Source organism: Anopheles funestus, chromosome X (genome assembly GCF_943734845.2).
Source record: "Anopheles funestus chromosome X, idAnoFuneDA-416_04, whole genome shotgun sequence".
Classification (NCBI taxonomy): Eukaryota; Metazoa; Arthropoda; class Insecta; order Diptera; family Culicidae; genus Anopheles; species Anopheles funestus.
This window is the reverse complement of record NC_064597.1, coordinates 7,040,269-7,180,002: the sequence shown is the minus strand read 5'-3', so window position 1 is coordinate 7,180,002 and position 139,734 is coordinate 7,040,269. Positions and strand designations below refer to the sequence as shown.

Here is a 139,734-nt window from a genome sequence, read left to right as displayed (position 1 = left end):
ATCGTAAGGGGTAAGCCTTATGAAATTTTCGAGTTGAAATTTTTTGGAAATTTTTTTTTCGATTTTTTATTCTTTTTTTAGTTTAAAGCATTATTTGAGTGAAAAGAAACATATTGCAACAAATTCCCATTAAAATATATCACATTTTTCAATATTGCTAAATTGTTCAGAAACAGGGTAAGGAACTTGGTTCCCTGAATAACTTCTGGCACAGACATCTGACGGTATAGCCGTCCAAGAAGAAAATGTAGCCATTGATGCCATCTATCGACCACAAGTTAAAGATTGGCGATCCGTTGGATACCGACCGAGTTATAGGCAAAAGTTGGTGCAAAAATGAGAAAAATTTTACATTTTCTCAAACAGGGTAAGGAACTTGGTTCCCTGAATAACTTCTGGCACAGACATCTGACGGTATGGCCGTCCAAGAAGAAAATGTAGCCATTGATGCCATCTATCGACCACAGGTTAAAGATTGGCGATCCGTTGGATACCGACCGAGTTATAGGCAAAAGTTGGTGCAAAAATGAGAAAAATTTTACATTTTCTCAAACAGGGTAAGGAACTTGGTTCCTCGAATAACTTCTGGCACAGACATCTGAGGGCATGGCCGTCCAAGAAGAAAATGTAGCCATTGATGCCATCTATCGACCACAGGTTAAAGATTGGCGATCCGTTGGATACCGACCGAGTTATAGGCAAAATTTGGTGCAAAAATGACCCTTAGTAAATTTTCATTTTTTTGAATTTTTTGATTTTTTCATTATTTTTCACTCTTTTTTTTATTTCAATCATTATTTGAGTGAAAAGAAACTCATTGCAACCAATTGGGATTAAAATAAAACAATTTTATTTTTTTTGCAAAATTTCTCAAAAAAAACGTAAGGGGTAAGCCTTATGAAATTTTCGAGTTGAAATTTTTTGGAAATTTTTTTTTCGATTTTTTATTCTTTTTTTAGTTTAAAGCATTATTTGAGTGAAAAGAAACATATTGCAACAAATTCCCATTAAAATATATCACATTTTTCAATATTGCTAAATTGTTCAGAAACAGGGTAAGGAACTTGGTTCCCTGAATAACTTCTGGCACAGACATCTGACGGTATGGCCGTCCAAGAAGAAAATGTAGCCATTGATGCCATCTATCGACTACAAGTTAAAGATTGGCGATCCGTTGGATACCGACCGAGTTATAGGCAAAAGTTGGTGCAAAAATGAGAAAAATTTTACATTTTCTCAAACAGGGTAAGGAACTTGGTTCCTCGAATAACTTCTGGCACAGACATCTGAGGGCATGGCCGTCCAAGAAGAAAATGTAGCCATTGATGCCATCTATCGACCACAGGTTAAAGATTGGCGATCCGTTGGATACCGACCGAGTTATAGGCAAAATTTGGTGCAAAAATGACCCTTAGTAAATTTTCATTTTTTTGAATTTTTTGATTTTTTCATTATTTTTCACTCTTTTTTTTATTTCAATCATTATTTGAGTGAAAAGAAACTCATTGCAACCAATTGGGATTAAAATAAAACAATTTTATTTTTTTTGCAAAATTTCTCAAAAAAACGTAAGGGGTAAGCCTTATGAAATTTTCGAGTTGAAATTTTTTGGAAATTTTTTTTTCGATTTTTTATTCTTTTTTTAGTTTAAAGCATTATTTGAGTGAAAAGAAACATATTGCAACAAATTCCCATTAAAATATATCACATTTTTCAATATTGCTAAATTGTTCAGAAACAGGGTAAGGAACTTGGTTCCCTGAATAACTTCTGGCACAGACATCTGACGGTATGGCCGTCCAAGAAGAAAATGTAGCCATTGATGCCATCTATCGACTACAAGTTAAAGATTGGCGATCCGTTGGATACCGACCGAGTTATAGGCAAAAGTTGGTGCAAAAATGAGAAAAATTTTACATTTTCTCAAACAGGGTAAGGAACTTGGTTCCTCGAATAACTTCTGGCACAGACATCTGAGGGCATGGCCGTCCAAGAAGAAAATGTAGCCATTGATGCCATCTATCGACCACAGGTTAAAGATTGGCGATCCGTTGGATACCGACCGAGTTATAGGCAAAATTTGGTGCAAAAATGACCCTTAGTAAATTTTCATTTTTTTGAATTTTTTGATTTTTTCATTATTTTTCACTCTTTTTTTATTTCAATCATTATTTGAGTGAAAAGAAACTCATTGCAACCAATTGGGATTAAAATAAAACAATTTTATTTTTTTTGCAAAATTTCTCAAAAAATCGTAAGGGGTAAGCCTTATGAAATTTTCGAGTTGAAATTTTTTTGAAATTTTTTTTTCGATTTTTTATTCTTTTTTTAGTTTATAAGCATTATTTGAGTGAAAAGAAACATATTGCAACAAATTCCCATTAAAATATATCACATTTTTCAATATTGCTAAATTGTTCAGAAACAGGGTAAGGAACTTGGTTCCCTGAATAAATTCTGGCACAGACATCTGACGGTATGGCCGTCCAAGAAGAAAATGTAGCCATTGATGCCATCTATCGACCACAAGTTAAAGATTGGTGATCCGTTGGATACCGACCGAGTTATAGGCAAAAGTTGGTGCAAAAATGAGAAAAATTTTACATTTTCTCAAACAGGGTAAGGAACTTGGTTCCTCGAATAACTTCTGGCACAGACATCTGAGGGCATGGCCGTCCAAGAAGAAAATGTAGCCATTGATGCCATCTATCGACCACAGGTTAAAGATTGGCGATCCGTTGGATACCGACCGAGTTATAGGCAAAATTTGGTGCAAAAATGACCCTTAGTAAATTTTCATTTTTTTGAATTTTTTGATTTTTTCATTATTTTTCACTCTTTTTTTATTTCAATCATTATTTGAGTGAAACGAAACTCATTGCAACCAATTGGGATTAAAATAAAACAATTTTATTTTTTTTGCAAAATTTCTCAAAAAAAACGTAAGGGGTAAGCCTTATGAAATTTTCGAGTTGAAATTTTTTGGAAATTTTTTTTTCGATTTTTTATTCTTTTTTTAGTTTAAAGCATTATTTGAGTGAAAAGAAACATATTGCAACAAATTCCCATTAAAATATATCACATTTTTCAATATTGCTAAATTGTTCAGAAACAGGGTAAGGAACTTGGTTCCCTGAATAAATTCTGGCACAGACATCTGAGGGCATGGCCGTCCAAGAAGAAAATGTAGCCATTGATGCCATCTATCGACCACAAGTTAAAGATTGGTGATCCGTTGGATACCGACCGAGTTATAGGCAAAAGTTGGTGCAAAAATGAGAAAAATTTTACATTTTCTCAAACAGGGTAAGGAACTTGGTTCCTCGAATAACTTCTGGCACAGACATCTGAGGGCATGGCCGTCCAAGAAGAAAATGTAGCCATTGATGCCATCTATCGACCACAGGTTAAAGATTGGCGATCCGTTGGATACCGACCGAGTTATAGGCAAAATTTGGTGCAAAAATGACCCTTAGTAAATTTTCATTTTTTTGAATTTTTTGATTTTTTCATTATTTTTCACTCTTTTTTTATTTCAATCATTATTTGAGTGAAACGAAACTCATTGCAACCAATTGGGATTAAAATAAAACAATTTTATTTTTTTTGCAAAATTTCTCAAAAAAAACGTAAGGGGTAAGCCTTATGAAATTTTCGAGTTGAAATTTTTTGGAAATTTTTTTTTCGATTTTTTATTCTTTTTTTAGTTTAAAGCATTATTTGAGTGAAAAGAAACATATTGCAACAAATTCCCATTAAAATATATCACATTTTTCAATATTGCTAAATTGTTCAGAAACAGGGTAAGGAACTTGGTTCCCTGAATAAATTCTGGCACAGACATCTGACGGTATGGCCGTCCAAGAAGAAAATGTAGCCATTGATGCCATCTATCGACCACAAGTTGAAGATTAGCGATCCGTTGGATACCGACCGAGTTATAGGCAAAAGTTGGTGCAAAAATGAGAAAAATTTTACATTTTCTCAAACAGGGTAAGGAACTTGGTTCCTCGAATAACTTCTGGCACAGACATCTGAGGGCATGGCCGTCCAAGAAGAAAATGTAGCCATTGATGCCATCTATCGACCACAGGTTAAAGATTGGCGATCCGTTGGATACCGACCGAGTTATAGGCAAAATTTGGTGCAAAAATGACCCTTAGTAAATTTTCATTTTTTTGAATTTTTTGATTTTTTCATTATTTTTCACTCTTTTTTTTATTTCAATCATTATTTCAGTGAAAAGACACTCATTGCAACCAATTGGGATTAAAATAAAACAATTTTATTTTTTTTGCAAAATTTCTCAAAAAAAACGTAAGGGGTAAGCCTTATGAAATTTTCGAGTTGAAATTTTTTGGAAATTTTTTTTTCGATATTTTATTCTTTTTTTAGTTTAAAGCATTATTTGAGTGAAAAGAAACATATTGCAACAAATTCTCATTAAAATATATCACATTTTTCAATATTGCTAAATTGTTCAGAAACAGGGTAAGGAACTTGGTTCCCTGAATAACTTCTGGCACAGACATCTGACGGTATGGCCGTCCAAGAAGAAAATGTAGCCATTGATGCCATCTATCGACCACAAGTTAAAGATTGGCAATCCGTTGGATACCGACCGAGTTATAGGCAAAAGTTGGTGCAAAAATGAGAAAAATTTTACATTTTCTCAAACAGGGTAAGGAACTTGGTTCCTCGAATAACTTCTGGCACAGACATCTGAGGGCATGGCCGTCCAAGAAGAAAATGTAGCCATTGATGCCATCTATCGACCACAGGTTAAAGATTGGCGATCCGTTGGATACCGACCGAGTTATAGGCAAAATTTGGTGCAAAAATGACCCTTAGTAAATTTTCATTTTTTTGAATTTTTTGATTTTTTCATTATTTTTCACTCTTTTTTTTATTTCAATCATTATTTGAGTGAAAAGAAACTCATTGCAACCAATTGGGATTAAAATAAAACAATTTTATTTTTTTTGCAAAATTTCTCAAAAAAAACGTAAGGGGTAAGCCTTATGAAATTTTCGAGTTGAAATTTTTTGGAAATTTTTTTTTCGATTTTTTATTCTTTTTTTAGTTTAAAGCATTATTTGAGTGAAAAGAAACATATTGCAACAAATTCCCATTAAAATATATCACATTTTTCAATATTGCTAAATTGTTCAGAAACAGGGTAAGGAACTTGGTTCCCTGAATAACTTCTGGCACAGACATCTGACGGTATGGCCGTCCAAGAAGAAAATGTAGCCATTGATGCCATCTATCGACTACAAGTTAAAGATTGGCGATCCGTTGGATACCGACCGAGTTATAGGCAAAAGTTGGTGCAAAAATGAGAAAAATTTTACATTTTCTCAAACAGGGTAAGGAACTTGGTTCCTCGAATAACTTCTGGCACAGACATCTGAGGGCATGGCCGTCCAAGAAGAAAATGTAGCCATTGATGCCATCTATCGACCACAGGTTAAAGATTGGCGATCCGTTGGATACCGACCGAGTTATAGGCAAAATTTGGTGCAAAAATGACCCTTAGTAAATTTTCATTTTTTTGAATTTTTTGATTTTTTCATTATTTTTCACTCTTTTTTTATTTCAATCATTATTTGAGTGAAAAGAAACTCATTGCAACCAATTGGGATTAAAATAAAACAATTTTATTTTTTTTGCAAAATTTCTCAAAAAATCGTAAGGGGTAAGCCTTATGAAATTTTCGAGTTGAAATTTTTTTGAAATTTTTTTTTCGATTTTTTATTCTTTTTTTAGTTTATAAGCATTATTTGAGTGAAAAGAAACATATTGCAACAAATTCCCATTAAAATATATCACATTTTTCAATATTGCTAAATTGTTCAGAAACAGGGTAAGGAACTTGGTTCCCTGAATAACTTCTGGCACAGACATCTGAGGGCATGGCCGTCCAAGAAGAAAATGTAGCCATTGATGCCATCTATCGACCACAAGTTAAAGATTGGCGATCCGTTGGATACCGACCGAGTTATAGGCAAAAGTTGGTGCAAAAATGAGAAAAATTTTACATTTTCTCAAACAGGGTAAGGAACTTGGTTCCTCGAATAACTTCTGGCACAGACATCTGAGGGCATGGCCGTCCAAGAAGAAAATGTAGCCATTGATGCCATCTATCGACCACAGGTTAAAGATTGGCGATCCGTTGGATACCGACCGAGTTATAGGCAAAATTTGGTGCAAAAATGACCCTTAGTAAATTTTCATTTTTTTGAATTTTTTGATTTTTTCATTATTTTTCACTCTTTTTTTATTTCAATCATTATTTGAGTGAAACGAAACTCATTGCAACCAATTGGGATTAAAATAAAACAATTTTATTTTTTTTGCAAAATTTCTGAAAAAAAACGTAAGGGGTAAGCCTTATGAAATTTTCGAGTTGAAATTTTTTGGAAATTTTTTTTTCGATTTTTTATTCTTTTTTTAGTTTAAAGCATTATTTGAGTGAAAAGAAACATATTGCAACAAATTCCCATTAAAATATATCACATTTTTCAATATTGCTAAATTGTTCAGAAACAGGGTAAGGAACTTGGTTCCCTGAATAAATTCTGGCACAGACATCTGACGGTATGGCCGTCCAAGAAGAAAATGTAGCCATTGATGCCATCTATCGACCACAAGTTGAAGATTAGCGATCCGTTGGATACCGACCGAGTTATAGGCAAAAGTTGGTGCAAAAATGAGAAAAATTTTACATTTTCTCAAACAGGGTAAGGAACTTGGTTCCTCGAATAACTTCTGGCACAGACATCTGAGGGCATGGCCGTCCAAGAAGAAAATGTAGCCATTGATGCCATCTATCGACCACAGGTTAAAGATTGGCGATCCGTTGGATACCGACCGAGTTATAGGCAAAATTTGGTGCAAAAATGACCCTTAGTAAATTTTCATTTTTTTGAATTTTTTGATTTTTTCATTATTTTTCACTCTTTTTTTTATTTCAATCATTATTTGAGTGAAAAGACACTCATTGCAACCAATTGGGATTAAAATAAAACAATTTTATTTTTTTTGCAAAATTTCTCAAAAAAAACGTAAGGGGTAAGCCTTATGAAATTTTCGAGTTGAAATTTTTTGGAAATTTTTTTTTCGATATTTTATTCTTTTTTTAGTTTAAAGCATTATTTGAGTGAAAAGAAACATATTGCAACAAATTCTCATTAAAATATATCACATTTTTCAATATTGCTAAATTGTTCAGAAACAGGGTAAGGAACTTGGTTCCCTGAATAACTTCTGGCACAGACATCTGACGGTATGGCCGTCCAAGAAGAAAATGTAGCCATTGATGCCATCTATCGACCACAAGTTAAAGATTGGCGATCCGTTGGATACCGACCGAGTTATAGGCAAAAGTTGGTGCAAAAATGAGAAAAATTTTACATTTTCTCAAACAGGGTAAGGAACTTGGTTCCTCGAATAACTTCTGGCACAGACATCTGAGGGCATGGCCGTCCAAGAAGAAAATGTAGCCATTGATGCCATCTATCGACCACAGGTTAAAGATTGGCGATCCGTTGGATACCGACCGAGTTATAGGCAAAATTTGGTGCAAAAATGACCCTTAGTAAATTTTCATTTTTTTGAATTTTTTGATTTTTTCATTATTTTTCACTCTTTTTTTTATTTCAATCATTATTTGAGTGAAAAGAAACTCATTGCAACCAATTGGGATTAAAATAAAACAATTTTATTTTTTTTGCAAAATTTCTCAAAAAAAACGTAAGGGGTAAGCCTTATGAAATTTTCGAGTTGAAATTTTTTGGAAATTTTTTTTTCGATTTTTTATTCTTTTTTTAGTTTAAAGCATTATTTGAGTGAAAAGAAACATATTGCAACAAATTCCCATTAAAATATATCACATTTTTCAATATTGCTAAATTGTTCAGAAACAGGGTAAGGAACTTGGTTCCCTGAATAACTTCTGGCACAGACATCTGACGGTATGGCCGTCCAAGAAGAAAATGTAGCCATTGATGCCATCTATCGACTACAAGTTAAAGATTGGCGATCCGTTGGATACCGACCGAGTTATAGGCAAAAGTTGGTGCAAAAATGAGAAAAATTTTACATTTTCTCAAACAGGGTAAGGAACTTGGTTCCTCGAATAACTTCTGGCACAGACATCTGAGGGCATGGCCGTCCAAGAAGAAAATGTAGCCATTGATGCCATCTATCGACCACAGGTTAAAGATTGGCGATCCGTTGGATACCGACCGAGTTATAGGCAAAATTTGGTGCAAAAATGACCCTTAGTAAATTTTCATTTTTTTGAATTTTTTGATTTTTTCATTATTTTTCACTCTTTTTTTATTTCAATCATTATTTGAGTGAAAAGAAACTCATTGCAACCAATTGGGATTAAAATAAAACAATTTTATTTTTTTTGCAAAATTTCTCAAAAAATCGTAAGGGGTAAGCCTTATGAAATTTTCGAGTTGAAATTTTTTTGAAATTTTTTTTTCGATTTTTTATTCTTTTTTTAGTTTATAAGCATTATTTGAGTGAAAAGAAACATATTGCAACAAATTCCCATTAAAATATATCACATTTTTCAATATTGCTAAATTGTTCAGAAACAGGGTAAGGAACTTGGTTCCCTGAATAACTTCTGGCACAGACATCTGAGGGCATGGCCGTCCAAGAAGAAAATGTAGCCATTGATGCCATCTATCGACCACAAGTTAAAGATTGGCGATCCGTTGGATACCGACCGAGTTATAGGCAAAAGTTGGTGCAAAAATGAGAAAAATTTTACATTTTCTCAAACAGGGTAAGGAACTTGGTTCCTCGAATAACTTCTGGCACAGACATCTGAGGGCATGGCCGTCCAAGAAGAAAATGTAGCCATTGATGCCATCTATCGACCACAGGTTAAAGATTGGCGATCCGTTGGATACCGACCGAGTTATAGGCAAAATTTGGTGCAAAAATGACCCTTAGTAAATTTTCATTTTTTTGAATTTTTTGATTTTTTCATTATTTTTCACTCTTTTTTTATTTCAATCATTATTTGAGTGAAACGAAACTCATTGCAACCAATTGGGATTAAAATAAAACAATTTTTTTTTTTTTGCAAAATTTCTGAAAAAAAACGTAAGGGGTAAGCCTTATGAAATTTTCGAGTTGAAATTTTTTGGAAATTTTTTTTTCGATTTTTTATTCTTTTTTTAGTTTAAAGCATTATTTGAGTGAAAAGAAACATATTGCAACAAATTCCCATTAAAATATATCACATTTTTCAATATTGCTAAATTGTTCAGAAACAGGGTAAGGAACTTGGTTCCCTGAATAAATTCTGGCACAGACATCTGACGGTATGGCCGTCCAAGAAGAAAATGTAGCCATTGATGCCATCTATCGACCACAAGTTGAAGATTAGCGATCCGTTGGATACCGACCGAGTTATAGGCAAAAGTTGGTGCAAAAATGAGAAAAATTTTACATTTTCTCAAACAGGGTAAGGAACTTGGTTCCTCGAATAACTTCTGGCACAGACATCTGAGGGCATGGCCGTCCAAGAAGAAAATGTAGCCATTGATGCCATCTATCGACCACAGGTTAAAGATTGGCGATCCGTTGGATACCGACCGAGTTATAGGCAAAATTTGGTGCAAAAATGACCCTTAGTAAATTTTCATTTTTTTGAATTTTTTGATTTTTTCATTATTTTTCACTCTTTTTTTTATTTCAATCATTATTTGAGTGAAAAGACACTCATTGCAACCAATTGGGATTAAAATAAAACAATTTTATTTTTTTTGCAAAATTTCTCAAAAAAAACGTAAGGGGTAAGCCTTATGAAATTTTCGAGTTGAAATTTTTTGGAAATTTTTTTTTCGATATTTTATTCTTTTTTTAGTTTAAAGCATTATTTGAGTGAAAAGAAACATATTGCAACAAATTCTCATTAAAATATATCACATTTTTCAATATTGCTAAATTGTTCAGAAACAGGGTAAGGAACTTGGTTCCCTGAATAACTTCTGGCACAGACATCTGACGGTATGGCCGTCCAAGAAGAAAATGTAGCCATTGATGCCATCTATCGACCACAAGTTAAAGATTGGCAATCCGTTGGATACCGACCGAGTTATAGGCAAAAGTTGGTGCAAAAATGAGAAAAATTTTACATTTTCTCAAACAGGGTAAGGAACTTGGTTCCTCGAATAACTTCTGGCACAGACATCTGAGGGCATGGCCGTCCAAGAAGAAAATGTAGCCATTGATGCCATCTATCGACCACAGGTTAAAGATTGGCGATCCGTTGGATACCGACCGAGTTATAGGCAAAATTTGGTGCAAAAATGACCCTTAGTAAATTTTCATTTTTTTGAATTTTTTGATTTTTTCATTATTTTTCACTCTTTTTTTTATTTCAATCATTATTTGAGTGAAAAGAAACTCATTGCAACCAATTGGGATTAAAATAAAACAATTTTATTTTTTTTGCAAAATTTCTCAAAAAAAACGTAAGGGGTAAGCCTTATGAAATTTTCGAGTTGAAATTTTTTGGAAATTTTTTTTTCGATTTTTTATTCTTTTTTTAGTTTAAAGCATTATTTGAGTGAAAAGAAACATATTGCAACAAATTCCCATTAAAATATATCACATTTTTCAATATTGCTAAATTGTTCAGAAACAGGGTAAGGAACTTGGTTCCCTGAATAACTTCTGGCACAGACATCTGACGGTATGGCCGTCCAAGAAGAAAATGTAGCCATTGATGCCATCTATCGACCACAAGTTAAAGATTGGCGATCCGTTGGATACCGACCGAGTTATAGGCAAAAGTTGGTGCAAAAATGAGAAAAATTTTACATTTTCTCAAACAGGGTAAGGAACTTGGTTCCTCGAATAACTTCTGGCACAGACATCTGACGGTATGGCCGTCCAAGAAGAAAATGTAGCCATTGGTGCCATCTATCGACCACAAGTTAAAGATTGGCAATCCGTTGGATACCGACCGAGTTATAGGCAAAATTTGGTGCAAAAATGACCCTTAGTAAATTTTCATTTTTTTGAATTTTTTGATTTTTTCATTATTTTTCACTCTTTTTTTTATTTCAATCATTATTTGAGTGAAAAGAAACTCATTGCAACCAATTGGGATTAAAATAAAACAATTTTATTTTTTTTGCAAAATTTCTCAAAAAAAACGTAAGGGGTAAGCCTTATGAAATTTTCGAGTTGAAATTTTTTTGAAATTTTTTTTTCGATTTTTTATTCTTTTTTTAGTTTAAAGCATTATTTGAGTGAAAAGAAACATATTGCAACAAATTCCCATTAAAATATATCACATTTTTCAATATTGCTAAATTGTTCAGAAACAGGGTAAGGAACTTGGTTCCCTGAATAACTTCTGGCACAGACATCTGACGGTATGGCCGTCCAAGAAGAAAATGTAGCCATTGATGCCATCTATCGACTACAAGTTAAAGATTGGCGATCCGTTGGATACCGACCGAGTTATAGGCAAAAGTTGGTGCAAAAATGAGAAAAATTTTACATTTTCTCAAACAGGGTAAGGAACTTGGTTCCTCGAATAACTTCTGGCACAGACATCTGAGGGCATGGCCGTCCAAGAAGAAAATGTAGCCATTGATGCCATCTATCGACCACAGGTTAAAGATTGGCGATCCGTTGGATACCGACCGAGTTATAGGCAAAATTTGGTGCAAAAATGACCCTTAGTAAATTTTCATTTTTTTGAATTTTTTGATTTTTTCATTATTTTTCACTCTTTTTTTTATTTCAATCATTATTTGAGTGAAAAGAAACTCATTGCAACCAATTGGGATTAAAATAAAACAATTTTATTTTTTTTGCAAAATTTCTCAAAAAAATCGTAAGGGGTAAGCCTTATGAAATTTTCGAGTTGAAATTTTTTGGAAATTTTTTTTTCGATTTTTTATTCTTTTTTTAGTTTAAAGCATTATTTGAGTGAAAAGAAACATATTGCAACAAATTCCCATTAAAATATATCACATTTTTCAATATTGCTAAATTGTTCAGAAACAGGGTAAGGAACTTGGTTCCCTGAATAACTTCTGGCACAGACATCTGACGGTATGGCCGTCCAAGAAGAAAATGTAGCCATTGATGCCATCTATCGACTACAAGTTAAAGATTGGCGATCCGTTGGATACCGACCGAGTTATAGGCAAAAGTTGGTGCAAAAATGAGAAAAATTTTACATTTTCTCAAACAGGGTAAGGAACTTGGTTCCTCGAATAACTTCTGGCACAGACATCTGAGGGCATGGCCGTCCAAGAAGAAAATGTAGCCATTGATGCCATCTATCGACCACAGGTTAAAGATTGGCGATCCGTTGGATACCGACCGAGTTATAGGCAAAATTTGGTGCAAAAATGACCCTTAGTAAATTTTCATTTTTTTGAATTTTTTGATTTTTTCATTATTTTTCACTCTTTTTTTTTATTTCAATCATTATTTGAGTGAAAAGAAACTCATTGCAACCAATTGGGATTAAAATAAAACAATTTTATTTTTTTTGCAAAATTTCTCAAAAAAATCGTAAGGGGTAAGCCTTATGAAATTTTCGAGTTGAAATTTTTTGGAAATTTTTTTTTCGATTTTTTATTCTTTTTTTAGTTTAAAGCATTATTTGAGTGAAAAGAAACATATTGCAACAAATTCCCATTAAAATATATCACATTTTTCAATATTGCTAAATTGTTCAGAAACAGGGTAAGGAACTTGGTTCCCTGAATAACTTCTGGCACAGACATCTGACGGTATGGCCGTCCAAGAAGAAAATGTAGCCATTGATGCCATCTATCGACCACAAGTTAAAGATTGGCGATCCGTTGGATACCGACCGAGTTATAGGCAAAAGTTGGTGCAAAAATGAGAAAAATTTTACATTTTCTCAAACAGGGTAAGGAACTTGGTTCCTCGAATAACTTCTGGCACAGACATCTGACGGTATGGCCGTCCAAGAAGAAAATGTAGCCATTGATGCCATCTATCGACCACAGGTTAAAGATTGGCGATCCGTTGGATACCGACCGAGTTATAGGCAAAATTTGGTGCAAAAATGACCCTTAGTAAATTTTCATTTTTTTGAATTTTTTGATTTTTTCATTATTTTTCACTCTTTTTTTTATTTCAATCATTATTTGAGTGAAAAGAAACTCATTGCAACCAATTGGGATTAAAATAAAACAATTTTATTTTTTTTGCAAAATTTCTCAAAAAAAACGTAAGGGGTAAGCCTTATGAAATTTTCGAGTTGAAATTTTTTGGAAATTTTTTTTTCGATTTTTTATTCTTTTTTTAGTTTAAAGCATTATTTGAGTGAAAAGAAACATATTGCAACAAATTCCCATTAAAATATATCACATTTTTCAATATTGCTAAATTGTTCAGAAACAGGGTAAGGAACTTGGTTCCCTGAATAACTTCTGGCACAGACATCTGACGGTATGACCGTCCAAGAAGAAAATGTAGCCATTGATGCCATCTATCGACTACAAGTTAAAGATTGGCGATCCGTTGGATACCGACCGAGTTATAGGCAAAAGTTGGTGCAAAAATGAGAAAAATTTTACATTTTCTCAAACAGGGTAAGGAACTTGGTTCCTCGAATAACTTCTGGCACAGACATCTGAGGGCATGGCCGTCCAAGAAGAAAATGTAGCCATTGATGCCATCTATCGACCACAGGTTAAAGATTGGCGATCCGTTGGATACCGACCGAGTTATAGGCAAAATTTGGTGCAAAAATGACCCTTAGTAAATTTTCATTTTTTTGAATTTTTTGATTTTTTCATTATTTTTCACTCTTTTTTTATTTCAATCATTATTTGAGTGAAAAGAAACTCATTGCAACCAATTGGGATTAAAATAAAACAATTTTATTTTTTTTGCAAAATTTCTCAAAAAATCGTAAGGGGTAAGCCTTATGAAATTTTCGAGTTGAAATTTTTTTGAAATATTTTTTTCGATTTTTTATTCTTTTTTTAGTTTATAAGCATTATTTGAGTGAAAAGAAACATATTGCAACAAATTCCCATTAAAATATATCACATTTTTCAATATTGCTAAATTGTTCAGAAACAGGGTAAGGAACTTGGTTCCCTGAATAACTTCTGGCACAGACATCTGACGGTATGGCCGTCCAAGAAGAAAATGTAGCCATTGATGCCATCTATCGACTACAAGTTAAAGATTGGCGATCCGTTGGATACCGACCGAGTTATAGGCAAAAGTTGGTGCAAAAATGAGAAAAATTTTACATTTTCTCAAACAGGGTAAGGAACTTGGTTCCTCGAATAACTTCTGGCACAGACATCTGAGGGCATGGCCGTCCAAGAAGAAAATGTAGCCATTGATGCCATCTATCGACCACAGGTTAAAGATTGGCGATCCGTTGGATACCGACCGAGTTATAGGCAAAATTTGGTGCAAAAATGACCCTTAGTAAATTTTCATTTTTTTGAATTTTTTGATTTTTTCATTATTTTTCACTCTTTTTTTTATTTCAATCATTATTTGAGTGAAAAGAAACTCATTGCAACCAATTGGGATTAAAATAAAACAATTTTATTTTTTTTGCAAAATTTCTCAAAAAAATCGTAAGGGGTAAGCCTTATGAAATTTTCGAGTTGAAATTTTTTGGAAATTTTTTTTTCGATTTTTTATTCTTTTTTTAGTTTAAAGCATTATTTGAGTGAAAAGAAACATATTGCAACAAATTCCCATTAAAATATATCACATTTTTCAATATTGCTAAATTGTTCAGAAACAGGGTAAGGAACTTGGTTCCCTGAATAACTTCTGGCACAGACATCTGACGGTATGGCCGTCCAAGAAGAAAATGTAGCCATTGATGCCATCTATCGACTACAAGTTAAAGATTGGCGATCCGTTGGATACCGACCGAGTTATAGGCAAAAGTTGGTGCAAAAATGAGAAAAATTTTACATTTTCTCAAACAGGGTAAGGAACTTGGTTCCTCGAATAACTTCTGGCACAGACATCTGAGGGCATGGCCGTCCAAGAAGAAAATGTAGCCATTGATGCCATCTATCGACCACAGGTTAAAGATTGGCGATCCGTTGGATACCGACCGAGTTATAGGCAAAATTTGGTGCAAAAATGACCCTTAGTAAATTTTCATTTTTTTGAATTTTTTGATTTTTTCATTATTTTTCACTCTTTTTTTTATTTCAATCATTATTTGAGTGAAAAGAAACTCATTGCAACCAATTGGGATTAAAATAAAACAATTTTATTTTTTTTGCAAAATTTCTCAAAAAAATCGTAAGGGGTAAGCCTTATGAAATTTTCGAGTTGAAATTTTTTGGAAATTTTTTTTTCGATTTTTTATTCTTTTTTTAGTTTAAAGCATTATTTGAGTGAAAAGAAACATATTGCAACAAATTCCCATTAAAATATATCACATTTTTCAATATTGCTAAATTGTTCAGAAACAGGGTAAGGAACTTGGTTCCCTGAATAACTTCTGGCACAGACATCTGACGGTATGGCCGTCCAAGAAGAAAATGTAGCCATTGATGCCATCTATCGACCACAAGTTAAAGATTGGCGATCCGTTGGATACCGACCGAGTTATAGGCAAAAGTTGGTGCAAAAATGAGAAAAATTTTACATTTTCTCAAACAGGGTAAGGAACTTGGTTCCTCGAATAACTTCTGGCACAGACATCTGACGGTATGGCCGTCCAAGAAGAAAATGTAGCCATTGATGCCATCTATCGACCACAGGTTAAAGATTGGCGATCCGTTGGATACCGACCGAGTTATAGGCAAAATTTGGTGCAAAAATGACCCTTAGTAAATTTTCATTTTTTTGAATTTTTTGATTTTTTCATTATTTTTCACTCTTTTTTTTATTTCAATCATTATTTGAGTGAAAAGAAACTCATTGCAACCAATTGGGATTAAAATAAAACAATTTTATTTTTTTTGCAAAATTTCTCAAAAAAAACGTAAGGGGTAAGCCTTATGAAATTTTCGAGTTGAAATTTTTTGGAAATTTTTTTTTCGATTTTTTATTCTTTTTTTAGTTTAAAGCATTATTTGAGTGAAAAGAAACATATTGCAACAAATTCCCATTAAAATATATCACATTTTTCAATATTGCTAAATTGTTCAGAAACAGGGTAAGGAACTTGGTTCCCTGAATAACTTCTGGCACAGACATCTGACGGTATGACCGTCCAAGAAGAAAATGTAGCCATTGATGCCATCTATCGACTACAAGTTAAAGATTGGCGATCCGTTGGATACCGACCGAGTTATAGGCAAAAGTTGGTGCAAAAATGAGAAAAATTTTACATTTTCTCAAACAGGGTAAGGAACTTGGTTCCTCGAATAACTTCTGGCACAGACATCTGAGGGCATGGCCGTCCAAGAAGAAAATGTAGCCATTGATGCCATCTATCGACCACAGGTTAAAGATTGGCGATCCGTTGGATACCGACCGAGTTATAGGCAAAATTTGGTGCAAAAATGACCCTTAGTAAATTTTCATTTTTTTGAATTTTTTGATTTTTTCATTATTTTTCACTCTTTTTTTATTTCAATCATTATTTGAGTGAAAAGAAACTCATTGCAACCAATTGGGATTAAAATAAAACAATTTTATTTTTTTTGCAAAATTTCTCAAAAAATCGTAAGGGGTAAGCCTTATGAAATTTTCGAGTTGAAATTTTTTTGAAATATTTTTTTCGATTTTTTATTCTTTTTTTAGTTTATAAGCATTATTTGAGTGAAAAGAAACATATTGCAACAAATTCCCATTAAAATATATCACATTTTTCAATATTGCTAAATTGTTCAGAAACAGGGTAAGGAACTTGGTTCCCTGAATAACTTCTGGCACAGACATCTGAGGGCATGGCCGTCCAAGAAGAAAATGTAGCCATTGATGCCATCTATCGACCACAAGTTAAAGATTGGCGATCCGTTGGATACCGACCGAGTTATAGGCAAAAGTTGGTGCAAAAATGAGAAAAATTTTACATTTTCTCAAACAGGGTAAGGAACTTGGTTCCTCGAATAACTTCTGGCACAGACATCTGAGGGCATGGCCGTCCAAGAAGAAAATGTAGCCATTGATGCCATCTATCGACCACAGGTTAAAGATTGGCGATCCGTTGGATACCGACCGAGTTATAGGCAAAATTTGGTGCAAAAATGACCCTTAGTAAATTTTCATTTTTTTGAATTTTTTGATTTTTTCATTATTTTTCACTCTTTTTTTATTTCAATCATTATTTGAGTGAAACGAAACTCATTGCAACCAATTGGGATTAAAATAAAACAATTTTAATTTTTTTGCAAAATTTCTCAAAAAAAACGTAAGGGGTAAGCCTTATGAAATTTTCGAGTTGAAATTTTTTGGAAATTTTTTTTTCGATTTTTTATTCTTTTTTTAGTTTAAAGCATTATTTGAGTGAAAAGAAACATATTGCAACAAATTCCCATTAAAATATATCACATTTTTCAATATTGCTAAATTGTTCAGAAACAGGGTAAGGAACTTGGTTCCCTGAATAACTTCTGGCACAGACATCTGACGGTATGGCCGTCCAAGAAGAAAATGTAGCCATTGATGCCATCTATCGACTACAAGTTAAAGATTGGCGATCCGTTGGATACCGACCGAGTTATAGGCAAAAGTTGGTGCAAAAATGAGAAAAATTTTACATTTTCTCAAACAGGGTAAGGAACTTGGTTCCTCGAATAACTTCTGGCACAGACATCTGAGGGCATGGCCGTCCAAGAAGAAAATGTAGCCATTGATGCCATCTATCGACCACAGGTTAAAGATTGGCGATCCGTTGGATACCGACCGAGTTATAGGCAAAATTTGGTGCAAAAATGACCCTTAGTAAATTTTCATTTTTTTGAATTTTTTGATTTTTTCATTATTTTTCACTCTTTTTTTTATTTCAATCATTATTTGAGTGAAAAGAAACTCATTGCAACCAATTGGGATTAAAATAAAACAATTTTATTTTTTTTGCAAAATTTCTCAAAAAAATCGTAAGGGGTAAGCCTTATGAAATTTTCGAGTTGAAATTTTTTGGAAATTTTTTTTTCGATTTTTTATTCTTTTTTTAGTTTAAAGCATTATTTGAGTGAAAAGAAACATATTGCAACAAATTCCCATTAAAATATATCACATTTTTCAATATTGCTAAATTGTTCAGAAACAGGGTAAGGAACTTGGTTCCCTGAATAACTTCTGGCACAGACATCTGAGGGCATGGCCGTCCAAGAAGAAAATGTAGCCATTGATGCCATCTATCGACCACAAGTTAAAGATTGGCGATCCGTTGGATACCGACCGAGTTATAGGCAAAAGTTGGTGCAAAAATGAGAAAAATTTTACATTTTCTCAAACAGGGTAAGGAACTTGGTTCCTCGAATAACTTCTGGCACAGACATCTGACGGTATGGCCGTCCAAGAAGAAAATGTAGCCATTGATGCCATCTATCGACCACAGGTTAAAGATTGGCGATCCGTTGGATACCGACCGAGTTATAGGCAAAATTTGGTGCAAAAATGACCCTTAGTAAATTTTCATTTTTTTGAATTTTTTGATTTTTTCATTATTTTTCACTCTTTTTTTTATTTCAATCATTATTTGAGTGAAAAGAAACTCATTGCAACCAATTGGGATTAAAATAAAACAATTTTATTTTTTTTGCAAAATTTCTCAAAAAAATCGTAAGGGGTAAGCCTTATGAAATTTTCGAGTTGAAATTTTTTTGAAATTTTTTTTTCGATTTTTTATTCTTTTTTTAGTTTAAAGCATTATTTGAGTGAAAAGAAACATATTGCAACAAATTCCCATTAAAATATATCACATTTTTCAATATTGCTAAATTGTTCAGAAACAGGGTAAGGAACTTGGTTCCCTGAATAACTTCTGGCACAGACATCTGAGGGCATGGCCGTCCAAGAAGAAAATGTAGCCATTGATGCCATCTATCGACCACAAGTTAAAGATTGGCGATCCGTTGGATACCGACCGAGTTATAGGCAAAAGTTGGTGCAAAAATGAGAAAAATTTTACATTTTCTCAAACAGGGTAAGGAACTTGGTTCCTCGAATAACTTCTGGCACAGACATCTGAGGGCATGGCCGTCCAAGAAGAAAATGTAGCCATTGATGCCATCTATCGACCACAGGTTAAAGATTGGCGATCCGTTGGATACCGACCGAGTTATAGGCAAAATTTGGTGCAAAAATGACCCTTAGTAAATTTTCATTTTTTTGAATTTTTTGATTTTTTCATTATTTTTCACTCTTTTTTTTATTTCAATCATTATTTGAGTGAAACGAAACTCATTGCAACCAATTGGGATTAAAATAAAACAATTTCATTTTTTTTGCAAAATTTCTCAAAAAAAACGTAAGGGGTAAGCCTTATGAAATTTTCGAGTTGAAATTTTTTGGAAATTTTTTTTTCGATTTTTTATTCTTTTTTTAGTTTAAAGCATTATTTGAGTGAAAAGAAACATATTGCAACAAATTCCCATTAAAATATATCACATTTTTCAATATTGCTAAATTGTTCAGAAACAGGGTAAGGAACTTGGTTCCCTGAATAACTTCTGGCACAGACATCTGACGGTATGGCCGTCCAAGAAGAAAATGTAGCCATTGATGCCATCTATCGACCACAAGTTAAAGATTGGCGATCCGTTGGATACCGACCGAGTTATAGGCAAAAGTTGGTGCAAAAATGAGAAAAATTTTACATTTTCTCAAACAGGGTAAGGAACTTGGTTCCTCGAATAACTTCTGGCACAGACATCTGAGGGCATGGCCGTCCAAGAAGAAAATGTAGCCATTGATGCCATCTATCGACCACAGGTTAAAGATTGGCGATCCGTTGGATACCGACCGAGTTATAGGCAAAATTTGGTGCAAAAATGAGCCTTATGAAATCATTTAAAGGTATGGCAAAAAAAGTTATGGCTGAAGTCATTTTTCTGTAACTCCAAGAGAACATCCACAGAAGCAGGTAACCTATTCGGTTGGAGGGGAAATAATCTGCACGAAAGAAAAAATAATTCCACCACATGCGGGAGAGAGACCGCTGAATGGGGCGTTAAGCTGGGAAATCGGTAGTGATATTATCTGCCTTCTTTGAAGGTTTCTCTTTTTGTATTGAAGAATCATTTTTGAATTTTTAAACCTTCACAAAAGACTGGTTTTAACGGTTGAAATAACAAGAGAGCATCCAGCAAGAGATAGCGTTAATTACGATTCAAATTGGGCGCGAGCCGGCCGGAAAAAATATCGAAAAATAATTTCTGAAAAAACATGAGAGCATCCTATAAAGGAGGTAAGCATGAAATCTACTATAAATAATCTACTATAATAGCGAAATCTTTCATGAAAATTTCATTAAAATAATTCATGAAAGATATCATTTAAATATTTAACGAAATTTTTTATTGCAACATATGAAATAATAAGACAGTATCCTATAAAAGATAATACTATAGCAGCATAAGCTATAATTTCCCCAGCGTAGTGTAACATATAGCCGTTCCTTTCTCGCACGTTATCATTGATAGCAGTTTGAGATCCTTTAGCATCGGTAGATTGGGTTGAAAGAGATGGAAGGTTATTTCCCCTTCATTCGATCAACTCATATTATCGATTACCTATACTAGATCATCTCTCGCCATAGTCAATGATAACACGTGGGAAAAGAACAACTATACGAAGGATTAGAACGGCTACTAGAGGAGAGAAGAGAATGTCGCTCGCGGCTGGTTCAAACCGCAGTTCATGTTACCTCTTATGTAGGATGCTCTCTTGTTATTTCGGATGTTTAATTTTGGCAGCTTTCTCAGGATTTTGACGCAGAAAACGAGCGGTTTTCTGGTTTTCAGCTTAGAGCCCCATTTAGCGGTCTCTTTCTCGCATGTGGCGGATTAATTTCTTTCTCATGCGGATTATTTCCCCTCCATCCGAATAGGTTACCTGCTTTCGTAGATGCTCTCTTGGTGTTGTACAAAACCGATTCTCCAATACTAATAAAACCGATTCTTCACAACTGTGGAGTAACATTCTTTTCTACCTTCTAGCCGAGATGAAAAAGTATGAGTGGTCGGTAGTTTCTCAACGCCAAGAGAGCATCCTACCAAGGAGGTTGACGTGTTATCAGTACAATTGCCCCTGCTTAGCGCCTCACTTATCGGTCTCTCTCCCGCATGTGGTGGATTATTATCTCTTTCATGCGGATTATATCCCGTGCAATCGAATAGGTTACCTGCTTCCATGGATGCTCTCTTGGTGTCGAAAAATTATTTTTCGATATTTCAAACGGTCGGTCGCGGCAAAATTGGACGGTAGCTGTTACCTCTTTTGTAGGATGCTTATGTTGAAATGTTGCAAAGCAAAGTATTTTGTTAGCTAATCTGTCCACGGAATGGACATGTTTTCTAAGTTTTGGAAATGTAAACAAACTTTTTATTAACTGTTATTAATTAAAGAAACATTATTTAAGATAATAACGCAAAATTGCTGTATAATTTTCAAGAACATACTATGATCGTTTAACAAAACGGCATATGAAAAGTATCGATCAGCTCCATAAGCATGACAAAACATTGTAAAGTCGTTTTTTTAATGTTTACGTTTTTACAATTTGTACAATTTGTTACGATAGGTAGGGAAGGGGTTTACAACTTCACTTTTTTTGCGTTACGTAATAGTTGAATCATCCCTAATGACCATCCATTTCCACTACGGTAACGTTGTGCAGCTAATGTCCTGCTATGGACTAGAGATGAGAATAACAACTCTTTTTAGTGAGTCAACTCAGAGTGAATGAGTCGTTATTAGGAGTCTGCTCGTTTAACGACTCATTTCGGTGTCATGAAAAAACCCGGCATAAACGTATAAGTTAACGTTCGGTCATTTTAGTCACTCATGAGTGTAAGCATCCAGCCGTGGTGAGTCGAGTTGCTAAAAGAGTAAATACGTGAGTTGAAGCGAAAATATGCGAGTTGAGTGAGTTGAAGAGCCTACTCAAAGGCGGATCATCCACTACGCAAACTAAGCGGCAAACTAAGGGCTCGAGGCAAAAGGGGCGCCGAAATGTTTGGTGCTTGTAGAATTCACTATGCATGTCTTACAATATTGTAATACTTTACTTATTCCGTCGTCGCAACCAGAGTTTTAGGGACCCCGAGGATTCTCAGTTAGGGCCTCCAAAAATGACTCCCGCCCCCCGGTCAACACTGTTGAAATCAGTTCATTTAGTCATTTTATCTTCCGTTTTATTTACTGTATTTGTTACAAGATTTCCTGCTTGTTTATATTAAACAGAAACTGTGAGACTTACCTTTGCTACCGGGCGCCTCCTCTGTCAACTACCAGGCAAATACCATAAAATTAAAAAACACTCGAACTATTTTATGCATAACATATTTTATTATACTCTTTTTTACTCTCATAAAATACTTTTTGTTCTCTTAGAATAACAACATTGTTTTTTTTTTGTTTGTTTTGTTTAATAGGAATGTCTCAAGATGATTAATTATTATGTGTTACTTTTGCAACATGTTTTCAAGTATATATTGTTTTGTGTTCCGACACTCGTTCTTTCTTTCTCTCTCTCTCTCGCTCGCTCTCTCTCTCTCGGCTGTGTCTAGTTTACTTCTCTGTTGTTTGTTTCCTCACTTTGCATTGCAACAAGAAAGTTCCCCTCCTTTCAATTATTTAACACTTAACCCATTGCTGTTTAGGAATGGGCAAAGGAAAAATGGAACGAAAAACACATATTGGATCGCGATCGTTATACAGTTTCAGTTTGCATTAGCTTCCATTAGCATCTTAACCGGGTAACCGAGCACAGATCAACAAAGGTGTAACACACACAATAAAAACAAAAAACAATAACCAATGTTACTCCCACATCTTACAGCTTCAACATTGTGGTGAGCTCAAAAGGAACAAAAAAAAGGAGAAAAAAAGCGATTCAGCTTCCATGTTCCAGCTAAAAAGCAAAATAATCATCTGTATCTGTTAGTCTGTCCAATTTCTCTCGTTTTTTTCTTCTTTTCTATTTTATAAAATTCTAGTTTCAAAAGTTTCACTTTTTCCTAACTCATCCTAATGTTATCCTTACGCTTTGCTTTAAGCCTGCCGGGCGCCTGATGGTGAACTCAGATACACAGAGACTAAGTGAATGTATATGTGTGTGTATGTGTGTGTGTGTGTGTGTTTTTTTTTGTTAGGGAGGAGGAACACCCGCTTTTCCGGTTCCGTTTCTTGTTGCTTTTTCATTTTATGACTATCGTCGTGGTATTCTTCAAAATATACTTAAAACAAAGGAAAAATGAAAAAAGTGTCCAGCACTCTTTCGTTTTCGTTTCGTTTCGTTTGTTTAGTTACAAAAAAGGCTCTTTCGTCCCCGTTCTCCACTAAATATACATATATATATATCTCTCTCTCTTTCTCTCTTTCTCGCTCGCTTTCTCTTTCTGGCAATTGTGTTCGTTTTTTTGTGTTTTGTGTGTGTGTGTGTGTTTGGTCTAATCTCGGAATTGGATAAGAGTAGCCTTTCTACTACGTAAAAGATCAGGTATACCAGGATGACACGGGATAAGTTCTCTGCTATACCCATCTAACACACACTTCTGAGGCTTGTCAAGGGAAGCAACAATGGGATAGTAATGGTGTGTAAAGGGAAGGAACGAACACGGATATAGCGTTTGGTCTGTAAGTTATCCGACTGTGTTCAACTGTGTGTGTCATTCGATAAAAGGGTTCATTGCGTACGCGTCATTGATGTCGTTCGTTGTCATAGGAGCGGGGCTAGTAAATGAACCTAGAAGTAGCTCTGTTAATGGTAGTAGTACTAACGTGAACGGTAGTGGCGATTAAGTAATAACGATAAATAATGGGTTTTGTGTGATTAGAAGAGTCCATCTACACAAACACTTCTAACTCGTCCGTCCTTGTGTGTATGTGTGTTTCGTTATGTCCCTTGCGGTGCGCATAGTTTCATCATAATTTCATTATGTGTTTTCTAAATTAGTGTCCTCTTTTTTTTTAAAGATTCTCTTCATCTCTAGGGGCATTCCATTTGTTGCGGTACATACATAGAACATTTAAATCCGTTTGTTTCTTTTTTTTGTTTTGTTCTAGTTTTTTTTTTATGTTTTTTTGATTTAATTCCTTACACGATTGTGTCCAGCTAGACGCAAAAACACAGACATTCTCTAAAATATTTTCCCTCACTTTTCGTATAATGTGTGTGTGTGTGTGCATTTTTGTTTTGTTTTTACTTTAACTATTCTTGGATTTTCATAACAGAAGTGTTCTTTTGTTTTCTTTTTCCTCCAATAAAAAATAAATTGATTTAAAAGCATTTACGTGTGTTTCATATTTCCAATTAGCTAACTCCTAACGTACCGGTTTTTTTTATCATTTCGTTTTTTTGTTTTTTTGGTGACGATCTGTGTTATCTATGTGTGTGCGCGTGTGTGTGTGTGTTCGTTGCAACAGGATTTTATTTCCCAAGCATGGTTAAACTGACTTATCTGTCTACAGTGAGTTCCCCTTACTAGTGAGAATGTCATAAGCAAGTTTGTATAAAACATTCCTTCTAATCACCAACACCACGTCAGAAAAAGGACCAACCACAGACGTGTAACAAATGCAGACTCTAATGCAATAAGAGAGATGATCCTATAAGTCGTTTAGTCAAATCGGTTTCTGCTAAAGGAACGATATCAATTTCCTTTTTGTCAAAATTGAATAAAATTGTTTCTTTTGTTTTTCTTCTTCTTCTCGCCCAATATGACATTCCAAAGGAGAACTCACTGTAACACAGACAATTGTACGTTGTGTGTGTGTGTGTGTGGAGATATCATTTTATCAGTTTAACCACATTTCTTATAAAAACTCTTTCAGCATCTTCTTTTGCATTAAATAATGTTTCATCTTCTTACTTTTCTGTAGATCCTTGCCACAGTAGATCGTTTTTGCGCAGTTTGTGTTTTGGTTTGTTTACGTTTGTAAATATACACAATGGTTTGATGATTTTGTAACAGAAATACCACACATATGCACACAGACAACACGTACAGTAACGTCTAGTTAGAACAGTTTGCGATGATGAGGGGGGAGGAAAAATAAATTGATCCTTGTTACTGATATCATCACATACACAAAATAAAATGGCCTCGTTAACGTCAGGACCCTATCCGCTTCGTAGAAGTGGGTGGTTACGTATAACCGCGCACCGTGTTATTAGAACTATTCATATATCTCTATCGTTTTCTTTTTCCACCCAAAATATACACGGTGTATGTTTTTCCTTGTTTTTTTTTTTGCTACGTTACACGTTTTGTTACCTGATACTATTATATCACTTTTTCACGTTTCGCTCTTAATATGTTTGTTTTTTTTCTCTCTCTCTCTCTCTCTCTTTTGTTTTTTTTCTATCTATATGCTGTGGTAGGGTGTATTTTGTATTTGTAGTGAAATTCTTCTACTTAGAGGTAGAACATAGACAATGGGCACACAACAATGGATGGACCATACGTTGAGGTTTAACACTAATCGAACGGCCTTCCGGGAGGGAGCAAGAAGAACGTAGGAGGGACGCATTTTCGTTTTGTGGCAAAATCTTATCCACTGTTAAAACGTTGAAGGTTAGCTTTGTAATCGCAACCCAACCAAAAACCGCACAAACACCTACTCTCCTCTCCTCTGCCTAGCACATGTATATGTGTGTGTGTGTGTGCGCGCGCATGTATGTGTGTGAATGAAAAGCGGAGTGCGTGTATATGTGGCTGTTAGGAAACACTAGTTGTGCACATCACAATGTTATGGTAGTAGTCTAAGTGGCTTCATCTTGCTGGAGCGTTACGGGAAATACGATTGAGCAATTAAGTTAATATCCTTAATAAGAACTAAAGCAAAGCAATAGAAACAAAAACAGGAGCCGCTAACTAATGGGTGGTTCCTGTTACAAATAGCCCATAAAAGCAGCACATGTAACAGTGAGCAACAACTAGACACACACACACGCATACACACACACACAAACACACACACATGGTAGGTTTGTTAATAACACTATTCCCTCATATTTGCTTGCTATTTACTGACACAAGTGATATTTCTTTTCGTTTCTTTAAACTGCTTTTTCTCTCTTTTGAATTCTCTCGTAACAATTTTGTGTTTTTGTTTTTTAAATTACCAAAAAAAACAAAACTAACCCAAAAAATATCCTTGGCACCCTTAGTCCTGTCGCTGCAGTTTTTTTTTCGATGCTTCTATTAATGCTTGCCACAAACACACAAACACACACACACACACGAGCGCGCCTGAATATCTAACATCAAACAATTTTCTGATACATTTGCCGGCGGCTAACCTCTTTCTCGTCGTTACCTCGTTTTGTTTTGTTTCAATTTTTTTTTTACGAGTTAAAAAATTGTACAACTATTACAAAGCTTAAGAGTTAATAATTTAGACGGAATATTTGCGTGACTTGTTTGGTGCACTTTTTAAGTTTTGTTTTCCATAGTATGCCATAGTATACCATAGTAAATTTATAGTCAAGTTATACCATATACCAGGTATTTATGGGTTTTGTAAATCCATATCACCATCATCATCAATAGCCTAAAGCCGTTGCAAAACAGCAGCAGAGGTTGTTTTGGTAGCAAGAGCAGTAGGATAACATTAACTCACATCTACCAAACACGCTATCCATCCATCGGCGAAAACATAATTCTAAAAGTACCTCACATGATATTATTGCCATATAATTATGCGTGCTGTTTTTTTTTATTAACAGACGAGAAAGTTCGATTGTTAACGAGAACCTATCCTTAGATGAACAGAACAATAACAAATTCAACGAAACAAAACGAAAAACCCGAAAACGGTAACAGTACCAAGATGTTCGGTCTTGAATCTCACAGGTCTGCGTACGCTTGACCACCATGAATTCCAAATACAAATATTCGTGTGCGTATGTGTACATGTCTGTGTGCGTGTATATGTGTGTGTGTGTTTTGCAGATTATGTCATGGTCTTTGAGGGATTTTAAATGTCTTTTTTACGAAATTATTCCTAAACATAGCATAAATTAGTTTTGGGAGGATATGTTTGCCACTACAAGCGATCAAGTATGTTTAGTAGACGGCCTGCATCACGCTTCTCATTCGCATTCGCTTTTGCTGAGTGTTTCGCGGAACGTTTAGCTATTTCTACGAGTGAAGTTCGAAATTTTGAGTTGCCTTTCGTGACAGATAAACGGTTTCCCTGTTCTGTTACAAAGCAAACAGCAAGTTACACCATTTTTACTGTTTCATTGTTATTAGCGGACATAAATATGTTTGTTATTGACATACTTTATTTGTGTGTCCATTGTTTACTGTTTACAGTACGAACTCGCTAGCGGGATGGTGGCTTGAATGAATGCTAACTGAAAGACCATTTTCTATTATGATTATACCACCGGCTTCCACCATCTTTCAAACAACCTAACTAGAATGATCGTAGATCGTAACCTGTTGGTATACAACAACTCGTCTCGTTGGTATGTAGTGGTTTTGCTTTCTGTTTTCTATTGCACCGATAATGACAACATAAAAAAAGTAATTTACTATGGACAACCTTGGATAAACTTTTATGTGAACTATTAAACGTGTACACATATGTTGGGTATAGCGTTATCGACATTCAAGCCTACTGGAAGCGGCATGATTACAGCTGAGTGTGTTTGTATGTGTGTGTATGTGTGTGTTACAAAAAAAAGCTTCAACTTCTAGCTTTCAACGCGTTCAAATTCAGCAACGATATTCGTTAAAAAACGCTAAAAGTTTATCCCTTTTTTTCGTCCTTCTTTCTTGTGTATGAATGTGTGTGTGTGTTCGTGTGTATTCTGTACGTCCAATCAAGAAAAAATAAAAGGAAAATTGTTGAATAAAGTTTTCCCATTTCGTTCCAAGTACGTTCAGGCTGTATATGCATTCGTTTCGAACATGTATTGTGTGTCCTTTTTTTCGTATGTTGTTATACATTACTATTTTCATGAGTTTTGTTGTATATTTTTTTTTGCTCTATCGTTTCCGTTGCGGACCCGCGTTCAACAAATTAATTCTAACGCTAGTAAATATGAATATTCCATCCATATAATCCATATATGCAAATGAGCGAATTCGTGTGTAACGTTGTTTAATCGACGAACCCACCAAGAACAATCGTTTACCAACATTTTAGCTTTAGTTCCAGCTTAGAACAACGTCTAGCATTTCACAATCGTTAAGTATGAAATTCATTCCACCTTAAATAATTACACGTTTTAATAAAAACGATCCCTTTAAACACCAATTGCTTCTGGTACGCTTCCTTTCTTTTGGTGCGAGCTTTTTAATGCATATTCTGCCATGCAGGATATGCAACTCGACTACCAGGAGGGTTACCAGACACAACAAAACACAAAATATCATAGTTTAACCATTCCACAACGGTTAAGCCAATTTTCAATCGGCCGCCATCTTGAATGTTTGCTGCTAATGCGCTTCATAGTACATTATTCGTGTAACGAACCATTGCACACGAGCAGGCAATATAACTGAAAACAGAGTTACATCTATACATCACATCAACTCATGTTTTTTTTCCCCACTCGCTTGTGTACGTGTAGCTTTGACAATGTGTATCGTAGTGGTAGATATGTACACGACACACAAGAAACAATCAACAACATTTTTGAACGTCTCTAAAACGGTTACTAATTTAAAAAAAATACATAGTGCTCCCCGTACGAAAAGTGTAACTTTTCCAAACAAAGTAAACGTTCGCCTCTCTGTTGTGTGCCGTCCGATCGCCTATCGTTCTTGTGGCTGACGACAGGTTATTTTCACGCTAAGTGTGTCAACACACACACACACATACAAACATACAAATATATATATATATATATATGTGTATACATATATTTTTTTAACAATTATTTGGACTCATCTTGGTCCATCGGTTCTTCGGAATCTTCGCACGAGACATCGGACGTTCTGTTGACAGCAGAAAAGGAGAACGAAAGGTTAAATATTAAGCACGATGTGCACCATTTGAAATTGTTTACGAGCATTTACCTCTTGAGGGACTGCATCGAAAGACCGGCCATCGCGGTAACAGTGTCCGATTCCTCTCGTTCGCTGCTATGCGCCTGGAGTGCGGATAGACCAACGGTATGAGCAAATCGCTTGACGCACGGCCAGTGTGACACTTGAATGGCGATCGTCTTTTGCAGCGTCTCGATTGCCGCCTGGCACGGCGGTCGAGCCAACTCGGACGGTGCGATTGAGGAGGTGCTTTCACCTAACAGTGCCCTTACGCATTCTTCCGCAGAATCGCATATAGCAGGCAAATCATAACCACCCTCCAACGCAAGTACAATCTGGTCGAAAAAGAAAAAAAAACAAAGAATTCATTATTACGTTGTTTTGATTAAAAAAATCGTCGTCGACCAAACCACCCTTACCTTGCCGTTGGCGAGCTGCATCAATTCACGCGTCAGATATCCAAAGCAGGCAGGTGAAACGACATATCCGCCGAGCGGTGCCGGATGTCCAACGGCAGCATCAAACCCGGCCGATACGAGCACAATGTCCGGTGCAAAGTCGCGCGCAATCGGCATTACGACCGTGCGAAATGCGGCCAAATATTCTGCATCGCCCAGCGGTGGATTGACACCACCCGACCAGGCGACATTCACATTGTAACCGAGCCCGGTACCAACGCCACATTCGGCTGGTCCACCCGTACCCGGGAAGAAATTGCCATCGTCATGCCGGTGCACGGACAGGTAAAGTACGGACGCATCGTCATAGAACGCTTGCTGCGTACCGTTGCCATGGTGTACATCCCAGTCGACGATCAGCACCCGACGCATTTCGTGCGGCATCCGGTGCCGCAACAAGCGGGCGGCCAGCGCAATCGAATTGAAGAAGCAAAAACCCATCGCAGCGTCCGCCTCGGCATGATGACCGGGCGGCCGTACCACCGCGAACCCGTTGCGATTTTCACCCCGTGCCACCTTGTAGCTTAGGTCAATGACGCACCCAGCCGCCATACGGGCGGCTGCCGCCGTATGATGCTCGTTCCAGGTCGTGTCCAGATCGACACCAACACCGCCGCAAGCAAGCCGCACAAAGCTGACCCGACTCGTGTCCACCTTCTGCCGATTGAGCTGGCTCGTGCCGAACAGCAGCGCGTGCCCTTCGGTGTGCACCATCTGCAGCTCCTCCTGCGTTGCTTTGCGCGAACGCAGCTTGTCGCAGCGTATCGCCAGCCCGGTACCGAGCAGCCGGGCCCAGATGCTCTGCAGCCGCCCGCTATGCTCCGGATGGTTCGCATTATCACCGCACGCACACACGTGCTTGAGCATCAAGCTGTCGAAGGCAAGCCCGGTAGTGGTTGTGCGTAATTTTTGCTCACGACTCGCTCCGATTATTGCCGATGCGGACGAGGAGGTAGTAAGTTGCAGTGCCATCCCCGGCGGGCTACCGCACGTGGACGACGAACCCGCTGCCGAACCGACCACCGCAGCCGTGCTGGTGCCGGCCGCCGCCGGTGCAAGACCCTCGTGCGTGTAGCTCAGCAACGATCGGCTGCGGTTCTGCACGGTCAGATTAACCGGGGGCGGCAAATCATCATCACCGCCGGCACCCGATTGTCCCGTGTCGGAAAACATGCTTTGCTGCGCTGTTTGGTGACCACTGCTTCCACCTCCCATCGAGCTCAGGTGTACCAATGGGCTGGAGGAGGTGCGCGAAAGTGGTCTAAGCAGGTTTGCCGCAGCCGTTGCAGCAGCAGCTACTGCAGCAGCACCACCCGCACCCGATGCATGATGCGTGTAGGGATCCTCCAGCACCGATAGCTGTATCGAACGTCGCATAAACAGTTCGCGCTCGCGATGATAGTGTTGCTGCTGTATCAGTTCCGAAAGGTGCTGTTGCTGCTGCTGTTGCTGACTGCTGAGCTCATCGTGCGGCTGGCTCAGCAAGTGCGATTGGGAGGTGCTCTTGATAACGCTGCTCGCCAGCACCGTCTTGGGTGGTTGCTTTTTATCTGTTAGGTCGATCACCTCGTTCGATTCTACCTCCTCGCGCAGCTGTGGTTCCCGGTTTACGCAGTTGGCGGCACGCGTTAGTGCCGTCTGGCGTATCTTTTGCTTCATCAACAAATGCTGCTCGTACGCTTGCCGTTCAGCCTGCCGGAGGGGGGAAAAACAATGAATGAGATAGCCCGAAACGAACAACAACATCGATAGTTACCTCGCTGTTCTCAAAGTGTGTCTGACTAATGTTCATCATGGCAGCCGCAGCTACACTGTTCGCTCCGGCCAACATTGGATGGCCGAGCGGTAACGGTGCCGATTGCGTGCGTCCCAGTGGCCGATGGCCCTGTTTGTGCAGTCGGGCCTGGGCGACGTGTGCATCCGTAATCGACGGCTGATGGTGATACATGGACGAGGAACCGGGTCCGCCGGTATGCAAACCGCCAGCAAGATGTACACGATCCAACCCCACGACACCACCGGCGGCTGCGGCCGCAGCTGCTGCCGCGGCAACTGCTGCAACATTTTGGCTACACTGCTGTTCCGTTATATCCAGCATCGGATTTACGAATGGTACGCTTGCACCCTGGCCGCCGATACTGCCGATACCGAGATGCGTCGGTCTGGCTGCATTGATAGTCTACCGGTCAAACGAAAGTGAACGATTAAATGTGTGGAACATGGGGATGAACCGAAAGGCAAACATGCTTTACCAGATGAGCAACATTGGCGGCTGACGAACCAAGATGGGGCCGACCGAGGGAAATGTTGGGCATCGACGGTGAGCTGAACAGTGACAGATCGTTGATACTCGCGCGCGATGTAACTGAACCGTACTGTGGATCTTCATTCTCCTCCTGTATCGGTGCATTGGTGGGTGAGGCACGGCTACCTACCGTTGGTGGAGAGTTCGGCCCTGAATCGGTTGTACTGACGCTAGCAGTCGCCGCACAATCTGTACGCAAGAATAAAAAAACAGGGACAAAATGAGGTACAGTACGAATGAACATAGGCTCAGAGCAAAGAAACCCCCCCCCCCCGTGTATAGTAACCAAAAAAAAGAAAACAAAACAAAATGAAACACGCGTGTGTTTACGCTTAATGCAGGCAAATCGTGAACGTGGCCAGCGATATATAGATGGCAATAGGAACTCTTAGCAATAGCAAACTAAGATTACGGATGTGTTAGTCAAACGGTAAACAACGCACACACGCACGCATTTTACGGGGAATGATGCTCATTTTAACCTTCCAAGTTAGCGCGCTAGGAGCCCGCATTCGTATTACGTCAATTGCATACTAGCAAGCTAGCATTACAAACAACGAGAGTAGAAGATTTGATCCTTTTTTTTGCGACTGTTTAGCTTAATGTCCTAATACACCCCGCGTCCAATAAAATGTTGATATGCGCTGCAGGGCACTGGAAAAAAAATATTGGTAGGAAATATTGTAAAGGATCAGACGATACGTACTTGTTTGCGCGAGTGCCTGGTTGTGCTGCTGCTTCTGGAGTCGGCGCAAACGCTCCTGTCGGCGGGCGGCCAGTGGCCCGTTCAGTGAACGCTTCTCGATAACGCGCTGCTTGAGACGAATTTTCAGCAAGTTCGGTTCGGATGCTGCGGCGGTAGTCAGTTAGTGAGTCAGTACATCGGTATCAGTAAAGCGGGAAAGTTGGTTTGCCTCATATAGATATAGATATATAGGTGTATGTTGTGTGAGACACAAAGAGAGGATCAAAAGGTGGAATGGAAAAGGAATCGGGTATTAGAACCGAGGACGGGGAATAGGGAATCAACACGTGCAAGGGTAGTTCTTGTTTGGTTTTTTTTTGTAAATCAAACTCTTATTAACAACAAAACAAAACTTAAACGTTAGAAAATGATTATTGTTAATGTTATCTGAACGGATCCATGCCAAACACAACAACAACAACAACCAAAAACATAAAAAATGTGTGTTCCTCTGTTTTTTTAAAAATAAATATCATTTAAATCAATATGAATTTTGATAGCAATAGGCACAAAAACATTGTTGTACTGCGCCTAGCTGCATTAATACACATTTTAACCCTCCTACACACTTTCACACATACACACACACACACTCGAACTCACATGAAGGTATACAAAAGAAAGGATATATTATGGGTAATAGTAAAGAGGTACACAACAAAGGAAATACAAAACGCTGGAAATCATTGGAAAGCAGTACGAACGTGCCGAAACGGAATGTCATCTTACCTGTTTTGCGTAGTGGAAAATCTGGATCGTACTTAGAGATAGAACTCGGCGGTGGTGGGATTTTGTAGGGATGAGAACTAACAGCCGCTGCAACGGCACCGCCGGGAAGCGATTCGCCGGATGATGATTTTACGACACCCCTGGAAATGGAGATGAATAGTCGAATTAGTTGGTCTGTTTAACGCGCTTGGAGTTTCCAAAGCTATGAGAGCTATATTTGTGTCTTAACACATGTTTTAAAATGTGTCACAAACGTCGTATCGTATTTTACCAATTTCTGTAGGGCAATGGTGAAGATAATCCATTAGAAGCTGCGGCCTGTTTTTTCTGTATTAAGAAGGTCTGTAAAAATACAAAAATGGTTAATTAATTAGAGTAAGCTCAGGAAACCTTTTTTTTAAGGCGATCGCCTACACACACTTACCTGCAATTTTTGTTTCACCTCCGAACTTGCATTTGCACAACATTCATGTTTCTCCTTGCGCTTGTTAGCTTCGCGTTCTCGCCGTTCCCGCTGTTGGGCCGCTTCCTCCGCTAACCTTTGATCGCGTAATTCCTAAAAAAAATGTAGATCACGAGAAGTGAGAAAATAGTTACAAATGGATTCTATGCAGACCGATCTAGTGATGGGTAAATCTTCAATATACCCGGAGTGGGAGTACGGAGTATTTACTCTGCAGTTACTCGGGAAGGAATCAATTGAACTAACTGCGCCACTAGCCGAACTTGAATCCGGAGTTAAAATCGGATATTCCGGTACGGATATTCCGGAGTAATTCGGAGTCAACTCTAGATTATTTATTCTGGAGTTACTCCGGATTAAACCGGAGTTAAATCCGACGTAATCCGGAGTAATTGCTTCGGAGTATACTCCGATTTTTATCCGTCGGAGTCAGAATGGATTCATGAATCCACTCCGGAGTTCCCATCACTATACCGATCCTCTATCTCACAAGATACACAACGATTAGAGAATCGCACGCATACGCAATGGTTGAAGTATAATTACCTGAAATTTGTGCTCCAACTGCTGCCGATGCTGCATCTCGAGTTCTTTATTCTTCTCCTGAAACGCATGCCAAAGTTTTTGCTTCTCCAGCTCTTGCTCTTTTTGCAGCTGTAAATAGCAAATTTATGAGCGTACAGATTAACGAGATATAAGCAATAATGTTCTACAGAAGAAGAAAAAAAGTTGATAAAAACGAAAAATGATTTCGCTACGCTTTACCTCCAAAATCTGCTGGCTGATGTCTGCCGGGGCTGTTATCTGTGACGATGAGCTACTGTTGAGAGCGATACCGGTGTTCGGTACGACTAGTACTCGGTCTCTTCCCATGGTCGAATCACGTGCCATTTCTAAAATAATAAAATAAAAGTTGTCGGTTTATTTAGAGCTAGCGACTATTCAGACTCCTATGTAAGCTGAAAGTAAGATGTTGCAATCTATTCGTTCAGTCAGGTTTTAGAAGATACTTAGAATTGCGCAAAAGACCATTGAGAGTAGGAATGTAGTAGAAAGGGGAGGAAAAAAAATTCCAATACACTTCACCATTTGCAAATACCCAATACTAATAAGGATGCGAAAAATTATACCAACCAGGATATGTAGTTGCGGTAGTAAGTGAACAAAAAAAAACACACACAAAACGCTTCCCACCGAAAGCACCCGCACTCACATGTAGGTGCTAGTGTGTGTGTGTTTGGGTGTATGTGTGGGCGTTGTTGAGTGCTTCATATACGCAATAAAATAAAAGGTACCGCCTGGAGAAGCTATTTTTAGTCATAAATCGATAGACTCTGCCCTTTAAACCATGCCAATGCGCTAGCAAACCCACCCACCCCGAAGCGCCGTCCGCGCTGGTCCCTCTCTCGATCGGCTATTCGCTATTCCGTCATCGCGTGTTGGTGGAGTGTCTATTAGCAATGTAAGTTCCCCTAACATGCTATCAACAATTCCGAAAAATGGTGAAGATCAAAATGTCGGGTTGGAAGAAAATAATGCGCGACAAACATTTGTATGTCTTATATTATACACCTTTCTTCTATGCTCTGGTAACGAAGAAGCACAACTATGTGTAAAAGCTCTTCAAGAAAAGCTGATTGAGTGTCCTTTTATTCGTTTGCAATATTGTATAATTTGTAGAGTAATAGGTGAAGGAAAACAATCCCATTTATTGCTTCTATTTTCTTATTGTTAACCTTAAATTTTGACAGTTCCTTAGGACATTATGACATTATCCTTAGGGAAAAGTTTTACCAATATGGCGGCTAAGTTTAGGTAGACTTTTGTGTATATTATTACATTAATAGAACCTCGTAAAAACCAGGAACACTTTTGCTATGTATTTCGCTTTGGTAAAACATGCTGGAAGTAGTATTTACCATACCTTTCTTCTCCGAAAGGATTTTATTGTGGGCGGTTTGAAATAACGCCACTGCGCCAACCATCAACATTTGCTGAAAATTGTTATAATAGTGGCAAGAACAAAACAAAAAGAAAAAGAAGGTTTGCTGAAAATGATCCAAACCAAGAAAACATACAGTGTATGGTATGGTCGGCCAAGGTCAAATCCCATATCCATGCAAATGCCTGTTTAACCGAATATCTATATATAAACTCAGCGCAAAAACCCTAGAGGATACACACAACAAACACACCAGAAAGAGAGTAAGAGAGAGAGAGAGCGCGAACGAGCGAGAGGGAAAGAGAGATAAGGTTGGGAAATAGAGAATGCTTTTCTATTCAACTTAGAAAATATGCAGCATTGTATATTTGAATTGAGCGATACATAAATATGTCGTACAACACGCTCGAACAAACACCTATACTTTGCTGTGTGTGTTTTTTTTGTCTTACTGTTATGGCACAGTATGCAGGTGTTTATTTCATCAAAGCTTTTGTTCATTGATTGAATCAGGCGTAGTTTGGTATTACATCTGAATAAAGGTTACTTTAAACGCTACCTTTATAGTGTATTCTAATGGGGATTATCGATTGTGATGATATACATTACCAGTTATCGGCGTAACACATCACCTGCAATCTACCCTAAAAGCCAGAAGGAATGAGGCACACGCGTTATTACTTCTACATTATCTAAATTACACAAAGTAGGAAAGAGAGAGAGCGTGAGAGTGAGAGAGAGAGAGAACCCGGAGTGTTGACGCGTTCTGTAGTATGGGCTCATAAACATTTCACTTTTCTGTCCCGCTTTAGCTTCTCTCGCAATTTCCATTCTCCAACTGAGGTTTGGTTGCTGAGTGCGTGTGTAAAACCATCGGTATGCGAGTGTGTTGATTGTTGTCGAACGTGTTGCTGGCTATACTGTTGCTAATGTTGATAGTAGAGAATGTATGACGCAAACAACAGAAACACACACACACACACAGAGCAACTACACTTCCACATCTTTTGGTTCTATTTCTTTCAATCATCACACACCACTATCAATTATCCTAAAGATTGTTTCGCACCTTGTTTTTTTTTGTCTTTTTGTTTTGTTTTCTACGTACGTGTCTTGCTCACTCGGGGGCTTTTCTTTATGGTATCGTGCAAAATTAACATGCTCTACCTTAAATAACGTTCAACATAAAACAGCTACACCACGTTCGGCATGTTTTCTTCCCACACATCACCATTCAATATTTAACATTCTGGAGCATTACCATCGATCAAATCTCCAAAATAAACCGTGACGGCAGGTTTCTGCCTTAATGGACGCGCAATGTAACTCATACATACATACGTTTGCGGAGCACGCACACACACAGCTATCATTTTTTTTGTTGTGTATCGCTTCTATTAAGTAGAAGCTTTATTTCGTTTGGGAATTCAAGCAGATTGCTCTTATCCCTTACTATGAGTGTTAGTTACGTATTCTCTCCCTTTCGCTCTCGACTTTAGTATTTCTCGCAAAACTCTTTATGGTGCTCTCTCTCTCTCTATCTCTAGTTCACTCTCCTTCACATCATACACCAGCTGTGGGGCCACGCATACTTTTCCCACATTGGATCTAATGCTGATTTCAAGTTAGTAAATGCGTTATATTGGAACGATCTCGATCAAGCCTTTGATTCCTTCGTGCAGTGGTGACATTTCCGCCGGAATTTACCTTCCGTACAGCATACCAAAAAGGCTCGTTAAATGTGTTTACTATAACCTGACCACACTGTTTTCTACCATAAAAATGAATTGCCTTAACGCTCTGTTCACGCGAAACTCGTGTTGAACATAAATTTGTCACTTATAAATTTTTACGATCTAACAGCAGCAATCCGGAGAATGCGTATTGGGGATATACATAGCAGTTCACAGTTTACTTGACTGATCTTCGTAACTTCATATTGAGCTTTAATGCATCTACTACATACAAAATAAACACACCATGTAGCAAAATAGATTATAAACACTAGCAGTAAAAAACCTTTATACTCGAGAGTATTGCCAAGATTATTATCAAACTTGATGCACCTCAACACAGTCGAGATTGTGTATTAAATTATAAACTCTCCCTATTGCTGATAACAGTCTTACGATCATTTTGTCATAAAGAATCAAGAATTTCATACGAACATCAGAATATTCTTAGGCCATCTTATTTGGAGGCGATTCCTTGAACTTCTCCTCTCGATTCATCTTGTGAGTGATTTTCAGTAACTCAATTTACTAGTTAAGTTTTCAAATAAATAAAGTGTATTGTTAACTACACGTCCCCAAGGTTTTCTAAGCGAACTCCCTAAAACATTTTGAAGATAACTTCACTGTAGCATGTGCTCTTGGTAATGGAAACTACATCAGACTCAGTCTGGGTATAAATCTCGACTGGAAAATGCATTTCACACGCCGGAATAACTGAGGAATTCTTGGCGATTTAATACTCAAATAGACAATACCGGCAACAGTTGTACTACAAATAATAATAAGTATAAAGGAGTAGCCAGGAACGTTGTCATAGAGCTGTCAGATGTGGGATTTAATTCCAAATATTACAATCTTAAAGACATTGACCATCCTTCACTCACAAGAATTAAAAAACTGTCCACTCGTAAGATACATTTAAAACTAGAATGAATTTTGAATTGTTTATTGTTTTGTTTTCCTTTTAATCCCTCGTTTTCCTGCTCCGGACATAGACCTGAAGAAGAGTACCTTGGCAATTAAATGGCCTTGAAAAGTGCTTCTTCCAAAGATGTTTTGTTTTTTGTTTTTTACAAGGACCTATTCCTGGTATTTTGAAGGTCCACCAGGTGACCAGTGGGTCAGGCGAAAATAGATTTATGCCACACTACTGTAGCTAACTACAGGATCGATTGAATGGCAGTACGGCGCATTTCCCCTATTGTAGTATTGATTGTGTCTAAAGAAGGAATGAAAACAAATTTTGAAAAAAAAGCTTTCTGCTTATGTTTTGCTAAAAGAGCAAAACCAATACTATTTTTTGCACAACCGGTAACCTCTGCTGATCGTCGCGATAAGAGTTAAAGCGATTGTTTTCATGGCCGGTTAGTGTGCTTGAGTAAAGTTTGCGTTTTTATAAACTGTTGTTGAAATCTTATGGCAAAGTTCGAGCAAACTTCACTCTCCATGCTATTCTAAGTTCTGGATGCATCACTGCATCAGGCTGCGTTGAGTGATGTGTTATTATTTACACATGGCATATACAACCCACGTACACCGATTGTTACATTATTATGACGTATGAAAAACAATAGAAGAACAAATTTAAGCATATCTTTAAGTGACTGTTACGGAATTCATATCAGAGTACATCAGAGTACAAATTTTAAACATTACCACGCAAAAATCTTTATTTTTTAAACAAAAAAATAAAGTAATGCAATGTCTAGACGTTAGATGTTGTTTAGCTATCTTTGCAAAAATTAAGCAGATTAACAAACGAACGCAGAAATACACCCACCACATTGCCAAAACACAGGGTAGGCGCTGTATCAACCACAAAAAAGTTCGTCATTTCCTTTCCTCCCAACAACCAAAAAAAAACCAACCAGCCTCCCCCCCCCCCCCTCCCGCGATGTGCTAAATGTGAATAATAATTATTTCCGAGACGAAATGATTATTATTAAATACAATCCGCTAATATAGCAGCAGGTAGTGGATGTGGTTGTACCACACGCTTCGGCACACCAATACATTAGCGTGAACCGTTAGGCTAGAGGAAGAGAAACAGCCAACAACGCATTCGAATCTTGTCTTTTGATATGTTTTGCGTTCAGCTCTTCTGTTTGGTGGCTCTGCTTGTTTGGTTCGGTTTGCGGGTTTTTTTTGGTGGGGGAAAGGGGGGGGAGGTATCGGAATCCGGAATGAAGTGTTGGTTAGAGGTTGATAATAGTCTAGTGGCCATATAAGGGGAAGCAGCACCGCTTCAGGTCAGATAGTTCCTTTCACTCAAAAAAAAAGCTACGGAACAGTGAGGATGCGAAAGAGTAGCATAGAATAGGGCAATGCGAAACGGTGGAGTGAGTAGGCGAAAAACAACAGACGTACCCCCCCACCCCCTTCCACCCCCTACCCAACCCCTCCCAAAAACAGGCCCCAAAATAGTGAGAGCAAAAGAGAGAAAGAAAGGGAAACAATCAGAAAGTGGGGTTGGGTGGGAGGGGGGAAGAGGGAGAAAATGCACACGCACACATAGACACAAATGCACGCACATGAAAAAAACTAGACGAGAAGAAAGTCAAATCTTAATATTGGCTCGGAACCGCCTTTCTCACGCACCATGGAGCACATAGAAAACAACAACACCAACTGTTTTTTTTTTTTTAGAAAAACTTGAAGAAAAAACGTGACACTTTTCCGGCGCGCGACACGTCTGATCGTTTGGAGCGTACTACTGACAATACGCACACGGAAGCGGCCGCGATCAACATGTAGCCCCACCGCTCTCGATATCGCTCGTGAGAGCTCGTTACCACTCAACATAGCCCCGGTAATCAGTGAGCACCTTACAAACCGAAAGCTATCCGATAGAGAGATAACTGCCGCGAGAAGTCAAGTATAAGAAACGGGAAAAAATGAAACGAAAATGGAGCATTGAAGAATGCGCTGCACAATACAGTCCTGGCTAAACTTGCACACATATGTACATGTTTTGTATGTACAGTCTTGTATTGGATAAAAGAGGTGTAGGAAAGTGATGAGTGGGGAGTAAGCTATATTTAACGACCAATTGTTGACAACTAACGAGGAACTACAGCACGTTATATTCGAATTTGCAGATGGTACAAAATATTAAATAAAATAACATCATCAATTCCCTCTACTTGCTTGCGTTGGCGGTTCGTGGTGCACGCGTTGAGTTCCCAAATAACTCCCCACGTACAACAACAACAACAACGAACACACATACTCACACAGCGGATTACCATTCGCGGTGCTCCAAGCACATACCAACAAACGGAAAGCTCGCACTGTGGAATAAACTAAACATTCGTACGACGCGCATGCACGTGGTGAGACAGAGTGAACGACATCGAGGGAGCACAGTTTAGTGAGCTACTACTGCACTACTACGCAATGGTCCCCGAATGGAGTTGATAAATGATAGCCAAAGTAGCAATATGCAACCGACTGTTTGCTGACACTACGATATGTTGTAAGAAAATCAGTACCAATAGCAACGGAGGGCCCACTACTCAATTTTACTCTCTTACTCTCTCCATTTCTTTTTTTTCCTATGCTGCGTTGTATATCTCTTACTCTTCTTGACCCCTGATTATTCTGCCAGTTCTGCGTGGTACTCAACTTGCTTCTTTTTATGTTTTGTAGACTCCCAACCACACACTAGAGCCCCACAAACAAATTTGATTTGCCTACTACTGTACCTACACTCCAGATATGATTGCTTTTGTGTCTCTGGTTTTGATTGCTGGAAAAGCGATCATCGTACGTCTAGAGCAGGGGTCTCCAAAATACGGGCCCGCGAGGCCCTCCCGAGAGATCCCGAGATTGCCCCTCAGCTGTGGTTATTCCACTCAAAGAGGCCTGACATCTAAAAAGTTTGGAGTCCTCTGGTCTAGAGCAATTAAGGATGTATCTAATAGGTAGGTTCATTGTTTGAAAATATTAGGCTCGACATATATTGACATTTCCCACAAATTGTGAAACAAAACAAACCCACCAACTAGTTTCTTATTTATCAAATTTCCCACAGTGCCTTCTTCGTTAGTTCGTCATGCGTACGTATTGGTTCCATCTCTTTATGTGAATAAATTTAAATCTGAATTTGCAAGTTGATCGTCCGATGTCATTTACATTACGTGAACGATGTACCGGTTTCTGGCAAGACTATTGTTCGCTACATAGTAGTGATTGCAATGCAAATAGCAAATCTTCCATTGTCCTTCCAAACATAAAGGAGCAACAGAAATCAGTATCTCGCATAGTGAGTGAGTGCGCCAGTGAGTACTACTGTACTACTACATCTACTACATTCGTCACTATTCCGCACATCGTTATCCAGCGGTACACGTTTCGTTGTTAAACTTTCCGTAAAAACGTTTGAAAAAAACCTTCAAATTTACGAAAATCCAATCCATTCCCATTCCTGGAATTCCTGAAACTTAAGTTTGGAATGAAATATGTCTAACGAGCAGTTAATTGAAGTCAGAATATACCACCAGCTGGAAGGATTTTTTATCGGTTGGAAATTTTGTGCCTTTTTGGGCAAAATTCTCATGAGAATGTTGCTGATCTATATCTACAATATCTGCAATATGTGAACTCTTCTATTGAGAATAAATATTGATATTCTGCAATATCTAGGCTTCATTCCAGGCTGCATCTCTATATCCTGGCTGGAACTCTGATCGAATGATCACCGGGCTCGCAAAAAATTCTTTCATTGGTAGCAGGATTCCAATTCAATTAGATCCTTTTCGAGCAGTGTGTGTTCCTGTGCCCCAGCAGCAAATGGCCAGCGGTCAGAGGAAGGGATATGTAGCAACAACGGCGGGCCGCACGGTTGGCAGATGTGGCTAGAGAGTTGTTATGATGTACCATGTTCAAGTAAAAATGCGCGCTCCCTTATGGCACGTCGCACCCTCCCCACTCCTCACGAAGATTTGCCTCAGTTTATGTTAGTGCAGGGATTGCTGCTGCATGGGCGGTGGACGTGAGTCGCTTTGTGTAGTATATGGCTGTGTGGTGAATACTATGTATTGTGAAAAAGGCTATTAATAGCTACTGCGCCGTATCGGTTTGCGCACTTGTTGGCATTTATAAATATATCTCAGATTTTCCACCAACCTCGCCCCCCCCCCCCCCCCCAACATTCCCTGTTCTTTGCTCTGCTCACTCCAACCGCTGACCCCGTACCGCTCGGCAGACGGTGTAATACGGCCTTCCATCGAACCGCTTTCCCGTTTATAATACTTTCTTTTTCCAGACATATATTTGTTGTTATTTTTCTTTTTGTGTGTTGAAGCAAAAGAACGAACGAATGGAGAGTTATAGCAACCTTGCATGGCGCTATTGTGTGGCACTTTGTTCTAACATCCGTGTACCACCAGAACTACCCGTTCTCCTCACCCACTTCCTGTTTCGTTATAGGAGCATTTAATCAATACGTGTATCACAACCAGGTAGTATTCATATCATCCACTTTCCCGCCATTAAGCAAACCAAGGGTAATATAGACGCATTCGCTACAGCGACATACTACATTAGCATGTCCTGTATCCTGCTGTGCCGGATTCCTGCCACATTTCTTTATTCTTGTTTTGTTGTTTTTTTTTGCATCACTCGTTTCGCTATCTACGATCTAAGGGTGGGAATTTTCTTTTATTCATCTTCTTTTACGCCGAGCGTACCCGAGGCACAGCTCAAAATGCAACATCCCGGAAGCCGGAAATGAAACATCCTGTGGTATCAACAACGGCATCGGCATAACACAAGGCTTGCATCAAAAGCGCTGCATCCATTATCAAACGTACGTAAGACGGAAAGTCCTAATTTATGCTGCAGGCCCGCGCGGTTAACGTTTTATGGGCCTGTTATAAATAAAAACCAAATACAACATGGGTTTTTTATTTCGTTTTGTTTGCTGATTGCTCTGCACCAGCGCTGCGAATGTCGGCATCGGCCGGATGATTGTTAATGTGGGTATCAGCACATCTAATTAGTTTTTAATTAATGTGTTCAATCAGATTCTTTCCAGAAACGCGAAGACAAACCGTTCAGCGTATGGAAATAAGTAAGGAAAAAAGTTAAATATATATTTATATATATATAGATAGTACTTGCGTCTTTCATCTGTTCAGTATCTGTTCAAAACCGAACCTAAGGGATACGGACCAAATAGCAACAAGAAACAGGAGTGTAAGTACTGTAATTGTGCGTTTGAAAAGAAGGACAAAAAAAGCGGGCTACTTGCGAAATAAAATAAAAGCTATAAATAAGCACCGTTAAATTCCAATTAATTCTATTTGCATCGCGTATGTAGGCAATGCGAAACAAATAATAAATCTGCCTCCTGGAACCTGGAACCAAACAACGAAACACCGCTCCCAGTTCAATGCATGGCCGTGGCCTACGCAACCGATTCAGATAGATGTATAATTCCTTCGAGTCGATTGTTTTTTCTTTTTCCTCTATATGCTTGTTTAAAAATAAGTCATTGAAATTGAATTAGAGCGACTCATCGCTACTTCTCCCGTTATAGCATTTTTGTTTCAAGTAAAGTTGTTGTATAAAAATTTCCAGGATTTACACAGCTGCTATAACATGACAGCGCTGGTTCTTAATGGAAATGTGGCACATACAACTAAATCTTATATTTATAGCTATTAATATGACTATATATATATTGCTATATAATTTATATATATATTCATTATTAGGTACAAGCCCGATGCAGTTTGTTGCCGCTTAGTGTTGCTGGCGATCTGTTCCCACACCACCAACGTAAACAATTCATCATACCGCTTACGACCGATCTCTATATACATATGTATGTTTATTGAAGAAGCGCTTCGGATATACGTGGCCAGAAAGATTAGACGACTGAAACGGCACGACTAAAATTAGAATCTCACTATTTGCTGATTATTGCCAAGCGCGCTATAAATACCGCGCGGGAAGAAAGAAAAAAAAGGCATAGGAAGCGTGGTGGGCAAAGCATAGAAATAGGAACCAAGGGGGAAGGGGAGGGGGAGGGGGAGGGGGCGCAATATGGGCAGCTCGTACGCGTCCGCAAAGGGAGGGTTGTGAAAGCGAGAAAGACAGCCGAGTAAACAGGGTTGGAGAAACGAGAGGCCGAGCTGAAGGGAAAAAAGAATAAATAAATTTCGTTCGACAATCCCTATTTTTGGCTTCCTTTTTTTTCATAAATGAATTTTGCGAATATCGTTTATGCCGTGGATGCGGTTCGGTTTTGGGTGATCGTTAGGTGTGCCTGAGGCGATGGGGGTTTAGATTTATCCTACTCCAATCCAATGGCAATATACCCCTATTCCTAATGGCTTGTACCTCGTTGCGCATGTTGCTGTGCACGTGAAAAACCCCGCTTAGCTATATTTACGTACTCCTGAAGCACTTGACAGACCTCCAAGCCCAGTCCAACGGCATCATCATCGCTATCACCATGACTTCCCTTGCCCAGCGTGGGACTGGGAAAGCAACCTTCAAACAGATGACTGAACTGACTCCATGGAAGGACCCAAAGGATATTTTAATGCCATGTTTTGTTCCGCGCGTAAAACGCAAACCTTCTTGAGCACATGTTGATGTTGGGGGAAGGGTTTGAAAATGTGTACATTAGTGAGGCGATATCGTCAAACGTACGCATTACTCACCATTAAAGAAGCTGTGCATCGTTTTAGCAGTTTAGGGGCAGTCCAAGGTTGGTTCCAAAAATCCTGTCGACTCCGCTGCGGGGCGCTTAGTAATTTGTTGTTGTTGTTGTTGTTGTTTTGTTTTGCTATGAACCTGATCGAAGGACGCGTGTTGATTACGTACGCCACATTTTGCCGTGCAGCGAATAGCTTTACAGTAATTGGCAAGTTAGGTTAGGGCTGTAAGTCTAAACACGTTCCGCGCTACGCTGATTGTATCGCACAACGTCGTTGCTTAGACAGATGGGGCAAAGATTTTTGGGGGTGGGGATGTGAAACGAACGAAGGCTCAGCCAGTCTTGAGCAAAACCACGATATGCTTCTGAACGTGTTGGGTGCGTTGTTAATAATAAGGTTTGCTGGGTAGATACCGCACCGTCCGCGCGTTTTATCTGACACTAGTTGAGCTCTATCGGCACATCGGAAGAACCAGCATGACTGTGGCTCTGCAGCAGTAGCATAATCTCTGACCGCCTTCACTTCCGGTGTATGATTAACATAGTACCAGGGGCAGGCTGCTGGGCTCCAGCGTTTGTGCGACGTAGGAGCTTTTTTCTTCCGATTCTACACCTACAATACTACACGCAAGAAGATGCCTTTTCACGCACGCACGAAACGTATGCCCTGCCGTTCGCAACTTTTCGCACACTACAGTAGGATCGCTCCAATCTTTGAGGTTTTGCGCTACACCTTATACCGCGAACGCTACTACGCGGCGATGATTTCCAACAGGGAACGGTTCACCAGCATGCGCCATTTTGCTAATTGTCACAATACCTCTTTTTCACAACACACACTCTAAAATGGCAACTTTATGACGATCTAGAAAGATATTTTTCGTTGTTTATTGTGTCTGCTTGTTATCAAAAAAGACACCAAGTGTTTTCATGCTGTCAAACGATATTGCTTCGACCGCCAAGGTTGGTATAAAATCAACAAGTGGGTCGCTCCGTTCGCGCTCTCCGCCAAGATTGCTATATGCAGCACGGTTTGAATAGATTTCGTCAATAAAAAGAACACAAACAATTCGTGATGCAATCAACCAGGCTAAAACGTTGCTTTATAGCTTTCCAATAACAATCTCACAAGAAATTTTGTCGAAGTTGTGATAGAGATTACTTGGTTTCGCACTGTTATCATTTGATGCATCTTTGATTTTTCCTTCATTTACTGTGGAGTTGGTTCCTTCCTGTGAAACAAACTCTGTTTTTTTTACCATGCCCTACAACTGTTAAGTTAAATCAGCAACTCATTTATGTACAGTTGTATATTTCGGTACCTGGGTTTGCTATATCACGTTCACAAAGGCTGTGTACATTACGAGCCGTTCGTGATTTGACGTTAGGAAAGAAACAGAGAGAAAAAATAACGAAAACCACATTAAAGTAATTTTCCTTGTACCGTTCTGTTGTTGCCCGGTTTTACGGATGAAAGGTAAACATTGGCATTTTCATCTACTTTTTTTTGGAATTTAAGCACAATACTGTTCACCCCGCTGCAGGTTTCTGAAGACAATTTCATACTTTCTCGATGGAAAGTGAAAAGGACAAACCGGAACCGCCGATCGGTGCTACTGTTACGGAAGTAACTTCCGGCAGCCAGACCGTATCGGCCCAAAAGGAAATACTGCGAATGAGGGAAGAATTCAACCAACAGCGGGCCCGAATGAAAGAGTTATACCTTGCCAAAGAAAGTAAGTGACAAATAGTGATCCAAGAAGGTAAAATTTGGAGCAACTGTATGCGAAAAACCTGCTATGTTTTGTTTCAAAGATGAATGCAGACGGCTTGCAACCGAGTCGACTAACAGCCGAAAAGAGCTCGAAGAAGCAAAAGCACAGCTTATGATAATGGAGTACAGCAAGGAGAAGGATGCGGAAGAGCAACGGAACAAGGTCGAGGACGAGAACCGCACCCTAAAACAGCTGGTGAACGAAACGTTGGACGAATCGTCCATAATGCGCGAATCAGTAAAACAAATGAAAGACGAAAATTCCCGGCTCATGGATGAGATCCGGCAGCTGAAGGAAGAGCTTGCGGATAGCAACCAAGTAGGTTACTGGCGGGATTCAAAGCAATTGTAGACCAATCTTGGCTTGCATGGACGGGAGTTTCTGCACATTTATGTATTTCTTTCTTTCTTTGGAGAAGGTGTCGCCTAGCCTTGCCAAAACGGTGCAGCAGGCGAAGAAGATAATACTCAAGCTCGGTGCAGCCGATTCCAACAGCTGCGACAATCTGGAAGATTCAATGCGGAAGGTAAAGAAATATGTACGTATGTATGTGATCGGATTGGAACGGAAGTTCGATTTTTTTTTATTAGTTTATGCATAAACCCATTTTTTTGTTTGACAAACCGTGTAGAACGTACCCGTGCGCGCCCCGTATTGATCGTTGGTTGCTTTATGTGATACGCAAGTATGTGTGCCCTCATGCTTCATCCACATTCCACTGTTACCCGCAAAACCGTGAAAGCTATCCGACCATGCTAAAACGCCAACTGTCATAATCAACTATCAACGCGTCTAGAGTAGGGCGCTCTTCGTTCATAGGCATGAATCAGTTTGAAACAGTTTAGACCTTTTTTCGCAATGGACCCATCAGCAACAGTGGATGTGGTAAGAGATAAATTGTGATTGTACGTGATATCAACAGTGTATTCAATCGCAGCTTATGGCGAGTGCTTTTTGGCCGAGCTTGAGTGTGGGAATAAATGGAATCTAAACATAACATAACATTAAAAAAAACATCCATAAACGAATGGATATTGTGCGTGATCTGTGTAATTGTGTGTGTCTATCTCGTAGTGTTTGTATGATTTGTTAAAAAAAGCAATAGATAAAGCAAGTTTCCATTATGACAATTTCTATTTGTAAAATTTAAAGTTTTTTATTTACAAAACCATCTTCATGTTATGTGCGGACAATGTTTCTGAGTGGGCAAAATTGTTTCAGCGGTGGGCTTCAAGCGATTGTTATTGTTTTTGATGGTTCAATTCATGTAACAACACTTCACGCACGATCTTGCGACTAGTCAAGACACTAGTTGCTTACTGAATTGGCACAGAGTTTGCATACATGTATATTAATCAAATATTCAACTACCCTTTCCCTCTGTTTAACCCCCAAAAACACAGGCCCAGGAAGATGCGGAAGTGCTACGATCATTGGTAGTACCGCTGGAAGACGAAATTAAGTCGCTCAAGGAAAAGTTACGGCTCGCGTACGAGGAAATCGAAACCTTTACCACGACGCGCGAACAAAAAAAAGATGGAGCACAAACGTCGGCCCTGATAGGAATGCTTAGTCCGGCCGGTCCGGTTCAGGAGCCATCGACAGCTAGCGAGCCCACACCGGCACCGTCCTGCGAACGGTGCGCGACCTTCGAGGCAAACCTAGCACGCCAGCAGGAGGAAGAAAAAAAGCGTACAACGGCGTGGGAAAAGAGCTTGGAGCGGTTGAAGGAGCAGGTAAGGAAGGAGGCGGCACTGCGCGCCGATCTAGAGGTGCAGTGGCACAAGAAGCGCGAAGAGCACAAGAATGAGGTGCAGAAGCTTACCGAATGGTCCACCGACACGGAACACGCACTGGAAAAGCTTCGCCGTGAATATGGCCAGCTGAAGATAGCGTTACGGGATGAGTTACAGAAGCTAACGCAAGAAAGGGAACATGTTTGTTACAAGCTGAACAGCATCCAGCAGGACAACGACTTCCTGTCCGGGAAGTATATTGCCAGCTCGGACGCATTGAAAGATCAAGAAATTAACTTCCCCCAAAGCATCGAGGAGCTGCAAGAGCTGGTACTGACGCTGCACGAAAATTTAATCGTCACAAAGGCGGGCTGTGAATTTGCCGAACGTAAAGCGGGTAGCATGCAGGATGAGGTGGAACTGCTGCAGGAGCAGCAGCGTTGCCGCGATCGGGAGGTTAAAAAAGCGGAACAACATTATATCCAAAAGCAGCATCAGCTGATGGAGCAGCTACGCAAGCAGGAGCACGATTTTAACTTGCTCGAGAGCGTGCGGGAAGAGTTGGAACGGACCGATGTTGAGCAGCAGAAGCAAAACTCCGATCTTCGTATGCAGATCATTGAGTTGCAGGCCTGCAACGAACGGCTCGATCGGCAGAACAATGATTTGCGCAGCAAAATGATGGTGCTGCAGGAAGATCTGGCAAACAACGAGGCCGTGCAGAAGGATTTCGTCAAGCTGTCTCAATCGTTGCAGATGCAGCTGGAAAAGATCCGTTCGGCGGATACGCAGGTGCGTTGGCAGGACGATGACGATGTCGATCAGTGTCCGAACTGTAAAAAAGAGTTTACGGTAACGAGGCGCAAACAGCACTGTCGGCACTGCGGTACCATCTACTGTCAACCGTGTTTGTCCAAATCCGTACCGTCGGGCCCGAACCGGAAACCGGCCCGTGTGTGCGACGTTTGCCATACATTGTTGGTGCAGGACACGGCACCATACTTTAGTCGGGAGCCTCCGCAATCACCGTAAGACGTTCGAAAGGGTTCCTTCTCCGTTGAAATGATCACTTTAATGCCGTCTCTTTACCCAAAAAGGCCCATCATCGTTTAACACGGCGTGTAGTTGCTGTAGGGCTGAGTTGGAGAACCGAATTCACCTTCCTACATTCAATACTGCATATATTCTGGCTCCTTTTAAGTGCAAAACTAGTGATGTATAGCGACCTGATGCTACCCGTGGGAACCGTTGCTAAATTCCGACTTCATTTAAAACAAATAAGATTACGTGTAAAGTTGTAGACATTTTAATTCAGATAGAAAAAGAGACGAAAGGAAACGTTTAGCTAATGATGAGCATTCCCCACCCTGGATGTACACACCGAACGCCTTTCGAATTTGGGGTAACCGTGAATAGAGTTGTCTTTTTTGCTTTGTTGGAGTTTAAACAAACGATTAAACTAAAATATGTTATTTGAAATAAAGAATTAATCTTCTGCAAAAGACCGGAGGCTGTTTTTGGTACGTTGAAAGAATCCATTTGCAAAGTAAGGAAACAACGATTAAATGCTTTGTTTTGTTTATTATTATCAATTTTCCGGTGTTAATGATCGATTATCTACTTTCTTAATCAAAAAAAAAAAAATAATAATAACGACAATCGCATTATTTGGAAGTTTATACAGTTGGCAACAGTTCTTCGGGTTTTCTCACTCTCGTTCCATTATTCCATTTCGTATATTGTCACGCGTGTGTATATAGTTTTCCTCTGAATTCCAGTTTGTTGTTTGCGTTTTATTTACATTTGGTAGAGGTTTCATTCTTCCGTCTGATATGAATATTACGTTCATTACATCCTAGCTGTTCCTTGCAGTTTTATATATAAAAAAAAGGAGCATGAACATATTTTGCACTAGCATTGTTGTGGTATTAATTCCTCTTTTGCAAATATATATGTTTGAAGGCACTTTGATGTTACGCAGGACACACTTTTTCTTGTTTTTTTTTTTTTTCATTACAGCCCATCTCATCCGCGCTGTCTGCCTTAACCTCTTTAGTATCCATTGTTATCGTTCAGAATTCACCGTTCCGGTTTGATCTTCTCAAAACTCCCCCATCTAACGTTACAGTACACACAGATTCGTTGTTTTTGTTGATTCTTACTCTACCGCTGAATGATCCTGACCGCCCCTACTATTCGATTAGATTTAGCTCACTAAATTACATATGGTATATTTCACCTAACCTTATATCGCTTTCCTTTGTCGTAAGCTATTTTCCACCCCTTCGGGCTAAAATGTGGCGATACAGCTCCCAACAAACAAACAGAATGTACAAAAAAACAAACGACAACAACAACAATCAATCTATTCTAGGGGGGAGTTTTTCGCATTGAATTATGTTCTTCGCACGACACCACGACCGGGTGTGCGTGACAAATGCGCATCGCGTCGTAGAATTAAGCTCATTTATCATCAGCCTTGTAAGGAATTTAAAATTCTCCATAACGTTTCCTCTTCTGTAAGGATTTACAATAAAATCTGCGCACAGTTCCTACATTCGACTCCCATGTGTGTGTGTTTTTTATTGTTGTTGTTTGATTTAGTTGTATTACTTTCTAATCGATTATCATCATTTTCTTCCCTGTGTTGTTTGTTAACTTTTGTAGAAAAAAAAAGTTGTTAATATTATTCTCTTTCTTCCCCACTTTTTCGGCTAGTAGAAAAACGCTAATTAAATCGCCTATGAATACTTCCTGTTGCACAAAATATACGACTCGCAATATATGTTCATTTTCTATTACCTACGATGCAATCGAGTATCCGATTTGTTCGATTTGTTGGGTACAACCGTGTCCAACAAAAAACCTACACCGGACATTGGCCGAAGCAACTAATACTCCCGAACATTTATTGATGCTGCTTTATGTAGATCTGCTAATTATTCTGCTCTCTTCTACCTCTTCAACCTGCTGACTACCATAAACGACTTTTTACAAAACAAAACAAAGAAACTTCTCACTTCCCGTACAGTTTGCTAAAAGTAGTTTTTTTCATGAATGATTGAGCTTAGATTGATCCTAGGAATAATACAAAAAAAAAAACAACTAATACATCGTTTACTACGGAATATCGTTGTGTTTATCATACAGGAATGCAACAGATGAAATTAGATACTGAAAAAAATGGGGGGTGGGGGGCGGAAAAGTAGAAAATTGGTTTTATCGCAGTCGTACTTCTGTCATTTATGCATCCACTATTTTTTTGTGTTTTTTCTTCTTCTTCTTCCTTTTCTTCTTAACACCAGCAAATAGTATCCTTCAACATGGCATTTGGGTTGGTGAAAAGTAATCACCACCAGAATTGTTTTTTTATCGCAGCGGACAATCATTATTACAAATAATACTACAAATCAATATGAACATTCGCTTAGTTAGTAATATGCCTGTCTCTTTGGCAACGCCAAAAATTGGATGGTGTACGCGCGGTTTGTACACATATTTTAGCCATACTATTTCTTAAAAAACAAAACAAAAATCGATTGAAGAGAGATAAACATATTAGTAGGATAATATAGTCGCAGGCTGTATTGTTACATTTAAACCCGATTTTGCGTTTGCTCTCCCTCTCTCGCTCTTTACATATTAAATTTATTAAATGGTCCGAATTTCTTTTTTTTTCGTGCTCAATTGTATAATTGAAATTAGCGGGTTTGCTTCAAGATGTAAAATAAATGATTCCAATGGATGTAGTTTTTTTAAATGCACATCGGTTCCATTCCACTGCCGATTATTCGATCGCACATCGGTGCATGGCTCGGTCAACTCATCGAACGTTATTTTCGTTAGTCGATCATTTTAAAAAAAATGCAATAGTTGTGTTCGAAATCCGTCAATTCAAGCAAATTAGCTGTATGATGTTGTTCCGTCAATCTTCTTTTTTTGCTTTTGTTATTACAATCCATTTGTGATTCTTCGTGCGCATATATTTGATTGTTTTTCTGCGGATTATAACAAATACAAAATTTAGCAAATGAAATCCATTCCTTTACAGAAGTTCATTCCGTATTGAAAACGGTTTTCGACACCCAAAAAAAACGGGAATAAATAAAATAGCTTAAAGGATAAATGCACAAGTTTTCATCAACGGACGGTTTTTTGGAATGGAAAAAAAGAAAGAATATACGAAAATAAGCAAGGTGCAAAACAGTCACTGCGTCGTTAAGAAACGGTGATAAAATTAGTTGGAAAACTGAATTAGAATATAAACGTAGTAATATTTGGGGGGCGGCTCCCTAGGTGCAGATTGGTAATGACTCCCTCGCTTAACATAACAGAACCGTGTAGCGGATCCCAATCCCGGCCAAGACACGGCCAAGAATGGAAGCGGAATATTTTGCAGCCAAGCCAGTATATCACGTTGATCACGGTGGCGATTGCTTTAGGGAAGCATTGGTTGGCAGGGTGGCTGAACGTTGTACTACGGCTGCCGAATTTGGTTTGTTATTTGATCGAGCAGATTGGCTGAAATTTTCAAGAAAGTTTAACATCAAAAGCGTCCATTGCGATCAGTATGGGGAGTGAGTGGGTGAGTGACTGAGTGAGTGAGTGAGTGAAAACGATTCATCCAGTCACGACGTGCAGTTTGAACGACTCGCAGATGAGTTTCTATCAACTGAGTCGTTGTACGAACTCACGAAAAAAGAATTATTCTACTCATCGCTACATTGCATACCGGACATGTGTCTCTTTACCTTGGTGAAACCTTCGTTGAATCCATATTGGTGCTGGAGTTGCCGGACGGTAGATTGTTACCGTTGTTACCCAAGCCGCCACCACCACCAACACTACTGCCACCGGTCGAGCTGCTGGCACTGCCTCCCAGCGTACCGACGTTGTTGTTCGAGTTAGCCTTATAGCCACTCTTTTGAATGCGCTTGGACAAACGGCTAACCCAACGGTGCTGATCATCGTTCGAGGCGGCAAGCAGAAGCATTTCACGCGCATGGTTTGGATCGTGATGCAGCTTGCACGGTGCTAGCGGGTTATTATTGTCCACGTGCTCCTTGTGCAGCTTGAATCGACAACTAACAGAAGGCAAAAAAAAACATAAAGAAACAAAACTTTTAGAATGATGCGCCAGTTTAGCGTAGAGAGCGTTTTAGCAAGGCTTACCGTTTGCATTCATACGCCGGCAGTGATTTGAACACGTGCCAGAGCGTTTTCTGGCACGATGGAAGATCGCATGTTGTTGGAATATGGTAACTTATTTGGAGGAACTCGTGGCCTGCGTACAACAAAAGCGTGTTAGAGGGAGTTTAATTGATAATACTTACAGCCACGTGTTAACTTACCTTTGTACTGCAGCGTTAGAGGCTTCTCATCGCTACGGGAGGAAGCAACGTCCGATTGCTGCTGTTCGTCCGGACGACGTGCCTCACCCTCGCCGGCATAAAGTAGCTGAAAGATGCGCGGTATCTCTTTGGGATCGGCACGAATAACGTCACCTTGCGTTACAGGACGCACGTGAAACACCTTACTGTGAAAAGCAAAAAAAAACCAAACGATTTTAAAATAAAAATAAAATAAAAAAGGTTTTTTTACGGATGGATTTCCATCGCAAACCGTACCTCAGATCAATGATTAGCAACGGATCGCTCGTATTTTGCTTGTCCAGCTCCGAACTGTAGAAAATTATTCGTTTCGGCGATACGACGACAAACTGGCGTTTCCAACCGTGCCGCTTAATGTTCTGCTTGTTCGGTACGCTGAGCCAACCCTCGAAGATTGAGTCTTGATTTTCTTCCATCATGTCGTTATCGACCGACGATAGTGATGCCGTCTCGATCAGCTTTATTTGCAGATGCTCAATCTCTGTCGCCTTACAATCGATTTCCATCTGAAGCTTGGTTTTGATCTGCCAAAAAAAAGAGAAAAAAAATACTCCAAATGAGAAGGATGCAAGAGAGCAATGGCCAAACTGTTATACTTACGTCTATTTCACGCGATAGTTGGCTAATCGTTTCATTGTGCTTCTGACACAGTTCGTCATATTTGGCGCGCTCAACTGATAGCTCCTGCTGCAGTCGTTTGTTCTCCTTCTCCTTCTTCCGTAGCTCGGCGGTCGAATTAACCTTCATCTTCTGCTTGCTCGTCAGGTTGTTATCCTTGCGGTTCATAATTTCTGCCAGCTTGTTAACCGCCTGCTGCTTCAGTATGGTTTCGTTCACCAGCTTCGCCCGACACTTGTCCAGCTCGCCGAGCTCGTACTTGAGACGGTACAGTTCCTCCTGCTGTTTCTTGCTTTGCTGCATCATATCCTCCAGCTCGTACTCCTTGTTGCCGAGCGACTTTTTCAGCTCGGCCTCGACGTCCTTCAGCGATGTAACCACACCCTCCTTAGCCATCAGCTCGTTGCGATGTTTCGTGAGCATATCCTTCAGTTCGAGCTCCTTCATCGTTTTTTCCTTCTCCAAATCGGTTACCGTTTCTTCGGCGATCGAACGTGCGAGTGCTTCTGTGTCGGCGCGTGCATTTGCCAGCTGCAGTTGGTGCATAATGTTGCACCGTTCCTCATCAAGCTTCTGCAGCTGACGCATACGATCCTTCATCTCTTCGCGCAACTCGTTGTACTGCGTTTTATACAATTTGGAGAAATACTGCTCTACCTCCAGCTGGTCCTGAACTTCCTTCATCTGTGAAGCAAGCGAAATAGGAAAAAACATCGTATTGTATCGATTTGTTACATCCCCTTTTACACAATCTTAACAATCTGTACCTGCAGTATGTCCGTGTTGTGCTGCTTTTTAATATTCGTCACATCCTCCTCCAGCTTCTTGCGCGTATCGCGCAATTGCTGCAGCTCCTTCTGCGATTGCATTTCCTTCGACTTCAGATGTGCGACCTCCGAGCTTTGAAGACTAATTTCGGACAGCAAGCTATTCTTTTTGCTCTGCTCCTGCTCCAGCTGACTATGCAGTGCGACTACCTTTTCCGATTCCTGCGAGATGGAGAGAAAAGCGTAAACAATCTTGCCATAGAAAACACATTTCATGCGTGTAAGCTATACCTGTCGGTATTCGCCTTCTAGTTTTTGCAAACGCTGTTGAATTTGACGATAATCTACCGACAGCATGGACAGTTGGCGTTCCTTTTCTTGCGAGTTTTGTTCTGCCTTTTGGCGGCCCAGTTTTTCCTCGGTAAGCTTATTTTGCAGTGCTAAAAAGGAAAATTAAATTAATAAAAATAAAAATTAATTTCTATTGATATAGAATACGAACCTTTCACTTCCTGCATGTTTGCTTCCTCGTTGTTCAGCAACCGTGCCTTGGCCGTTTCCTGATGCGCCTGTACCTCCTGCTCGTAACGGCTTTGAACCGCCTTCAGCTCACACTCGACCGATGCGTACTCCTTTTCCAGCTCGGAAATTCGATCGACCAGCGTCCGGTTGTCGGCGAACGCTTGCTGCTCGCGGGCCGATATACGCTCCATATCGGCGCACATCGATTGCACCTTCACCTCGAGCTCCTTCTGCAGCTCCATGCGCTTGATGCGCGTGTTGCGCTCCTGCGCCAGCTGGCTCTGCAGCTCGGTCATCTCCTGCTGCAGCATATCACGCATCGTTGTCAGCCCGAGCAGCATCGACTGCAGATCGAGCGCCTTCTGTTCGGCATTGCTGCTTAACATGCGCAGCTCCGCGATCTGCTTTTTACACTTCTGGCCGGTCTCGACCTCCGCCTTGTACTTTTCCTGCACGTCGGCCAGCTGCTTCTCGAGCGCACTGATGCGGTCGGTGTACTGTTGCAGGTTGTTCATTTCCCGCGTCCGCATGCTACGCTCCTCCTGCAGCCGCTGTTTCGTCTCCACCAGCACGGTTTCGAGCTTTTTCCGCGTTTCCTGCTCAACGTCCGCACGTCGCTGCACCTCACGATGGCTGTGCTTCAGCATCGTTAGATCACGCTCGTACTCGTTCGCAAGCGTCTGTATGTCCGATTCTCGCTTGGTGATAAGTTCGATCTGTTGGCGAAGTGTTCGTTCCTGCTTTTCGAGCGTTTCTACCGCTTGCTTTTCACGCTGCAGCATATTCTCTAGCCGCATCAGCTCCGCATTGTTCGACAGCCGATGGTGGTGTGCCTTTGCCTCCTTATTGTCCGTGGTGTCCTCCGTCGAGTTGTCACCGTTATTTCCACCATCGCCGCTCAACAGCTGATAATCAGGCGAGTAGGTAAACCCGATGAATGGCAGATTATCACCAACGAACGTGGTTGGCGTGGCGAAGCTCGTGCCAATACTGTTCTTACGGTCCACTTCGACGAAGTTGCGCGTATCATCATCACCGCTCAGTTCCGGCACTACCGGCGGTACGGAATCGCGCACATTCTCAAACGTCCAGGTATCGTTCACGAAAAATGGATGAGATTTAATTTCCTCCACACTATGGCGCCCGAGCCGCACCGTACGATCCGTCAGGAAGCCTTTAATAAGCGATTTCGCATTCTCGCTCATCGGTGCATTGTCCGGAAAATGAAGGCAATTTTTAAAATCCATTATGTTGCTGTACGTACCGAGCAGACTGTCGGAGAAGAACGGCGTATCGCCGATCAAAATTTCGTACAGAAAAATGCCCAACGACCACCAGTCGCACTCGCGCCCGTAACCATCCGTAGCGCCCTGAAACTGCAACACCTCCGGGCTAATGTAGTCCGGCGTTCCGACGGCATTGGACGATCGCACCAACCCATCGCTATCCATACGCATGCACGTACCGAAATCGGCCAGCTTCAGGTGACCGTACTTATCCAACAGCATGTTGTCCGGCTTAACGTCCCGATGGATGAACCCCATCTGGTGGATCGTATCCAGCGCCAGCACAACCTCCATCGTGTAAAACAGTGCCCACTTCTCCGGTATCTCGTAGACGTTCATCAGCCCGACGATATCACCACCGGGCATAAAGTCCATCACCATGTAAAGGTATTTTGCATCCTGAAAAGCGAAATGCAACTTCACGATCCAATCGGAGTTTGCGTTTGCCATGATGTATCGCTCCTCCCAGAAGAATGCCGTATCGGAACGTGTGATCATCTCGTACTTGGACAGCCGTTTCATTGCGTACACCTGCTCGGTGGTTTTGTGCCGCACTAGCAACACCTTGCCGAACGAACCGCGTCCAATAAGTTTGATGAAGATGAAATCGCTCGGATTCATGCGCAGCGTCGTGATGTCGCGGGCTAAATTTTTGTCTAAAGGATGAGGGGGGAAAAAAAGAAGAGCCAGCATTAGTGTCAAGTTGTATGTGATTGTGGGTGATTGAGATTCTTACATCGCTTAATGAACGTTTCTATGTTCTTAATTATTTTCACATTCTCATGATCACAGTCCGCCACTAGTGCGGTCAGTGTGTCCAGCAGGCAGTCGATGTTGCTGATACTTGCCGGATCACGAATTTGCTCCTCCAGGGCCATTAATCTGCAAGGTGCAAAACATAGGATTAACTATTGTATCTGTTTTGATACCCCCCGTACCCCACCACTTACCGTGCCCTACGAGCCTCGTCCATTGGTTTCTTACTTGCCATTGTGTTTGTGTGAGTGTGTGTGTGTGTATTTATTTTTTGCTTTACATTTGATAAACCACCTTTTTTGCTAATCTGCACTGCTTCTTGATCGCATGTACAATGCAACAGGAATTCAAAACACACACACACACTTACAGCACCAATAGATCGTCGGAAAGGTTTGCTATGATCGTCGTTTGTTTGTTTCCGCTGTTTCCGTATCCCGTATATATTTCTCTTTGTTTCTTAGAAGAAGAAAAAAACGCACCTAGCTACCTTTCAGGTGTACTTAGAAATATTAAGTTCCACTTGTTGATGATCGATCACAACACCAGTTAGCCCCAGCGGTTTGGCATACGATACAATCACTGGTGCGCTTACATGTAGAACACTGCGCTTCAGTTCCTTCGCTGTCGGGGATTGCAAACTTTACAGGATGTTCAGGATTGTGATACATTCCATGTTCGGACACGGTCCCCCCCGTACACTCTTGCTTTCTCGCTTGGACACTCCCGCTCTTTCTTACTTTATCGCACCACGTTTGTCTTATTCTTTCGTACCTAGTGCTGGTACTGTTTTCCAATCGAATATTGTTCCACTCGTGTTGTTCTGCGCCAAATTTACGACGATGACGAATGTGAAAATACACGCTGCTGCCAGCAATTCGTTCGCCGTTCAGCAACGAACGTGCCGGATAGGCAAGGTGTGCATTAAACACAATCGTAAACGCGTTAATACGCCAAAGGAAAGGCAAAGTCCACAACCAGCGGGTAATTTCTCGTCCGCCTCCTTTTCACAGTCTGTACAGATACGACTCTAAAGCCGGAGCGGTGTGCTTCTTCGATGTAGCAAGGAATGGCGCCCCACTCAAATGTAGGATAGATGATAGAGAACGAGCCACGAAATAAAGCGATAAATGCTATGATCAACTGAAATTGCGACACAAAAAACAGGAGCAGAAACATTTAGATTCTCTACGCGATGACACTACCGCAGCATTTCACTGCTTCCTCTTTTCTTCTTTTTTTTTAAAGACTGTTGCTTTTTTTTCAACTGTCACCGAATTGTCAAAAACGAATGAGGCGATGCGTAATCAACACATTTCAATTTGGCTGCTTACCAGATTGTAAAGAATAGAATTTCAATATATCTTTGCCTAACTTAAGCTATTAATTAAAGAGTCAAAATATTTCACCAACTATACATAGAACTATCACTGAAACAATCACTTTTCCTTTCAACGTGCAATACAAAATGAGATTCTGTGTGATGAACTGGTATAATTGGATAGCGAGCAATCGGCGAACAATGTTCGCTGGACGGACATTACTGTTCTAAAAAAAATATAATTTCCGTAATCTTTTTTTCCCTTTAAAAACCCCAATCCTAAAATAACGTAGTCTTTGTCTATAGGTTAGGAACTTTTAACTGTAAGTGCAGATCAAAGAATTTCCTTCCCTTCCTGCTCATTCCAACCACACTGTCGAGGTAGAAGGCCAATTGAATTACAAAGCATTAAGTTCTGCAAGGCTAAAGACCACGAAATGCATCCCGAACATGATGAATAATTGATAATATAATATAATTACTAATTTGAATTAATTATTAATAATAAGTTTATTATTTTGCTGATGTCAACTGGCTAACATAAAATATATCTTGGTCTGCCTCATTTGCATCAAGTTGACCACCCCTGATATAGCCATGATGCTAGAAACGTCAAAAATTGCCTGTTGCAACACGCATCAAACAACTTATTTTTCATGGTTACAGCTAGCCGCTAACAACGTTTACTGCTTAATAAATATAAGTGAAATAAACTTCTGTTTAATGTAATGTTCAGTTTTATTCGGTTGCATAAAGCAGTTGATTGTATGTTAACCTAACATTGTGATTATATTTTGTTAAGCCACTACGGTCTTTGGTAGCCGCACTGACCGTATCGTGCAGGTTTGTATTTTACAGCGTTACACTAGCATAACGAAATTTTGCTGAATATTGTTCTTATATTCTTTAATCGACTTGGGGGTTTTCAATAGATATATATGATTTGTGTTGCCTCTTCAATCGTGTCTCTGCTTGGTTATGTATTCCGTGAAACCTTTGAATCTTAACAGGACCATCAATCCTCATGTGGTAAGCTGCACCTTGTTACCGATATCTGGAAAACCAAATGAAAAAAAAACATTTTTTCAATGATTAATTACAGTACAGCCGTTTTTCGGAGGTACTCCGACATCCGCTAGTGCAACGATGTGAAGAGCTACGCCAAATATTTGAGGATGAACCGTAAGGACACGGCAAACACCGGTAGCAAACTAGTTTTGTTTTGCGATCCTAACGTTTATTTATTTTACAATCTCCACAGCATTCACAATTTGTACGACATATTTCCGGTGCTGGTTAACGCTATTTTCGATTTGAATGGTCCGGGATGGAATCTACGCAAAATAACGCGTGAGAATGCACAGTATGACTTTGACCTGCTGCACGAATTTTTCTCACCCCTGCGGGGTCCAATGATCCGGCTGTGCTACAAGTTAATGGACCGAAGCCGATTTGAAGTGCCTATTAGATATTTGCCGGTAAATATAAACATACAAAGCGTTATATGTGTGCAATCGAATGAGGAGGTAATTGTTTTGTATTTTCGAAAACAGATTAAAATGCAACACATGCTAATTGCCGGTCTGTATCCACCGTACTACTCAACGCGCATTAGGATAGATCCGTTCAGACGCCGCGCCGTGGCATTATTATTAAGTAAGAAACATAAATAATACGTTTATCGTCGCATACCAATACTAATGGGATGGATTCTATCTGCTTTTAGATTCGTTTGAATATTTTCTAACATTTTTCGCACTGTACGGAATAGTTCCATTGCGCAATCTGTACCCAAACATTGCAGTAAACAGTGCAGAAAATAGTCGCAGTGAAACGATTTACTTAATTCTTGCGGCGGATCTTTTCATCGTTTCGGTACCGAGTAATCCGGACGTGTATCTGTTAGCACCGGAAATTGCTCCAATGCGACCAGCACCACCTATAATACGGTCGAAAAAAAAGAAGTAAGTTTTGTTTGCGGCATTATAAAAAAGTGTTAATAATACCGACTCTTCATTTTTTCCTTTTTTGTCTAGTGTGAGAGATCCTACAAAAACGCTAAAATACTTGCTTCATCAGCGACTCTTTCCGGAAGTTCCGGATGTAAAGCCACACCGGGTAGATGCCATAGCGGAAGGATTCCATTGGCGGGCAGAGGGTGTGATCTACATTTTGTCTGACGTATGGCTCGGGACGGAGGTGAATGAATCGGGCATCTTGCCCGATATCGATTTGGTGCGTTATGTGCGAATTCTGGTCAAGCAGCTGCATGGATTTTCGAACTGTACCGAGGTGGGCACCAACACCCAGATCGAGATGTTACGCCGTGATTCGGTGGGTTTAATCGTACCGCGCATTACCGTATTTCTGCGTCATTTGTTTATGCTTTGGCCGCTGGATCAATCCTTTACGGACGTTCTAGAGCTGTGGCTCAGCTACATTCAACCGTGGCGATACATCGATGGAAAGCCGCGCAATCGTGAATATGACGAACCGATCGACTCACAGTACAACGGATTCATCTCGTGCAACCTAAACGCATACAGCGAAATGTTCGTATGGCTTATGTTACGCATCGCGTCCAGTGACGACCCAATTCAGCGTTACACCACGTTACTGTTTCGCACGTTAAAGGTATTCGGGCAAGGAAATTTGCTACAACTTTTACGCCAGCAAAATGAACGACTATCGAAGATAAAGATGGACTCAAACACCGTTGTCAATCTGCTGCCGGTCAATCGCAAACAGTACGAACTGATTACGTACCCATTTGATGATCTGCGCCCCGGGCTTATTCGACACGAGGGCCTTCTGATACCGATGTTTTCGGAACAGGTACAGATAGCGCTTGAAACGATTACGGCCAACATTTGCACTCGCATTCTGGACAATGAATCGGTGCTGGGACAGCTGGCTATCGATACCGAATTTACGCGCCAATCGTGGACGCGATGGATGCCGTTAACCCTTATTCGACGCATCGAATACGAACGGACAACGGCAGAGTTAAGCGAGGAGCAACGACGGCTGAAATTTGCGGTGCAAATTCTCGAACAGTGCTTCTTTATTGTGCCGGTGTACAAACAGCGTGATCCACCCCCCACACCAACGCCGGTGAATCTTGTGAAAATCGGCGATAAAGCAATCGAACCGGTCACCAGCAGTGAGTGCAAGTTTTTGGTGCGCTTTCTGCATCTGGTATGTTCCAAGGTGAATATAATGTTTAGCGAAGACATGGAACGCTGGTGGGATCGTGGTGGATTGCTTGGGCGGATTGCACGCCGTACGCTGGAACCGCGTGCTACGATAGGCCACTTTGTCCGGATGCCTATCGATGTTCACGGTTCCAAACAACTGGTGCTGACGGAGGTGGGACCACGCTTAAATTTACGCTTTCTGGCATCGTACACGTCGATAATCATCATCATTAGTTCGTTCGTGTTCGGGTACATTTGCTTCGGTGTACCAAGCTACGGATTTCTAGTTTTGGTACTGTTGACGCTTGTGTATCAGCTTGTAAAACCAGGAAATGACGAAGTCAACCATCAACGTTCACGCCAAACCCCATTAGTGCGAAATATGGATACTGTCGCTCTAATGAAATGAGTATACTTTAAAGATAGAGAACTATATATGTATGTTAATTGCTGCTTGATAGCTACTAAAGTGGGTTTTTACAAAAAAAAGGATTTAAAAATGAAAAAAACCTCCAACAATATCATGCCATTTTCCCTGTTGGTGAAAAGATAGTAAAACATTAAGAACAAGTGCGAGCGATTGCCATTGCCAGGAGGAATTGTCCAGTGACTGATGCAAAATGTGCTAAATTGATGACATGCATAATATATTTTCATATCTTTCCGGTAATTTAACTTGTAAGTTGTTTTTAGGCGGCTATCTGTGACTTTGTATAGCTCAATATGGCAGGCAGGAATTTCTATATTATAAAGAAGTAATGATTCCATAACCAAGTTTATATTTTTTTTCCTAAATCCGTGTTGTTTACAACATAACGCTTATCGATTTGAATATATCACCGATGCATACTTTCCTTCCCTGCTTAGCGATCTCTACTTGATCAGAATCATATTAAGCTTATCGTTTTTTATGAAAACAAAATTTGAATAAAACATTTATTATAAAAGTTCACGTTAAACAAACGACTTAAAGGGAAAGAAAACGAATAGTGTTGTTGAATTGAATTTTTTTAAAAGAGTCATTCATATTGGGGCGGCCCGGTGGTGCATGTGAAAAACGGCGCCCGTCCACACGGCAGGGACCGGGTTCAAATCCCATCCGGACCGTCTCCCCGTAGCATGGACTGACTATCCTGCTACGTGGTAAAATAAGTCTTGATACGGCCAGGCCGTTCTAACCGAGCAAAAAAAAAAAGAAAAAAAAGAGTCATTCATATGAATCTTTTGTGAAGATTCATTCAAATCATGCGCCGACTCTCAAAAGATTGATAAACTTTCAATCCTCAGAGATTCATGAATCCTTAATGTGTACTTATTCCAAAAGTTCTGACCAGTAGGTGGAGGGGCAACCACTTAAATCATCGGGCTGTCCCGAAGCTCTAAGGATTCATAAGTCAATGAGGATTCATGAATCTTCCGAATAGAGATTCAGAATCATTCATTCAGTTGAAAGGTTCGCTCAGATTCACCCAACACTAAAAACGACTCTTGTCCATCGACACCTTGTCCACCGAAATCGCATTGCCGCTGCATTTATCCATTGTAGTGAAATCCTCACGTGTGTCAACTTCGAGCATTGGAATTATTTGATATTGTTAAAAAAGATAAAATATAATAATATAATAAGATGTTCAAACAGTTTGGATTTGGCTTTGGTACCGAGCCTGCCTTTTAAAGACCAGAGTCCCTACCATCTACCGAGAAAAGCCGTTTATCAAACATTTTCTAAAATCACTACTGGTTCGTCTCCAAAATTGTACGGTTAGGCTATCTGTGAAAAAAGAAGAAACTTAATGTGCTTCCCATGATTTTAGGTAAAACATTCTAGATAAATTCTGAGTAATTTTCAGGTTAATTGCCAAGAATGCTTGCTTGCCATTTTTTAAGGTTGCTAAAACATAGCAGGCGTAGAAATCAACTATATCATATAAATACACAAGGTCAGCATTAACAGTACGGGTTGTCCGTGCGTTTCGAACAACCGGCGTCGACCATCTCAAAACGCGTCTCCCAGGGCTCAACTGTACTCTTCCGAGCAGACCAAATTACGTTTAATTTAACTGACTGAATAACTAAAAACTAAGTGACGCAAAGAAATCTTCTCGTCAGTGCGGCCAAAAACGTGCGCCTAGTTTTTCCTGCGTTTTTACCGAATGTACACTGGCCATCGTCGTGTGGGCCTTTAAAGTTTCGTGCTTCTAAAGGTGTGCAAAAAGGGCTTGCTTGCCTCCATTGCCCATACTCCGCTGTAAAAAAAACGGAATCGGATTTTCGTTTTACTTTCTTCGATTGGGATTCGCATCGCAGTAACACCCCGTACGTGCATTCATACGGAGATTTAGATGTATTTAAGCGACAGCTAAGTCTTATGTTTGAAAATTAAGAGTGAAAACAAGGCAGTTTCAGTCGACCGGGTATTACAGCGATTGGCACACAACTTCCGACTTCAACACAACCGCACACATATAAACGGAAGTACGAACAAAAGAGGTAACCTTCGTCCACCGGAAAGGTACGCCAGCTGCAAGTACTGAAACTGCGCGGGGTTTTATTTTACGTTGCTTCCGTTCTTCCTTCCCGGCCCGTCGGTAACGTCTACTGGTGCATCGTCCAGCCACTGGATTCTGGTTCAATAAAAATCTTCTCTCAGGTCAGTAAACTGTGCTTCATACTTCCTAACCTTGTCCTTTCTATTTCTGGGGTTTAGTTTTGCAATGCGTCCAATTGTATGGTTTGCAAACGCATCCGTCCCTACTATTTTTAACCTGTCAAAATTAATCCCTTTTCCTCGTGGAGGGTTATATTTTCCCCATTGCAAGTAATTCGCAAATTGGAGTCTCCATTCCAACTTTTCTCGAAGTAATGCTACGATCGTAAAGCGAGCGAACGCATCCAGATTTTATTGGTCCTGTAGCAACGCTGTTCTTTCTACACGCCAAATGTATGGATGAATCCTCGTTCTCCCTCAAGACCTCAACAAAGACCAGGTTCTTGAACTGTTTTTGCACATGGTGTTTTAGGTTAGGTTTTAGCTCTGCGTTGCTGGGTGTTTGTGGGTAACCAAAAAACGGGGAATGTGAGGCATCGGGAAAAGGCGCCTCCCGCTCTATTCCACAAAGGTGCTTAATTCGAACATAAAGGAGAATTTTACTTGTTTCCGTAGGTACTTTTAACGCATCAAACAAGAATAAGATTGTGTCTGTATGAGAGAATGAGACAGATATTACAATACTTCATTGTTTCACATATACACAAAAAGAGGTGCGTAAATATAAGGCTTGCTAATAGGAACTTCACCTCCAACACGAGAAGAAGCTTACGCACACCTTTCTATTAGACGGATGTATGTATTAAGTAGCTGTGTACACACTCCTGCAAAGAGCATTTATTTGATGTCTACAAACATGCACACATACTAACGTAGCTTACGCTCATTCATGTGTGTAAAGGCGTTCGCGAATGAACATGTCGGCAAAAGATGTCCCAAAACCAAACCAAATGCTCCACTTCCGGCATGGTTGAGCTGGACAGGAGTTTTTTTCTACTCCCTTCAAGAAATCGGCAAAAAAAATCTTTAAAAATTTAAGCGAAGTTAAAACGAATTGAAAATGTAAGCCAAAACGAAGGTTACTGGCAGAATTCTCTTTCGTAACTATGGACTCGTATACTTAAATACTTAATTTTTTGGAACTAGTCAATGAATGATTTAAAAGGCGAGGGTAAACAATAAACTTGCCAAATTCCTAGAAATGTAAACAAAATTATTTGCTCTTTGTACTTCAGTTCCTGTTCACACTGAAAGGTATTTCAGTGTCAGAAATTTTGGATGATTGTTTTATTTATTAATAATTCACTGAATAGCACTATGACCGATTAACTCCATTCCAGGGCATATCAAAAACCGGCTCATGGCTTTTACTTGCATAACTATTGGATGGTTGAATGGCTCTCGGTGTGCTCTATTGTCTCAGGAGTTTAGCTTTATTTAATTGAACCGATTTTTAATTATGTTTCGCTCGTTCTCTAACACACTGTCTTATCTTTTCCATCTCTTTGGTTTTGTGTTTACGCTACACAGTTCCGAACCCATTCTACGCTACTCCCCCGCCATGGTGATGGATGCACAGCCCTCGCCGCAAAATGTCGGCCGAGAATTTGTACGCCAGTACTATACGCTACTGAATAAAGCGCCCGACTTCCTGCACCGTTTCTACAACAGCTCGTCAAGCTTTGTACACGGTGGGCTGGACGCAAAGAGCCAGGATACAACACTCGTAATCGGCCAGAAGCAAATTCAAAATAAAATCCAGCAGCTTAACTTCCGCGACTGCCATGCGAAGATAAGCCAGGTCGATTCACAGGCAACGCTCGGCAACGGTGTGGTGGTACAGGTGACCGGCGAGTTGTCCAACGATGGTCAACCGATGCGACGCTTCACGCAGACGTTTGTGTTGGCGGCACAATCGCCGAAAAAGTACTACGTGCACAATGACATCTTTCGCTATCAGGACGTTTACTCGGATGACGAACTGGACGAAGCGTGCGACCGTGCGAACGGTGGTACGGACGAGGATGGTCTGCATCCGCTTGGTACGGACGGTACCGATCCGGCTGCGCTGGTCGTTGGTGAAACGCCGATGGGGATTGGTCCCGGTACCGCTGCCAACGCTACGTCAGGCTTGGTCGGTGTCGGTGTACATGGCCATCCGGTGCAGCCGGGTCAGCCCCCTGTGCTAGGGTCGCAGAATGCACCGCAAGCACTGTACTATCCGTCGAATGTAATCAGCTCTTCCGGGACTGGTTTGCTACCGGGCGTAACGGCGTACGGCGCACCACCAACGGGCGCCCAAAGTCAGCCAGCTTCCCAGCAGCAGCCAACGCATCAGCCGCCCCAGCAGCAAGCTCCCCAGCAGCAGCAGCAGCAGCTGAATGGGCGACACGAAAGCCTACTAAAGAACGTCGGTACACCGGAGGGATCGACGGCTGCCGCCGTTGCCGCCGTACTACTCTCGTCGTCCACCGATCCGCAGGGGTTGAAGTCGAAGATCGACCAAACGCCAATGGGTGTACCATCTCATCTGCTACCGGGTCAGCAGCAGCAGCAGCAGCAGCAACATCAATCTCAAATAAATCAAACTCAACCACCAACCACCAATCAACTCGGCCTAGGTCAGTCGCAACAGCAATTACCATTGCAACAGGGACCGCAAACGCAGCAACAGCAGCAACCGAACCGTCATCCACTATCCACACTAAACGATACCGATTCCGTTTCGCTTACTTTAGGTGATGCAACCGTAACGACGGCTGGTGGTGTTGGTCCCGCTTCCCACGCAGAGGTGCTCTCTTCCAACGATCTGGACAAAAAGCAGCAGCAGCATAAATCCCATCAGCAGCACTCACATTCACAGCAGTTGCATCAAAAGCAGCAACTCGGTACCGGCGCTGTTGGCTTCGGTAAACAGCAACAACAGCCGCCCGTATCGCTTGAACCAAAAACGTACGCCAACCTTGTGAAATCCGGTGTCAGCTCTGGTACACCGTTGAGCTTTGCCTCCGCTATGCAGGCATCGCTCAGCTCGCATAGCTCATCCCAACAGTCTTCGCAGTCTGCCGGCCAGCAGCAACAATCGCAACAGCAGCAGCAGCAGCAACAGCAACAAGCGCACCAACAGCAACACCAGAGCTACAACTCGAATTCCAGCAGTAACAGGCAGCAACAGCAGCAGCGGGACATTCTATCACCGACACCCGTCGGCGGTGTTAACCAGAACACTGCAACCAACGGTGGTGTGAGTAATAAGTATGGTTCCGATCGACAGGATGATCGAGGCACGCTCGGTAACGGGGGAATGTCTCAGCAGCGATCTCAACAGCAGCGATCCATTCGCAGCAATGGTACCAGCAGTAACTCGATGGGAGGCGGTGGTCTACGACAACAAGACAACCGGCAGTCGTCTTATTCGCGGCAAAACTACAATGATAGTGATGGTATGTTTCAACGTCGTGAAGCCTATCCTCACACTGATAGTTTATTGTTCTATCAACACGGCATTGAATCTTGTGTTGTTGTAATACGTTCATTTCTGTGATGCAGGTTTCCTAACCACCTAATCTAACTATTTTCACTTATATTGATGGTATATTTCAGTTTCTAGAAACCTATCCTCCCTTTAACATTATGTTCGATTATCAAAATCGGGTGTTTTAATGATGTAATACGTTCATTTATGTATTGCGGGTTACCTAGCGACCTAACCTAACTAATTGTACTTACATTGATGGTATATTTCAGTTTCTAGAAACCTATCCTCATTCTAATATTATGTTCCATTAGCAAAATCGGGTGTCTTAACGTCTTTAACGGATGTAAAACGTTCATTTTTGTAATGCAGATTGCCTAACCATTCTCATCAATATAATTTTTCCACACGTCTGTTTACATTACACGGTTTGGTTGCTTACGTTCTTAACAAGCTTTTGTACAATAAATTTCATTCCTGCGGTGTATTGCGCACGTTTGCTGTTTACCATTTTCATCGAGGCAGATTAAAAGAGATTACATTACCACGGCTTTCTTTTAGACCGCCGCCAAGGTTCGTCCTCACAATTTGGCGACAACCATCAACTGTTCCTGGGTAATATACCGCACCACGCAACGGAGGAGGAATTGAAAACGCTGTTCAGCAAATTCGGCACCGTTGTCGATCTGCGCATTATGTCGAAATCGGTGCAAAAAATGCCGGGCGTCCGTACGCCACCACACTATGGTTTCATCACGTACGAAGATCCGGCGTCTGTTCAGAACTGTCTCGCTAATATGGTAATTTGAATCGCTTTTACTCTAGATATATAGTAAAAATTGGTAATGCTAAATTAAGGTATCATGTACATATACCGGGGATGCATCGAAATGTGAAGAGAACTACTGATAACTTTCATTACAGACACCATTTTCGAAGTGAACGAGATTTTTATTTTTTTTATTAGAACGTACACAACTAATTGATCTTGTGCTTATTTTACAGCCACTCTACTTCCCCGACAATTCATCTGATGGACACAAGCTAAATGTGGAGGAGAAGAAAACGCGTGTTCGCGGTCCGGGCGAAGGCAGCGGTCGAATGAACAGTGGTGGTGGTGGTGGATTAGGCAGCGGCAACTCAAATGGTCCCCGTTCGGGTGGTACCGGTTCCGGCCAATCCCGAGCACCGGGTGGACAGGGTGGTGTATCCTCCAACAGGGGTAGCGGTGGAGGCGGCGGTGGTACCGGCCAGCGTAGTCTAGGTGGTAATGTCGGCGGTGGCGGCAACGGTGGAAACCGGGGCAACAGCGGTAGCTACGGTCAGCGCTCCGATCGAAACAATGTTGGCAACAGCCAGCGTTCTGTTGGCAACGCAAATGGCATCAGCAACCGAGGCTTTGGTTCTGGGTACTAAAAGTTTGAATGGAATTTCCCCTCGTGCTGTCGGTAAACTACGCGATGGAGCGAAGGAAATGAAAAAAACAAAAAAAAAACAGAATCGATCCTTGGTATCGTTTGCCAACGATTTCGATTTAATCAGACAGCCCCCTGCAGCAGTATGAAATAATTAACACCCAACAAAAAGGAGGTAGCAAACAACAAGAGGAATCCTTTTAAAATTGCGAGTGCAGCGTGACGCGTATAACTTAAGTGGCAGAAACAATGAACAGGACAAGGAAACCCTATGAGTTTTGATCCCTATGAGTCTAAATTCTGCTAGCGGAAAACATTATGACAATTTAGAGCAAGCAAACATCAACAATACTTAGATTACGAGAAGAATTTGAGGCTCTTATCTTTTTCTTCCGTTGACGTAACTATCCACTAGCTCACATCTGCCATATATAGTGGCTTACTAGATGTTATTCTTTCACCACGTAGGCACGGATATTCACTCGGCCTGCTCCTATCGCCTTCGTAGAAGAACAGTGGATAATGGTGTACTGATTCTTCTATTGTATTCTTTTTGTTCTACAGAACGGGCTTCAATTGATAAGTTGTCATCATAATTCATTCGCTAAACACGTTAAGCACTAAATAAGCAGTGTGGTTCTGCATCTGCTTTGTGAAAATTCGTTCTAAGTGTGTGAGATGAACAACTTTCGCCAGTCCTTTTGAAACAGTAGATCTGAAAGTAGGTCGCTACTGGCAACAGAGGAAACAGTGGAAAGGGACAGAACTGACACTAGTAGCATACAGCCTGGATACAAATCCATCCTACACGCAATGATCCTCTTTTCCTCACTTTCCGGACAACCAATCAAGATTCCAAAAGAAAAAACAACAACAATCGTTGTTGGTTGATGCGTTCATACGAAATAACATACAGAAAACTAACACAAGAAAACGGAAGAGCAACTGAAGCTATAATTATCAATAGTTCTGGGAAAGCACGAAAAACAAACAGGGAAACAAAAGGGAAATCTAGAAAAGGGACAAGAGAAAGTGAGTGAGAGACAGCGAATGATAGAGAAAGCGATAAAGCGGTGAAGAGTGTTGAGAAGATAACAGTAAGATAAACTATGCTAAAAAATTAAATGTCAAGTAATATTATCAGCGAGCGAACAAATAGATGGCCGTTCGTTCTAACAAAGCGCTCGAGTTTCGGTATGCTACGAAAAGTGGCAGTGCCGGCTTTTTCTAGGAAAAAGTTAATTATACTCATGCAGAATACGCACTCACTACACATTAAAAGGACAAGCGTAACCATCTCACCACAATCACCCATCCACAAATGCTTATTGTGATTGCGGGCGTTCCGCATGTGTGAATGTGTATGTAAGTGTGCGATTCGATGCATTTGTATGATGATGCTAAGGACGCTGAAGAAAAAAAAACGAACCTCCGTCGAGTGCATCGGTATTCCAGCTCTCTCTTGCGCACAGGAGTACATCGATGCATCGATGCAAAGGTCGCAGGATAAGCAGAACGGTTTAGTGAAGCTCTAGGAAAACAAGGAAACAGCAGGCAACTTTTCTTTCTTTTCTACTTTTGTGTAAGCAGTAACAGTGTATAAATAAAAAAAAAACACAAAACAAAAACACATAGGGGGAAAACTGTCCCACGCACTGGATAAATTAAAAAGAAGAAAAAAAGGCATACAAAATAGCTCTATTTAATTTTCTTTTCTTTTTTTGTGCAAGCATAACGAGCAACATAGCGAAAGAGAAGAATGTGTAGGGAACACTCGATAAACGATTATCTCGATACTTAACTTTAAGTTAACGCAGACTAAACCTGAAAATAGTTTGAATCAAGTGTAGTAGTATCAGTGAACATTAAGTTATAAATGTGTTTTTTTATACTATGCTAGTATTTCGCCTTTGCGGTTAAGCGAATAAATGATGGGATTAATAGTAATACCTGCTGATTTGAAATGTGTTTGTATTTATTTCTTGTCTTTGTATATGTTTTCTGAACTATTATATATTTTCTTCATTTTTAATATTAACGCTATTTGTGTATTATTCATCATCGTAAGTTGCTAAACTTAAATTTAGTTTCTCACAAGGATCTTTAACTAAAAACGCATGACCATTTTTGTTTTAGTGCCATAAAGAAAAAGGATGTTTCTACACATTAAACAGCGTAACGGCGTTACACAAAACGTTACTATATATTCAGTTCTATTGTTACGTTGTTGCTTCTATTGGATTATATCATATTTATGAAATTGATTGTATAAAACATACTGAATGCCGTTGATTTTTAATTCAAAGCCAAGGAACGTTCCGAATGTCAACAATCTGTTTTCTGCATCTTCTTCTTCCAATGTAACGGCGTGCTCAATCTGCTGAATCCAGCTGTCAACATTGGAGACGAAAATAGTGAAAAAAAATACAAAAACCGTGTCAGGTGGAAGGTTAGAAAATCGTTGTGAGTTTGTTGTAACTACCAAAGCTCACGAAATGAAATCGAACGAAGTGAACAAACTAGGCACGCCTAATCTTTTCGTAAGTTCACTCTGGCTGTTCCTGCATACCGTCTTCACCTGGATTGAGTATTTGTTGCGGTTGCTTCGACGGTGCCGGAAAGCCATCTATCACATCCAGCCGCTCGGAACAGCTATTGCATCTTACCGCGTGAAACAATCCCAACAGTACGTGAAGTCGCAGCTTCAGACGGTCGCAAAAATTCCAACCCATCTCGTTGTGTTGCTGGGTCCTGAGCAGCCTGATTATCAACGATTATCGCAGTTTATTTACTGGTCGCATGCAGCTGGTATTGCGTACGTTAGTTTCTACGACCACAATGGTAGGTTGTTGATGATTAGGTTTTGCGTTGTGCAGCACAGAACCAGTTCTTTATTTAATCATAATTAACATACAATGTTTTCAATGTTGCTTCAGGTACTATTAAACGTAATCATGAGCAAATCAAACGATGTGTAAACGAATCACCATTAGAAGAGAAAACTCACATCCGTTGGTTGGATCACAATCACGAATCGCTCGATACGGAGAGGGTGCCGTCTAATCGGACACGGACGCTCGTGAGCTTTCTTTCGCCGGAGGACGGTAAACAAGGGCTGGTAAGCCTGAGCCGCTCGATTGGTGAATCCGTCCGGCGTCGGGATCTGTTTCCGTCCGATGTGAGCATCGAGTTTTTAGACAGTCGGCTACAAGCATCGTCCGGGTATGTGCCCGATCCGGATTTAGCGATTTACTTCGGTGAAGTATGTTCCACGTATGGGCTGCTGCCGTGGCAGATACGGTTGACAGAATTTATGCAGCTTGGCTGGTGCCTGGAGGACAGCAACGAGCATCATTTCGTCGATTGTTTGCTGCGGTTTGCGAAATGTGAGCAACGGTTGGGAACGTAGATGAAGATCGTTATTGCATCAGCAGCCGATTTTAGAAAGGAAGATAAAAGTCAATACCATTTTAAGACAACTTTAGCGCCGGTAGTGTAAACAAAACAATCTAATGTCGTAAAGCTGTGTTTAAAACAATGTAATAGCATTTAAAATTAAGCATATTGGTTGTATAGCGTTGATTGAAAGTAAAGGAAAAATTTACATCACGTACAACAACTCGTTTTGTGAAGATTTTTTCTATAAGTCACGAAATATAGCAATTTACAACATTTTTAAAATGATTTGAAAATAACGATTTTCCAAGAGATTTAGAACCTAAATCTTAGAATATGTGTACAATCTCATATATACTAATAAGGGCATGAATAAAATTAGCTTTACTCACAGCAGAATGGCTAGATCGTAGCACTAGTATGAATAATCTAAAACCTGCAAACATTTACTTCATCTATTGAATTAAACAATTTCGTTTAAAAAATAATTCAACCTGACAGTAAACAGGCGGGCAATAGGCGATTCATTGAAATTTAAATGAGTATCCCCCTTGCGGACTCACCCTACCTTTTTTTGGGAAAGACGTACAAATCGATGCTTCGCTTTTATTGATTTCCGATATATTGTCCTCTTATGATGAGTGTGTAGGAATGAATTATCCTGTTTCGCTGCAGTGCACCGTTGACCATGCAACGGACGGTATCGAGAGCCGTACAGAGTCCCGTTTGTCTTATGCAGAGCCAGGCGCAGATCGTAGACGATGCTGCGCCGTTACGCTTCGTTGGTCACTGGGATGATCGAGGCATAGCGACCCTAAGCAATAACGGCCAGTCTGCCGTGGTAGGTAAAGATTTAAGGCACCGTTTGCTGCTAACTTAATTGTGTCCACTCACACTTGCTTGTTTGCTTCAGCTGAAGCTGACCGATCGACCTTACCAACCGTTTTTGGTAGGTGGCCCACTCACCGGTGTGTACGTGTTCGATCAGCTTCATTTCCATTGGGGACCGGATGATACCGTTGGCTGTGAGCATCTGCTTGATGGACGGGCCTACTCGATGGAGGCACACTTTGTGCACTACAATGCACGCTACGGTAGCTTCGATGAAGCATTAGACAAAGAGGATGGATTGGTCGTGGCAGCCATTTTTATCGATGCACACAACAATGGAACGGACTGGATACCGCTTCAACCAATCGTACGCGCGCTAGGGCAGATTCAACACCCGGGAACCACGGCATCTGTCCCATCGGATTGCTTGCGTTGGTTGACCGGTTTAGTGCTCGATCGGCATTACTATACTTATCACGGTTCCATGACTACCTCCCCATATCAAGAGTGCGTAACCTGGCTAGTGTACAGTGCACCGGTTTTTATTTCATCCCATCAAGCTGACGCATTTCGTCGCTTGCTACGTCCCGGTGATCGTCTCGCACCGATCACAAGCAATTTTCGCCCCGTACAGTCACCTTCGAATGCTTTCGGATTGGTATTTGTACGCGATACCGTATCTATGTTGCGATCGAAGTTGTAAACAGTGTAATAAAAAACAAAAACAAAAACTAGACAAAACCATCATACTTGCGCTGCATTCCTGTGCTCTCTTAAACATCAGCTTTGTACGTTTTTTTTTATTGTCGCTTCAAATGAAAATGAATGTAAACAAGGTTATGATGTATTGTTGCACTTTATGTAAAAAAAAAGATAGATTGAATAGATATAGAAAAAAAAAGAAATAACATCCTTGGCTGTTCGACACATTTCCTCATTTCCTCAAGCACAGGTATTTTTAAAAAGTTAACATTGCTTTCCGCCGCTAATCAAGAGAAAAGGGTTTTAGGAACATAGATCTGTATTTTTTTCGCTAATGCGCTAAATTGTTGATATCAAAAATAAAAGTAAGTTAAATTCCTGTAACGTGTGTTGATAACAATACACCGAATGTGTATACGAAGCAAAACAATAAAAACAGGAAGAAAAAAAAATCGGAGCTGCAACGGTAATCAAATAGCCCTACAGAGCCTAGAGTGCCATTTTACGCCCTTCGATGGAAATGTCTACCGCGCGGCGCGTCGAGTTCAGTCTCTTTTGGTCGATGAATTTCTTTAGATGTTTTTCGTAGCGGTTCAGCTTTTTCTTCGCAATCTGCAATCCAAACGTGTACGTAAAAAAGCAAAAAAAAAATGTTAGAAATATCAAAAAATTTAATAAATTTTCCTGCCCTTTTGTACTTACACTGCTCATTTCGACGTCGATTTTCGATTTTGGTCGTACGATGTATTCTTTGTCGGATGGCATTGGAACTCTAGCGCGCTGTACCCACCCTTTATCACCCGGTCGAAGAGCACCTCTGCGAAAGGACAATAAAATATTGAAGTAAAACCAACAAAAAAAACGTCTTTTTCTTCCTTCACTTACTTTTCCGCTTCGGTGAACGGCAAACCCTTCTGGTTCTTGTTGGTCGAGGAAGCGGAATCCGGCGATGGTTTCCGTTTGCGTGGCATTTGCAGCAGGTCGCGCTGCTGACGTTCCTCGCGCGACATTGCCTTAAAGTCCGTGCTAAGGTTAAAGATTGGACGCGACCAGTCATTTATCAGTCGACCGGCCCGTTCGCGGTTGGCCTTCGTTTCGTTCGGGTGCTTATACAGATACATAACCGCCTTTCCAATTCCAGACTGCTTCAAGTAGGATTTATCGATGGTAGGAAACTGACGGGAGAGAGAGAAGAAAATGTTTTTTTTATCATTAAAATCCTCTAATACCCTAAAAATAGATTATTGAAGAAAAAAACCTACATCTGCCAGCAGCTTCAGGATGCTTTCGCGTATTTGCAGGCACGGTAGTGCTTTGTTGGGCAGCGGTGCAATCCAGTCGGTCAGCACATTCAGCACATTGTGCTCGAGGAATGCCAGCTGCAAGTCCTTCTTGATAAGCTGCGACATAACGTACTTCAGCATTGCGATTTTCTTCGTGGCCGGTTTGCTTTCCATGTTCAATTGCCGATCATGGTCTGCCGCCTGACGCATCTGCTGTAGCAGCTGCGCAATCAGATCATCATTATCATTGATCAAGTCAATATCGTTACGTTTGCGGCGCCGTGATTTTTCCTCCTTCTTGCGCGCCATCATAATGTCGAAGTCGGACATAAACTGGCCCCTGGAATGGGAATGGAGTTGGATTCGTGATTTAACGAAAAGTGGAAACATACAAACGCACTACTTTCTTACCTTTCTGAACCATCGTCTTTGAGACCGTCATCATCCGAATCAATGATGGCCTGTTTGCCACCCTTGTGTGAAGGGTCCGCATCCTCCGCAACCGAACCAACCTCATCTGGATCGTCCTGTAGCTTATCACCGTCACGCGCCCCACCATCCTCATCATTGTCTTCATCGTCAGAATCGATTATACGCTTCGGTTGCTTGATGTGTTTCCCACCGGCAGAAGTACTCGGTCCGGCAGCATCTTCACCGTCGCTGCGATTCCCACCGCCCGTCGCCATGGACGGGCTCTTGCTGCGCGATACAGAGCGCGAGCTATCGCGGCTTCGGCTGCGACTAACGCTACGGCTCACGCTACGACTAACGCTTCGGCTTCCGGATTTGGATTTCGAAGAGCGCGAGCGTGAGCTCGATGCGGACCCGGAACGTGAACGGGCACGGGAACGTGACCGTGACCGGGAACGGGAACGCGAACCCGATCCAGATCGGGAACGTGAACGAGAAGCGGATCCGGATCGTGAACGGGACCGTGAACCAGAACCGGAACGGGAACGGGAACGTGATTGCGAACGGGAGCGGGAGCGGGAACGGGAGCGAGACCGAGAACCAGACCCGGAACGAGAACGCGAACGCGAAGGTGTGCGGACGCGTCGACTGCCACTTCGATGCGATGAGTTGCGACTTCCGGAACGGCTGTGGCTTCGGCTAACGCTTGACGTGCTACGGTTACGGGAACGCGCCTGACGGCTCTGGCGTGATGTGCTGCGGCTCTTTCGTGATTTGTTTTCGCTCATTTCCGATCCGCTACGTTCCCGGCCATCACGTTGATGGTCTTGTTGCGATGTGTGACTATTCCGCGAGCCGCTACGGCTGCGCATCAAAGCAGGCGATTGTGCTTTCACGTCGATATCAGCACTGGCGGCGGCTTCCTTGGTATCTTCTGTTGTTTCTGCCACTTGTTTGTTTCCCTCCGATTCGCTAATGTCTGTTTCGTTTGGTTTTGATACGGCGGCAGCATCAACGCTCGCAGCGTTCGTCTCGGCTTGCTGCGTAGCATCATCGTTTGGTTGCGTATTTTCAGCCGAATTTTCGGCGACTGGCTCGCCGTTGGCTTCCATGGTGAAATGCTTGGCGCGTCAGATGTGCGGTGATTTCCTAGCGTTTTCCGGCCAGAATATAACTGGGGAGGAAAAAAAAATCAACATCCAATATGAAGCGACAGTACAACAAAATATCAATCTACTTTTCATTCGGCTTCGCAACCTTGGCAGGCGTTGATTTTTTTTCTCTTGTGAATGACGTGATTGTTCCTGTTTGGTTCAAAAGCCGGAAAGAGTTTTTCATCCAGAACGGACAGACACAACACGATTGTTTCTAATCTGACTATGAAATCGACTGTCATATATGTAAATTTCTAGTGAAAAGTATTTACGGACATTTAGAACAATAAAAATCATAACCACGCTTATATATAGCCTGGTGGAAATTGTGTTTTTAAGTAAATGCATTCTATTTGCAGCATAAAAATATAGTTAAAGCAGAAATTCAATGCAAAACAAATCTTTGCTTAGCACCACAAATTAGAGAACGGTTGCTGATGCTGCTACAATGAAAAAGCTACCACCATTTTCCAAGGCATTCAACATGAATCATATATGCGTATATTGTTCAACTTATTGTTAAAATATATCCATACCTGAGAAGGAAAAGAAATGTAAACTATGAAAGTAGAATAAAACTGTTTGTAGCAAAAATTTGCCAGGAAAATGTTCACCGCACAATTATTTTCACTGCGAACCGAAGCTGTCTTGCTATTGTTTGGTTATGTCAAATTTGTGTGACAAAACGTCTCTTTTATTTTGCAGAATAAATCTACGGGTAAAATTTTTGTCTCGCTTTGTCAGTTATGGGCAGTTAGTACGGCGGAGCAGGAAAGCACGATTTTGCTCGTAACGAAACCTTTCATTGCGGACCTTTGACATTGATTTTCATCAAGGTAAATACACACTTAAAGCGATATTTAACCCTATTGTCAATGACCGCCTACCTGGGTAAGTTTTGCACTTTTATTTTTTAATATCTTTTGATAGGAAAGTCGTACAGACTTGAAATTTTTAAAATGCCTAGAAAAACATGTTTTTCTCCATTTCGTACAAAAAGAAAAATTTTAAAATTACTTTTACCATTTTTTAAATATTTTTTTCGATTGATACCCCTTATATCTACGACCGCCTACCCGGGTAGGCCATACGATTTATATGGGGTTTGCATTTTTTTCGGATTCTAAAGCGTATATCTTTTGATCTGCTCATCGTATTTGCATGAAACTTTCAATATAGATGGGATTTTTAGTTGTCCAACTAATATCATTTAGCTGATAATTAAAAAAACTCTGGTTTCTAGTTTTTTTGAATTTTTACAAATTTTTCTCCGTATATCTTTGACCGCCTGACCGGGTAGGCCATGGGATTTATATGGGAGTTTTTATTTTTCGGAAGTTTTCTGGGACAACCTTCAGCCGAGATACCTCAGGAAGAACCAAACATAAAGGAAATTGCTATTTATGTCAAAAACCCTGCTTGTTCTTCGCGTTCTGAATTTAACACATATTTCTCCAAATGTAAATAATTTGAAATATTAGCACTTAGTGTTAGTAATATGATAACATTTGAGGTTTATAATAGCTACGTGGAAAGCTTTTAATTATAAAAAAAGGATTTATTTTGTTTTTAATAACGCAGAGTTGCGAAAATAATACACAAAAATTAAATATGATTAAAGACGATTAATTGGCTACAATTAACCCCGAAAAACCAAATATATATGCTTTATACATGATTTAGAATCCAAAAACTGAAAAATCCCATACAAATCGTATGGTCTACCCGGGTAGGCGGTCGTAGATATACGGAGAAAATTTTGTAAAAAATGTAAAATACACAAATCCAGAATTTTTAAAATTCTCAGCTAAATGATATTAGTTGGAAAACTAAAAAACCCATCTTTCTTGAAAGTTTCATGCAAATACGACGAGCAGATCAAAAGATATACGCTTCAGAATTCGAAAAAACGAAAACTCCCATTTAAATCGTATGGCCTACCCGGGTAGGCGGTCGTAGAACAACGTGTATTTTTTTGGTCGTAGACACTACGGTTAAAAATATCCACAATTTTTGCTACGTTATGTAAAACATTTTAACAATGGTTTTTGGATTATTTGGGTTTCATAAATACTTTCAGTTGTTCAGCTTCACATATCTGATAGCATTGTAATTAAAGTTTACATAAAAATAGATTTATTTAATTCTAAAAAACCCCAATCATAGTAGGTTCTGTCACAAACAATAAGACAAGTCAAAGTCATAATAAAATATATGGAAAGTTAACAAAACTTAAACCATACTGATATTCGGCAATATTTATCTCTCGCTATAATTTTTTTCTCAATTCAGCTGAATCTAGTCATCCGTTTCGGTTCGCGTAGACGCTCCTTAAGCGTTATCGGAAGTTGTTTTCTTGTTTGCTGGAAAACCCAACATTGATATTTTCTTGCCCTAGCGGAAGTTTCACATCGCTCGGTTGGCAACGCACCCCCTTGGAAAATGTGAATATGCATGTGTGCGTGTGTTCGGATGCGGCTTGGTCACGGAGGCTATGAATCTTCTCAGAATCGTTCTTTCTCTTCCGAACCGCCCGTGGTGAAGGTGCGTTATACACGCTTGTGCTCTGTGAAGTAAAGAATCAGGTTCAGGGAAACTAGTTGGGAAGCCGAATAGCAATACCCGAGTTGTGCTTTATCTTTTCCCCCAAAACAAGTGCAAAAGTCGTGTGAACATTCCCGAGACAGTGTCGTAGGCAATTTTCCATAGCACGCGATAGTCGATAAAACAAACCAAACCGAAAATGGCAGACACTCAGGAAACGGAAGTTGTGAATGGAACGGGACAAGAAAATCAAGAAAACAGTAACAATCAGCCTCAACTCGCAGAACAAGCGACTGGCAATGGTAATGCCGAAGCGACAAACGCTAATGGTAACACAGAAAACCACACCGTGCGCGATGATGACAGGTATGTAAAATTTGTGCGGATCGATTACATTTCTAGATTGGTTTACGGGGCAAATAGATTCCTCTCTATGCGAAGAAAGAAAAACGCATGACACGCGTGGTGGTTCCTCTATATTCTACCGCGTGCTGAGAAAACCTTAACCTCACTTTCTCTACTAAAACTAGCGAATTTCATTGTAATCTCTTTGTTCTTAAATCTAATTTAATACCTAAAGTACACACATTATAAAAGGTGTTTTTCGCAGACGAATGCTGGTTTGTGATAATTATTTTTTACAGAAAAATGTCTATTTTTGCATTCCTTTAATCCGTGAATTAGTCTCGCGCGTCTCTTAACCAGTGTTCCGGTTTAGTTCGTAATAAGACTTGTTCGGTTATGAAAATACAATTTCAAATCAGCAATCTTGTTTTTTTTTGTTTCCAGTTCCTTTCATAGGGGTAGCATCATAACCTTTGTACTCTTTCAAAATGGCGGGTAGGCATTTTTACTCCCTAGTTTGTGTATTCTATTTTTGAATTTCAATCATTTCGGAAGAGATTGTTGATGTATTCCATTTCGTCTCGTAATTTGTTGAGAGTTTATCATTGATTGAACCATGACTACGTTCGAATGTGCATCGCGCTAAAATGTAACCATCTCGTTTACAATAATCTGTGGAATATTTACGTTGATATGAATGTCATTTAAGAGTAAAGGTACAGACAAATGATCTCTCCTGCGAAATATTGACTTTAAAGCCGCCGGGTGGCACGTTTCATCTTGTAAAAATGTCTCTTGTTGTTATTTAATTACTAATTTGATGGCTTCCAACTCATCCTTCCCTGGAATTTGTGCATGAGGCAAGCCAGATATTTTACACAAATACAAAACGCGCTAACTATGATGATGGTTTGTGTACGTGTATGTTAATCGATAAAATTTATTCTATACTTCTGTTACTTCTAGTTGTGGCGAAAAAAAACACAAAAAGTACAGAAGAAATCAGCAGAAACACACAAAGCTAGTAAAGCCATGTATGCTAATATAACAGAGACGAGAGATTAAGATGAGCGAAGAGAAGCTTCCTGCTAGCTTCCCACTGTTTCCGGTTAAACGTCACGTTGTGCTCATACGAAATTAACAACCCACGTTCATGGCGTATTTAGCTCGGAAATTTATCATGTGTATCCAATACGCTTTTGGTTGTTCTGGATAGATTATTTCATATACATATTCCGCTTGTTTTTCATCGAAATTGGAGTACAGAATGCACAAATACGATGTTGTTAAAGGTTCGTCAATGACTTTCGTGTAAACTCATTCGAATGCTTGCCTTTAATGCGTTGGTTAAGTAATATATGTTAGCCAATTATAAACAATTGCCATTTTATGTATTGAGCAAAAGTTTATCTCTAAAGTAGCGTTGTAACTTTGGGTGAGAATGGATTTGTATGTTCAATTATTTGTCGAGCTTATTTCTTCGCATATTCCGTTTTATAGTAAATGATCCCGTCACGTTAATAGAGACAACGTTTGATGCTACCCCTTTTCGATCTGTATCTTTCGTTTTTGTTTTTTAGTCTTAATGTAAATTGTGTTTCCGTGCGAGAGCAATTAGTGATGGTTCCGGGTTCCAGCTGAAAAATTTGTTTACAGTGTTCAAAATCGTAAAAAGGTGTTTGCTTTGCATTTACGCAGTAAGATTACAGAAAAGAGGCGAATAATTAAAAACGGAAAAAGTACTTCATTATTACACTTAAATGTGGAAAAAATCGTCGTTTGTTATGTTGTACGTAATTATAAACAGCAAAAAAAACGAATGCCTCGAAGATTTGCCGGAAATTTTGCATCGTCCTGTATGAAAAAAGAAAAAAGTTGTGTATAAAAACATAAATTAAAAGTTTCCTTTTATGCAGACATCGCATCTTCACGTGTTGCTTGTTGTCATACCGTTCATCATAACACTTGTAACGAAGTACAACATATTTAATATGTAAACACATATTTGAAAAAAAAACAAAAAAAAATTGCAAAACACCACAAAATAATGACCAAAATTGATGCCTTTTCCTGTTTAGAGCGAACGACTAATATTGTTCCTCTCCGACAGGTGTTGAGAAAATGCAAAAAGCCTGAACTCTGAGGACATCGGAGAGAGAGATGAAGAATGTTGGGGATTCTGCACCAGGATGTGCACGTGAGAAGATGGTATTTATGCTAACATAAATGACATAAGACAACAAAAATAACCATAAACCTTGAAAAAACAAACCGAGTTTCAACGTTACGAAAACAAAAAACTAAAAAAAACATAAGAATACATATTTATCAAAATTTTAATTCTATGATAATAATGGCACCTTTTTAGAGTAATATATCCCTTTAGTCATATATTCCTTCCTCACTTCAAAAGGGTAAATGAAAACAAATCCACAAAAAAACAAAATCTAAAATTTTGAATGCAACACCTCGGAATATTCGTGTATTATTTTCCATCATAATAACACATAAAAAACAACTTTCTTTACATATCCTTATTTCCTTCTGTCCCTTTCATTCCTTTTCGTCCTTTTCGTCCCTTTTATCCCTGTTGCCCTTTATTGATGCACGCGTGCGCACACACTTACACATACGAACACACAAATACATTTGAATGAAAAAGTTTTAAGTATACTGGTATTCCCCGATGTACGCGCCATACTCGATATACGCGATTTCGCTATACACGATTTTTTAGAAACTGACATTTAACTTCGTTAACAAAGAAGCAAATTCAAAAAAAAATTCAAAGCCTGTCGTAACGAGTTTCTATCTAGCAGTATCAACAATTTAACAGCTATATGGAAAGAACATTATCGGAAATAGAACCAATGGACGAAGATGAAGAAATGTTCAGTAATGTAAGTCAGAATATCCGCATAGAGATGGGGATATACAAAGAAATCTATCATTAAACCAAGAATTCGATATACGGTAATATTCGGGGTACGCGATTGTCTCCGGTCAGCATTGATAGCGTATATCGGGGAATACCTGTAGCTCCAAAATGGAAGGATGTATGACCGGATTCATTACAAGCTAAAATTTCGAATAAATCGAATAATAAAATAAATTGTTAATCTCATGGCAGAAAGTATACATTAAAGGTAGACAAAGAGCTTCTCGGTTGGATTATTTTCTAATAGATTTCGCAGATTTTTGATCTGTTCCCCCCCCCCCCCCCCCCCAAAGTTTTCGGAAGTAATTTTCGGAAGTAATAAAAAATATTTGAAGTAAAATTCAATTAATCTAAAGTAACGTATCTGGGACTTAATAATGCCGCGCAAGATATCAAGAAGGGACAATATTTTCCTTCATAAATCCATTTTTAAAATTTACTCCCGAGAATAATCGGTTCCATCACCAACACTCTCTGCCCATATACATCTACAGAAAGCAAACAATCCTCACCACAAAATCAGATAACAGACACTGTGTGTGTGCGCATGTGCATTCACGAAAACATTGCACGCCTTTCCGATTTTATCATTTTTGCCATGTTTTAATTTACATATTATCAAAAAAAAAATTGTTCATTATTTGTATCTCTACTTCCGTCCACGATGTAGAATTAAATTTCTTAATAAGAATTAATAACAAAAAAAAAACAATTCCAGAAAAGAAAACAAATTAATCAACGTTCTTGCAAAATATATGCTACACACCCACCTTACGTGCCTCCCGCGCTCTCATCATAGCTGGGTTAGAGCTTTGTTAAAAGCAAAAACTAAAAGAAAAAAAAACAGAAAATTTTGTTTCGATTTTGGCAGTCCCCCCTCATCGTGTTAGAATTTGCGAACAAATGAGATTGGATAACCCCCAGAGTACCAGCAGCAACTAAGATAAAGATATCTTTCATCCTGTGCGCGTTTGTTGCAATTTTGTTGCGTTTATAGATAAAGTTGCGGAAAAGTTTTATATATATACACATACAAATGAATAAGTAAAGTTAAAAATAAATGAATATATTGAACCAGAAAAGTAAACTTTGCTCGTACATATTTCTTTTTCTCATCTGTCTGTTGTCGAATTTCTTTTTTAATATTAAGAAAGCTCCTCTAATTGCACTGTTTTTTTTAAAGCTACATAATTTGGCAGTAAGATTGTTTGTATAAATGGTGGTGCGTGTGCTAGAAGACAATATTTACACTGCAGATTCTATCTTTATTACTGATGATATGCAGCCTTAAATCGTATTTTCGGCCATAAGCATTTTTAGCTGAATAATTAGTTGAATTAACGGCATTCAATATTTGTTAAACGCCATTTTGAAAATTGCCAAGTTAAAGAATACAATTGGAAACCTTTAACAGTTGTGTGCATTTATTGTTTCAAGTCACATAATGAATATGGTTAGGCAATAAATGAAAATTACAAAAACAAATAATATCATTGGTGGAAACATTAAACAATCATATAGTGGTCAATGTTATTGTTGTTTAAGAGTTAAAGAAGCATTGAGAGCTCCTCGCATAATTTCCATTTCACTTTTAGTGATAAATTTTTTAGCACACGCACAAACTTTATACCAGCTGATACGGCCATACTTAGGGCAGTTGTAAAAAAAACAGTGCACTTTTTTCTTAACTTAATCTATTGTGAAACTCATGGGAAAACTTAAATAAACTTCTATTTACCAGTCAGAAAGAATATTTCTAACGTTTTTATATATAATATATATATATTGTCACAATAAAAGTTGTTCCTTACCTATTTAGCGTTAAAATATCAAGTTCTGCTCATTTCTTATGCTGCAAATTTTTTTACTAACTTTAAGCAAGCTTTCTATTTTTAACTATTAAATTATCCAACATTTAAATATTCTAATTCGTAAATTTTCATCCACTTTTCCAGAAAATTATTCGTTGGTGGACTAAGTTGGGAAACATCAGACAGTAATATACATTTTTTTCTTTTTTAAATTCAATATTTTCTTAACTAATACAAAGTATATATTCCTCTTAATTAATATATATTATAGTACATTCAAAAAGTCTCTTTTATTAAAACGATATATCGTGTATATCAAATTCCCATTATGTTCGATCCAATTATTTCCGTATTATTTTCATTAAATCATTATTGTTTTTAATCTGGAATGGGTCCTTCTCTTCCATCTCTATATACCTGATCCTTTAGCCTCCTTGTCCCGTTCCTGCGTTCCTGTTTTATTTTAGCTTTTTCCCCGCCATTTGTAACCATCCAAACATCCCTTATCCCTTCCTGCAATCACAAATACGTTGTTTTCTCCCGTTTGTTTTAAGTAGTTTTTGTATCATTCACAAGAGGAAAAATATGCGTTCCTCCTTCCGTGTATCATTCCTTCCATCCTTCGTGCATATATACCCCTGTTTTTTGATTTATTGATACTGTAAAACAGATTTTGCAAAAAAAAAAAAAAATCGTATACACTTACACTCTCTCAAACGTCGGAACGGAGGAGTAGGAATTATTTGTTTTTATTACAATTGTCATTTTCTTTTCTTTCGTCTCCACCCGCCTTCGCTTCTAAACAACGTCTTCATCTGTGTGCTTCAACACCTGCGTTAAAACTGTGCAGAGGAGCTAAAGGAACACTTCAGTCAGTACGGTGATATCGAGAGCATCAATGTGAAGACAGATCCGAACACTGGCCGCTCGCGTGGTTTCGCATTCATCGTGTACAAATCTGCCGACTCGATCGATAAGGTCGTATCGGCCGGTGATCATGTGATCAACAACAAGAAGGTGGACCCGAAGAAGGCTAAGGCACGGTACGGCAAAATCTTCGTCGGTGGTTTGACCTCGGAAATCAGCGATGAGGAGATCAAAACATTCTTCGGACAGTTTGGAAATGTAAGTACACTCGAACCGCCACGAACTATCTGCAATTGTAGGTGGGGAAATATGAACATGATGAATGAATATTTACCAGTTCTGCTTATGAAAGACTGTGATTCGAAACAATATTATTAAACTGATGGTTCAATAGTTATGCATTTTAGTACTTTAACTCTTCCTTCCCCTACGTATCGCTTATTCATGGCTGAATTTGTTTTATGCCTACTTGTAGATCGTGGAGATCGAGATGCCGTTCGATAAGCAGAAGAATCAGCGGAAAGGATTCTGCTTCATTACGTTCGATTCCGAGCAGGTGGTGAACGAGCTGCTGAAAACACCGAAGCAAACCATCTCCGGCAAGGAGGTGGACGTGAAGAAGGCGACCCCCAAGCCGGACAACATGGGCCCGATGGGTCCGATGGGTGGTCGGGGTGGTATGCGTGGTCCGCCACCGCGCGGTATGCGCGGCGGTCGTGGTGGTCCCGGTGGACCAAAAGGTGAGTAAGCGAATGAGATATTCCACAGAGAGAGAAAGAGAGAGAGAGAGAGAAAAAAAGGAAGTGTAAAATATCGTTGCGCTTATGTTTGAACATGATGAAACATTCAGTTCTGCTTATGAGGTTCTCCTGATTATATCCCCATAAATACCAAAACAAACATCTGAAATAGTTCAAACGCGCAAAAGGGCAACTTACATGTATGTACATACGACATTACCGTAGCGTAAGATTATAAAAATATGAAACTCTCGTAAATATTGATTTTTTTTCCTTCAACTGCTTTTTAAAAAGTTTAACTTTAGTATTCAACAACTGGAAAAGAACCATATGTAGCTATATCTATATAAATATCTTAGTGTGTGTTTCACTCTTAGTGTGTGTAATTTACTGTAAAGATTCATTCTTATAACATTGCCCCCCTTTTTTTCTCACTTTTACCATCAACAACTATAGGCGGATATGGACAAGGATGGGGCGGCCAAGGATACGGCGGCTACGGCTACGGACAAGGATACGGCGGTGGTTATGGTGATTATGGTTACGATTACTTAACCAGATGGTATGGAGGCTACAATAACGGTGGTTACGATTTGTCCGGCGGCTATTACGGTCGTGGTAAATTCAACAATCGCTTGCCGAACAAACATCACTAGTGTGTAGATGAGCCAAAATTTAATGGGCACACGGGATGGAAATGATGCTATATAACCTCGATTTTCTCCTGTCCCTTTTCCTTTTTTTTTCTTCAAATCATACTTGCAAATTTACACACATTATATATTACTTTTTTTTTTCTTAAAATGGACTTAAAGAAAAGGTACTATAGACATTAGTTATTGCTTTCATAAACCAAAACCATTTCTGACAAGAGCGCAAAGGAGTAGCATGTATTTGGGTAGTAGTATATATGTCCATTTTGTAAAATTTTTACCTTTTTTTTTACTTTTTGAATTTGCCTGTGAAACGAGTAATCGTGTGCATGGATTACACATTTTATCTATTTGACAAACTCCTCCCCCTTCCCAATCACGTACGGGAAAGAGTGATTCAATGCAATATCTTAGTTTTGCCGCCTCCAAACCCAAGAAAAGCGTACCGTGCGCGCGCGCAAGTTTTCATCGTCTCTAAGGTCCGTTTCATTCGATTCGGATATTTGTGAGACTGTGTTTTTATCAGCCAGAGTTTTTAAATGCATTTTTTGCAACGTTCGGGGAGTGTGAATGTGAGTGTGTGTGTTATTTTTAATACACACATGAATTGTACATAGGTTCGTGAACCTAAATTGTGCTGTACAAACGTTTTAATTCGTTTTTTTTTACAAAAATAAATTTTATAACGTAGATTTTTTATATATGTGCTGAAAATAATGTGTTGTTCAAAATTTGCTAATTTACCGAGACGTGACTAAATTAATCTCCAACTCAAGCATATTCAACAGCCAAAATGTCATTAAAAAAATACAGGTGACGAATTCTTTATCAAGCGCGCATATACAAATTAGCCGACAAGCCTTTTTTTCTCTTATCAATTTTGGATCATTTGGAAGTTTAATTGGAACAATATCGTATGAATGTCTATTCAGCAAAAGTTGCATATTTGATTAGAAAATCAACCGGGCTCCTAGCGTTTTCCCTGAGAATGATGAATCGCGTCGATACGGATGCTTTATTTTTTCTTCACAAAGTTACGCCTTTGCGGCAAACATCACCTTTTAATAACGTACGATAATCGAGAGTGAACAGCTCTAACCCCGGCGATACTACCCGGTTGGAGAACAGGCATCCTAATGGCTACGCGGCACAATCTAAGTCAAATTAGATGAGTAAGACGTGCTATAAAACGCTCGCAGTTTTAGAAGCCCACTGCTGAAGCGCAGTACACAATTGCAGGTACTTTGATGACCGTTTCCGGGCGGTTTTTTTTCGTTGTATTTAGCGTTTATTACAGTTCTCCTCTTTCAATACCACTATTATATACTTACGGAGTGCTTTGTTGTGTAGTGTCTTTGCAAAAAAAAACAAACAAACCGAATCCATACAGAGTAAAATGTTTTAGATTTTATTTCCGCGCACTTAATATCGGAATATGTAGTGTGTTTGTTGGCAATATGTATGAAACTAAGTGGTATTATTTATACACTAGTTGCAAAACAAAATGTGAATGTTATGAGAGATCTAAAGGAAGAGATAGATAGAAGGTGTGGTGGCAGAGCACCACATGAGGTTGAAGATTATGGTAGAAGATTTAGCAGGTGGAGTGGTAGGGCCCGAACAGGCAGTGGAACATATATGTGCTACTACAAAAAGGAATAGTAAACTCTTTGTTGCGATGAACAGAAAATGCAGTTGAATATCCTTAGGCTATACTATGACGGCGAACAATTGAGTTAGAAGGATATTGAGTAAGTGGCTGCTTATGTGTTTGGTTTCACTTTTATATTTTCGCTTAGCACACACACCTTTCGTAAGAAACTACACACACACACGTTCAATGTTTAATTTTGCACCAAACTCTTAGCAAACATGAAGGGATATAATTTCGTTTTGCATTACCTTTTATTACAAAAGAGAACACGAAAAAAGAAGCAAAAATATCTTCAAATATTAAACAACAAAAAAACTTCCCTTCAAGTAAAAAAACCCAGTAGAGAAGAAGAGAGAGCCTGCACAATCATCTCTGTGACGAATGTCAAAAAAGGCGTAACGGAAACAAATTTTGGTTTTTAAATAGTATTTTATTTTTCTATTATTATCAACCGTTGTTAGAGTGCAATACAAATGAGATATGTTTTTGATTTTTTCCTTTTTTTTTGGGTGCATTAGTAAATGCTGCAAACTTACACAACTTTTCTCTCAGCGACAGCCTGACAGAAGCCAAATCGTGCGCGCGCGCAAGATCTATGTTTATATGCGAGCGAAAGTGGTGCGTCCACCTGACCGGTTTATTAGATCTAAAAAATAATTTTAGAAAATGGATGCGACTGATAATCATTGTGATAATAGATTATTTCAGAGCTTAGGATCGCATTGCGCATATTTCCACCTGGAAAAGAAAAAAAAGAAGAAGGGGGGCGTTGAATGTGTGTTACCATAAAGTTATTCTTGCCTTACTATGTATTTAGCCTTTTTGCGTCCTGGTGCCTATCTTCCGTGAAGGGGGGTGGGTGTGGGGGAGGTGATGAGATATGAGTGTTACGCCCTAAAGCATTGAACTTTACCCCCACGCGAAAGAGGGAACAAACCCCCAACGGATGTATTGTTAGGAAAGCAACAAAGTTAATGCCGCCGAGCATATGTACGAATGTGCTTGAGCCGGTCTGGAATCGTTAACCTGGGTTACTTATGGGAGTGCACACCAGAGTATGTGTCCAGGGTGTCAAGAATTGATGTAGACTAAAGTCTTTATAGCACTCTGTGTCTTAAGGGCCTTTTCGGTTTGGTACGTGCGATCACATCGTATAGATGCGTCCATCGTAGGCCATCGATTTGTTAAGCAAACTTTGTTAAGTTTTTCTTCGGGCTTCTGAGCTTTTAACAATCTCTCCTCAGTTCTATCTCTCACCAAAAAAAAACGCCATCCTCTTATCCAACTAGGTGACATGTGGACATGATGGAAGGTTGCTAATTAAAGGGAGGGGTATGTGGAGAAAGCAAAGTATTCATTTAGTGGATAAAACATGTTCGAACAGATGTGCTTTTGTTCAACATTAGAGAATGCCCTTTGCGAAAAGGCAAGTGATCAAGAATAACTGTTAGTTATGGATTACATCTTTCCGTTTACCGTCAGAGTACACATACACACATTTTGGACGAATTTCTTTCTTTTTTTTAATTAATGGTATGAAAAAACAATATCAATTTGGGAGAATATCGAATCGGTGCGTAATGTTCGAACTCATCATTATAATGTTTTTTTCTTCATTCTATCTTGTATTGTTTAACAAGAGTTTTGTAAAATCTGAAATTTTTATATTGACAATTAATAATGTGCCTTTTTTGGGGGCTTTTGAGATGGGTTTTTAGATCGTGCGCTCTCTTGTAATTTTTTTTGCTCGTTTTCTCTATTACCTTTTAATAAGTACCGTGTTTTAGAGTTGATGTTATACAGCCTAATGTTTGAAGGTTTTTAGTGACGAGATTCAGCTTTCACATGAAGAATGAAATTTGCTCCAAGTTATGTAAAAATTTTACAAGAGGGACATTCCAAATATTGTGCGAATTTGATTGTTTGCCCACGTGTAATACAGGGGAGAAACATTCGAAATATTAAGTGAATTATTTGTGAGTTATTTGTGTTATGGAAAACGTGAACCTACCAGCACTCTGAGTAGCTTCCATTAATAATATTTTTTCAGTAAAAATATATAAATTTTGCAAACGGTAGAAAACAAAGGAGCAAGTGTGTTGATGTGCACTGCAATATATAATTCAAGGATGTTAACAATATGCCCAACAAATGAGTGCGTGCAAATTGCTGTAAACGATTGTTTTTTCCTTTTTTTTTGCCCTTTTTCTTACAATTGAGGGTTTAAAAAACAAAAATTTAATTATTTTTTTCATCATAGAAGCAACTTATTATGCCCTCCTTATAGAGCTTTTATTCTGTTCTTTGCGCCACCCTCCTATATTTCATTGCACATTAAATACTATTTAAAACCAAAAGTCAAGTTACGCGCGTGTACCCGCATTACTGTATATACAGAATAAGAACACAAATGAATGGAAAACGAATTAATACTAAATAAAATAAGTTATGGAAATTATGACTAAAAACGTTACAACAACAACCCCCCTCTTTATGATCCCGATTTTTATTTGTTCGCCCTTTCGTTCATTTGTTTCTGGCAAAAGAAAGAGAGAGAAAAGGGAAAGGGTGATAATGAGAAGGAGAGAGAGAGAAAGGTACGACAGGAACGCGCGGAGATTGAAATGATAATTTCAAATCATGCATAAGTTAACTATATTTGGAAAGTTTTATTTTGTTTGTTCGTCCCACGAAGGACGTTGTGCTATTCGAGCAAAATAGAAATTTTCTTGCTTTAGAATGATTCTTGCTATAGTTTGTAACGAGGCATAAGATTTCTGATAACGTAGGATATGATTAAAGTACACACATACAGGGACCCAAAGAGTGTCTAACGTTTAAGAGTAAATTTTTTCGATTTTAATTTTTGTACCACTCCACAGGTAGTTTATCTCACAAGTATCAGACGCACCGTTTGTTTCTTGGTAGTTTGTTGCTTGCCTGCGTGATTTTCCTTTTCTAATAAGTCGTGTGTGTGTGTGTGTTAGCTATATTTCTCTTGTTTGCGTCTCGTAGTAGATTTTAGTAAGGTTTCGGCACTTGATCCTTGTGCTTATGCTCTACAACATATGTTGCACACACATGCGAAAAGAAGTTTTTGTTTCACTTAGTTTAATTTATGCTTCGGTTTCATATACATATTTATACATATATATATATATGGGTGGTATTGAAAAGAGGAAAACTTATGACGCTATTTTTGTATGCTCTCCGATCGCTCTTTTTTTACCTTCTCCCTTCCATCTTATCATCCTTTCACTTGCGTGCCTCTCCTCCGGTCTGTGTATCGTGATTTCCATCCACATCCGAAAAAAAAAAAATAAGATCTCGAGCCGCGCCGTCGGTCGGAAATCGTCTATCAACGTGGTGTAGTCTCTTTGCCATCGCCATCTACACTAAAGTCTACTGTTTATTGCCCGCCTATTGCACTTCTTGCAAATACATCTGGACGAACTCTGTCCTGCAGCAAGTTCCACGTTAAAATTGTGTAGAAGAGCTTCATGCGCTTCTTACGATATATAGTGTTGGTCGTAGTGTAATCTTAATAAGGATAATGAATCGTAAAGAAAACCGAAACATTTGTTTGGGGGTTTCCCCCGTCTGGCAGTGTTCCTGATATTCAATCATTAAGTGTGGCAATTAGGGCATATCATGCGAATCAGTGAAGAAGATGTGCTCTGTACAACGGGCTACAACAGCATATACTCTATGCCTGTACACACAAGCATACACTCCTATTTCTACTAGCATTTTGACTCTTAATATATTTCCATTTTCTAGATGACTATGGTTATGGAGGATACGATGGTGGTTACATAAATGGAGGTCGTCCGGGAGGTCCTAGAGGAGGGGGCAAAGGTAGATTCTTAGTCCTTAATGATTGTTGAATCATTCGTTTACCTGTTACTGCCTATTTATTTGTTTAGCTTAAGCAAGAATCAGTTAGTACCTTGAGTTAGATGTTTCTTTATTGTAAGAATCAGGTCAGGCGTTACCCCGACATTTCAGTCAGATGTTCTATCTTAGCTTAGTCATGTGTTGTGTCTATATATCAAAAATCTTTCATTCTGGTTCGTGTGGAAATTCTATGTATGTCCAGTGATGTAATCAAATCCCTTTTACTTGTCTTTATCTTTGCAAGGTGGCGCCGGTACCTATGGTGGTGGAAAGCAGCGAGGCAATGGTGGTGGCGGTCGCCAACAACGTCATACACCCTACTAGGCACCCTCTACTGCATACCTACAATGAAAGAGAGAGAGAGAGAGAGAGATTGCAGATCGTGCATCGTGTTAAAAAAAACGTACAAAGCAAGAAAGAGAGGAGCAAACTCGTAACACACATGCAACCTACTACACACTGTAATTATTAACGCGTATTTCGTCCAATTCTCCCTTACACACTCCCCATTTAAATCCATTACGTTTAGTTATACGACACGACTCTTATATGTTTGTCTGCTGCAGTGAGATATATAGACCAGCGCGCATTGATGCATTAAAGGATGAGGAAGAAAAAAAAAACATATTTATAAGGTTCGCGCGAGAATCATCACTTTAGGTTGGTGAGGATATGTACATTGAATTCAATTTTCCATGAGTAGGAATTATAGATAGGGCAGAGCCAACGAGACAAAAAATGAAAAACAGCATCCAGAGCATATACAGCAGCACACACATATATACACACACATTCATATAAAAATACATGTTACTCGTGTATTTACTTCTACCGCTCGATTTTACATAGTGATTGATAATTTGTTTAATTTTACACGTTTTTTTTATTTGTAGAAGAAGTAAAAAACTCATCGGACCAACAAAGAAAGAGGTCCTAAATAAATACTTAAGACTAGGTTCACAGTTTCATGTTAATTAAAAGATAAAGTAAAAAAAACCCTTTCCCAAAAGCTAGACAACACTCCCGTTTCTTTATAGTCAAAAAGAACGTCAAACAATGCATTACGAAAGTTGGAAATAACACTTATTACGTTTATTACTAGGGTAACGCGTATTTTTTTTCGATTTACAATAAGGAATTGACTAAGCCCTGGAAGACAGTAACACACACGCATATTAATCTGGCGTTGTATTCTGGATCGCGTGTCGAACTGTACCGATGGTACGAATAGGATTTGGGCTATGAATAGATCTACAGATCCGGTGTACGGAAGTAATCGAATACAATGGACACATGGAAAGGGGGGAAATGATACTACGGCACATTTCTCGACATAAATATATAGAGCGTATTACGGTTTTACACCTTTTCGCAACAATTTGTTCTCGTGCTCATCATTTAAAAAGGTTAGAGACATTTACATAACTTGTACTTACCAGTCACCTTTTCAGGTAGGGTTGTCAACGTGCGTAGACAAACCTGTAACGGGAAGAGTAACGTTCACGAGTGGCAAAAATAAAAGCGGGTTCAAATTAATATCCTGAGCACACTCCCGGCGCTAGTGAATAATCTTGAAAAGGAGTTGCCTCTTATGCGGCGATTAGCTTTTACAGCTGCACGATCACTTTGTCGTGTGGTGTGCGATGTTGTTACATTCGTGTAAACCCTTATCCATTGCCGTTCAATTAATCGGAAAACGAATTCCGGTACATCGACATCAATGTTGGTTAACGTCTTGGTACGATTCTGTCACTTGGAGAGCAACGTTGTCTAAGAATTGATTGTAACAACTAATACAATACTTCTTGTACAGTTGCAGGTAAAATTATCCCACGGTAATAAGAATAGCACATGCTCAGTATTGTAGAACGTAAAGAACGTTCTTTGCTTACTCCACTTTGATACGGAAATAATTGTTCCAGGAGTAATTTCACACCTAAACAGGTTGGAGTAAGATATTGAGATCTTAATTCAGGAAATTCAATTAGAAAGTTATGTGCTAATACAAATAAGAATTTGTTTCTTATTCCTGCAGTTGATGTAACACAGAAGTTGGAAGGAATAGGAAGATGGAGCATGGAGCCAATGGCTTTATGTGATGCGTGATAAAATTTCCCTTTGACGTGTTTTTTTTTCTACATCTGCATATTTGTAGCGATTAAAGGTCAATTATACATTTAGACGATGACGATGAATTTGATTTTATACCTGCTTGAATTATACAGTCCTGATGGCGGGTGAGTAATTTTGCAATGTGATGGACTCCTTTTGCTGTATGAGATTCCTAGAGTAACAACTCCTTATGGAGAGGGTTAGATTAAAAAAAAAAAACAGAATGATTCACAGGTTCCCTATTATATTGCATTAGGCCTTTATGCTTCTTTCACAGACAAACTTCAAGTTCGATTTATCGGGATTAAGTTATATTACGGCAGTACATACAGATGTATATAAGTTCATTGTATTTATGAAATTACTCTAAAAATAAAGAGGAGACCAGAAAAAGTATGAACAATATGCAAAATATTCGGTAAAGTATCAATAAAAAGAACGAAGTTTCACCTTTCTTCTAATGCAATCTTTCTTTTAATCTTTAAAACACAACGAAAAAGATCTGCCTATAGACTAATCAAGTAGGCGCCCCGGTGATGTGGGAAGTGGTAAAAGCAATGAACAGGACTGATATCAAATGCAAAAACCTCTTCTCAGTTCCTTAAATGCTAAGCTTCATTTTCATGGGTAAAAACATACAGGAATGGTGAAGTCTTTTTTCAAACTAGTACATGATCAATATCGACTCCACACAGTTGTAATTATTGTTTTGTAATAAAAAAACGGCAAAAGGTCCTGGAATGAAATATGCGCTACATTTTAAATTGAATTCCCAGGACATAAACCGTTAGGCGTTACGAAAAATAACGCCTCCATCCCATGCAGCAAAAAAAACGCTCATTTACAAATCAGAAGACATTTCCCAAGGATGCTGGTTTTGTGTAATAATATTATAAGCGATATATAATTTTTATAAAACCTGTAATTAGCACAGTAAAGCAAAGTTAAGAAATAATTTACAATGCAGCATAACACAAGCGCCGGGAATGTTGTGTTGTGGTCTGTCATTCTGTCAAACTTCCGCTCAAGATGGCTGCCGCCGTCACCCGTTTAGTACGCACCTGCTTTGACATACATTCTGATTCATTGTCCAAATTGGCATTACGTTTAACAACGGGCTTCGCTTGAGAATTGTTTCTCAAAAAACTAGTGTGTAAAATGTTTTTGTGTGTGGGCGTGTGTACGTGATTAAGTGTATGTGTGTGATTGAACGAGTATTTTGTGGAGTGTGATCCCAAAATCCCAGCTCGTATCATTTGTAGTCCACAATCAAATTTCAACCAACCAACCATTCAACCAAACAATACAGCTGCAGCGCTGCACCCGATGCAGTTGTTTCTGCCTCCGTGTGCTTCCGTACCCGTAGCGTGCGCTGCAGCTGTAGCTTGGCGAACTCCTCCGGCCATCAACGTCCATTCTAACTAGCGGTTCGTGTTTGCGCGTGTGTTTTTGTCTACTGCCGTGCAAAAAGGGAAGTTGCACTTGTGCTTCCATACTATTACGGGTGTAGTTTTGCATCGGTGCGTGGGCCATCAGGGCGAGCAAAAGTGCACCAGTACGGCGCACTTCCACACGCAACCCTACACGGCGCACCCGTCAGCTGCAGTCGATGGGCGAAAACCTGGCACCGGCGTGTATCGCCACGACCGTAGCAACGACAGGAATAGAACAGGCCGAGGCCGGCTCATCCGGTGCACCGGCAGTTAGCACCGGGTATGATGAGGGTGGTGGAGCGGCTACCAACGCTAGGCAAACGGTGTCGGAGGAATTTTTCTCCCTGCTTTGGGGCGAAAAGATAAAGCATGACGTGTTTCGACGATGGTTGCAAGGTAAGAAGTGTTACATTGATGACGCGATGCCAATGCAATCGGTGAGAGGCAAAATGGGTAGATATTGAATTAATGTTAATAATGCTTACACTGGCTACCCACGCAGGATTCTCCTTCAGTGATTTCGAACCATCCGCTTTGGTGCAGCGCGATGGTGGACCGTGTTGTGTAATAGCCCCGGTCCAAGCGTACCTGCTGAAGATACTGCTCATGGAATCGCCGGAGCACGGTTTCAACGAGGTAAGTTGGCGTACCGAGAACGATCAAATTGTAAAATGTAAAGCAAAAAGAGAGAAACTTACACATTGTTTTTTATTTTGTACGAAAACGACAGCTTACGGCAGACAAATGTAAAACGCTTCTGATACAGGCCGTCTGCCAGATACTGATGAAGTGCAAAACGGACGTGTATCGCATCGTAACGCTGGAGGACGATGGTGAAAACGAATCGATATCGACCACAGCAACCGTTGATCCGACCGGCGATGAAGCGGGCTGTTCGGGATATGGCCAGCAACAGCACGAAAGCAAGGAAACGGACCGTCCCGGCGTAGATATGCACGATGCCGCACTAATTCATCCATCGGTGATAGAACGGGCCCAGAGCAGATGGACGTCGGAAACATTTCACGAACGGATTCGGTTTCGCGAACATAAAAACATCGACGATGTGCAGAAGTTTTATGTGCAAAATTTTCATGTGCTAACAGACGAATGCGGCGTACTGTTGCTGCTGTATACTGTGCTGCAGACCAAGGGGCTGGAACACATCCTTTCCGAGATGTCCGATCCGAACGAGTCGCTGATACACGATACGTACGGCTGTGGTAGTCAGGCGCTGATCAACCTGATGCTGACCGGACGTGCCGTACCGCATGTGTGGGATAACGAGCAGGATGTTGGAGGAATGAGTAAGTTTTTTAAATAATAGTAACGAGGAAAGAGTATCTAATAGAGATGTGCAGCGTGAGTAAGAGTGAGATAGTGAGTTGAAACGTTTTAGTAAACGAGTTTCGTTCACTCACCACGAGGAGTTATAGCGACTCTTTTATCACTTACTCACTCTTGAGTGTAAGCATGTAGCCGTGGTGAGTCGAGTTGCAAAAAGAGTAAATACGTGAGTTGAAACAAAACGTTTGATACACAGGCCGTAGCCTGTTTTGAACAATTTAGCAAAATTTTTAAATGTGATCTATTTGAATGCAAATTTGTTGCAATAAGTTTCTTTCCACTCAAATAATGCTTTAAATTAAAAAAAAGATAAAAAATCAGAAAAAAAATTCAAAAAATTTTTCACTCGAAAATTTCATAAGGCTTACCCCTTACGATTTTTTTGGGAAATTTTGCAAAAAAAATTAAATTATTTTCTTTTAATGCCAATGGGTTGCAATGAGTTTCTTTTCACTCTAATAATGCTTGAAATAAAAAAAAGAGTGAAAAATAATAAAAAAATCAAAAAATTAAAAAAAAAATGAAAATTTTCCTCATTTTTGCACCAAATTTTGCCTATAACTCGGTCGGTATCCAACGGATCGCCAAACTTTAACCTGTGGTCGATAGATGGCACCAATGGCTACATTTTCTTCTTGGACAGCCATGCCCTCAGATGTCTGTGCCAGAAGTTATTCGAGGAACCAAGTTCCTTACCCTGTTTGAGAAAGTGTAAAATTTTCCTCATTTTTGCATCAACTTTTGCCTATAACTCGGTCGGTATCCAACGGATCGCCAATCTTTAACCTGTGGTCGATAGATGGCACCAATGGCTACATTTTCTTCTTGGACAGCCATACCCTCAGATGTCTGTGCCAGAAGTTATTCGAGGAACCAAGTTCCTTACCCTGTTTGAGAAAATGTAAAATTTTCCTCATTTTTGACCAATGTAGCAAAAATTTGAAATGTGATATATTTTGATGGAAATTTGTTGCAATAAGTTTCTTTTCACTTAAATAGTGCTTTAAATTAAAAAAAGAATAAAAAATCAGAAAAAAATTTCAAAAAAATTTTTCACTCGAAAATTTCATAAGGCTTACCCCTTACGATTTTTTTGGGAAATTTTGCAAAAAAAATTAAATTGTTTTATTTTAATGCCAATGGGTTGCAATGAGTTTCTTTTCACTCTAATAATGCTTGAAATAAAAAAAAGAGTGAAAAATAATTAAAAAATCAAAAAATTCAAAACAAAAAATGAAAATTTTCCTCATTTTTGCACTAAATTTTGCCTATAACTCGGTCGTTGGATACGGATCGCCAATCTTTAACCTGTGGTCGATAGATGGCACCAATGGCTACATTTTCTTCTTGGACAGCCATGCCCTCAGATGTCTGTGCCAGAAGTTATTCGAGGAACCAAGTTCCTTACCCTGTTTGAGAAAATGTAAAATTTTCCTCATTTTTGCACCAAGTTTTGCCTATAACTCGGTCGGTATCCAACGGATCGCCAATCTGTAACTTGTGGTCGATAGATGGCACCAATGGCTACATTTTCTTCTTGGACAGCCATGCCCTTAGATGTCTGTGCCAGAAGTTATTCGAGGAACCAAGTTCTATACCCTGTTTGAGAAAATGTAAAATTTTCCTCATTTTTGAGCAATGTAGCAAAAATTTTAAATGTGATATATTTTGATGGGAATTTGTTGCAATAAGTTTCTTTTCACTTAAAGAGTGCTATTAATTAAAAAAAGAATAAAAAAACAGAAAAAAATTTCAAAAAAATTTTTCACTTGAAAATTTCATAAGGCTTACCCCTTACGATTTTTTTGGGAAATTTTGCAAAAAAAATTAAATTGTTTTATTTTAATGCCAATGGGTTGCAATGAGTTTCTTTTCACTCTAATAATGCTTGAAATAAAAAAAAGAGTGAAAAATAATAAAAAAATCAAAAAATTCAAAACAAAAAATGAAAATTTTCCTCATTTCTGCACTAAATTTTGCCTATAACTCGGTCGGTATCCAACGGATCGCCAATCTTTAACCTGTGGTCGATAGATGGCATCAATGGCTACATTTTATTCTTGGACGGCCATGCCCTCAGATGTCTGTGCCAGAAGTTATTCGAGGAACCAAGTTCCTCACCCTGTTTGAGAAAATGTAAAATTTTCCTCATTTTTGAGCAATTAAGCAAAATTTTTAAATGTGATCTATTTGAATGCAAATGCAAAAGGTAACAAAACTCTTAATCACTCTTATTGTGGGAGTTGAAACGCAAAAGAGTGAGTCGGCACAGAGAGTGAGTGATTAAAACCCCCAAGGAGAGTAATTAAAGGATTAGTTTTGAGTAATATTTCCTAGTTCCTGAGTAATATAATCCTTATAAACACTCTTTCACTCTGTTTCAACTCTCTGAAAAGAGTGAGTATTTTCATCTCTAGTATCTAAGGGCTTCGAACAACTCATGTTCGATAAGGTTTCCTTCATCCCTATTGAAATTCGTTACCTAAATGGTCTTACTTTACTTCCTAAATCAATGTCTTTCTGAAAAAAACACACCGTTAAATGATGGTTTTGGTACGATTTTTTCTTCCTCAGAACTGAAAGGCATTAACCAGCAGTCGGACATTGGTTTTATCACTGTAATGGAACAGCTGCAGTACTGCACCGTCGGTTTCTTTTATAAAAATCCAAAGAACCCCGTCTGGGTGATGGGTTCCGACACTCATCTGACGGTGTTGTTCAGTCACGAGAAGCGGCTCGTATCGCCGGAAACGCCCGGCGAGATAGCACGTCGCGTCTTCCGTCAGTTCGATCCGGACGGTAGCAACTTCATCCCGAGCCCGGTGTTGCAGGACGTGCTGTGTGCATTGGAGCTGGTCAGCGAACCGGAATAGTGAGTATCGTACCACTTTTCTGTCCGTCTGTCACAAAGATCACTTGTCTACTTTCACACCTGTGTTTTCCCCCCTTTCCAGCGTGGAGTTGATGCGGAGTCGACTGGATCCGGAAAATCTCGGCATTATCTTGCTGAACGCGTTCATGAATGAGTTTTTCCCGGACGACAAAAAGTCCACACCGGACACATTTGATCTGCTGCACTACAATGGCATCCCGAACTCGAACTACAGCAACGTGGTGCAGTACAGCAGGGGCCAGGCGGTACTGCTGGAGAGTGACGTGCGGATGTGCAATCCCTCCGATCCGATGCTGACCTGTTTGCAGACGAAGTGGCCCAACATTGAGGTGAACTGGAGCGGCAACCGAACACCGTCGCTTAATTGATCCGGCATGTGCAACGGGTCTACCACCTGCTAGCCAATCCCTACCCGTTCTCAGATAATCCTTCTTCTCCTTTATCCGTTTCGATCCGTTTCTTTCATCTCTATCTTTTTAATTTGCTCTCTCTCTCACACACACCACTCACCAACACTAAATTGAATTCATCAGATTCAGCCCGATTTTTCATGAGATCTAAAGGCGCATTGTAATGGAGGCATTTTCTTTTGGTAATGTTTAATTAAAATCTGCTTGTTGGTGGCAGCTCATGTGATTGGAATCTGTATACGCTTCCAAGTGTGCCAAGCCATTGGGCGGGGGAAAAAGATTCGTCTGTATGTGTTGCTTTTCGTTTTGTCACTGTGTGTATCCCCCCGATTTCATCCATGTTTCGCATTCAATGTTTGTATGGAATGAATAAATTCCGCTTAAGGTTTATCGCTTTTCTTTTAATGCCTGTAAACGCGCCATACTAATCTGTAGAAGAATTTGTTCCATACTATCCTGTCCCCCCATACACTATCCTGTCATTCCTGTCAACCTTTCACATCTACTTACCTGTGGCCTTGCGCTTTTCGTACAAGCGTTTCGCGAAAAAAAAAACACCTCAGTTTTGAGGGGGAAAACAAAACATAAACATAAATGCAAGCACAAGTTAAAAAAAACCGACGAAAATGGCTATTGTGCAATATACAATCGCGTGTCAGTATTGGGAAAAATTGGTTCCCAACTAATCGATACATTGCTGGTGCATCTTTGCGAAAAGTCATTATGTCGTAATGGTTTATCCATGTGGATATGTATTTTTTTTTCGTTCTTTCTGTTCCCTTTTGTGCATCCATTCAGTACATACTCACCGGTAAGGTTAACCAGAGCTGTAGCATTTTACCTAGACCACAATCCATAAGGCGAAAGTTGTATAAAAACGAACCTTCCCCACGCCCTCCTTTCTTCCCAATGTAGTCAAAATGTCAGCAACACGCGACTGTGGAGACGGTTAAAAAAACAAATGAACAGCCTTTGGAGCAAACCGATAATGCGACTCCTCTAAAACCCAAGTTCTAAAGTCTGTTGAAGAATACATTATGATAAATATGATATGGAAAATTGGACTGGTTTTTATTGCTTTATTAGTTCGTTTTAAACGCTAGCGAGATACGGTCTCATAACATGGATGTGCCCGAGGACACATGTTACTTTTTTTCTTCTTTCTTTGCAACAATCGTCATAGAATAAAAATCCTTTATTGAATCGAAATGCACATCTAATTCTTTTGCGCCGTAATTGATTCTATGTCTGCGTTGTTTTAAAACTTGTTTTACCCGTCCAAATTGGAGTGAATCAATACACAAATTGGGGACTCGGTCTAGTCGAATTTATACCCCTGTGCGAGTTTGCAATATTAAGGAACTAAGTGGAGACGTTATCCGTTACAGCGTTGTAAGATAAGAGAGAGAGAGAGAGAGAGAGGGAGATTAGCAGTAAACTTCGTAACGTGTATAATTCCTTCACTTCTACTACAATCAACTACAAATCAACTGCAGTAATGAGCTGTCTTACTATTTCCTGGATTACAGGGTGGTTCTTACTGCAATAAGTATTTCTGTATTTCAATAAGTAAGTGTGTGTAATTTAAAAAGTAAGCTTTTCACCTCGAAAAAAGAGTATTTAGCTAGAAAATAATGTTTAAGAATGCGATTAAAATGTTTTTTTGGTTTTGTTTTAGTGTTTCCACCACCGGGATCACTACTCCTCGGTTGTATCCTGATCTAAGAGTTTGTTGATGTTCATGATGTTTTTCGTGCTCCACGGTTCGAGAGGATCCGGTGGCGAGCTGGTACCATCATCGGGTCTGGCACCGACAGTCGTACGCCCACCAGTACCACCACCACCACTGGCACTGCTGCTGCCCATTGTTGGGGCAGACTTCATGCGTTTGTCCTGCTTCCCATTGCTGCCACCGCCAGTGCTTTCGTTGGAGTTATCGGGTGAAATTTTGTTATGTTTACCACGGCCCAACCCATGGTGGCTATGGTCACGCTGGTGTGATGATTTGCGCACCTTCGGATGCTGTTTGCTGCTGCTTTCGCTCGAGTTTGCGTCCCGTTCGCGTACCGATGAGCCACGGCTTCGCTGGTGAAATTGCTCCATGCGGCGATGCAGCTCCTCGACAGTGACGGCGTCTTGTTCCGGTGCTTCACCCGGTGCCATCGTACCGGACGTTGCACCCTGTGCCGGTGAGGCAGAACCGTACAGCAGTCCACCCGGTTGCCCCAACCTACCCGCAAACTGATCGGCCGGTGATCCCAGCTGATCACCTTTATCTTCCCAGGCTATCATGAACAACGGGTGCTGGTCGGTTTTGCGCTTCCGCGAGGTGCTACGTGATACAGCCGATTTCGCGCGCCGGATAAGAGATATTTTGCCCAGCACCGGTTTCTCACCGGCCTCACTGTCCGTGTCTTCGAGCGCTTCGAGCGTTTTCAGAAATTCCCTTTCGCGCACCGGATCGACAACGTCCTTCGGGTTCTGGAAGAGCGTTAGCTGGCCGAGGTTTTGCTGCTGCGCTCCCGGACCGGCCGGTTGTTGCTGTGTGGTGGCTTGCTGTTGCTGCGGTACGGGATCTCGCCGATAGAGTGCACCGGGCGGTGGCATTGCACTGATGTCGATTTCGTGCACATGATCTAACGTCGACGCATCGATGGCGAGCGTTTTAACATTCTGCGCATAGTTCTCGTCCACCGAGGCAGACTCAGAGATGATAACAAGCTCGCGCAGCGGATCTTTGTAATCGAGTTTCGCCTCCGTGCCCAGATTAAGCGTCGCAGGTGCACTGGCCGTTGAGTGACGACGTGTCGGTTGCTGCCGTTGAGTTATCTCAACCGCACCCGGTACCGGTGGTTTCACAACAGCAGCAGCAGCACCACCCGTTACACCAGGTACAGCCGTAACGGAAGCTTTCCTAGCCGTGGTCGTCGTCGTAGGCGGCATTATCGGGCACACCGTTTCCGTACTCACCATGACGATGTCCTGCGTGAATGACATCACGTCAATCGCAGCAGTAATGGCGAACGGATCGCCCAACAAATCGTCAACCTCGCCCGGACGCTTTTTCTTCGCAATCTTCGCGGGTGAGGTGATGGACGAACGGCCCCACATAATGCGCCGAAGTTCCTCCCCCGTCATTCCACGCTTCTTCAGCTCGTTCAGTGTTACGCGCAGTACACTTTTCCAGTTGCTAACCGCACCTTTACGCTGACGGGCGCGTGTTTTGCTTTTGCTCTTGATCACCATTACGCCGCGTGTTTCGTACCGTGGATCATCCGAAGGTCCGAGCCCGATTGAGTACTCCTCTAGGTAACGCTTTGCATCGTCCTGCGTTACTGCACGCTCCAGATTTACTACAATCTTCGCCCACTGCTTCATTCCCTCCTTCTCTGCCTGCTCGATAACATAGGCGTAGGTGTTGCCCATCATAGCAATCAACATGTTAAGCAGCAGAATAGGCACGAAGATCATGAAGATCACAAACACCGTCTTTGCCAGGTTGGGGTACGTTGTTAGGTTTAGATCAGCATACTAGTTGGAGAAAAGAAAGGATTCTCTTGAATAAGCAAAGTACTCCATTAGAGTAGAAGCGGTTTTTGGATACGAACATCATAATCACCAAGTGTGGTCTGAAACAGTGCCATCCAAGTACCGAAATAGCTACCGAATGGGCTATCCTCCGCATTGGGATGCCCTTTGTAGAGGAAGTAAAATGCTTGCGAGAAGCCAAACAGTACGATCATGTAGATAATGCCAAACGTAAACATGTCTCCCGTAATCATGGAGAAGATCATCGTCACAAATGGACCTGTTAGTCCAATAGCTCTGGAGATATAGTAAATTAAGATTAGAATTACGTAACCACATACTACTGCACAATACGTTGAACTTACCCAGCAAAGAACATTAGCAAAAACCAGCTGCCTGGTACCGCAAACAGCAAGATTGCCTCCTCTGTCTCCGTGTCACCCATCATGCGTAGTGGAATACAGGCCAGAATCAGGATGTTGGAGATTAGAAAAATGGCTTTTGCCGGTGCTTGACCCTGTAACACATCGCATACAAGTTGCAGATGTTATTCAATTTTCTTCTCAGTACTAAATTGAAATACCTTACCAATGACTTGAGAAATGAGAAAAGGCCCTGGTTCTTGATCTCATCACCCTGCTGTAGTACTACGTAGCTCAGCACACCCATTACGGTTGCGACTTCAAACCCGTACCGAACCCAGGTGGTAAAATCGATATCCTCATCGATCGGTGGATCGCTTGTATCGTCCGTATCCGTGCCATCATTTACCGACAGATCACCGGCTGTATCCGCACCGTCATCCTCATCGTCGTCGGAAAAGATACGTACCGGACGTAGATAAACCGAGCAGGACAAACAAAACAGATGTATGGCAAGGATAAGCAACCGCTTGATAAACTGATTGCGTGCGAACGTTTTCCATTTTTCATCCAGCAGACGCTCCACGATACCACCGTCCAGCATGTTGAGATGTTCCTCCTTCGTGCCGTTCAGGATGATGAACAGTGCCGAGTTCCAGTTGGTGCTGCCGTCCGGCATTAGCGTATCGAGTGCGTTCAACGGATAGCCCGAGCAGGTAATGTTACTGTAGCGCCAGAATTCTCTTGCCGACAGTTCCAACATCTCGCGAAATACCTCATCACGGCCGAGTCGACAGGCTAGTGTGAGCGGTGTTAAACCAGCGGCATTGACGATACCGTTCTTGCACGGTAATTTTGGATGGCGCAGTGCGTAGCCGAACATGTCCAGTTTGTCGCAGACCACCACCATGTGGAGTATCATGTTGCCGAAGCTATCCTGTGCGTTAGGATCAGCTCCACACTCTAGCAGCAAGTTATATACCGATTCGTTAGCGCAGCAGGCAGCCCACGCGAGTGGATATTCTCCAAGGTATGCAAGACCCTCGTAGTCGGTGGTCTTCACAGGTCGGAGTCCTTGCTGATCGCGTGGCAGGAAGAATCGCCCAGTCGCACGCTGTGAAACGTCCGCTCCTGCATCGATAAGATCTCCGACCAGTTCGTTATTGCTGTACGCTATGGCAAGGTGAAGAGCACTTGCACCAAGATACTCCTCACCCTCCATCACATCGATCGCCTGCTCTGGAAAGACACGCAGCAAGATCCGAGCCAATCTGTACCCGAAGTACACCGAAAAAGAGTATCTTTTATAAAAGTTCCTTGAACCAATGAAGAAACAGTACGTACTTGGTGTGAATTTTCGTGTCACAAATAATTAAGACGTGCAGCAAACTTTCGCCCAAAAGACCTCGGTACTGCATCTGCCAGCATGCTTTATGGTCGACCCATTTACTGAGCGGATCATGCGGCGAAAGGGACGCTTCTATCGGAATGATCACCTACCGCACCCATTTGGAAGGAAACGTAAGCAAAGCCGTTAAAGTGAGATTTGTAACACTTCTGTAGGAGATGAGTACCTCATGGTTATCCATATACTTCCACCGTAGATATTCAGCCCGATTGATGATCTGGCCACGGCCCTTGTTGTACATGAATACACCAAATTGTTCACGGATCAGCTGCTCCACCGCTTTTTGACCACCGATCTGGAAGGCATCGATCAGATCTCCGCCACGCTTGTAGTTGGCCATCTTGTACAGCAAACATTGGTTCGAAGCCGAAGCGGACTGCGATATTACTTGATCCAGAATTGCTCCACCCTGCGGAATTTTACGCTTTTTGCGACAAAAGCGTAACGGATCGAGATGCACCATTGTTGTGGTCGCGTTGGTCACTAGTGTATTGAGATTCTTTGTAAAAAGGCTCTGTTAACACAATTTATAAACTGCTCACAGATGTATGTAACTGTTTAATGCTCGTCGATTTGCATCGAGGCTGCTTGCATAACTCTCAACAGTTTCCTAATAAGGTTCGTCTGCATGGCAACGATTCTTCGATCCAACATTGAACAAGAAAGCCCCAGTTCGCCCACCAAACGACCAGCTGTGATGGCAACCAGGGCCAAACAGTTTCGGATCTGTAGAACATTCAAAGTAGGACATTTTTCGTTTAATCACAATGAATACATAGAAACACAAACGCGCTTCAAACATACATATCTACGAAAAATGACATCATTGGAAAAGAAAATATTCATTATCACACTTTATTTGATATCATCGCCGTTTCGGATATAAATAGAAGCTTGAACCTAACGGTTATGCAACGTGTAATCATTTCCTCCTATAATGAATAAGTGATAAGGTAGACAACGTTAAGATTACGCACTCAAAACGAAGCTCGTTGGTGTTGGTGTTTAATTGTAATGAGAGAGGTTTGAATGTTGATAGAATCGAACGCGCGGCAGGAAAGAATTCAGATTTGACGTTTGTTTTTTCTACTTCTGCGGGATATAACGATAAGAATATTGTTTAGATTTTCACACGGATTGTGTCCTATTGTTTGCTGTTACTTTCCATTGTATATTAAGCCCTACGAAAAGCATCTTTCATATTCTTGAAAGGAAGTTCCCGGACACTAAAGTTTCTTTTTCTGTTACAAAAATTGAATCGCAAAGAAATGATGTATGAAATGTGGGTTAAAACCAACCTGACAACGTTAAGAAATGAGGTAAGCTGAATAGTTATTCTGCAGGGTAATGGTGCATCATTTAATTGCAAGCATTATTTTCTTTTTTTAGGTTAAATTAATGTTTCTAAACCCCTTATTGTGGACATAATTCCACAACTCCTATCGCTCGTGTAGCTTGCAGTTTGCGTGAAAGGCAAATTCATTCAACTCATGCAGATTATTTCATCCGTAATCACAAAACTACACGATGATTGATTACGATAAAAAGAAAATGATGATAAACGTCTACGATGTAACTACCGGTTGCTCTTTTTTTATTGTCAAACACGTTAGCGTACGCATTATAAACTGGAGATAGGGCGATGCTCAATACAAGCGCACGTGTTATCTACACATACGGCTGAATCACCGGACAGCGCGCTGTTGATCGATTTATATTAAATTGTGTGCAGACCGGTACCGTGGTAGTCGTGATTTGCTTGTTGCCTGTTCATCATCCCGTTCCGCAAATAAAACAGAAAATGGTTGTTGCACGAAAATGGATTTACGTGAAGCCATTCGAAGGGTTGCCGAAAGATGAAAACTTTAAGCTAGAGGAGGAAGTTTTACCAGAACCGGCAGATAATGGTATGATATTCATCGTTACTGCAGCAAAACTGTTTTTACAATTTGTTTTCTTTTTTTTGTCGCTATTCAGAATTTCTTGCCGAAGCTGAGTTCCTAAGCGTCGATCCGTATATGCGCCCGTATATGGCCGCTTATCCGGCTGGTTCGTTGATGATCGGTGGACAGGTGGCAAAGGTAACGGCTAGCCGTAACGCTAGTTACCCGGTCGGTTCGTACGTGTTCGGTAACTTTGGTTGGCGCACGCACACCATCGTCAATCCGGATAAGACGTCTGGCGACAGTAAGCCGTACGTGTTGCCGTCGTTCGGGAAGCATCCACGTTCGCTCGGTGTTGGCATACTCGGTATGCCCGGCAATACGGCGTACTTTGGTTTTCTGGAGCTTTGCCGACCGAAGGAAGGCGAAACAGTGGTGGTGAGTGGTGCAGCCGGTGCCGTCGGCAGTGTGGTAGGACAGATAGCGAAGATTAAGGGCTGCAGGGTAGTTGGAATTGCCGGTTCCGATGACAAATGTGCCTGGTTGCGGCAGCTTGGATTTGATGCGACGATCAACTATCGTACGGTGGGACAGGCTGGTTTTGCGGCTGCTCTGAAGGAGGCTGCCCCGAAAGGTGTTGACTGTTACTTCGACAACGTTGGTGGATACATCTCGGAAGCTGTGCTGGGACAGATGAACCTGTACGGACGGATCTCCGTGTGTGGTACGATCTCCAACTATAACGATGCAAAGGTGAAGGTGACGGATCCGCAACGCGAGTTCGTATTTAAGCAACTGTGCCAGGAGGGTTTCATCGTGACGCGCTGGACCAACCGATGGATGGAGGGTATAGTGCAGAATCTTCGCTGGATCGAGGAGGGTAAACTGATCTACCAGGAAACAATCACGGAAGGATTCGAGCAGATGCCGAAAGCGTTCGTTAGTATGCTCACCGGTGGCAACACGGGCAAGGCAGTGGTGAAGATCTAGAGCAAACAAACGTTTCCGAGCGCCCCAATCAATTGAATAAAGCCAAACAGGTGTTGTTGTAGAGGCTGGAATACGCCTGCTATCGTTTATTAAACATTATGTTTTAGTGGAATATTAAAATGTGGTTATTGGTTATTGTACGATTCGCTCCCTACGACCCACGGTACGTTGAATAGCCGAACGGATTCAGCAACAAAGGTATGTGATAGTGCTGTGTGGGATCGGCAACGGTGAACACGATCTGCCAAAGAAGGGGAAAGAAAATGTGGTGTTACGGTCGTGTCGTTGGGGGAAGAAGCAACCAAAAAAACAGCTAACTTACCTCGATGAAGGGATAGAGACTTTCAACACTGCGTCCTCTGAAGTATGGTCCAACATCGAAATGTAGCTTATACACACCCTTCTCCAGGGCGGATTGACCCTCGGTGAAGAAATTCCGAAAGCGACCATCACCGTCGGTAATGCCCGTGCTGATCTTCGTCCAGGATTGGCTGGAGGTACGGTAGTACAGCGTTACGGGCACCTCCGTCGCCGGTTTACCGCGCGTAGTGTCGAGAATGTGCGTCGACAGGTTCGGCATCGTTTGTGTGGTGTTACGGTCGTCCGTCTGCAGACTGGTGGTGCGATTGAATGTTGCTACTGCCACGGTTGAAGGCACGGAACCGGCGATAAGCAGAACCGTCAGAGCAGCTGACAGTGCTGCCAGCCGCTGTATTGTGCGATGACGGTGGCTGTGGTAACGTGCGCAAGTGGACTGCATCTCTGTCGATTTATGTAGCTGTGTGTAGCTGCTTTCGGGGTTTTTTTTGTTTGTTTGATTACGATTGGGCTATCGGTAAGACGAGAGTGTAACGCAAGCGATGCGCACTTGTTGATTGATAGCAAACAGACTAAACAAAGGCTACCTGCCTTGATGCTGTTCCGTGTATTTATACATAACGCATTCTGCTAACAATTTCAACTAAACTTCAGTGAACGATATGATCCCTACAACTAGCATGCTTATCATAGAGCAAATTGATTGGATGTTCCAGAACATAGGAAGCGATAATAACGATGCATGAGATTGTTTCCCGTTCAGCGGTAGAGGCCGATTTTGTTTTGGAGTACACAAACACACACACATAGAGAGTGATGTTTGGTTGTTCCATTCGCTTTGTTATCGCATTTTGTTTTGCTCGCCACCTTTCTTGCGTCTGGTATCAATGTTTGTCGGGTTCGTCTCGTACGCTCTCTTGGACACGTCACTTTCGCTCGGTAAAGTTTCTGTTCTATTGCATTGATATTGATGTCTAGCATAGTTTTGGGAAATAAGACGGCATATCGATACATACACTTCTAGATGAATCTATCTTATCGAACAGCAAAATGTCGCATAATATTGCGAAATGGGTTTAAGTCTCTCTTTTAGTGATGTTTTTAAGAATATGAAATGTAAAAAGTTTTCCTCTCCTTACTGTCTTCATATGGGATATTTGTGATAATATAAAAACGTACACTATATATTTAAATATGATGTGATTCCAGATAATTCAAACATAATTGTTTGCAAAAGATTTTTTGTTTTGTTAATTAATTGGTTGGACAAATAAATGTCCTGAAGACAATATATTTTTTGAATAATAAAACTTATAAATATTATGGTGTTGGGTTAGTACTCATTTTATGAATTGTTCTTATTGTTTCGGTGTGTTAAGTAATATATTTTTTTTGAAAGATTTTTATAGTATTTGTGTTTTTTTTTTAGGGGAGTTTACAATACAGTAATGGTTGAATAAGAACATATCATTTCATTGAAAAATTATTTCAAACGACTCATGTTGACTGCAAGCAGGCAAAAAGAGATAAGAAATCCAAGATTAGAATTATTTAACAGTAACTATGTAAACAGTAACAGGTTTGGAGAGAAAGAATCCCTAAAGAAAAGAAGATAATCCTACTAAACAGCTCATGAAGAGCAGAAGTAGAAGTAAAAGCTTACCGTACTCATTGCCATTCTTGTAGGACACGGATGGTTCCATATCCTTTTGACGGCTTGTGGATGGAGTTGGTTCCGAGCTTCTCTTGTACATCGGTTTCATCGTAGCCGTGCTGTGTTGACGGCTAGTCGATGGTGTTGGGTCAGGATCGCTAGTGATCGATGGCGTACGTCTGATCATTGGAAGTGGTTTCGCGCTGTCTGCCAATGATTCTTTGCGGATTGTTGAGTTTGGTTCGAATGTTTCTTCAGTTGCCTTGCGGAAGGTGATCGGATTCACACGGAATGGTTTTTCACGTGGGCCGGAGGACAGCTCGGACGGTACCGGCGATATCTGACGGTCGCTGGATGGTAGCGATTCGAATGCATCAATAATGGTAGGACCGTTGGTAGATGCAGCTGTTCCGTCAAGCTCTCCATTGCTGGTGCTTACTATCGGTTCGGATGATTGGTTGGCGTGCAACGGTTCGATGTAAGACTGAATGCGTGCAGTCGCTCCAAGCATACTGGGCGAAAGTCTTATATTCGGCGGAATGACAACTTCATTGCCAAAGCTCGCACCAGGATTGACGAAGCGATAGGTATAGCTGTCCCGTCTCGTAACCTCCATAACGTCATTGTTTCGAGCCGGTGGTGCTGTGCGGCGGTAGTTCTGTGCTCGGTTCGACGTTGACGACCCATTCAATACACGCCAACGGTCGGCCAACTGATTCATCTGGCTCACCTTCGCCAACAGGAAGAGCACGCCCAGCACACCGTGTGAGATTAGCATGCTGACGGAAAGCACACGGTATGAAACATTCATATCCTGCACCAACATGTGTACCAGGATTCCCATAACGGTCAGCAACAGACTGAAGGCGGCCAAAAACACTTGCTCCAGGGCAAGTATAAAACTGTATCTCGTTGAGCGACCAATAATGTCCATCACGAACAAAGATGAGTAGCTGACCAAGCCCGTTAGTACTAGCAGCACACTCATTTGCACTGTTGAATGAAATGGGATAAGAATTAGTGTTGTTTGGAAATTATCCAGGAACATGTAGGAATATAACAATTGTTACGAAAACAGCCCGACAACCACATTCTTAAGGATTATTCGAATAATTTATAAAATTTTGCAAAAAAAATTAAATTGATTTATTTTAATGCCAATTGGTTCAAATAAGTTTCTTTTCAGCCAAATAAGGTTTTAAATACAAAAAAATAAAAAAATAACAAAAAATAAACAAAATCGAAAAATATTAAAATTTCATAAAGCTCAATTTTGCACCAACTTTTGGCTATAACTCGGCCGGTATCCTACGGATCGTCAATCTTTAACCTGAGGTCGATAGACGGCATCAATGACTACATTTTCTTCTTGGACGGCCATGCCCTCAGATGTCTGTGCCAGAAGTTATTCGAGGAACCAAGTTCCTTACCCTGTTTGAGAAAATGTAAAATTTTTCTCATTTTTGCACCAACTTTTGCCTATAACTCGGTCGGTATCCAACGGATCGCCAATCTTTAACTTGTGGTCGATAGATGGCACCAATGGCTACATTTTCTTCTTGGACGGCCATCAGATGTCTGTGCCAGAAGTTATTCAGGGAACCAAGTTCCTTACCCTGTTTCTGAACAATTTAGCAAAATTGAAAAATGTGATATATTTTAATGGGAATTTGTTGCAATATGTTTCTTTTCACTCAAATAATGCTTTAAACTAAAAAAAGAATCAAAAATCGAAAAAAAAATTTCAAAAAATTTTCAACTCGAAAATTTCATAAGGGGTACCCCTTACGTTTTTTTGAGAAATTTTGCAAAAAAAATGAAATTGTTTTATTTTAATCCCAATTGGTTGCAATGAGTTTCTTTTCACTCAAATAATGATTGAAATAAAAAAAAGAGTGAAAAATAATGAAAAAATCAAAAAATTCAAAAAAATGAAAATTTACTAAGGGTCATTTTTGCACCAAATTTTGCCTATAACTCGGTCGGTATCCAACGGATCGCCAATCTTTAACCTGTGGTCGATAGATGGCATCAATGGCTACATTTTCTTCTTGGACGGCCATACCGTCAGATGTCTGTGCCAGAAGTTATTCGAGGAACCAAGTTCCTTACCCTGTTTGAGAAAATGTAAAATTTTTCTCATTTTTGCACCAACTTTTGCCTATAACTCGGTCGCTATCCAACGGATCGCCAATCTTTAACTTGCGGTCGATAGATGGCATCAATGGCTACATTTTCTTCTTGGACGGCCATACCGTCAGATGTCTGTGCCAGAAGTTATTCAGGGAACCAAGTTCCTTACCCTGTTTCTGAACAATTTAGCAAAATTGAAAAATGTGATATATTTTAATGGGAATTTGTTGCAATATGTTTCTTTTCACTCAAATAATGCTTTAAACTAAAAAAAGAATCAAAAATCGAAAAAAAAATTTCAAAAAATTTTCAACTCGAAAATTTCATAAGGGGTACCCCTTACGTTTTTTTTGAGAAATTTTGCAAAAAAAATGAAATTGTTTTATTTTAATCCCAATTGGTTGCAATGAGTTTCTTTTCACTCAAATAATGATTGAAATAAAAAAAAGAGTGAAAAATAATGAAAAAATCAAAAAATTCAAAAAAATGAAAATTTACTAAGGGTCATTTTTGCACCAAATTTTGCCTATAACTCGGTCGGTATCCAACGGATCGCCAATCTTTAACCTGTGGTCGATAGATGGCATCAATGGCTACATTTTATTCGTGGACGGCCATGCCCTCAGATGTCTGTGCCAGAAGTTATTCGAGGAACCAAGTTCCTTACCCTGTTTGAGAAAATGTTAAATTTTTCTCATTTTTGCACCAACTTTTGCCTATAACTCGGTCGCTATCCAACGGATCGCCAATCTTTAACTTGTGGTCGATAGATGGCATCAATGGCTACATTTTCTTCTTGGACGGCCATACCGTCAGATGTCTGTGCCAGAAGTTATTCAGGGAACCAAGTTCCTTACCCTGTTTCTGAACAATTTAGCAAAATTGAAAAATGTGATATATTTTAATGGGAATTTGTTGCAATATGTTTCTTTTCACTCAAATAATGCTTTAAACTAAAAAAAGAATCAAAAATCGAAAAAAAAATTTCAAAAAATTTTCAACTCGAAAATTTCATAAGGGGTACCCCTTACGTTTTTTTTGAGAAATTTTGCAAAAAAAATGAAATTGTTTTATTTTAATCCCAATTGGTTGCAATGAGTTTCTTTTCACTCAAATAATGATTGAAATAAAAAAAAGAGTGAAAAATAATGAAAAAATCAAAAAATTCAAAAAAATGAAAATTTACTAAGGGTCATTTTTGCACCAAATTTTGCCTATAACTCGGTCGGTATCCAACGGATCGCCAATCTTTAACCTGTGGTCGATAGATGGCATCAATGGCTACATTTTATTCGTGGACGGCCATGCCCTCAGATGTCTGTGCCAGAAGTTATTCGAGGAACCAAGTTCCTTACCCTGTTTGAGAAAATGTAAAATTTTTCTCATTTTTGCACCAACTTTTGCCTATAACTCGGTCGGTATCCAACGGATCGCCAATCTTTAACTTGTGGTCGATAGATGGCATCAATGGCTACATTTTCTTCTTGGACGACCATACCGTCAGATGTCTGTGCCAGAAGTTATTCAGGGAACCAAGTTCCTTACCCTGTTTCTGAACAATTTAGCAAAATTGAAAAATGTGATATATTTTAATGGGAATTTGTTGCAATATGTTTCTTTTCACTCAAATAATGCTTTAAACTAAAAAAAGAATCAAAAATCGAAAAAAAAATTTCAAAAAATTTTCAACTCGAAAATTTCATAAGGGGTACCCCTTACGTTTTTTTTGAGAAATTTTGCAAAAAAAATGAAATTGTTTTATTTTAATCCCAATTGGTTGCAATGAGTTTCTTTTCACTCAAATAATGATTGAAATAAAAAAAAGAGTGAAAAATAATGAAAAAATCAAAAAATTCAAAAAAATGAAAATTTACTAAGGGTCATTTTTGCACCAAATTTTGCCTATAACTCGGTCGGTATCCAACGGATCGCCAATCTTTAACCTGTGGTCGATAGATGGCATCAATGGCTACATTTTATTCTTGGACGGCCATGCCCTCAGATGTCTGTGCCAGAAGTTATTCGAGGAACCAAGTTCCTTACCCTGTTTGAGAAAATGTAAAATTTTTCTCATTTTTGCACCAACTTTTGCCTATAACTCGGTCGGTATCCAACGGATCGCCAATCTTTAACTTGTGGTCGATAGATGGCATCAATGGCTACATTTTCTTCTTGGACGGCCATACCGTCAGATGTCTGTGCCAGAAGTTATTCAGGGAACCAAGTTCCTTACCCTGTTTCTGAACAATTTAGCAAAATTGAAAAATAAGATATATTTTAATGGGAATTTGTTGCAATATGTTTCTTTTCACTCAAATAATGCTTTAAACTAAAAAAAGAATAAAAAATCGAAAAAAAAATTTCAAAAAATTTTCAACTCGAAAATTTCATAAGGGGTACCCCTTACGTTTTTTTTGAGAAATTTTGCAAAAAAAATGAAATTGTTTTATTTTAATCCCAATTGGTTGCAATGAGTTTCTTTTCACTCAAATAATGATTGAAATAAAAAAAGAGTGAAAAATAATGAAAAAATCAAAAAATTCAAAAAAATGAAAATTTACTAAGGGTCATTTTTGCACCAAATTTTGCCTATAACTCGGTCGGTATCCAACGGATCGCCAATCTTTAACCTGTGGTCGATAGATGGCATCAATGGCTACATTTTATTCGTGGACGGCCATGCCCTCAGATGTCTGTGCCAGAAGTTATTCGAGGAACCAAGTTCCTTACCCTGTTTGAGAAAATGTAAAATTTTTCTCATTTTTGCACCAACTTTTGCCTATAACTCGGTCGGTATCCAACGGATCGCCAATCTTTAACTTGTGGTCGATAGATGGCACCAATGGCTACATTTTCTTCTTGGACGGCCATACCGTCAGATGTCTGTGCCAGAAGTTATTCAGGGAACCAAGTTCCTTACCCTGTTTCTGAACAATTTAGCAAAATTGAAAAATGTGATATATTTTAATGGGAATTTGTTGCAATATGTTTCTTTTCACTCAAATAATGCTTTAAACTAAAAAAAAGAATAAAAAATCGAAAAAAAAATTTCAAAAAAATTTCAACTCGAAAATTTCATAAGGCTTACCCCTTACGTTTTTTTTGAGAAATTTTGCAAAAAAAAATAAAATTGTTTTATTTTAACCCCAATCGGTTGCAATGAGTTTCTTTTCACTCAAATAATGATTGAAATAAAAAAAAGAGTGAAAAATAATGAAAAAATCAAAAAAACGAAAATTTACTAAAGGTCATTTTTGCACCAAATTTTGCCTATAACTCGGTCGGTATCCAACGGATCGCCAATCTTTAACCTGTGGTCGATAGATGGCATCAATGGCTACATTTTCTTCTTGGACAGCCATGCCCTCAGATGTCTGTGCCAGAAGTTATTCGAGGAACCAAGTTCCTTACCCTGTTTGAGAAAATGTAAAATTTTTCTCATTTTTGCACCAACTTTTGCCTATAACTCGGTCGGTATCCAACGGATCGCCAATCTTTAACTTGTGGTCGATAGATGGCATCAATGGCTACATTTTCTTCTTGGACGGCCATACCGTCAGATGTCTGTGCCAGAAGTTATTCAGGGAACCAAGTTCCTTACCCTGTTTTTAAACAATTTAGCAAAATTGAAAAATGTGATATATTTTAATGGGAATTTGTTGCAATATGTTTCTTTTCACTCAAATAATGCTTTAAACTAAAAAAAGAATAAAAAATCGAAAAAAAAATTTCAAAAAAATTTCAACTCGAAAATTTCATAAGGCTTACCCCTTACGTTTTTTTTGAGAAATTTTGCAAAAAAAATAAAATTGTTTTATTTTAATCCCAATTGGTTGCAATGAGTTTCTTTTCACTCAAATAATGATTGAAATAAAAAAAAGAGTGAAAAATAATGAAAAAATCAAAAAAATCAAAAAAATGAAAATTTACTAAAGGTCATTTTTGCACCAAATTTTGCCTATAACTCGGTCGGTATCCAACGGATCGCCAATCTTTAACCTGTGGTCGATAGATGGCATCAATGGCTACATTTTCTTCTTGGACAGCCATGCCCTCAGATGTCTGTGCCAGAAGTTATTCGAGGAACCAAGTTCCTTACCCTGTTTGAGAAAATGTAAAATTTTTCTCATTTTTGCACCAACTTTTGCCTATAACTCGGTCGGTATCCTACGGATCGCCAATCTTTAACTTGTGGTCGATAGATGGCACCAATGGCTACATTTTCTTCTTGGACGGCCATACCGTCAGATGTCTGTGCCAGAAGTTATTCAGGGAACCAAGTTCCTTACCCTGTTTTTAAACAATTTAGCAAAATTGAAAAATGTGATATATTTTAATGGGAATTTGTTGCAATATGTTTCTTTTCACTCAAATAATGCTTTAAACTAAAAAAAGAATAAAAAATCGAAAAAAAAATTTCAAAAAAATTTCAACTCGAAAATTTCATAAGGCTTACGTTTTTTTTGAGAAATTTTGCAAAAAAAATAAAATTGTTTTATTTTAATCCCAATTGGTTGCAATGAGTTTCTTTTCACTCAAATAATGATTGAAATAAAAAAAAGAGTGAAAAATAATGAAAAAATCAAAAAATTCAAAAAAATGAAAATTTACTAAAGGTCATTTTTGCACCAAATTTTGCCTATAACTCGGCCGGTATCCTACGGATCGTCAATCTTTAACCTGAGGTCGATAGACGGCATCAATGGCTACATTTTCTTCTTGGACGGACATGCCCTCAGATGTCTGTGCCAGAAGTTATTCGAGGAACCAAGTTCCTTACCCTGTTTGAGAAAATGTAAAATTTTCTTCATTTTTCAGCAATTCAGCAAAATTTATAAATGTGATATATTTGAATGGGAATTTGTTGCAATAAGTTTCTTTTCACTTAAATAGTGCTTTAAATTAAAAAAAGAATAAAAAATCAGAAAAAAATTTCAAAAAAATTTTCCACTCGAAAATTTCATAAGGCTTACCCCTTACGTTTTTTTTTGAGAAATTTTGCAAAAAAAATTAAATTGATTTTTTTAATGCCAATCGGTTGAAATAAGTTTCTTTTTACTCAAACAATGCTTAAAATAATAAAAAAATTGAAAAAAACTAAAGAAATCTAAAAATTTAAAAAACCTATCATGGTATGTTTCAAACAGGACCAAGGAAACCCAGCTTTGAGGAAGGATGCAAAAGTTCCTGCAATATTTCAGCCCATTCCACTGTGGGTTAGCAGAGGATATGAGTACATCAATGGAACCTTTTTGCTGTCCGCAGCTGATCCATAGTGCAATGAGTTGAAAGTTTTAACCAACTTTTAATGTGCTCAGCTTGAGCGGAGAGCTTTTAAGCTTACGGAGAGCTTTTAAGCCATAAGCTCACTCTATACTGCTTTCAAATGATAGAACAGACGATGTGCGGTCTGGTTTGGTGTTGAGTTGAATAAAAATGATTAAAAATATGTAATTAAATTACTTTACAATTGGAAAAATTATAGGGTAAAATCTGTCCATTGTTGCACTTAAAGGTAACAAAGTTTTGGAAGAAAAAACTGTAGCAGATTTATTTTACTAAAATTCTAAATAAATTATGTCCACACGGTATGATGAAGATATCCTGCATGTGCATCAGGATAGCTTTTTCGCTATGGACAAATATTATGGTAAACTAAATATGTCGACATGTGCGGCAAATTGCCTATGTTGCAGGCGCATTGTAAGATCGACATACAATGTTACAGCAAACTGTAAAAGCTCAAGCAAAGTATTATTATGGCAAGCTAAAACTTAACGAAAGATGAATTTATAGCAAGCTAAGGTTAATTATAGTAAGCTATCTTATTACAAATTGCTTATTACTGCATATGTCGACATTGCATGGCCAGTAGGAATGCAATGGAAAAGTTTTCCTAATATACCTAAACCAGCTTGCATAGGAAAGAGATCGAGGAGTTTTTATACGAATATTTTATGTAACCATGCCGGAATTTACAAATTTATATTATTTTACCTGCTAGATTATCCGTACCGAACATAGTTGCAGGAAGCATCGGCAAATCGTTCTGTAATACAGAAAGAAAATATTAAAAAAATAAATAAATTAAACCGCAAATGAGCATAAAAAATCCACTAAAAATAACTCTTTACATAACTACAAGAGCAATGTTATTCTGTACATCGTACGATAAGGCGATGTTTGTTTCACCACGTCGAGGTAATGATAATGATAACGCATAGTCATTTGGTTGTATTCCTAGACACTTGCAACCGAAAGCCCTTCTAATAAAAAAAATCCAAGAATTTTCTTGAGGTGTTTTCTTCTCTTACCGCCATACTGTCGTTCTAATTCATTCGCGGCACCCTTTATTCACATCTACAAGCAATACGGTGAGCGCAACTGGGCAAGTTACATTTGCAGGCAAGGTAATGGAATATTTAATTTAAAAAAAGGGGGTAGTTCGTTCGAACACATCGTTGGTTGATGAATCCTTAGAAGGGTTGCAAGATGAATGCTTGCAGCGTTACGTTTTACACCTTCTGTTACGTAATCGCTGAATACAAACATTATAGTTAATAGAAAATAGTAAGTGAAGCAATTTTTTTTCCCAACAAAAATTAAATATTGCTCCACGCAAACGGCTGTTGTGCCGAACAAACGCGTTACGTACCTTCACAACACGTTATGTGCCGGTCTCGTTCTTGCTGCCGCGTAACGCTATACCGCGATCAAGTACGCTTGTCTATTTGCACTGTGCATGCGCAAGGCCTAAGATAGACACCAGCTGCGTTTGATACATGCGTTGTACGCGCGGGGTTCTCCATTGGTTTATAAAGCGTAAACATCATCCAAGGTTGGAAGGGTCATTGAAAGCAATCGTAAGGCGGAGCTTTATATGGTAGAGTGGGTTTTATGATTTCAATTTAATTACGCCGATGTGCGTGACGTTCACTCTCTAGCAACTGCTAGAAAAAATAGTCAATTGTCACGTTTTCGTTGAGACATTTTTGTCTTGTGTATGTTTATTTATTCGGTTCTTCTAAACTGGATCTGATGTATATCTTTGTTTTACTTTACTATTTGGTATTTTTATCTCCAAAAGATTCAATTGAAATTGCCTCATTGGTTGAAAGAAAACCCCATTTTAATCACATTTGACAAATTAGATATTGTTACTTACTATAATATACTCTTATAATATATACTATAATATACTATAATTTACTTGAAGCTAAAGCTGCAGGCACGCAGAGCGCGAAAAAAACACGGATTTTGTAAGTTTCAATATTATTAGTAATAAGTTTAGCTTCATCGTTGTAAAATCAAATATCAAATCGAAAAATATTAGCTTTTGCGTTATGTCGCTTCACCAATGAATCACTGAATTGAGTTCAAATGTTTTTAGCACGTACGTGCACGTATTCCTGAAGGTCTAAGGTATGCATTTTTGTTGTTGCAAAATAAAAAACAACCCCGAAGCACTTTATTGGGAACGTTTGCTTCGTGTGCAGCTGCGTTGCATTCGACGGTGTATTTCTCTCGTTGCGCCTCTTCCTTTGTCGTCATCCGCTCGCACCCTTGAACTATCGGTCAACCCGAAGGAATTCCGGTTTTAGTTCCCACTCATTCGCACTCATATCGCTCGCATACCTTTCTGTTTGCTGGAGCTTGGCTGTTTTTTTTTGCATAAACGCGTGTTCGAGCCGTGTGCATCCGAAAGCGCAGAATCGGTGAATAATCTTGCCCAAGGCAAAGGGGTAGTAAGGAAAATAACGAATACGTAGAATAGGTACAATTGAAAAACAGTAATTGCAAATGATCGTAAAATGTATACGCCATCAAATCCAGTGACAATTTGATGGTGGAAAAAATAATACTTATTAATTGAAAAATAAACGATACGATCTGCTATGTGCCACTTAATATTATATGGCACTTGGGGTGTTCAAAGTACAGCTTTCTCTAAGTATCTAACATTCTAAACTAATTTTTTTCTTGTGCTATAAAGCTTGCCACATTCCAGTGCTTAGCGAGCGCTGCTTGTGTCATACGCACACATACATCTGTACGGTGCGATTAATTGTAAATGCAATCAACGTATACATTTTTACCAACATGATTCACAGGGGCGGGCCAACCGTACTGCGCCGTACATCTTTTTTGATAAATATTTTCCTTTCAAACAATAATGCGAAGTTTTATACAATTCTCAAATTAAAAACAGTTGAAGGTTGCTTTTCTCTTGTAAACATTTCGCTAGAATAAAATAACTGTTTTGTACAGCAAATTGTGCGCAACCAAACGAAGTGCGGCACACACATACTCCTGCACACGGCGTTCATTTTGATTAACTTTATCTGACATCAAACAATGTTAAACCAGCGCCGGTACTCGCTTTGTCCCTTCTACACAAATGGGCCTTTCTAAATGTGAATGTTTGGCAGATAGAATGGTGGTATGAACGATACGATTGGTCATGGTACCGTGGTTGAGGATTACAAAAACCAGTTCAACAGTACTTTGTATGTTGCGTGTGCACAGCTCGTAAAGGCGGAGCTTTGCATTACTTTGTACTTGAAATGTTGCAGTGCATGGCAACCATAAAGCGAATGCGCCAGCTAAGTGAATTAAGGCCAATAGTTCGGTTTTTGAAAGCGTTTGATTGGAAATAGGTGGGAAAAAGGTGTAAAATGCTTTTGCTTATAAGTGCTATAATTACTTCAAGTATAACTATAGACATATTGAAGTGTTATATTGTACTAATAAGTGTTATACAACTATAATTAAAATCATTTCATTTACTTATTATAGCAAATGCGCTAGTTCGTTCTACTAAGAGCTAGACAATTTCTGGTATAAAAATCCAAAATTAATCAAAATGTGCCACTCAAGGCTGCAGGCGATACAAAGTGTCGTAAATGGATTCGTTTATCTGTGCATTTGAGGCTTAAAACAACAAAAATAGCTTCGTTCTAGTTTAATAGCAGATAAACTAATTTATAATCTTTGTTGCTTCAAATTAAGTGTCTTAATTAATTTAAGTAATTGACTTCACTAACAGCTATCAACTATTCTGCGTACGATAATGCATTTTGCAACATCTTCAACAAAACGCAACACTTTTACCTACCTCGTTTAGCAGCTCCATCGTTTTCGGGATTTAAGTTTTTCTTGCAAAAGCACAAACACACACACACACACACACACACACATACAACACTTTGCACCAACTTAGTCACTTACTTAGCAAACGCCACTAAAATGCAGATTTTGCGACCTCCTCGCAACGACAATTAACTGGAAATGGATAGACCTGATACAGCCGAACAGCGCTCCGGTACACGCCACTTCGTGCGTTCTCTGAGTGCAGTTTCTCACTCTAGCTCCCGGTGGACGCCACCCTTTGTGTTACTCACAGCTGAGTATGCCCTTCAGCATATGTTTCCTCTTTTCCCTTTTTTTTGGGGGGTACCGAGGGAGCAAGGAAGGAAGCGTAGGAGTAGGAAGAGAAGGGGGAATGGGGGAGGGAGGGGGGGGAGGAAGGGGGTTGAGATTGCGAGTACGAAAGGGATGGTAAAGGCGTCTTGGAAAATGCACTGGTATATGCACGTGACTGTATCGATAGCTTTGTTGGGACAGATGTTTCCAAAAAGGATCCATACTCAGCGATACCATAGATGGATGTATTGTTTCACCGTCTCGCATGCGACACGCACAGGTTTATGAGCAGTTTATGAGCGGTAGCAAAAAATGGAACCAAAAAAAATATAAAATACAAAAATAAACCTTTCCTTTATTCCTCTTCTCCCGGCAGTGATCGTTAAAAATAAACACGTTTCAGAGTACGTTTTAACAGCGAAGATTAAGAAATATACGAAATATTTACCACCGCTAGGAGAGACAGGCGAAAAAAGAGTGTCGTGAAGGGTATGTGGTGTGAAAAATTTTTTAAATTGCTTACAATTTAAAATTACTTATGTTCCGGGACGTATTGCTACGACCCTGGAAACCGGTCTATTAACGCATATCTGAGTTGTTGAATAGTTGAAGTCGCTCTCTCTCTTTTTACCGATCATTACGATGAGTGACGATGGTTCGATTTGAGAATCAGATTTTGCAGGAATTGCAATGACCAACATAGCCCTGCTTGGTGACTAAGAGCACTCAATCTAATGTTTACTACCATCAAACGAGTACTCCGAGGAGATGAGAGTCCTTTGTCTACTCTTGAACTAATCGTTAAAGAGAGCCATTGAACACACTCTCTCTCTCTCTACAAATCAATCCCGATACTAGCTGATGATGCAGATGCCATTGATGTTGAGATAGGTAATGGGCCTTCGATCGGTAATTCTATAGTTGGAAGAAACTTTTCCATCTCCAGGAACATCCACAAGGCACTCAGTGGCACCGCTGAGATGTGGGCTCTGTTCAAAACAAAGGAAATCCTCATATTCGCTTTCCAGAGAGCATGATATCGTGAATGAGCATGCCTGAAAAGGAGTTGGCATGATCGTCTCGTCAAATGTAAATTTCCAAACCGTTCAGTTCTTAGGCTTTGGAGAAATCATGAGAAAAATATTGAGCATATCTGTACTCGAAAGAATCCACTTGACCAAGGTTGGAAAGGGTCCAAAAATTGGGGTTTGACAAAACCACAGCATGACGCAGTGGTACCAGAATTATGAGATCACGCTGAAGTGTCACTTCACGGTAGCATAATTTAACGATCGACAAATGTTTAACACATAAAAACACCAATCCATTCGGTTGTTTTGATACGCTTGTCTTGCTATTTTAATTATCGTGTTGTTAAAATCTATAAACCCATGGTGGCAGTCACCATTGTCGATTACTGCTATTCAGGTTAATAGAACGACTTCATTATTGTGGGATGGTAAAACGCAACACAGAGGACGCCTTTCTATTTACTGCCTTTTCGTAAAAGCTGGAGATGAAGGAGAAGAAAATCTTGCCGTAAACAAATAACCCAAAACCGTCACTGTAATCCTTTTTGTTACCAGCGCAAAACGAAACCGTTCGTCGTTTGTGCTATCGCGTTTCTTCTTGATGCGTGAAATGCGTTGAACCCGGGCAAAAGCACCAACAACCCCCCGTGTTTTCCATGCTCTGCCTTTAGCTTCATTCCCTCGTTGGAGAACGGGAATATTTTCATGCAGTTGACGTCATTCGAATGTCTAGACTGATTGTTCGATTGCTGCTGCTGCTGCTACTGCTGATTCGCCGATGATGGGGGAGGAGAAGCGATTTTTACGAGGCACGTATGTTTTGATTTATACGTACAGGATGGTAGCAAGAGGAGGAGATATTGAAGAAAAAAACGGAAAACCTTCCAGAAGTCATCATATACAACCAAAAAAAAAATTCTAACAAACAGTGTACATATTAGCTTTGGTTTGCTAAATTTATTGAAGCATTTTCTAAATATTCTTCTCCATTGGTTGTTGTTGTTGTTGTTGGTTGTATCGTCATCCAAGGCAACTGCAGCTAGCGTCGTCTGAGCCGTTGGTAGCAATTCGCCATTAGTGTCCGGACACGGTTCCACCAGCGCATGGGGCCTCTGTTTGCTGCTGCTGATGGTGGTGTTGGTGGTGCTGCTCTCGGTGCCGCTACAACTCGTACATCTAACCGGCGACGTACAGGACGAGGGAGATCCAGATGATGCTGATGCTGTACAACACCACCATCAGCAGATACGAGCCGTACAGGAACACCCCGTACAAACCGTAATGGACGAACGCGTACACCGCTCCTAGTCCCACCACGATGATGAGGAACAGTAGACGGACCAGATTTGGCCGGTGGGCGTTGAACAGCGCTTGCAGCCAGATGCGTCTTGGTCGGTCCATCGCCTTGCGGTTCCTCGGCAATAGACGGTAGCGGGACGAAGTTCTGCAACGGGCGGTGCGGTATCAGGCGGCTATTTTTTGTCAGAAAGACACGAACGCGTTTCGGCTGTTTGGTAGGCTTCGCCAGAATAAAACACTCGGCAGCAGGTGATGCACCAACCCGCCGCCTCTTAGCGGAACTCTTAGACGACACGCTCAGCGGAACGCTCGATACACGGTACGTAACGAAGTAGGTTCGCTTATTTACACCAATGCCCACAATTCCTGCACCTCCAAGCTCAAACAAAAAACCAAACCGTACTTGGCGAGAGCCGGCAGCAAAGTGGCCAGCTCGTTGCGAAACGTAACGAAGAACTTAGCCCCCATTGACTGGAGAAGCGACGAAGTCCTCGAGCCCCCGATTCGCATGCGTGTTCTTGCCTTTCGGCATGCGTTTTATTTGTTTCCCTTTTTTTGCTGGTTTGCTTCGTTCGGTTGTGAGTTCGCCTGCCCGATACGCAATTGCACAAACAATGAACGTCAATTGGTTGCTCCACTTGCGCTACTGAGTACTTGAAGTCACTCCGTTGGAATAAGCTTCGCTAAAGGCGCCGGCACGTGGTGGTGCGGCTTCTAACACTCGGTATATCACCCAGGGCTAAAGTTGGAATTTTTTAATCATAAATATCGTCGAGACTGAGAGAATTTAAATGAGCCCATCCTCCCCCTCAACAAGCCAATTTGAAGTTCTGAAGCGAGAGAACTCTCGGTGCATCACTCTTGTTGTTCTACTAACAGTTCGTTGCAAAATTATAGAACAAACTTTGGTGTTTTATGAAATATTTTTCAATATCTCACGAATTGTCAATTTTTGTACTTTATCTGTCAAATCGCTTTTGGAATGATCATTTTGGGAAGAACAAAAAAATAATAGGAGTTGGTTCCAACATTTTGAACAACGACTGTACATTTTTATTTCGATGTGAATGAACGTGTTGGAGGTCAACGTGATGTTAGACGCATTACATTGCGGGAGTATAGAAAACATCGTAAAAAATAGGGTGTCGGGTTATTCGGTGATGAGGTAGGGTAGGCAATGCCATTGCTCCAGCCCTTGTGCTTGTGTTAGATATCAAGCTTTATCTTTTGTCTTACGTTTTTATTCAATATCACAGCTGCGCATGACGGTAACTGGTGACTGGTACTGGTAATAGGCGGAGTTTCGATTACCAACTTTACTACGGGGGTAACTTTAGACGAACGATTTCCACGACGTCGTATTACGTGAAATTGTGTGCAAAGCAAATTATTCAAACAGCGAATCATAATTAAAAAAAACGTTCCTCCTTTAGGTAAAACATATTTTCATACATTTATTATTTAACCAGCCGCAAAGCTATACCACAAAGAGGAAGGTTCCAAAATGCAATTTAAATCAAGTATTTTATGGCTGCCTTTTTTGCTTTTTCGTTAAGCCGTACCGCGCGGTTCTGTTCGACAACGCACGACAAAATGCGAGGACTGCCCGAAAGTAATAAAGAATCCACATTTTACTACTGACCGTTATTATGGTTGATGCACACAATTCTTCTCTGTTTCGATGCGATGGGATTTAGAACGAAGCTATAAATCATAAACGAGTGTGTGTTCTCGTGTGTCTCGAATGTGAGCAATTTAGCAAAATTTATAAATGTGATATATTTGAATGCAAATTTGTTGCAATAAGTTTCTTTTCACTCAAACAATGCTTTAAATTAAAAAAAGGATAAAAAATCAGAAAAAAATTTCAAAAAAAATTTCCACTCGAAAATTTCATAAGGCTTACCCCTTACGTTTTTTTTGGGAAATTTTGCAAAAAAAAATAAAATTGTTTTATTTTAATGCCAATGGGTTGCAATGAGTTTCTTTTCACTCTAATAATGCTTGAAATAAAAAAAGAGTGAAAAATAATAAAAAAATCAAAAAATTCAAAAAAATAAAAATTTACTAAGGGTCATTTTTGCACCAAATTTTGCCTATAACTCGGTCGGTATCCAACGGATCGCCAATCTTTAACCTGTGGTCGATAGATGGCACCAATGGCTACATTTTCTTCTTGGACAGCCATGCCCTCAGATGTCTGTGCCAGAAGTTATTCGAGGAACCAAGTTCCTTACCCTGTTTGAGAAAATAATAATTTTTCCTCATTTTTGAGCAATGTAGCAAACATTTTAAATGTGATATATTTTGATGGGAATTTGTTGCAATAAGTTTCTTTTCACTTAAATAGTGCTTTAAATTAAAAAAAGAAAAAAAAATCAGAAAAAAATTTCAAAAAAATTTTCCACTCGAAAATTTCATAAGGCTTACCCCTTACGATTTTTTTGGGAAATTTTGCAAAAAAAATTAAATTGTTTTATTTTAATGCCAATGGGTTGCAATGAGTTTCTTTTCACTCTAATAATGCTTGAAATAAAAAAAGAGTGAAAAATAATAAAAAAATCAAAAAATTCAAAAAAATGAAAATTTACTAAGGGTCATTTTTGCACCAAATTTTGCCTATAACTCGGTCGGTATCCAACGGATCGCCAATCTTTAACCTGTGGTCGATAGATGGCACCAATGGCTACATTTTCTTCTTGGACAGCCATGCCCTCAGATGTCTGTGCCAGAAGTTATTCGAGGAACCAAGTTCCTTACCCTGTTTGAGAAAATAATAATTTTTCCTCATTTTTGAGCAATGTAGCAAACATTTTAAATGTGATATATTTTGATGGGAATTTGTTGCAATAAGTTTCTTTTCACTTAAATAGTGCTTTAAATTAAAAAAAGAATAAAAAATCAGAAAAAAATTTCAAAAAAATTTTCCACTCGAAAATTTCATAAGGCTTACCCCTTACGATTTTTTTGGGAAATTTTGCAAAAAAAATTAAATTGTTTTTTTTTAATGCCAATGGGTTGCAATGAGTTTCTTTTCACTCTAATAATGCTTGAAATAAAAAACAGAGTGAAAAATAATAAAAAAATCAAAAAATTCAAAAAAAATGAAAATTTTCCTCATTTTTGCACCAAATTTTGCCTATAACTCGGTCGGTATCCAACGAATTGCCAATCTTTAACCTGTGGTCGATAGATGGCACCAATGGCTACATTTTCTTCTTGGACGGCCATGCCCTAAGATGTCTGTGCCAGAAGTTATTCGAGGAACCAAGTTCCATACCCTGTTTGAGAAAGTGTAAAATTTTCCTCATTTTTGCACCAACTTTTGCCTATAACTCGGTCGGTATCCAACGGATCGCCAAACTTTAACTTGTGGTCGATAGATGGCACCAATGGCTACATTTTCTTCTTGGACAGCCATGCCCTCAGATGTCTGTGCCAGAAGTTATTCGAGGAACCAAGTTCCTTACCCTGTTTGAGAAAATAAAAATTTTTCCTCATTTTTGAGCAATGTAGCAAAAATTTTAAATGTGATATATTTTGATGGGAATTTGTTGCAATAAGTTTCTTTTCACTTAAATAGTGCTATTAATTAAAAAAAGAATAAAAAATCAGAAAAAAATTTCAAAAAAATTTTCCACTCGAAAATTTCATAAGGCTTACCCCTTACGTTTTTTTTGAGAAATTTTGCAAAAAAAATTAAATTGATTTATTTTAATGCCAATGGGTTGCAATGAGTTTCTTTTCACTCAAATAATGTTTTAAATAAAAAAATTTTTAAAAAATTAAAAAAATTAACGCTATTTGGCTACACATTTTTTGACCATTACTCCACGTCCATCTTTCCAAGGAAGTGTACACCACATCAAGGAGGTTGCCCATATTGACATTAGATTTCCATCCTGAACATCCGGTTAATCACTTCAATCGCTTAACACGATCGGAAGACCGGAACCAGGCCGATTGGAAGTGTGCCACACTTCATTGAACGTCTCATGTTTCTTAAAGTTGCGTGCTTAGTCCCCTTCCCTTTACTTTGTTAGGTCAAACGATGTTTGTAATGTCCTACCTCCTGATGGTCATCTTCTATATGCAGATGATAGCTTTCTCCCTGTGTCTTCGTCTTCTGATCGCCTAATACCTTTAACCTTGATGCCTTTGTGGAGTGGTGCTTGTCTGAATTTTCTTCAATTATGCTCTTATAAATGTTCTATTATTTATTTTATTTTATTTTTTTTATACTTCTTGAATGAAGTTTACGAAACTTTCTTTTATTCCTTCTTGTATCATTTCATTAGAACATTTGTTTTAAATTATCATTCTGTAGTCTTAAAAGCAGATTAAATTAAATAATTCCATAACAAAACAAGTGGTGCGCTCCAGTAAAGTAGTTGGAAATCCTTACTCATACTTGTCATCATACTTTCAACTAACAGTGAGGTACCAAAAACCGATTAGAGTAATACAGACGTAATATATTATCCTTTCCAGTCGTTTTCATTCTAATAAACTCCGTTAAATCGTTCGCACAAAATTTCGTTCTATATCCGAAAATAAACTAACAAAAATAGAAAAAAAATAAATAGAAAATGGAATTTCGCATTATCCAAATTGTAACATTGTCTGACGTTGTTGGGTTGATCCGATCCGTACCCTAGCCTAGCATCCACCGAAACAACAACCAGCTGAAAGTCGCACCCAGAGCTATATTGCACAGTGCATTGCAGAGGCTTATAATTTCCCGCGAGTATACAGTACGTTGGTTGCGGTAAGGAATGCGTATACGGGCTCTGTTGTCCGCGACATAGCCAAATGGGCGTAAAGTGCATATTACTTGTCTGGCTCTCCTCAACCGAATTGTTTGCCGTTTGAAGCGACGCCCTCCATTATTGATAGCGGTCATCTTCGGTGCTTTGAAGGATGAATCTGTAAGCTTGAAGTGAAGCAAAGTTTTTTTTCCGTTGTTTTAAATTGTTCCCAATGTTAGATGATTTGCTAAAATGAAAAGAGAGAAGAATAAAAATTTTGGAAGAATCTTCTCGTTGAAGTGAAGTGATCTCTTCCCCGAACGGAAATGAATTTCCGCTGTCAGTTCTGAATTTTTTAACAGATTTTTTACCGAAAAAGATTCAATCACACTGTATAGATTCTGTATTAACAACAATTTGCCCACAAAGTTAAAGTAAATAAAATATTTCACTTTCATATTTACCTTTTAGGCTTTACTCCGTAATCCGGTGTCTGATGGATCGGTGTTTTAATTTTGATTGCTGTAATGTACAAACGTTTAAATTTTTATATAGTGTTCCGGTAGAGCAACTCCAATCTTCATACGGTAAAGCACTAAACGAACCTTTTTGGAAATTTTGCGTGTGTTCAGACCAAGAAATATTCAGCGAATGAAACGAGAGAGATGTACGCATTTTCGCCACGCACCAATATACAGACATCAACCTAGACGCGGGACGGCAAAAAAAAAATCCAGTCACACCAATATGTGCATTTGAAATCGGGAGCAAACGCAACAAACACCCTTTTACCAGTGTGTATGGATGTAGCGAGAATAAAACAGAGAGAACCACACAAAAAAACTCCAATTCAGCTAAACAGAACATCGAAACTGAAGCAAAATGTTGGGGACTTCATCCCTCAATGTATTCCTACTGGATGCAGTTTGTTGTTTTTGCTAACAGATTGTTCTTAGTTTGAAGTTTTAGAGACATTAATATTAGTTTTATCTTCCACAGGAAACATTGCAGACCTTACTCTAAATGCTCTCTTTTTATTAGAATAGAAAAAAAATATATTCAAAAACAGTTCAATTCCGTTTCGAAACCCCTGTAAAATAGGCGCAGAGACGGGGACAATATGTCAGTCTGGCTCCTTCCGGTAATTGGATCCCCAACGGGGTCCACGCACAAAACGCACACTATAAAAAGGGTTGTGGAACAGATCGACTAAGACAATGCTATAATTGTTGTACATGAGATCAAGAAAGAAAGAAAGAAGGAGAGAATCACAGAGAGAGAAAGAGAGAGATTCTGAGCGAATGCGTAGGGAAGAGAAATTGTCGGAACGGATGCGTAGTAGAAAACTCAATATATTTATCACTTTATGAGCAACGTTCTATCAAGGTTTTATAAAGTTTGTTCCAAAAAAATATAAAAACAAATTTATGTGAAATCTTTTGTAGAAGCAAGTTTGGTTGGTGCCTCGTAACGTGAGTCTATTGAGAAGTGGAATTTGGAAGTGGAAGTGGAAATTTAATATTGATGGCGCCTCGCTTCTCAAATGTGACCAGCGTATTTGTCACACTTTTCTGGCCATAAAGTAAATCAAAACAAAAAATTAAAACGCATAACCAACGAGAGATAAGTGGAAAGTGAACGAGCGAGAGGAGAACAGTAAGAACATGATTTAAAAAAAAGGGGGAAAAAAATTCTACTACCATGGAACGCTTTGTTTTTTTTGGCTAACGTAAACAATACACTGCTGTAGATAATTCGACAGTCTACATCTTTAGTGTTTGAATGTTTTTTTTTGTTGAACAATGAATCATTGTTTGCATCATCAGAACCACGAGTCGGGTTTGTTGCGTGGTTTGTGTTGAGGGCGATTTGGACGAAGCATCTCATCCATAGCCAGTTGTGAATGTTTTTCACAAAAGAATATTCTCCATCCTCTTGAAACTAGCAAGAGCATTTGTTTATGTTTATTACAGCAGAAACAAAACAAAATTAGCAATAATTATGTACTGTGATTTCCATCATACCGTTCGTCGCTTGTTGCCCGTGAGTGTTTTTCGTTTTCCGTGTATTATTAGTATATTGCAAAATTTGCATGAATATTGCAATGATTGGGAAAATCAATTATTTACTGTATGTTTTTTTTAAATGAAATATGAAAATGAAAAAAAAATGGGATTGAGTTTTTTTCAAATTGTCATTGCACGGCTCTACAGTGCCGCAGTATCAATAAAAAAAAAACAATTTAATTATTTTCGAATAAGGAATGGAATGAAATGGAGACGCCCAGTGCTTAATGAAGTGTCACTTATCACTTATGTAACGCATGTAACGCAACAAAAAAAGCAAGAAAAAGCAGTACATCTATCATTTGGGAATCAGCCGTGTATTTGTCATTGATCGCAAGAAATTCTTGTAAAGGGGCTACATTGAGCTAAAAGACCACTGGAAAATTTAGAAAGCTAACAATTTGTAGTAAACACCGACCGAAAGAAATCATGACAAAATACTGTTGCCCAGCCGAACAATAACAGGCAAAGCTGGCGGGTTTCGTGCGGGGCGCTAGCGACCATACGGATGATGATGGTGTCGCTGCTGTTCGTTCTTACGCTCCTGCAATAAACGTCTCATTGCAGCGCGTTGCTTTGCCTCAAATGCTAATCGTCTTTTTCGCGCCGCCATCTTCAGGACTTTTTCCTTTAAGGAATGCAGTAGATCGTTGTTAAACTTCATCCTTGCAGTCAAGCTGAGGTCGGATGTAAGGACCGGTTGTTGCAAGTATCTGTATACGCTGCGACTGGAAAGAGAAGTGAAAGAGAAGATCGCCAACAATTAATAGGGAGTAAAAACATACTTTTATGCTTTAATTATTAAACTCCAACAACCACCGTGACAGCTGCTTGCGTCTCGTACCAACATTCAGATCGCTTTTCACTCTCTCCTTTCCTGAGCGAAGTTGGTAAAAGAGAGTTTTAGTTAACACTACGCTCCTGTCCGGTAAAAATCGGTTCCACAATCTTACTCAGCTCTACGATACGATCCACCGTGAAAAGCAGCTCCGAATGTGACAAATCAACATGCTTTCCCGCTTTCGCAAGGATGAATTGCTAATAAGAAAGAGCGAGAAAGCATGTCGATTTCGGTAGGGACCGACATGGCGTGAACGGGAAGCTGACTGTCAGTTCCTATAGGGACTGAAATGGTGGTTAACGTGGTTAAAAGAAACCAATTCCAGACAAATTTCACGAATAAATTAACAAACTCCACCGTGGTTTTACTAAAACAATGCGCTACGATAATGGGGGAATGTTTTCTACTGTCATATTTACCGTGAATAATACCCGCTCTGTTCGGTTCGTTCGGCAAGGCTCGAGTTACGTTTTGACCACTGTAATTAAAAGACGAATATATACGAATATAGAACAACGTAACAAATAAGACACACTTTAAATACACTTGAATAATTTCACTCTAGAAATCAAAGGTTATATAATGGCTAAACTCACCCGTGACTCGTGTGCTGATGGGCAAGATTGAAATGAAATGAAAAGCTGTCAATCTCCACCTATACACACACACGCACATACACCAACACAGAAGCGGTTGACAGTAAAGCTAACCGCAGAAATATACCCGGGAGTATACACGGCGGGGAGTAGAATTGAAAACTCCAAATCAGCAGGAGACCGATACGGAAAGAGATGACATAATTCAAAAAAAGGGAGAGAGACAGAGAGGGAGTGATAGATTGAGCGAATGCATAGCGAAGGTGGAATAATTTCATTTTGGTGCTATTTTATATTTATTTATTTTATTTATTTATTAACCAACGATATACGTGTTTAAGAATAAATATTTTCTCTCCGATGTTAAATAAACGTCAAAAGGGTTTCGCTTCTTCACCCGGTGAAAATATAGAATATATTTTCTCTTCGACCAACACCAAATACAAAACTAATTTTCTCGTCGACCAAAAACGATTTGATGATAATGAGTATTGTACTTCGCTAGAGTTGTTTATAACCTAAAGTTAATGTGAAGTGTGAAAATAAATTAATTAACGCTTTAAAATTATAAATTTAGATAACAAATTTAAGTTTCGTTCGTGCCGCAACCCGCAGTTGCCATCAGCAGGGACTAGAATAATTTTTCTTCAAGTGCACATGACGAAGAAAAGCGAGAAAAAAGCTTTCTTAAATTAATTATTCCCGTTTCGATAGGCTGGAAATGGCCTGAAAATCGTACCAACCTCTTACTTAAAGGATTAATGCGATAAAGAGATGATGATTTAAATAACGAGACGATGATGGCTTGACGGAAAAATAGAACACTCTTCAGTTTTTCTGAACACTTAACACCCAATTAACCCTTCTATGGTGCCAACAATTTACGCAAAAAGATAAGTATCTATTATTGAAATAACAATGTATTTGTTATTCATTTCTTGTACGCGAACACTTGGAATATAAGCCACCCGACAACAAAGCCGGCAAACATCCATACGAGCGAGTTGCGCAGGCTGATAATCTCCGGCGAGTATTCCACATCCTGGCGGTTGCGCGGCCCACCGTACGGATATTGCACTCGGTGGCGCGGGTTGCGGATTTCGTATGCGGATCGTGGAATGCACGCGAATTGCATCTTGCCTTTCTTCACACGAATTCTATTTGGCTTGTAGTTTCCCATTGTTATATAGCGGATTTTCATCTTGTGTAGTACTGCCGGATTTAGTAAGTTTTTCAACGTCGTCCGGACGTGTTTAGGTCCACTAAAATGAGAAGAGTGCGAGAGAGAGAGAGAAAAAATGCAAGTTATACAAAACATTTGACATGAAATCAATTCTATTCTAGATTGAACAAATAAATGCTGAAGGCCCTTTTAATTAAACACAACATACATGACATGAAACACATTGCAGGGCGATCACAGCACTCATCACAATCGTTCCCTTTCTGACATGCAGCAGAAACCTAACCTCAATGTTCGCATTTCGATGTGTTGGTACGCTCGGTAGGGGGGGGGGGGGGGGGAACAGTAACTTTTGCACAAAATCCAATATGGCCTTATGGAGAAACTGAATGTTCCAAAACCAATATTGCTTTGTTAAAACTATTGAAATGTTAAAACTATATTTACCTTGGTTTATTATCCGTGCTTATTGTCGGCGCAATCGTGTCACGGCTCCGGTGGGCGTCTAATTGCAATATTCAGCAACCACTAAAACGCACAAAAATGGGTATTAATAAAATAAAACCCATGGAAAAACGGTATAACCGTAATAAAGAAACCACAACACGACACAGAAAAGCTTCCGAATTAAAGCAATAAAATCCAGGAAGCATGACTCACCGGAATTATGTCCGCTTCGCTTGACTTCTGCTAGAGATTGAATTTACAGCCCTTGGACGACTAACACACACGCGAATTACCTTTGATGATTGTCAAATTTACCCACACAGGTAAATACTCCTATGGAAGGGCGAGTGTCACTTATTCAATTATTCCAACACATCCATACAAAGTCACGTACGTGCACGTGCAGAAAAATTGAGCAATGTGAGGAAACATCGAACTACTTCTTCGTTCGGTGCAGAGCAAGAAGTTCTTCTTTCTGGTGAGAAGTCATATGAAGCAGCTGATCGTCAATATCGTGTACACAATGCGGCACACGTACACTAATGCATGTGTGGATGAGATTGCCTGATAGAAAATAGAAAATCTCCATATTTTGTTTCCATCGAGAAATGTCCATATATTTGGGCATGTGGAATAGCGACGATTTTAACCAACACATTTATGCACTTGCAGAAAAGTGTGTAGTGGTAGAAAAAAAGGAGAAAACACGACATGAAACAATTCTTTTTTTTTGTACCTTTTCGAACCAAAAAAAGCCAAGTAGAAATTTTAGAAAAACAATAAAGTGTCATCAAAAATCAAAACTCAATAATGAATACGCCAATCGTTGTACAGTTTGGTAATTGTTTCTAGCAGCATTAAATTAGCGCATTGATTAATGGAAGATTTTTTTTATTTTGTTGCCTATTCCTCCTTTCCTACACGCTTCGGCTTTTTGGCTTTGACGCGATACGAACTGTAGTAGTAATAAATGTATTTGCGGGGTCGCAGCTTCATGGCCCCGGAAGATTGCTCAGGCGTGGAACGCTCCTCCGCTATGGGAGTCGTAGAAGGAGCGTCATCGACAGCTTCAACATGGGCCTCATCAGAAGCATCATCACAACATTGCTTCACTGCCGGCAGTGTAGATGGAGCGTCCTTTGCAGCTTCATCGTTGGCCTCATCAGAGGCATCAGGGCAAACTCCTTCCGCTATGGGAGGCGAAGGGGGAGCGTCATCAAAACCTTCAAAATGGACGTCATCAGAGGCATCATCACAACGTTGCTCCACTTCAGGAGGCGAAGGGGAAGTGTCATCGACACCTTCATCGTTAGCCTCATCAGAGGCATCAGCGCAATGTTGCTCCGCTGCAGGAGGAGGCGGTGAAGCGTCATCCACATCTTCAACATGGGCCTCATCAGAGGCATCAGCGCTATCTTGACCCACTGCAGGAGGCGTAGGGGGAGTGTCATCGACACCTTCATCGTTAGCCTCATCAGAGGAATCAGTTAGAATTTCGATTATGACAGGCGGAGAAGACTCTTCGACACCTTTTTTTTTTTTTTTTTTTTTTTTTTTGTTAACAGGGAGGGAACCTTTAAAAGGTACCCACCTCGAAGGGCGACTTGCGGCTACAAACCAATCCCTCGGAGATGGGTTATGTACGATTCAGCGTGATACTAGACCCGTGAAGCGGACCTGGCAGCCGATGGGACTCTAACTAAACCACTCCTCGACCTGATCCGAACCCTGCCGATGCGCTTGATGTGCGTAGTACTCCATGCAGGAACGTTTGTGCGATGCACCCATCCTGTTGACGCGCTGCTGCTTTCCAATGCTGCTACTGCGACATCCGTCCTGGTTGTCTCAGCTGCTGCTGCTGCTTAAATCCGCCTGTCCGTAGCCGCTACTTCCGGTAGGGTCTAACTCCTGCTGCTGCTGCTTCCGTTCTCGTCGTCCTTTGATGCGGTCACGGCGGCAGCTGTTGCTGTCCCGTTTGTTCCGTGTTCCGCCGTCGATGTTGTCGTCTCCGTCTGGCCGTTGGTGGACTTTCCTCGTTCCACCTCAGTTGGAGGTTTCTGAAGATGGTCCGTGCGGCGGTCCGGACTGCTTCCCATGTGTTGCTGTTGGCACACATGTTGGCTACTCGAAAAACTCCTGTGCGGTGCGTCCTCTGAACCGTGGTCCGGTGAATATCTTTCTGAAGAAGCGTCCGTCCCCACGATGGTGCCGCGTAACGGACAATGCTATTCCCAACGTTAACCAAGGATCTCCTTCTGCTGCTTTTTGGGCCACACTTGTTCGGCATCAGAGCGGTCAGGGCATTCGTGCTACGTGATGATACCTGGTGCGAAACCTTTTCCACATGTCGGCCGTAGTTCTGTTTGCGGCAGAGCACGACCCCAAGGTACTTGAGCGTCTCCGTGGATACGATCATATGTTCCCCAGCTGGTAGCTCGTAGATGAGTGCAGAAGATCATGTAGCCGGTCTTTTCATGAGTCAGCTTCAGACCTACACCATCCATCCAACGTTCAATCGTCTCCAGGTTCCTCGTAGCAAGGGCGCTGATTTCCTGAGGGTCTCTCTTGATAAAGGTGAATGTGATCGGCAAACCCTATAATGTCCGGACGCGGACGCCTTCGAGAACAGCACTAGCCGTTGCCTCTTCCATTCGCCGCGGAAGTGGCCGGAATCGATGTAATGCTGGAACGGTCTCATGAAGACGCGTGGAAATGCCGTCATTGCCGCAATCAAGGCCACGTTCGGAATGCTGTCGTCTCCTGGGGCACGCTGGGGATTGAGCGATTTTGCGATGCTCACCAGCTCACCCTCGGTAACGGGATCTCGTGCCGTGTCCTCGTCCGTCAATCCTGTTGCTATGGACCATTCCATAGGCGGTTGCACCGAAAAAAGTTCGCCAACGATGTGCTGCAGCTTAGCTGGATCCCGTTCCATCAGTACGCGGGCGTACGCTCCGTGGGGCCCCAGTTGTTCCGGAAGTTGATCGCCATGCTCCTTTTTGCACTGCTTGACCGCTTGCTCTCGCTGCTGTGTACACTGGTCGCCGATCCTGTCGCTGCTCCTCCGCTCGGGCTCGCTTGAGCCTTCTCCGCATCACGATGTAAGTGCGTTTAATGCATTATTTGAGTGAAAAGAAACTCATTTCAACCAATTCGCATTGAAAAAAATCAATTTTTAAAATTTTGCAAAATTTCACAAAAAAAACCTAAGGCTCCTTATTAGAATTTCAATTTTTTACAATTTTTTTTGATATATATATTGTTTTTCATTCTTTTATTTGCCGATAGAAATCGATTGAGGATCAATGCGACGAAGACAAAGTACTTGCTTGCCGGAGGCTCTAACCGTGATAGAGCCCGAATCGGGAGCAGAGTATCAGTTGACGGCGACGATCTCGAGGTGGTAGAGGAGTTCTGCTACCTTGGTACGATCGTAACTTCGGACAACAACATGAGCAGCGAAATCCGATGGCGCATTGTTCAGGGAAATCGTGCCTACTACGGGCTCCACAAACTCCTGCGATCCAGAAGGCTCCAGCAACACACGAAATGCACGATATATCGCACACTGATACGTCCGGTAGTCCTCTACGGGTACGAGTCCTGGACTATCTAAGTGCTAAGGACTATCTTTGGCGGTGTGTGCGAGCAGGGCGTGTGGAGAAGGACAATGAACCACGAGCTAGCTGAGCTGTTTGGCGGTGCAGATATCCTGACGGTGGTCAAAGCCGGAAGGATACGATGGCTGGGGCACGTGATGAGGATGCCGGACTCATGCCCCACCAGGAAGGTGCTCGTCAGCGATCCGTTCGTCACGGGGCGGAGAGGAGCACAGCGAGTTCGTTGGCTGGATCAGGTGGAGTCAAACCTGTCGGAGATCGGATTCAGCCGTGGATGGAGGACTGCAGCCCCGGACCGAGTTTCCTGGAAACGGATTGGCGACCAGGCCATGTCTACGCGACGTGCTCGACCGTGAGCAGGCCAGAAAAGAAGATTCTGTTATTTATTCAGAGCATTATTGAGTGAAAAGAAGGGCGCGAAAGAGTAAAAATGAAATATTTCATTTCCGTTTCTTGGTTATAACTTTAGTACTAATGATCGGACAACTATGGGGAAAATATGCAACGACGAAGAATCGAATTCTACACAAATCATTTAGACATTATGTGTGTCTATCTCTTCAGGTTTTCAAGTAAATCGCGATATGAAGGAATTTTTGAAATATTTCAATTCCGTTTTTTGTTTATAACTTTAATACTAATGATCGGATAATCATGCAAAACACATGCAAAGATGCAGATTTAAATTCTACACAAATCATCCCAACATTGTTGATGTCTATCTCTTCACGTTTTCAAGTAATTCGCAAAGAAAGAAAATTTTGAAATATTTCACTTTGGTTTATT

The 139,734-nt window shown here is 40.0% G+C and overlaps 14 protein-coding genes, 2 long non-coding RNA genes and 1 other non-coding gene across 31 annotated transcripts; 9 read left to right on the top strand and 8 right to left on the bottom strand.

Moving 5' to 3' along the window:
* Positions 1-24,208: 24,208 nt before the first annotated feature.
* Positions 24,209-46,201, bottom strand: LOC125773910 (histone deacetylase 4). 5 transcript variants are annotated; one of them, XM_049444456.1, is made up of 12 exons: positions 45,196-46,198; positions 34,613-34,740; positions 34,394-34,501; positions 33,809-33,940; positions 33,656-33,726; positions 33,385-33,524; positions 32,617-32,760; positions 31,858-32,099; positions 31,362-31,784; positions 29,567-31,297; positions 29,178-29,482; positions 24,209-29,096 (listed from the first exon to the last, which is right to left on the bottom strand). In XM_049444456.1, exons 1-12 carry the CDS (start codon positions 45,212-45,214, stop codon positions 29,036-29,038), a joined length of 3,504 nt encoding a protein of 1,167 aa, XP_049300413.1. In that variant the 5' UTR covers positions 45,215-46,198; the 3' UTR covers positions 24,209-29,035. The 5 variants fall into 5 exon arrangements, with proteins under 5 accessions (XP_049300413.1, XP_049300415.1, XP_049300414.1 ...); XM_049444458.1 differs by lacking the exon at positions 45,196-46,198 and adding an exon at positions 40,121-40,238; XM_049444457.1 differs by lacking the exon at positions 45,196-46,198 and adding an exon at positions 40,054-40,229.
* Positions 46,202-46,432: 231 nt separating this feature from the next.
* On the top strand, positions 46,433-50,206 carry LOC125774125 (rab GTPase-binding effector protein 1). 2 transcript variants are annotated; one of them, XM_049444513.1, is made up of 5 exons: positions 46,433-46,668; positions 46,736-46,927; positions 47,007-47,284; positions 47,385-47,492; positions 48,370-50,206. In XM_049444513.1, exons 2-5 carry the CDS (start codon positions 46,765-46,767, stop codon positions 49,732-49,734), a joined length of 1,914 nt encoding a protein of 637 aa, XP_049300470.1. In that variant the 5' UTR covers positions 46,433-46,668; positions 46,736-46,764; the 3' UTR covers positions 49,735-50,206. The 2 variants fall into 2 exon arrangements, with proteins under 2 accessions (XP_049300470.1, XP_049300469.1); XM_049444512.1 differs by having other exon boundaries at positions 46,437-46,668; positions 47,385-47,504.
* Positions 50,207-50,263: 57 nt separating this feature from the next.
* Positions 50,264-59,314, bottom strand: LOC125773879 (rho-associated protein kinase 1). The gene is made up of 11 exons (XM_049444454.1): positions 58,236-59,314; positions 58,022-58,167; positions 55,980-57,941; positions 55,769-55,917; positions 55,478-55,699; positions 54,693-55,394; positions 54,330-54,616; positions 54,054-54,238; positions 53,875-53,986; positions 53,454-53,786; positions 50,264-53,223 (listed from the first exon to the last, which is right to left on the bottom strand). The coding sequence occupies exons 1-11, from the start codon at positions 58,274-58,276 to the stop codon at positions 53,124-53,126; spliced, it is 4,239 nt and encodes a 1,412-aa protein (XP_049300411.1). The 5' UTR covers positions 58,277-59,314; the 3' UTR covers positions 50,264-53,123.
* A 670-nt stretch (positions 59,315-59,984) lies between these two features.
* On the top strand, positions 59,985-63,329 carry LOC125774069 (sphingomyelin phosphodiesterase 4). Its single transcript, XM_049444503.1, has 7 exons — positions 59,985-60,205; positions 60,295-60,391; positions 60,465-60,544; positions 60,624-60,840; positions 60,916-61,018; positions 61,089-61,326; positions 61,399-63,329. The coding sequence occupies exons 2-7, from the start codon at positions 60,341-60,343 to the stop codon at positions 62,966-62,968; spliced, it is 2,259 nt and encodes a 752-aa protein (XP_049300460.1). The 5' UTR covers positions 59,985-60,205; positions 60,295-60,340; the 3' UTR covers positions 62,969-63,329.
* A 1,200-nt stretch (positions 63,330-64,529) lies between these two features.
* LOC125774048 (ras GTPase-activating protein-binding protein 2) lies at positions 64,530-71,954 on the top strand. 2 transcript variants are annotated; one of them, XM_049444501.1, is made up of 6 exons: positions 64,530-65,071; positions 65,174-65,209; positions 66,638-67,728; positions 67,846-68,550; positions 69,144-69,382; positions 69,588-71,954. In XM_049444501.1, the coding sequence occupies exons 3-6, from the start codon at positions 66,669-66,671 to the stop codon at positions 69,996-69,998; spliced, it is 2,415 nt and encodes an 804-aa protein (XP_049300458.1). In that variant the 5' UTR covers positions 64,530-65,071; positions 65,174-65,209; positions 66,638-66,668; the 3' UTR covers positions 69,999-71,954. The 2 variants fall into 2 exon arrangements, with proteins under 2 accessions (XP_049300458.1, XP_049300457.1); XM_049444500.1 differs by having other exon boundaries at positions 64,530-65,209.
* Positions 71,955-72,384: 430 nt separating this feature from the next.
* On the top strand, positions 72,385-73,678 carry LOC125774398 (dehydrodolichyl diphosphate synthase complex subunit nus1). Its single transcript, XM_049444627.1, has 2 exons — positions 72,385-72,838; positions 72,934-73,678. The coding sequence occupies exons 1-2, from the start codon at positions 72,493-72,495 to the stop codon at positions 73,404-73,406; spliced, it is 819 nt and encodes a 272-aa protein (XP_049300584.1). The 5' UTR covers positions 72,385-72,492; the 3' UTR covers positions 73,407-73,678.
* A 112-nt stretch (positions 73,679-73,790) lies between these two features.
* Positions 73,791-75,352, top strand: LOC125774406 (carbonic anhydrase 7-like). Of its 2 annotated transcripts, none has more exons than XM_049444636.1 (2): positions 73,791-74,234; positions 74,307-75,352. In XM_049444636.1, exons 1-2 carry the CDS (start codon positions 74,082-74,084, stop codon positions 74,925-74,927), a joined length of 774 nt encoding a protein of 257 aa, XP_049300593.1. In that variant the 5' UTR covers positions 73,791-74,081; the 3' UTR covers positions 74,928-75,352. The 2 variants fall into 2 exon arrangements, 1 of the variants encoding a protein (XP_049300593.1); XR_007420877.1 differs by having other exon boundaries at positions 74,209-74,238; positions 74,307-74,421.
* On the bottom strand, positions 74,975-78,459 carry LOC125774109 (IWS1-like protein). The gene is made up of 6 exons (XM_049444511.1): positions 78,311-78,459; positions 76,621-77,794; positions 76,189-76,549; positions 75,812-76,101; positions 75,629-75,743; positions 74,975-75,538 (listed from the first exon to the last, which is right to left on the bottom strand). Exons 2-6 carry the CDS (start codon positions 77,730-77,732, stop codon positions 75,416-75,418), a joined length of 2,001 nt encoding a protein of 666 aa, XP_049300468.1. The 5' UTR covers positions 77,733-77,794; positions 78,311-78,459; the 3' UTR covers positions 74,975-75,415.
* A 1,810-nt stretch (positions 78,460-80,269) lies between these two features.
* Positions 80,270-93,871, top strand: LOC125774335 (RNA-binding protein squid-like). Of its 4 annotated transcripts, none has more exons than XM_049444605.1 (7): positions 80,271-80,684; positions 85,557-85,597; positions 86,263-86,537; positions 86,755-87,019; positions 87,476-87,631; positions 93,107-93,184; positions 93,468-93,871. In XM_049444605.1, exons 1-7 carry the CDS (start codon positions 80,518-80,520, stop codon positions 93,545-93,547), a joined length of 1,062 nt encoding a protein of 353 aa, XP_049300562.1. In that variant the 5' UTR covers positions 80,271-80,517; the 3' UTR covers positions 93,548-93,871. The 4 variants fall into 4 exon arrangements, with proteins under 4 accessions (XP_049300559.1, XP_049300562.1, XP_049300555.1 ...); XM_049444598.1 differs by having other exon boundaries at positions 80,273-80,684; positions 87,476-87,550; XM_049444602.1 differs by lacking the exon at positions 85,557-85,597 and having other exon boundaries at positions 80,270-80,684; positions 87,476-87,550.
* Positions 87,109-87,189, top strand: LOC125774606 (small nucleolar RNA snR61/Z1/Z11). Its single transcript, XR_007421087.1, has one exon. It is a non-coding gene; the product is annotated as a small nucleolar RNA snR61/Z1/Z11 (small nucleolar RNA).
* Positions 93,872-96,371: 2,500 nt separating the features above from the next.
* On the top strand, positions 96,372-102,627 carry LOC125774193 (ubiquitin carboxyl-terminal hydrolase MINDY-3 homolog). Its single transcript, XM_049444519.1, has 5 exons — positions 96,372-97,164; positions 97,271-97,404; positions 97,499-98,075; positions 100,690-100,987; positions 101,070-102,627. Exons 1-5 carry the CDS (start codon positions 96,945-96,947, stop codon positions 101,374-101,376), a joined length of 1,536 nt encoding a protein of 511 aa, XP_049300476.1. The 5' UTR covers positions 96,372-96,944; the 3' UTR covers positions 101,377-102,627.
* LOC125773894 (uncharacterized) lies at positions 102,599-107,339 on the bottom strand. The gene is made up of 6 exons (XM_049444455.1): positions 106,883-107,339; positions 106,653-106,804; positions 105,535-106,579; positions 105,312-105,463; positions 105,027-105,243; positions 102,599-104,949 (listed from the first exon to the last, which is right to left on the bottom strand). The coding sequence occupies exons 1-6, from the start codon at positions 107,177-107,179 to the stop codon at positions 103,117-103,119; spliced, it is 3,696 nt and encodes a 1,231-aa protein (XP_049300412.1). The 5' UTR covers positions 107,180-107,339; the 3' UTR covers positions 102,599-103,116.
* Positions 107,340-108,180: 841 nt separating this feature from the next.
* On the top strand, positions 108,181-109,683 carry LOC125774322 (prostaglandin reductase 1-like). The gene is made up of 2 exons (XM_049444596.1): positions 108,181-108,623; positions 108,694-109,683. Exons 1-2 carry the CDS (start codon positions 108,518-108,520, stop codon positions 109,587-109,589), a joined length of 1,002 nt encoding a protein of 333 aa, XP_049300553.1. The 5' UTR covers positions 108,181-108,517; the 3' UTR covers positions 109,590-109,683.
* LOC125774477 (5-hydroxyisourate hydrolase) lies at positions 109,641-110,593 on the bottom strand. The gene is made up of 2 exons (XM_049444663.1): positions 109,912-110,593; positions 109,641-109,830 (listed from the first exon to the last, which is right to left on the bottom strand). The coding sequence occupies exons 1-2, from the start codon at positions 110,347-110,349 to the stop codon at positions 109,741-109,743; spliced, it is 528 nt and encodes a 175-aa protein (XP_049300620.1). The 5' UTR covers positions 110,350-110,593; the 3' UTR covers positions 109,641-109,740.
* Positions 110,594-111,109: 516 nt separating this feature from the next.
* On the bottom strand, positions 111,110-123,171 carry LOC125774279 (uncharacterized). Of its 5 annotated transcripts, XM_049444541.1 has the most exons (4): positions 122,810-123,171; positions 119,692-119,743; positions 111,571-112,554; positions 111,110-111,413 (listed from the first exon to the last, which is right to left on the bottom strand). In XM_049444541.1, exons 1-4 carry the CDS (start codon positions 122,825-122,827, stop codon positions 111,391-111,393), a joined length of 1,077 nt encoding a protein of 358 aa, XP_049300498.1. In that variant the 5' UTR covers positions 122,828-123,171; the 3' UTR covers positions 111,110-111,390. The 5 variants fall into 5 exon arrangements, 3 of the variants coding, with proteins under 3 accessions (XP_049300498.1, XP_049300509.1, XP_049300513.1); XM_049444552.1 differs by lacking the exons at positions 119,692-119,743; positions 122,810-123,171 and adding an exon at positions 117,694-118,669 and having other exon boundaries at positions 111,571-113,573; XM_049444556.1 differs by lacking the exons at positions 119,692-119,743; positions 122,810-123,171 and adding an exon at positions 117,006-117,147 and having other exon boundaries at positions 111,571-113,573.
* Positions 123,172-127,874: 4,703 nt separating this feature from the next.
* LOC125774557 (uncharacterized) lies at positions 127,875-131,894 on the bottom strand. Its single transcript, XR_007421044.1, has 2 exons — positions 130,660-131,894; positions 127,875-130,442 (listed from the first exon to the last, which is right to left on the bottom strand). It is a non-coding gene; the product is annotated as an uncharacterized LOC125774557 (long non-coding RNA).
* Positions 131,895-132,557: 663 nt separating this feature from the next.
* On the bottom strand, positions 132,558-133,952 carry LOC125774549 (uncharacterized). The gene is made up of 3 exons (XR_007421041.1): positions 133,699-133,952; positions 133,522-133,580; positions 132,558-132,989 (listed from the first exon to the last, which is right to left on the bottom strand). It is a non-coding gene; the product is annotated as an uncharacterized LOC125774549 (long non-coding RNA).
* Between the last annotated feature and the right edge of the window lie 5,782 nt (positions 133,953-139,734).

Bases quoted from the DNA above. Each gene is read 5' to 3' on its own strand.
- LOC125773910 (XM_049444456.1), bottom strand. The intron at 33,525-33,655 runs GTAAAATACGAT...CTCCATTTCCAG, and splicing joins CCATTGCCCTACAGAAATTG to GGGTGTCGTAAAATCATCAT. The intron at 29,097-29,177 runs GTAAATGCTCGT...TGCTGTCAACAG, and splicing joins TCGATGCAGTCCCTCAAGAG to AACGTCCGATGTCTCGTGCG.
- LOC125774125 (XM_049444512.1), top strand. From the start codon at position 46,765: ATGGAAAGTGAAAAGGACAAACCGGAACCGCCGATCGGTGCTACTGTT. The intron at 47,285-47,384 runs GTAGGTTACTGG...TCTTTGGAGAAG, and splicing joins AGCTTGCGGATAGCAACCAA to GTGTCGCCTAGCCTTGCCAA. The intron at 47,505-48,369 runs GTACGTATGTAT...CCAAAAACACAG, and splicing joins TGCGGAAGGTAAAGAAATAT to GCCCAGGAAGATGCGGAAGT.
- LOC125773879 (XM_049444454.1), bottom strand. From the start codon at position 58,276: ATGGCAAGTAAGAAACCAATGGACGAGGCTCGTAGGGCACG. The intron at 53,787-53,874 runs GTAAGCCTTGCT...GCCTTCTGTTAG, and splicing joins CCGGCGTATGAATGCAAACG to TTGTCGATTCAAGCTGCACA. The intron at 53,224-53,453 runs GTAAAGAGACAC...TGAAAATTTCAG, and splicing joins TCAACGAAGGTTTCACCAAG to CCAATCTGCTCGATCAAATA.
- LOC125774069 (XM_049444503.1), top strand. From the start codon at position 60,341: ATGTATTCCGTGAAACCTTTGAATCTTAACAGGACCATCAATCCTCAT. The intron at 61,019-61,088 runs GTAAGAAACATA...ATCTGCTTTTAG, and splicing joins CGCCGTGGCATTATTATTAA to ATTCGTTTGAATATTTTCTA. The intron at 61,327-61,398 runs GTAAGTTTTGTT...TTTTTTGTCTAG, and splicing joins ATACGGTCGAAAAAAAAGAA to TGTGAGAGATCCTACAAAAA.
- LOC125774048 (XM_049444501.1), top strand. From the start codon at position 66,669: ATGGTGATGGATGCACAGCCCTCGCCGCAAAATGTCGGCCGAGAATTT. The intron at 67,729-67,845 runs GTCAGTCGCAAC...CGCTTACTTTAG, and splicing joins CACCAATCAACTCGGCCTAG to GTGATGCAACCGTAACGACG. The intron at 69,383-69,587 runs GTAATTTGAATC...CTTATTTTACAG, and splicing joins AGAACTGTCTCGCTAATATG to CCACTCTACTTCCCCGACAA.
- LOC125774398 (XM_049444627.1), top strand. From the start codon at position 72,493: ATGAAATCGAACGAAGTGAACAAACTAGGCACGCCTAATCTTTTCGTA. The intron at 72,839-72,933 runs GTAGGTTGTTGA...ATGTTGCTTCAG, and splicing joins TAGTTTCTACGACCACAATG to GTACTATTAAACGTAATCAT.
- LOC125774406 (XM_049444636.1), top strand. From the start codon at position 74,082: ATGCAACGGACGGTATCGAGAGCCGTACAGAGTCCCGTTTGTCTTATG. The intron at 74,235-74,306 runs GTAGGTAAAGAT...TGTTTGCTTCAG, and splicing joins ATAACGGCCAGTCTGCCGTG to CTGAAGCTGACCGATCGACC.
- LOC125774109 (XM_049444511.1), bottom strand. From the start codon at position 77,732: ATGGAAGCCAACGGCGAGCCAGTCGCCGAAAATTCGGCTGAAAATACG. The intron at 76,550-76,620 runs GTAAGAAAGTAG...TTCCCATTCCAG, and splicing joins AAAGACGATGGTTCAGAAAG to GGGCCAGTTTATGTCCGACT. The intron at 75,744-75,811 runs GTAAGTGAAGGA...GTCCTTTCGCAG, and splicing joins CCGTTCACCGAAGCGGAAAA to AGGTGCTCTTCGACCGGGTG.
- LOC125774335 (XM_049444605.1), top strand. From the start codon at position 80,518: ATGGCAGACACTCAGGAAACGGAAGTTGTGAATGGAACGGGACAAGAA. The intron at 80,685-85,556 runs GTATGTAAAATT...CCACTTTTCCAG, and splicing joins ACCGTGCGCGATGATGACAG to AAAATTATTCGTTGGTGGAC. The intron at 85,598-86,262 runs GTAATATACATT...AAAACTGTGCAG, and splicing joins AAGTTGGGAAACATCAGACA to AGGAGCTAAAGGAACACTTC.
- LOC125774193 (XM_049444519.1), top strand. From the start codon at position 96,945: ATGGGCGAAAACCTGGCACCGGCGTGTATCGCCACGACCGTAGCAACG. The intron at 97,405-97,498 runs GTAAGTTGGCGT...CGAAAACGACAG, and splicing joins CGGAGCACGGTTTCAACGAG to CTTACGGCAGACAAATGTAA. The intron at 100,988-101,069 runs GTGAGTATCGTA...CCCCCTTTCCAG, and splicing joins CTGGTCAGCGAACCGGAATA to CGTGGAGTTGATGCGGAGTC.
- LOC125773894 (XM_049444455.1), bottom strand. From the start codon at position 107,179: ATGGTGCATCTCGATCCGTTACGCTTTTGTCGCAAAAAGCGTAAAATT. The intron at 106,580-106,652 runs GTACGTACTGTT...CTTCGGGTACAG, and splicing joins GACACGAAAATTCACACCAA to ATTGGCTCGGATCTTGCTGC. The intron at 104,950-105,026 runs GTTCGTATCCAA...TTCTCCAACTAG, and splicing joins CCACACTTGGTGATTATGAT to TATGCTGATCTAAACCTAAC.
- LOC125774322 (XM_049444596.1), top strand. From the start codon at position 108,518: ATGGTTGTTGCACGAAAATGGATTTACGTGAAGCCATTCGAAGGGTTG. The intron at 108,624-108,693 runs GTATGATATTCA...GTCGCTATTCAG, and splicing joins ACCAGAACCGGCAGATAATG to AATTTCTTGCCGAAGCTGAG.
- LOC125774477 (XM_049444663.1), bottom strand. From the start codon at position 110,349: ATGCAGTCCACTTGCGCACGTTACCACAGCCACCGTCATCGCACAATA. The intron at 109,831-109,911 runs GTAAGTTAGCTG...CTTCTTTGGCAG, and splicing joins GTCTCTATCCCTTCATCGAG to ATCGTGTTCACCGTTGCCGA.
- LOC125774279 (XM_049444541.1), bottom strand. The intron at 112,555-119,691 runs GTAAAATAATAT...TTCATTCAACAG, and splicing joins CGGTACGGATAATCTAGCAG to TGCAAATGAGTGTGCTGCTA. The intron at 111,414-111,570 runs GTAAGCTTTTAC...GCCTGCTTGCAG, and splicing joins CAAGAATGGCAATGAGTACG to TCAACATGAGTCGTTTGAAA.